Raw genomic sequence first — 144,179 nt, forward strand, 5'->3', positions numbered from 1 at the left:
TACAATAAATGCAGGCGTTACCACCTCCATGTTCCTATAAAAAACACCAAAACGTGTTTTCACGTGTTCATGGACTTACAACCTGAAACCCTAATGCCTCCATCCAGGGCTGTTGCTGGTGCAATGGCATAAAAACAGGCCCTGTCTGTGGAGCAGTTTATACTCCCGCAGAGGAAAGTTCAATAAAAGTAGATGGTGCAACGCAGCTAAAACATTTGACAAATTGAACTTGTTTATTTCATGTGAAAGGCATGCGAGATACTTGTCTACCCCAAGTTCACAGAAGTCAACTTCCAAAGCATCTTTAATAAAAGGGGAGGAGGGACAACACCATTTGGAGCATTTGGAGCGTACTTGGCTGAATGTGGACTCCAATCTGGGACAGTAGTTGGTAAGTAACGAATGACGCTTTAGAGAGACTATAGAATATAGAAGAAAGTTCTGATAATTATGTTGGTATCATGCCAACTTGTTGCATAGAGTGTGTTTCAGCAGCTATATTAGGTCCACATACAGTCTACTATATATACATTACACATTAATAATCAACATAATCCCAGATGTGGATGATTAGTCAAACATTGCCGGTGCAGGCTCACTGTGTCTGTAACACGGCCTGAGGCAGGTCTGCTGACAGAGGACTCCACACAGTGTCCAATAATAAACATAGGACATAGGAGGAAACATGAGACCCGGCTTGACTTCCAGTCCTTATAGGTAATCCATCATCGCAGTGCTGACCGGCTAACTTTCAGGGACCCATGTGGACGTCATACAATACAGTAACGAGAGTATGAGAGCGTCTGGGCCAGTCACGGATGTGTTATGCTCCCCCCCTCCCTCCCCTGTTGACACTTGCATTGTTTCCCACTGTCTCCGCTGGCTCGTCAGAGAACAGAAAGGATAAACAGAGCACTGAACTTGGCACAAAGTTTGTCCTCCTCCCTAATGAAGTGCAACCTCCCGAGCCCAAACATCATTCATCATACGCCAGCCTCTGTGTTGGTGTGTGAGCGTGTTTGCGTCTATACCGAATGTCTGTCCGTATCTGCGTCTCTGTGCTTGTGTTTTCATTTTCTGTCCTACAGACTGCAGGCACCGAATAGAGCTTGAATGACTTTAACAGAGAAGACAAAACAAATAGGCCAGTTTGACCCATTTGTTTTTCGGCTTTTGCTTTGTTTGGCACAAAACTCATACATTTAATTTCCTGTCTATTAGACGGCTATCAGAAATCTTAGTTATATCTGATTTTCATGAGGAGTAACACTACGCAGGGTAAGCAGGGTAAGTTTCCATTGCTGATTTATGCAGAGCTGTGCTACAACCTTTGTTACAACCAGTTATTCATATAGGAATTAGCTTTACTGCAGCTGTGCAATAATATTTACATGATAAATAGTTAGCTTGTGTTTAGTCTGTGCTCAGATGTATATCTAAAAGTAATGTTTTTCCCCTATCACAGTCTGGCAAGTATGAGTTATGAATGTCTACAATAAAAGTCCTATACAGACATCTGTAATCAGGGTCAACGCTGAGAATTTGTTTCAGGCTACGAAACTGTAAAATAATCCAGGAACTTTGAATTAATCAGAGTGAAAGAATTAAAAGATGATTATTTGATCAAAGTCACTATTGGATGTAATACTTCTTCCACAAGGGTAAAGAGCAAAAGGAAATTATGCTTGGAGATAATTCTAAGAAACTCAAATCTGGCTTTGGATGTGTGATATCCTCCATATGGTACTGTGCTGTTTTACAGCTGTAGCATAACAAAAGACGTTGAGCATATCCAGACAGGGCTGTGTTGAGCATAATGTATGAGGGGCCAGTATGGCTGCTTTATTTCTTATGTTTGCTGGGGCTTAACATTGCAATGGCTAAAACTCTGTGTCTGTTTCATTATACTGACAAATCCATTTATAATGTTCCTCAGATTCCTAACATAACAAATTACATCAGTGGTCAGGTTGCAGAAAGATTGAATGCAACAGATCAACATTTGAGCCGGATCTACTGAAAGTTCATGTAATGAACACCGTGTTTTTAGATACTACATGTTTTATGTTTGAAAAGTTCAATAATTTGTTTCTCCTAACATCGAGCATTACGTATGTGTTTGAGGTGGTGGATGATAGATGCTTTCCCCTTGGATTTGAACAGCTTTGGTTTGATTCATGACCATAACTTGTACACTCTAAGTAACATTTTACTTTTAGAGACCACCCCCATTTGATACTCACTTCTCATTTAGTACATACTACATTATGTGGCATTCAATTACTGACCACACTGACTGGCTGTGGCTGGCAATGAGTAAAATCCTTTCCACCATGGCAAATAATTGCCTCTCATTGGCTGGCAAGTTGTTTGTTGACATATGCAGCTGTTTTCAATAAAAAGGAGTTTAGTGTGGCGCTGAACGAAAAAAAAAAACAAAAACAAAAGGAGCAAATACTCAAATCCAAATCAGAATCAGATTTGACTAACAAAATTCTAAGCCCTATTGGAGACCAATCCAGAGGTTTGGTTGCATTACATTACAAAGTTTAAATAGCCTAACCAGTAATCTAAGTCAAAGTTATTGGTTTTCATCCTGTTGTTCCGTTCAGGTCCTCTACTTCTGTTGCAAAGTCATAAACATATCTGTGTTGACAAAATGTAATCCACTTTTTCATATTTCCATGGGACTGCTTGTGTTGAACATTGTGCGCTGCTTTGTTGATTTAAATTCAAGGCAACATCTTCAACAGCATAGTTCACCTCAGATGCCCCACTGTCTCACAGACGGAAGATAAGAAGCTATCATAACACCAGGTAACACAAGGAGAAGCAGGTCACATTAAGGATATGAACCTCTTCTTGGCTTGTGTGTGTGTGTGTGTGTGTGTGTGTGTGTGTGTGTGTGTGTGTGTGTGTGTGTGTGTGTGTGTGTGCGTGCGCTCTCAGCAGTCTCCACAGATAACGCTCCCCTATCTCTACTCCATTTAGTGCCGCCATGCCTCGGTCTGGGTTACACCGACTGCCGCCTCGGGGGAAATAAGGATACAGCTCTCAGGTTCCCAGCAGGCCCAACATATGGGAGCTGCTCTCTCATCCAGTAGAGATGAATTCATCCCAAACTCATCTCCTCGCACAGATTAATTTGGCAGACATGGCGAGGCAGGTGGAGAGTGTTCAGCAGCATCTGCGTGTGTGTATGAGATTGATGTGGATACTTCGTTTTCTGTATCTCACTTCTGTACAGCTGAAAGACTGGGTGATGTAAAACGGAATGAGATGTCAGTCTATTGTTATTTATTGTCATCTCTGTGTTATTATTAGTCTCAGAAGTGAAGGGGAGATTCATAATTTACTGTGACAGTATAGACCTGTGAATTAAAGCTGACTATGTCATTACAGCATTCTTTACTATAGCTAAATAAAACCCAATAAAATACAGATCAAAACTTATCAGGAAGTCAAGACTAAATTAAAGGCAAATGCAAATGTTATACAATGTAAAACATCATACAGCATAGTTTAACACGACCTTACAATGTTTTTATCTAAAGAGGGAGAGGGTCCTCTTCTACAGATGTTTCTACAGTAGCCCAGAATGTGCTACTGGTCCTCAAATAGTTTGATATTTTAGGACTGTCTTAGCACGAGTTATATAAGAAGATTGATACCCCTCCCATGCCTGGATGCTAAATGTTAAGCAACAGACAGCAGTGTAGTTTAGCATGGGGAAAGCAGGGAGAAACAGTCAGCCTACTTTCCAAAAGTAAAACAAATCTGCCTTAGCTTAGCTAAATGGATTAGTTTCATATTCAGCATATAGGTATTAGTGGTATCAATCTTCTCAATCAATCTTAAAGCGAATAGGAATAAAGGGGCGGTGGTAGCTCAGTACACAGGGGATGTAAAAATCGAGTTAAAAAGGAATTTCCCCGTTGCGGATTAATATAGTAAATACTCTAAATGTTGAACTATTCTGTAAAAATTACATTTTACAAGCATATTAGCTTATAACTCCCTAGCATGCACAGTTTGAGGGTTACTCTCAAAAGACCCTTATACCTTGTTTGAAGAAAAAATGCATGGAAACTTGCTGTTTGTCTTCAAATACAAATTAAGTCATGTAAATGACGCTAACCATGATGAAATGAGGCATCCCTGTCAGTCCTATCCCCCACACTATCCCCCATTACTTGTAATGATTGCTGTGTGCCTAAACAGAGTTATAGCTTGCCCCGGTTAGCTTAGCTTTAGAGGTGCTGCTATAGGTGAATTTTGTAACCAATGACTGAAGTACGGTTGCCTGTTTCCCCTTCTAGTCTCTGTGTTAATTAACTGCCGCCTTATATTTAACATACAGAAATGAGAGTGGTATCGACTTTATTCTCCCTGCCACAACGAGAATAAGCGTACTCCCCAAAATATCTAACTATTCTTCTAACAAGTTTATTGAAGTTGTTTTGTCAAGTTCAGTCAACTTATCAGTGAATTTTCACTTTTACAGTTAATGAGAGGGCTATGAATACATTATTTAATTTAGTTAACTGACTTTAACTTACATTTTTAAGTTGAACCAGCTTACAATGTTTTACTTTTTGGCTAGCTTTGATACTTTTATAAATGGAGGGCAAACCCCTGAGCCTGAATGTTGAATCTTATATCTTCTAGTGATTCTCTGAGCCTATAAATCTGCCTAACCACTTAACTGATTTACACCTCTGAATATAAAACTAACTTCAACACAAACAGACGGCGAGAGGGGCAAGTGGACCTTTTGGGCTCTGTTAGGCTTACTTCTGAATTCAGAATGAAGGGCAGCCATATAAAATAATAACATAATAACAAAAGAGAAACTGGCTCAGCCTTCAGGCCATTGGCTCAGATGAAAAATAAAACCATATGGTAGCAAACACAATCTGCCTCGCCTTGATCATCCAAACCAACAAATACAGCCGTTTGGTGAAGTGGTTTCCTCCAGACAGAAGTCAAATGCTTCACTGCCTTCCTGGTTTTGGGTATAATGGAGGCAGAAGTTAATGGATTTGGGGTTTGGGGGTTGGCCTAAGGTAATGGTGGTTAATCTGCTGTCTTTTGAATTATAGGAATGTGGTGAAGAGTAGGCATTTAAACAGCAATCATGATACATATAGCAGTGGAAGCAAAAACATAAGGAAAATAAATCTTAAAATCTTCTTTTAAACTTTGAATATTAGCCAAAGTGATTCAAACCTAACTCCCAACAAATCACCTCAAAACATTATTATTACATAGCTATTTGATACAGGAGAAACAGGGCAGCTTATTTACTGTCAGACTCATGAAATGTAACAAAAGGATCCATGAATAATGCAATACGCTTGCAGAACTTATTCTGAATATGACTTTCAACCCCCAAAATATAATAAAAATCCTTATATTATCAAAAAGCAGTGTCTCCAGCAGCTACTTGGTAAACAATTAAAAATGAGAAAATAGCAATAACATTAATAAATTGTTTTTCAAATTAATTTCCTTTGTCTGCAGTGTTTGTTTAATCCCTGAGTAATGAGTGCTCATGGAAGGACTATAGTACATAAAATGAAATATTCACAGGATAATTGGAGATGCAAATGGGAAAACAAACACACTGAGAGACGATTAACTGTTGCACCATGATGTAGCTGTCCTAGGATTCAGTGCTTTCCTCTGTGCAGAAAACCAGGGACCTTAAAACCTCATCAAAGACACGATGACTCTTTGGACCGGCTGCCAACTTGTTGGTCTATGGTTTGTGGCAGAGGTTAATAACCACTGTGGTTGCTATCTGATGGTTTTCCGAGGGGGATGAGGATCTGTGTGTGTGTGTGTGTGTATGTGTGTGTGTGTGTGTGTGTGTGTGTGTGTGTGTGTGTGAAAGGAAGACAGAGGGAGAGCATGTCACTGGCCTTGGTTCACTGTCTGAGTGCTGGTTTTTCCTCTTCTACACTGTTGCTTTTGGGACAGCAAACTAAAACAGCAAACTGGCAGCAGTCCATTGAGGGAATATTACATGATTGTTCTCCCCAATTGAGCACCACTGCGCTATCCATGTTTACTTTGCCATCTGAGATTGATGATGCAAACATGTCAAACAGAGAATCTGCACTGAGGCCCGGTCACACCAGAACAACAAAATTCATCCATGCATTTTAGCATTTGTTTCTAGAAGCTTGGTGACGTAATGACTACTTCTTGGGCTTGTTGATGAGGCTGGTAAGCTAACCGATAGCAGCACTAGCCAGTAACAGCTCTTTCTCTGTCCACACTGGGCTGTTTGCTCTCTCAACTCTCTCAAGACAGCTTCCTGTTGGTCAGTGGTGCTAATTCACGGTACCCAGCACACCAAAGTTGAATGCAAGATTGACTAAATCCACTGATTGAAAGTTACACCATTTTTAATACTCGTGTGATCAGCATTTAACTCACATTTCTAGCAGGGGAAGCCTTTATGCTGGAGATCATGCAGTCAGGTATCCCAACTGCAAATGCACTGCCAATTTTTGTGGGTCTCATGAGTCAGTCATCAAAAGCTTCCCACTGACAGATTTGCTTCACAATCCTTTCACCGTAAATGTCGATTTATTTACATTTCTTGCAAAACAGTCATTTAAGAACTAATGTGACATAAATATGGCACCTTTAGTTTAAAAAAAATCTGCTAAATGCTGATTATGATGGCTGAGTAATGAATAAATTCCACAGTGCCTTTCCCAGAACGGCTTTGGAAACATTTAATATATTAAATAACCCACAGCATTGTGCAAGGCTCTGCTGAGGCCCAAATTAGCCCTCTGTATGAGATCTTTTGTAGCTTTAGGTGGATGTTGCTGTCTTTTGCCCCATGTGGACAGGATTAGTTATACAGTGGGTGGTGTGGTTATGTAGTCATTACTGGAGCAAGACTATAAATTAGGCCAAATTTGGCTTGTCAGTCTCCTTTTTTTCCTCCAACTGTCATGTGTCTGTGACAAATGGATTGATGTCAGGATCCGACCCAAAGTCTCCCACATCCTTTGCTGTTATAGCCATTCAGTACTTTTACTGCACTGTATTTGAAAACTGACAATGTATCACATGTGACGGTACTTTTTTGTTGTGCAGATTGTGTAAATAGGACACTCTCAATGTAAATAGGCCTTCCTGTGTGCGTCCCATGAGATCAGACTGTAATAAAATACAGCAAAAATGCAAAAACACCTAAATCAGTGCACTCAGGTGAAACTAAGAAACCAATAACCAAAACCAAGAAAGAAAGAAATAGACCCATATCACCATACATACATCCAATTTCAAAGCCTGAGTGAAACAGATGTTTGCCAGCTGTGATGCAACTGCATTACATACAACAGCAACATTAGGAAAAATCACTAACATTGATCAATAAAAAATTTTATAAACTGTTTGATTTTCCAGCAAATAATCGTATTATTTAAAATCTGACGTCAGTTTTTGCACTCTCACACTACTTTGTCTCTGTACTCAACTCCATGTCTGTCTGTAACTTTTGTATTGTTGCTGTGCCTTGTCCAGGTCTCTCTTGTAAATGAGACCCTGTGTCTCAATTGGATTTGCTGTCTAATTAAAGGTTACATAAACTAAAATAAAGTTACATTTTACAGCAAATCCATTTTCTAGAAAGAACGCCAGTTAGAAAAGGATTAAGACAGACTGCCAGTCTCAAGCCATCAAAATGAATTTAAGTGCAGAACTGTCGCTCTGTGGAAGGTAAGTGCAATTAAGGCTCCTTTGGTGTCTTCTTGGCAACTGACTTGAAACCACTACAAGTTTACTTTACAGCAATTACAATGACTCCAAAAATATTGTGCTGGGAGTAAGATGAAGCCACAGCAACTTTCCCTGGAAACATACAAAGAACTCTAGCAACTTAGTATAAAATAGAGCTGAGAAAAAAATGATCATTTGTTTGTAGTTCCTATCCGTCAGTCATCAAAAGGCCTGCATTTTCTTGTAGTTCTTTGCCCATACATCTTTTCCTCTCATCCCTCGCTGACACTCTGAAGCTCTCGTCTCCTGCAGCTCTCTTCTCCTCCACGCCACTGCTCATGAGCGTGACATTCTTCCTCATTTTCTCAATGGCCTGCCCGTCCTCCTGAGGCTCTGTCACTTTCTTCTGCTAGATTCCGCCGTCTCTTTCTCTGTGCTTCACCCTCAAACTTTGGGTCTCTCTCAGTCCTCTGTGTCATCTTATCTCCCTCTGCTGTCCTCTGTTCAGTTCATCTATCTGTCACTTAACCACCAATCTGAGGGACACATAAAGACAGTGGATGCTCTAAGGCGCACACACACAAGAAGAGAAGGGTGAATTGCGGTAATAAACCCTCTTGGTTTCTTGTCGCTCAAACTGTGTGAGTTCAACACAGAGCCCAAAGATTTCCAGAAAAGAACTCTTGAATTTCATCCTGTAGAGTTAAAACACTTGAACATTCTTCAAGTTAAGTGTAAATGAAATTCTAGCGCATAACATGCTCCTGTAATATCTTAAGATATGGAGGATATGCCATTTTGTGAATATATTAACGATGGAAAGAGTTAGATTATAATCCCTCTAACTAAAACCTGCTTTGGCCATGACAATAGTGTCACTTTGGAAATACAGAGTGGTCTGACACTGATAAAAAGCTGCTGAAACTATCTCCTAGAAATTATGTTTATATACAAGTAATAATAATATAATAATAAGTGAACAATTTCCCCCTAGGGGATCTATAAAGTATATCTAAAAAAAAAAAAAAAGTACTTGCTACAGCAAACATGTTGTGAAGGAAGTGTAATGCCCAAAACCTGTTACTGAATCAATGTTGAAATGCGACACTGGTCCAGCAAACAAACAAGACCATCAGTGAGACTATATTAACTGTGGGGTCCCTGAGTAGCTCCTTCAGCAGCAGACTATTACACCCAAGGTGTAAGACGGAGAGGTTCCGAAGGTCTTTCATCCCTGCCGCTGTCAGACTCTACAACACCTGATCAATGTTGTAGTTTGTGTTTTTCAAATTACCACCATACCATAGCTTTACCACTTAACCATAGTTTTTTTATATCTGTATTTATTTATTTCACGTAATTGCTGCTGTGACAAGGGAATTTCCCCGTTGTGGGATTAATAAAGTAATACAAACAAATAACTGTACAGTTATTCTTAATGCTTAAAGTTGATGCCCAGCTGGAACCAAAAAAAAATGTTCCTTGGGCACCAAAGTGGGCATGACATATTCTACAGGTCATTATGCATTGTGCAGCGCCCTCCGTAAACAACCCATCTCATTACAATGATTCCACCCAAAACTGGTGAAAACATGGGCTGGTTGGCTAGACAGCACAATAACAAGAACCAGAGCTAATTTGGTGGAAAAACACCATCAGTGTTATACCTGAACTGGGACCAGAAAGGACCACCAACACTATTCAGTCATATGGGATGAAGCCATAGTATTTCCTTTGGGGTTCCAATACTGATACCAGTATCGGAAATTCCTCCGATGCCTAAAATGCGGTATCGGGTATCAGCAAGTATGCGTCTGTGCACCTATTCGATGCCATATAATTCGTTAGCGCTGAAACAGGACCCTGCTTCTTGTCAGCAGTGTCCCATTTGCTTTTCTTTTTTTTCCCCCAGGATGGTTATGACCCGCCCTACTCTGACTCTGATTCTGATCGCAGGGTTTAACCTGAGCCGGGCAAAACAACAATGATAGCAAACGCTTGTTAATAATAATAATAATAATAATAATAACAATAATAATATCATAGTTATGTTTTAAGGCACATGTATCATATCCGTAATTGATTTTTCAATGTTCCGGTATTCAAATTGGGAGGAAAAAATGGCATCAGAACTTCTCTTCTTCTAACTTAATTTTAGGTCGATGTATATACACCTTTTTAGTAACACAAATGTGTTTGATTTGTCCTTCGCTAATTAAGAGATAAACCACTCAAACCTCCTTGTAGTAAGTTTAAAGAAACTATTTGATGTGGCTTGATCAGTATCTGCCCTGATGACGATCCGCCACATAAGAGGCATCATACAACACACACAGCAGAGCACGGTTAATAACTGTTAGTGAAAGTACAAATGGAAAACCACAGTTTCATTCTGTCTTATTCAACTCTTTGAACCAGACACCCATTTAATGCCACCACACTGCAACAGTTTTTAAAGGGATTTTTAGGACAGTTTCCATTAATCTTCGCCATATACTGCAAAACTGTCACAGACAAAGAGCCACCTCGCAAACCAATTACATGTCGGCGCAGGGAAGAAAACACACCGGCGCAGCGACTCGATTAGATGGATGACAAAATGAAACAACAGAAAGGAAACAAATTACACAGTGTCAGCGACGGCGTCAAAAACACCCAAAGGGACGACGGTGGTGCCACCTCACACAGTTCGGCTCGCCCCCCGAGCTCAGCTGCCCCCCCAGACTTCTCACAGCTGCTTCTCTCTGACTGATGAGACGAGTGAATCGTTCATTGCCAAAAACAAACACATTTGTTGTCGTACTGCAGCATTATAATCTAGCCTCATTTTGAACAGTTCCAGTATTCTTTTGTGAGAATGAAGCATTGCACCAGTGTACAATTGATCAGTGCAGAGTATAATGTCCATCATAGAGGTAGAAACCTATATCCACTCTGACAAGCTTACTGTGACTTTACACATTGTAGTAAGCTGTATCAAATGTGCAAACATAGTAAAAACATAAGAATATCTATAATAACAAAATCTGAGACCCAGTTTTTTTTTTAAAAACTAAACAGCTCGTACAGACAATTTGCATTTTAATTTTAAAAGAGTGAAAGATCTGCACACCGAGAGCTCGAGCATAGATTCATCCTCATAAAGATTTTATTAGAAAGCTATGCATTATCTTGTCTTATTATCGTCTGCACTCTAGTGAATGGCCCATTTTTATGGCCCCTTTTAGCCTGCTGCTCTGACATTACATCAGTTACCTTGTCATCTCCATGCCCTCCTCTGTCGCAAAGACTGATCTTTTTCTCTCTTTTCTGTTTAATTCTTTATTCCTCCCTCTTTTATTTTTTAACCCAAACACACACAGACACACACACACCTACACAGACAGACACACAATTGCACTTCTGTCAATTTGGGCTCCAGATGTGATAGCCAGAGTGGTGGACTGGCTACAAATTATTCATGATGTAATTAGCCGGTAGGGAAATCATATTAGAGAATCTTAACTTAGACCTCAGGGAAACTTTAAGCACTTCATCAAATAATGGGCCAGGCATCCAAATAATATCCCTGACCCATTTCTGCTCTCCCACAGGCGAGACCGTCTCAACTGCTGCTAAGAAACAAGAAGAATTTAATATTTGATCGTCCAGTCATCCAGGTTCAGTTAAACCAACATACAAATATGGCACAATGAGAGCTGCTAAAGTTGTTTGGAATTGATGATGACTGCGAGAGGATACATACATACATACATTCTACTTTTTGGTTTATTCTTCTTTAGAACAATTTTCTTTTGATTGTGTGCACGTATTTCATACTTCATACTCAAATCTTTTTCAAGTTTTGTTTTTGGCAAATACCTTTTCTTCTAGCCATCAGGAGCAGGCTTCTATCAGACTACATTACAGCATATTCTTTTCCTGCTGAGGATGGTGATGTTGGGGAGTCAATCTGTCTCACTTTTTGGTCCGTTTACTACGGATTGTCAGGAGGATAATTCCATTAGTGAACCCCCTAACCTTTTGACTGCTGCCACTACTGGGTCAAAATTTTGTCATGAGCAACACTGGCATCCATTGTCAAGGTACCTCATAAATAAAACAAAAGTCTGAATTGTACACAAGTTGGGAGTGTCACAAGAGGCAGATTAAAAAGTAATTTAAAAAAATTCAAATTAAAGCAGCAGGGACTGTAATACCCCGACTTTTACTCTCGATCAAGCTCTGAAAACGCCAGATCCTACCTTTCCTATAGTGCAACTCAGTAGTATATTTCATTAGACACCCACTTGTCTCTTGAAACGGCCACTTCTTTCAAACCCTTCACCTCTAATTTGTAACACAGTTAAACGCTGTTAAAAGGAACAACTTTACACAGGCGGAGTAGTTCTCCTTCCGACAAGAGAACTTAACTTCATGTGTTAAACCTGAGTGCCCTTTAAAGTATGTATAACGTAAGTACTTGGAACTCACAAGATAACATCTGTCTGGGGTTTGCCGTGGTACTAACGGAGTCAGTGGCCTGCTGTGACTTCATGAATGTGACTGGTAGATAAAGTCAGTATCTGCCCCCATACCTATCTAACTGATCGGACTGATCCATCCCTGTGAGGTGAGTACATCCATGCTCCGAACTACTTTTTCATATCAGTTATTCCCATGGCATTCCCTCTAGTGTAAAACACAAGACAAACTTTACAGTTTCTGCAAGACTACTGGTAGAGCTCTAAGAACAGTAACGTTGTCAGTATGTTTGTATTAGCATATTCTTTATACTTTTATACTTTTTCTTAGCTTTTCCGCTTCCTCAAACATTCTTATTTGTCATACATCAATAATGTGATACTAAAGGCGGCAATGAAGGATTTGCAATCTAGAAAAGTGTAATTGCATGTTGTGTCCACATGTCTAGCTTTGTGGAGGAACTCTCCAGGGGTGGAGAGTGACAATGACAACCTGTCATTGTGCTTCAAGATTTGTTAGTTCCACTCCTCACTGCTACTCTTAGTGTATTTGGGCTACACCCTTTTTCTGTTTATCCTGTAATCCACATCGATTCCCTACGCCAGTCAGTCCAGTGCTGCTATAAAGGATTTTCCAGGCAGACAAAATATATTGTTCAAGAGAGTGCACATTCAGCAGTTCAATCCTTAGAATATCATTAGATTTTAAATGGACAAGAATCACTGAACTGAATGTAGTTACATAATGCAGAAGGTATTCAAGCACTTCCCTCAATCTCACTGTGCTGTCAGTGAAGACTAACACTGTACAGTGGCGTGATGCTTAGTTACATGCTAGGAAGAGCACAGGAACTGGTGGATTGGATGACGGTAATTAGGTGAATAATGACTAGAGGGGATAGGGGAACTGAAACAGGATACAGCTCACTGTTTTAGTTTATGACAAAGTAAAGTAAATTCCTGCATCAATTGGGGTGGGGGGAGTGTTGTTGAAGGATATTTAGTATAAAAACATGAGCCACCTGTTCCTGATCCCTACCCCTCCCTCCTCTCCCTCTCTCACATAATCTTGCCCTCCATAAAGGCCTACCATGTTGTGTTTGAGCGTGCATATATGTATGTACAATACTCTGGTTTTGTAGCAAAGCAACTTTTCACATCTGGGTGAGAAATAAAGGTCTCTGGGATGTCTCCTGGAGGGGAAATGAATGTTCCTTTTTATTTGCTGTCCTATCAGTTCGGATGGCGTGCGATTAAATAGTCCTCTCTAACACTCCATATTTTATTACCAACTGTTCTTTTCCTGCTTTTTGCTACATCGCTCAACACCTCGTCAAAGGCAGCTCTGATATTTTGAGAGGCCTTTTAGCTTGCATTGATGGGAAAACATTTTCAATTCTCGCCAGTTGCTTTTGTACTTTGTAGCTCTAAAAATAATTAAATAAAAAGGTATTTTCCTCTTCCTTTGACTTTCGTTGTTTACTCGGAGCCGATGGCTGCCTTTATTTCACTCATAAATCTCATTGTCAGCCTTTGACTGGTAGATTGAGCAGACAAAATGGGCTGCTACTCTGAGCCTAGAAGGAGTTTGTTCCACGACATTACACCGCTGTTTGCAGGATGCCTCCATCCTGAGAGAAGTGGTCCTGTTTCAGCGGGGAGACAGGAAGAGGATAATATATCCAAGAATGCAAGGCCTCGCTTTGCACAGTTGTAGGACATCAGTCGTCATTTTTACGATGTAACTGAGGTCAGCCCTTAGCTCCTTGGTAGCAGGACTTTGTTTCCCTGCAGTTTCCGTACTTAGTAAACTATAACATTCGGGTCTGCATTATGAAAAATTGTTTTCCAAAGCGCTCATGTGGAAACACTGGCGCACCAATGTTGATACAAGTCCATTCCAAGACAGAGCAAACAGACTTTTATCAACAACTGCCAAGTCTTTGAGATTATTTAACCTCCTGTTACTATTATTTGGTCAGTGCTTATGGTGTCTGTGTATGTGCTGGTTCATTCACATTGCGTATTTTATGGGATCCCTCTAGGCTTTTTGTCTTTGCTACCCACCTTTCCATCATGTCAAGAGCCCTGACAGCTTTTGGGATTGAGGTGCACCTCGGGACCGAATGGGCTATTAAATGAGCGCCAGCTGGTGTTCTGGTGGCGATGTTACAAAGCACCCGACGATGTTCGACTCAGCCCCGTCTTGCATGGATGCCTTGAAAGCCAATTCTTCTGAAACGCATTTTTGTAATGGAAGGCATCTGGATATATGAGCATCTTGTGATGACCCTCCTGTGACAATCCCAGACAGATGGAGCAGCAGGGGGAAGGAAGGAGGGAAAAGGAGGGAGAAGAGCCAGAGAGAAACGGCTGATGGAAACTAAATCAGAGAAAATGAGAAAGAGCGTGTGGATGAGGAAAGCAATGTATGAGATATGCGTGATAGAGGCGTAGCAAAATGAGGAACAGGGAAAAGTGTTTTGCTTTCACACTAAATTATCCATCTGCTGAGGTGTGTTGTGGCTGCAGGGAGGGAGTTTGTTTTGCCCTTGGGATGTCTTCATCCTCAAAGTATAAGCTCACAGCTGGCTCCACATTGAGCTGGTAGTATCCTCAAGTTTAGGGAAGAAGACCTGCAGTCAAAAAGCTGCTTTTTTTAATCCCTGAAATGTTTGACGGCTGGTGAGAAAATGAATTTGACTTTTTCTTTATGAAAAACATCTGACAAGGTGCCATTTAAACAATGCAATGTTGTGTCTCGTCAAGTTTGTTAAGTTTAGTCATGTTAAGTGTTTTCATGTTAGTCCTTCCTGTTTTATTTTGTACTTACCTTTTCCATCACTATTGAAATCCTGATTTTCCCGCCTTTGTAATTGTCTGCCCCGCCCCTGATTGCTTTCACCTGTTATCACTTACACATGGTATAAATAGTCCTTGTCTCCCTTTGTCTTTGTCAGTTCGTCTTGTTCAGTAACTCAGTGAGTATCGTTAAGTGTTATATTTCAGTGTCCAGGTTATTTCATGTGTCCATTGAAGTTTGACTTTTGTTTGCATTTTTTGATATCCTCCTTGAGAGCGACTTTTGTTTTTTCCTGCAACTTCGTCTGTGCCAGAGTCATGCATTTGGGTCCACCAATATTGTGTCAGAGGTCGTGACATGCAAGCTCCTACAGCAAAATGCATGAAAGAAAACAAATGAGTTTTTGCGTTTCTGAGATGTCCTTATGAGTGCTATTCTGCCAACTAATACCGAAAGAGTCAACAGCCATGCTAGCAACTCTGAGGCGGCTCTAAATGCTAACTTCAGCACGCATGTTCCCAGTAACAATGTTAAAGGGTAAGCTCTGTATTTTTTACCTTATCTTCCTGTGTTTTGTGATTAATGGGGGACAACAGTTTTTAATTTGGGCCAGTATTGAGGGAAAGCGCTGGCTCAGATTGTTATTATACTGAAAAACATGGGAAAATAAGGTCCAGGTTGGAAAATAGATAAGAGTATATATATATATATATATATATATATAACCAAATACCTCCAGAGAGTAAGGCAGGTCCTGAAAAGTCAGCTGAATGGCAGGAAGAAGATCCAAGCCATCAACATGTATGCACTACCAGTCATCAGATACCCTGCTGGGATCATAAGCTGGCCAAAGGAGGAGATAGAAGCCACAGATATCAAGACAAGAAAGCTCCTCACCATGCACGGAGGGTTTCACCCCAAATCCAGCACCCTGAGACTGTACGCTAAGCGGAAAGAGGGAGGCCGAGGACTAGTGAGGATCAAGGCCACTATCCAGGATGAAACATAAAAAATCCAAGAGTACATCAGAAAAATGGCCACAAAGGATGAACTCCTAAGTGAATGTCTCAGGCAACAAAAACCCGATAAGAGTGCAGAGGAAGAGGAGCAGACAACCTGGAGGGACAAGCCCCTACATGGCACGTACCACCACCAAATTGAAGAAGTGGCTGATATCGAGAAGACCTACCAATGGCTGGAAAAGGCTGGACTCAGAGACAGCACAGAGGCACTGATAATGGCAGCACAAGAACAGGCCCTAGGTACAAGAGCCATAGAAGCCAAGATCTACAAGAGTAGATCTGACCCAAGGTGCAGACTATGCAAAGATGCCCCTGAGACAGTCCAGCACATAATAGCAGGGTGTAAGATGCTAGCCGGTTAAGCGTACATGGAGAGACACAACCAAGTGGCTGGAATAGTGTACAGGAACATCTGTACCCAGTATGGAACAGAAGTACCCAAATCCCAATGGGCCGCACCACAGAAGGTGGCTGAGAACAACAGGGGCAAGGTGCTATGGGACTTCAGATTCCAGACTGACAAACAGGTCCTGGCCAACCAACCGGACATAGTGGTGGTAGACAAGGAGCAGAAGAAAGCGGTGGTGATAGATGTGACCATACCAGCAGACGCCAACATCAGAAAGAAAGAAAACGAAAAGGTTGAAAAGTACCAAGGGTTGAAAGAACAGCTGGAGCAGATGTGGAAGGTCAAGGCGAGCGTGATCCCCGTGGTAGAAGGAGCACTCAGGGCAGTGACCCCCAAACTGGGGGAGTGGCTCCAACAGATCTCAGGAACAACATCAGAAGCCTCAGTCCAGAAGAGTGCAGTCCTAGGAACAGCTAAGATACTGCGCAGAACCCTCAAACTCCCAGGCCTCTGGTAGAGGACCCGAGCTTGAGGATGACACATAGATACCACCCCAAGAGGGTGAGAGGGAAGTTTTAAGTTTTTTATATATATATATATATATATATATATAGAGAGAGAGAGAGAGAGAGAGACTATATCTAGAGATCTATATCTATATATCTCTATCTATATATATCTGGATGTTTAGCAATAATGTTTACCTTAATAATCAGCATTGTTGAACAAGCTAACATTTGATAATTTGGCTGAGGTTGATGGGGAATATCATTAGTTTTGCAGGAATTAGAAGTAAAATATTGGACAAATTATAATGTTGACCTGATTTTGGCACCAAAGTTCTATACAATTTATACATTGTTTGATATAAATATCACAGCAATCCATCCCATAGTTGTATGGGAGTTGTATTTCACTCAAAACCACAAATGTTGACCTGGTAGAGCCAGAGGAAAAGTCAGGGAATCTCAAAGTCATTGGGATTCATCCTCTTGTAGCACTCTAATAGATGCTGAGATATTTCACTGTAAAGGGATCACCGTCAGACTGATTGCACAATTGCACTTGCCTCTGCAATGAAATTCTAGTGACATTTTTTTCACACCGACATTGCACTGTGCACTATTAAAATAACAGCGCAAGTGATGCTCTGACAAGCCATGAAATTATCAAATTGGTGCTGGCAGAGGAAGAATCCCATCCAGTCACAAAACTCCCATTGTTCTCACGCAAGAAACCTCACAACATAAAAATACGTCCCACAAGCTCACTCTACATCAGCTTCCTGTGTCTCCTTTTAATCTGTCCTCATGTCACCTCATCATGGTTTATTATTGACAGAGGGATGTCAGCGCCTGGTCGTTTCGGGCCATTATATGAAGGTCATTCGTTAAGTCATCTTGATCTGCAGCTCAACAGAATAAGGCCGCCCCTTCTCACTCCGGCTTTTCTTTGCTATATCTTGAATGAGAAAAGCTAATGTAATGGATTCATGGAAAGAGCACTTCCTTTAACTATTGAGATGTATCCAAAGTAAAGAGAAGCAAAATTGTCTCTCAGCAGCTCCCCTCTCTCTTCCCTCTGGATGTCTGAAATGTGGCCTCTTTCCTTGCTTTGATATGGGCTCAGTGTACGGGGGAGGCCCCTCAGGTAACCAGAGCTGGCTCTTTGGGCTGCAGGGCCAGGCTCTCAAAAAGAGACAGATGTGTCATTGAAGACAGCCAACCATGACCTACAGGCATGCCAGACAGCCTGGGAGGGTCTGACAAACAACTACCAGATCTCTGCATGAGAACACACACCACCACCTGTTTTTATGCTCTTATAATAATCTTGTTGAGAGAAGTTTCATTTTCAGCCTGGGAACTTTGAGAGGCAACTTCTTTTCTCTGATTTTAATCTTCACCCTCTGGAATGGAGCATGTAATGTGTTCATGTGAAAAAAAACTTTTTCTCAATCAGCTTCTCACTATGAGCAGTGGGATTCTACGTGAATGCAAGTATGTTGACATAGTCACAGCTGAATGAAAAATACACAAGTTCTTGTCCTGTCCTTCTGACTGGTGTGAAGTAGATGGGAAAAAATAAAGTGATGAGAGTGATACCACACCAATTTAGCAAGACTTAATGGTTTGCTTGCTTGTTGGTCACTGGCAATCACATATAACCAAACCAAGTCCACATAGTCCCAATGAAGCAGATTTACTTAGTTTTTGGATCTAAAACATGTAATAAGTAATACCTAAAAACCTCAAATTTACATATCCAAAGCTGTTTCCACCACAGGAACTATCCCCAGGGACTAGAAAACCTTTGGAGAAACCTGTGTTCCAACCGCAACGTCCAGGGTCTAAATGAAGTTCTGGGGACGTTATTTTACTCTCTCAAAAAGGTCCCTGCTCTGAGGGTAGTACTTTTCAAACATACAGGAACGTTGTCGGTGGGGCTTGTAGCGCTGAATATTTCTCATTGTTTGAGTTCTTGCAGTCTTTTATTTCAGCCACCATCTTTAAAAATCTACAGCCACAAACCAGTTTGTTTTTTGTTAATTGTGCTTCAACACATCAACGTGGAGTTTGAAGAACCAATTTGTCTCATCTTTGTCTTCAGACCGTGGTGGAAACGCAGACAATGACGGGCTGAAAGAACCTTTTAGTTCCTCCTGGCAATTTAAGTTCCAGGTACATTTTGGAAACACTGCTAAAGTATTTTTAGAGGTCTTGTGGAGTACTGCCGCATATTTGAAAAAAGTTGTATAAAGATGTGACTCCAGAGGGAGCTGCGAGAAATTTGATAAACTGCCTCAAGCTTGGTTGGGGGTTGGATACTACAAACTTGAAAATAAAAAAATCTGAGGGTGCGGAGATAGAAAGAAGAGAACTTACCGGCCCTTTGTAACTGTTTCTTATCTCCGCTTGAGGCAATAGCTGCTAGTAGCATAACACGGCAGAATAAAAGAGACAATATCCCTGGTTCTGCTGCATCGATTGTGATCTTTTTTCTTTGAACGGTCCATCATGAGTTAGGCAATTTTGGAGTGCTGTTTTATTCAAAAGTTTAACTTTGATTGTTGTTTATTTTGTCATGAAATAGTTCATGTTACTGAGAAAATCTTTCAAGGGCTTTAAGCTGCTCTGTGCCACTAATTGAGAAAACAGTGATTCATGCTGTCATAACGGCAGAAAAGATGAAGAAAAGCAAGCCAAACGCTGAAAAACAAATTTCATCGAGAGAAAATATGGACACACTTTCACACAGATGATGTCAGCAATGACTACTTATCATCAAATATGGAGGCATAGAAATGTCACACATTAGAATTCCAATCATTAAAATTACTTTTTGCACACTTTAACTTAAAGAAATACATTTCTGTCCTATATTTCCATGTGAATGATCGGTGAACCTGATAGTGTTGGGTACTGTCTTCCTTTGATGCTGTAAAATCAATTCCAGTTCCACTTTATGTGGATAGCAGCTTAATGGTAGTTGGGAAAGCTGAGAGCGTGTCTGGCTAAACCAAAAGTGGGGAGTGTGTTGATCCTGATGAAAACAAATTGGGATGAAGAAAATTATGTTTCTGGGTAAACTGAACTTCAGTGCACTATTTAGAGGGGGCGATTACAGCAACAAACTGTTTAAATTAAACCACTGAATCTACTGAAGCAAGACAGAAATGAAAATAAAAATTTGTTTTTGAGGAAAATGTAATAATAATGTTCCCATATTTTTTCTACTACCCCACAGCAATGATGATTCTGCACTCCAGAGGATCAGCATCGCTACTTTTTGTGGCCTACAGATGATGAGCCATCACCATCTCTATACTAACCCTAGCTGTCAGGCACAAGCTATTAGATCAGCAGTATAGTTTGGCATACTGACTTGTATGTGGAAGAGTGATTCAATAACTGGAGCTTTACACATTATAGTTAAATAGGGTCATTTGGCAGCCTGTGTCTGCTCTCCCACCGTGTATCTCCGACAGAGATCAATAGGACTCATTCTATTCCATTGACTTTCAATCACGTTTCTCTGAGTTTCTCTGTTGCCCACCAGCCAGCAGCCACTGACTCATTACAGGGCCGGGTAAAGGTAACCAGGCCTCTGCAGCCAATGCATTATGGGCTGAATGCCCATGGGCAAAACGATCTCATCCTGTTCATGGTGCTGTAATGACAGGGCGCTGGTGTTTATGCAGTAAATTTGCTTGCCTCATTCTCCGCAGTAACTTTTCTTGTCAGACAATATTGACTCACTGAAATCATTCAGAGCAGTCTGAATCTCTAGTGAGGTCATACTCTGGCAATTGATGAAGTTTCTGAAACAATTATGTACTCATAATAGTAATAATTGGTCAAAATCCAATAAAGAGGGCTCCCTTAAGAGGTTGGCCTTCTGTTTATGGTGTATAAGTGCCAAAGGATCCAATTACAGAGATGCTTTTGACTGAAATCAATAATAAAATAATTAAAAAGTAACATACCTTATACACTGAGAATAATGTATACCAATATTTAGGAGAATGTATTATATCAGTTCTCTTACATGTTTTTTGACATTAACAGCAGAAGGATAGACTTAAAAATCCTGCTGTTTTTTCAGACTAAACCAAAATAAGGGTCTGCAACCGAACAGTGTTTCCCCCTACGTAACTACATACATTCTGATGTCTGAATAATCATTCCAAGCAAATCCTTGGGGGCGCAGTTAGTGACAAATTGAAACTTAATAGCAAAACACTGAATCATTTAGATCAGCAGTAAGCAAGCACTGCATCTTAAAAAAAGCTGATCTCACCAACTATGTCTGAACCTACAATTAATATTTTTTTAATGTTCTTCTAACAAAGTGCCAACTTTTCTATTGCAGGTTTGACTTTTCTTTTTATTAGCCAGATGGTACATTCTAAACAATAAAAGACATTTGAGCCCTGTGCTCAGTTGTCTGTGCATCTATCCTCCCATCAGTCCTGTAAGGCCAACTAACTAATATCACTTTCCTGTAAGTAGAACTCGGAACACAGTGCAAACCTGCTGTTCAGAGCCAGCGTTAACAACACACACCCCATCTGTTCCATTAGTTCAGCAAAAAAGGTTTGAGGTCCATCTGAGCAACCACAAAAAGAAAAATAGATTCATCTCCTTTGGAAAATATTATTAGGCCTCCACGGCTGTGTGTACACAAGGTCTGCCTGCTCCCAAGCACACAAACACAGATGAGTTTTTACTGTCTCTTTGGCTTCAAGTGAGAGGTCAGCTGGGACCATTTCCTCCTCCTCCTCTCTCTTGTTCTCTCTCTGTCTATTGCACTGCAAAAATTAACCACCTTGGTTTCATCTTCTACTGAGTCGGGCTGTCACAACAATCAAGTTTTAACAAATGTGAACCAACAAGTAATTTGTTCCATTTAATTTGTTGCAACCCACGTAGCCTAATGCTAATCAGAATAAAGGGCCGTGAGCATCCACACTGATGAACGATACTCCCCACCCACACACCCTCAGCACGCAATGTGCCCTCCAGCTGTGTGGCCAGCTTAGTAGATAAAGTTATTTATGACCTGTTACCAGTGTAATAAAGGGAAAACTAGAAGAATATTGGTTCAAGAACTTCATGAAAAGTACATTTTTGAAAAAGAAATGCTATCTAAACATTGCAACATGCAATAGTAGTTGTTGCTAACTGATATCAGACACATACTGTAAAGACTGCAACCACATCTGCTAAATCAAACTGATTTTGGACTCTTCCAATTGCGTGCAGTTAAATAAAACTGGACCGTCCTAGAAAATGTTAAAGTTTATTGCCTGATTTTAGTGCTCTGATGCAATGTTGCGACATGTGATTGACTGTTTATTGCTCTCAGTGATGGATTACCTTTACCGATCCTGCTTTTTGGAGTAGATTAGAAACTGATTAAAAAGCCTCAAGTCTTCAGTTCCTGGCACATACATGTAAAACCTGCCACAACTCACATAAAATGGCTGTTAAGTAGAAAACATGAGAAATCCGTTTTCAAAATGAACAATAACATTGACATTTTTTGCAGTGCTCTCTCTCCCTCAGCCTGCTGTCCCACCATTTGTTGATCTATGACATCTTTCCTTCCATGTTGCTTTGGGAAAGTGGGATGTATGAGGGAAGAGACGTTCATTAAGGTGGCCTCGACATCAAACAATGGTGTGGAAAAAAGTGGACAAGAAGAAAGAGACGGAGCAGCAGAGATGAGCTCAAGGCCAGTTGGGAGGAAGGAGGAGGGGACGTGGGAATCACAGCATATGTACGAGACAGTAATTGTGTGTGCGTGCGTCTCGGCACACAGGCCTGTGCATGTTTTGCTCATGAAGTTGATGGAGATTGAGCCATTAAAGGCATTATCACCGTTCTGCTCAGGGGGACAATTGATGCCGACACAAACAAAGACAAAACCATCTCAACCTGTCTCTTTGCCATTTATCATTGTTAGGACGACAGCTGCAGCACTCCCAGTGTCCCCACAAAATCCCCACAAGTGTGTGTGTGTGTATGTGTTTCTAAGAATCCCTCCGTCTCACACTGTATATTTCACAAAGGAGGCAATTTACGATGATGTGGGGGAGATAAAGCTCAGGGAAAGAGAGGCAAACAGAAGACGCTGCTGGAAGGAAACAAATTTTATCTTGGCAGAGAACGGGTGGCCAGAGGGTCGATGGTGTTTTTGTATTCCAGATGCTCACTGGAAAATGGGCTGTCGTCTGGATTTCTATGTGAACATAAGATGAGACAGTGGAGGGACCGGGGGTGTCCCAGTGCACGGCTGACTCTCTCTGTATATATTTGTGTGCATGTGTATATCCTTCAACATTTATGAATCTCCGGACACCTATCCAAACAAACATTTTATTGTGCACTTGTTTATGCACGGACACGCTCGTCTGTCTGCAGACTTGATTTCCTGTGTGTGTGCATGCATGTTGGTATGTGTGTCCAGTCCCCCTTAGTGGCCTGTCCAGGCCACAGTGTTGAGCACTGAGCGCTGAGTCAGTGCATTACTGTCATGGCAGATGTATCCTCCGGCCTGTCCCCTGGCTCTCACTGCTAGCCCATAGAGATGCATTCAGCTGCAGCCAGCGGCACTTTGCGTGATGAGCCTGGGCAATGGCCTCAATAAGGACTGATGGCACCATTTGTAGAGAAAGAGGGAAGGAGGAGGTAGAGAAAGGGATGGAGAGAGGTAAAAGGAAAGAAAAAGTGGAGGAGCGATTACTGAAGGGAGGAGATATAGATGTGAGGAATAAGTGATGCTGAGGAGAGTAATAGTGGGGAGAGATGGGTAAAAGAAGGGTAATATTGGTGTATACTGAGCTGTGTGTGCACTCAAATGGGCAAACTGCTGGCCATTACTGATAAACAGTCATGTTCTCTGACTACAGCCAGCTCAGACACCTATCATTACCCTGGTGAATTTATTATTAGACACTGGGAAAAAAAACTGAATCCATTTCACAGCCACACTGAATCAATGACTGGAGCCTCGTTGGCAGCTGAGTCCACAGCACGTGTCGGCCCATGGCACGCTTTTAAAACCTTCACCGAGGCCTGCCGCTGCCACTGATGGGAGGGGGGGCCAAAGCAGGGGGTGCCATCTCATTAGCACTTCAGATCCTTATTGCTGGGACTTATAAATAATTAGCAGTAAGGCACTATAGGGAGTCAGGCATGCTGCCATCTCGAAAGTTCATCAACAAAAGGGTGATTTATTTATATGGAGATCATTGACGTGCCACATGGTTCAGTCAACACATGCCGGATTGGCAGATTTTTTTTCTCTTCACAGCTGATGTTGACCCCAGGTCAGTAAAAAAGGGTATAAGTCAACAATCAGCCAATACATTTCTGTCTCACACGTGATACGTTATTGTAATGCAGTCTTGACTTTTTAAATGCCAGCAAAGCAATATTAGTGCATAAAAAGCCACTTTGCCAGAACCTTAGTCAGAACAATGCCAGGACACTATGACTGAACATAAATTTGCAGGCCCTGATGGCCCGATACTGCCAGAGTGACAGCAGAATGACCAAACGTGGTTTTTATTTGAATCTGAATCACACCATCATTGGTTGAAACCATTGTGCAGTGAAAGCAGCACAGCGGCAGCACAGCAGGTTCAGTCCTCTGTTAGTGTCAACACAGGATGCATTTAAGCCCAGTACTTATTTGTCTCAACAGCAGTCACAGTCCAACACACAATCCCTGTAATTATGTGCATAAAACAGAAGAATATAGACTATAACAAAGCCCTTCCGTAGCCTATAAACAGCTGTATTGATTAAAATAGAAGGGAGTTTGTTCCATCAGATCAGCACATGAGATGAACGACTGAAAAACTCAGCTATAACAACTCCTATGTAGACATGACGTTACACAGAAAGCGATGGAAACAAGTTGCAAGGGGCTAAGGATGTTTGACTGGGTGGAGAAACTGGCCTGTGACAGTAACCCACTCACCGCTATGTGACACGCATCTAGCACGTCCAATAGCACTGACAAATCAACATGTCAGTGCTGACATTTAGTTGACTCAGATGACAGATGACTCAGTGATAAAAGTGATAGACCAGCCTTCTGCACTCTTTAAATGCAGATTCTTACCTGTTAAACCTGTTAAAGACCAAACCAGATGAACTAATAAGGATGTTTGCATTGGGTGTAATTGAGCCCATCTATGTATTTTATGGGTTGTCAAACAAATACGGCAATACAAAAATAATTTTCTTTCTTGCAGTTTTTGTAGTTGTTAAGGAATAAGTGTACTGCCAGTGCTGAAGAAACAACCATCACTCACCTGGTTAACTGCTTATGGCACACCACACATAAACACATAAACATCCATCCCTACTGTAACCATGGCAAACGATTAACTTCCCTCTTCATTCATAGTTGTGTTTGTAAATGAGGGCTGTGTGTTTCCCAGACACATTTAAGACTGATCATTTCAGGTGTTGCAATTTGCTCAAGAGGCCTCCTCCTATCAACAAAGAGGTCAACTATTCCTGCTTATTACTGAAGTCTGATAATGAGTTCTTCCGCTGAGGGTCGACTCAGTCAAAAAGCTTCCTAATCAGGCGCTGATAGCCCGCCGACCTGCTGCATCCACTTCCATTGAGCTTGATTATCTCAGCGCTGATTTCCGGCAGCGTAGCAACACTGCATGACTTCTCCATAATAAGAGATCACTGCTGATGGCTTTGACTGCTAATTAAGATGGAAAGGAAGAAAGGAAGGAGAAAGTGAAGCCCACTGAAGAACTTTCACTGTCGAGTTATGCGGGTATATTTGGCAAGCAGGGATCGGCTCCAGCCCCCTGTGACATTCTGAAAAGATCAGCGAGTACAGCTAGTGGATGCTCAAGGTGATCCTTTATTACTTAATTAGTTTTATTTTGTATGATGTCTGATCAGGAAAATCACCCCTCATGATCCTTTCTTTTGCTATTTATTATGGCATGTTTTAGCCCCACCAGAACATAATGAGCTATGTCGTGAACCAAAAACTGAGATGAAATGTTATATATATTTGTTATCTTCCAGTAAACTGCAGTAACACTGTGAACAAATTGTTGGTCAGCAGAAAGAATAACAAGGTTTAAAGAATTCACTGATAACCTTAACATTTGTTGCAGCACTAATTAGACCAGAAGTTGTGGTGCTGTAAATAGGATCTTTAGGTGTATTATAGTTCATATATTATTCAAGATACTACATAATGTACTGTATCTGACTACAGTGTATATGAACCCTGGTGAAGGACCTGCAGCGAACAAGATTCTTCCAGTGACAGTGTTGCTGAGTTGCTGGTTTTTCACATTTAGCTCTTTGTCACTTGAGCACCTAGTTAGCTGGTGAAGTAGCGACAGCACACTCCTGCTTGTTAAGCATAGGCAGTAGGTCTTCTATTATTTATGGGGAATAGGGTTGTGAATAGTAAAATCTGAAATAAATCTTAAGAGTTTTTTGGGAAAATATTGTGATGGCTGGGTGGCACTGCAAGCTCTCACAAATAACGTGGTGGTTAAATGGACTTGAATATTCTGGGAAAAAATGGCAAAAACAGTGAGACTAATCCTTTGTGGAGTTTTCTTGTTCTCCCCATTTCTGTGTGGGTTCTCTCCGGGTGCTCTGGTTTCTCCCACCATCAAAACATGCATGTTTTGTCCATGTCATGTATGGATTTTACAGATTTGAAAATAGCTGTGCGACTCTACACCTGTCAGTGAGGACACAAAATGATAATGATCTCAATGTACAGCTCACTACAGAGTGAAATATTGATTATCTATATATATACTGCAAGGAGTAGTGAATGAGTGAAAGAGGGAGTGATTTTGGATGCAGCCTCAATCTTTTTTCACATCCTGATTGCTGAGACTTGCAGACACTGATATAAAGGGGCCTCAGAGCTGCCTCTCCACACTGTACTTTAAGAGAGTGATTTATAATTGCTTAATGTCTGTGGCAAGCTGAGTAAGTGATTTCTGCCCTTTGTGGCAAAAGCTTTTCATGTTTTTGTGTTTTGCCTGTGCTACATCAATATAAAGTTTGGGTCCTATTCTGAAACAATACACAGAAATACTGGAGATACTGCAGTATCATGCATCATTATTGCTGATCTACAAACACTGAGATCCAATGCAATCAAAACATTGATTGCATTGGATCTCACTGTTGCATAAGCATGCATAAGGTTAACACAGTGCTGGTTTGTTGTGATAATATAATCAATAACAACTCTAATAAACTTCATCTCAATACATTTAAGCCACTGGGAGAAACGGCGCCCGCTGTTTGGAGAAAGATGAATGAAGGTCACATGGCAACCCAGCATCACCATTTGATTGCATGAAGCTGCGAGTTGTATCTGTTCCATATTCAGCTCCCTCTCCCTTTGATAGAGCATTCTCCAGTACACCAAACCAATCCCACCTCCCAGCAAACAGACCCGCAGTCATTATGTTCCCATTAGCTGTTGCTAACGCTGCTGCTCCAAACATTATCACGCCTAGATGCTAATGTTATAACTATGTTTATCATTATGTGTTCTTGGTGCTGGAAACACACACACACACACACACACCAGCGCTGGAGTCCTTATTCCATTTCCTTCCCTGCCGTGAAACAAATCAAAAACTAGTTACGCCGCCATCTCTGAGTGCCATCTCTGCTACCTCACCGCGACATTAATATCAACTATCGATAGGAGCCGGCTGGGAAACTGTCGGCCGGGGCCCACTTCTAAAGCTGGAGTCAATTAGTGGGGAAGACGACCTCTTCAGATCTCCAATTATTATCCCCTCACTAAAAACCCTCTGGTTGATGCTAGCCCGTACTAATAGCATCTCAGCTGTGCTGCTTAGTAGAACTAATTCACATGTATAAAAGATCGTGAATGGGCATATGTGTGTTGTAAAGCCCTCCGGCTGCATGGTATGGACATCACAGCATACACACTGAGACAAAACTATTTAGTCTGAATGTTTTCACGTGTTGAAATGTTTCCTTGACAGGTTTCAATACCGTAAACCAAAGACAATGTAATTGCCATGCAACCTGCTCTTGCTGCTGCAGTCTGAATAACAGCATAGAAATAATAAACAGATGTTAGTGATTGGTCACTTGCCAAACAGATTTTTTTTTGGAGACATGCAGAAAAAGAGTGTATTGAATGTCAATAATTTCTCTACCCCTGAGAGAGCTGCTGCTGCCGCTAATGGACATATTTGTTTCATTCTCATGCAACAGCACTGTGTTAGCAGATCTCATAATTGTCCATTTCTCCATATTATGTATGTAATCGTCAAGTGCACATTTAAAGGGGAACTCCACCAATTTTACACATGAAAGTCTGTTTACAGGTCTTGGGGGAATATAACTGCATATGTGAATAAAGTTGTATAAAGCCTTTTGTGGCTGATAAATTGCCTCATGTGATGCCACTTGAGTCAGTGTCGGTTGGGGTTGAGGGTAGGAAGAAGTGAGGTTATCTCTGAAGCCACTAAAGCTACATTACATTACAGAACTCAAAATTCTGAAATTGTAGGCGGTGGAGTTGCATTGTGGGTAATGTAGGTGCCAAGTTTTGAGAAGGAAGAAGAATGCGTGGAATTAAAAAGACATTATCTACGGTCCCACTGCAGTGATTTTAAAAGCGAGTCCAACAATGTTATAGGAGTGACATGCCAAATCTGTGGAATATGGAATATATGTTTTTAGGACTCTTTTTTTTTATAAGATTTTAAATTTTAAACAGGTATGACAACAGAAATTAAATGTGACGAGTCTTAGCAAACAGCCACTACAAAGAACTTTTAAACCATAACCATGACTGTCATTGTTAATTAATAACACTAATTACCATTATCTCTCTTGCATCACCACCAAGATGGTCAGCCACGTATGCCTGGAAATCCCCCTTTCAGCGTCCCCTCTCACCTCCTCTATCCCTCTACGTAGCCTCACATCTTGTTCTTTTCCCTCTTTGATCTCACGCTGACAGATCTACACTGCTGAGTGCACCCTTATTTTGTTAACAGTAATTGGAGAGGCATGATGTAAGTAAAATGCAGCTGGACTTGATTTGTAATACAAATGCAAATTTGATTTGCTCAGGTACAGGGTTCACCTCTCGCTCTTGGCATCAAAAGCTGTCTCTTCTTATTCTTGTCCAAATACTCATTGAATACAAGCTTGACAGTGTGACTTTTTTCTAGAAAAGCAAGGCTAGTTCAATGAGCCAGAGTTCACCAGTTCAACCCTCAAGTTAATATAAACTTAACCCATGTGTCATGCTTTCTACTCTTAGTTCATTTGTTCTCAGATCAATCCATCCGCTTAGTTTTTATGAAGTTTAGAGCAGTTTAGTTTTGGTAGATTCTGTTAAGTGGTTGTGGAGAGAGGCTCTTGTATTCTTCAACTCATTAAATTCTCTCTTGGACTTCAGGCTTTGCAGTGAAGCACAAATTGCATGCTTTAGCCAGCCTGTGAACAACATGGAAAACAGACAATTAAAAAAACATCTTCCAAACCTGCCCCGTCCCTCTCCGCATTCTCAGTCTTGTCTTCACCTTCAGCTTTCTAATAACAGTTTTAAGTTGACATTCAGTTTTTCCTGGGGCCAAACACTTCTGCTGGTGCTGTCTGCTTTCTAATTGTAATAATAATTGTGGTTCTGCCTAATCTCAGCTGAGGCTGTGACCCCGGACCGCTGTGAGCGGATTTGAGATAATGAAATAATTGCCCCAAATGCTTTTTTCCCAAGCAGCGGCTGAAACCTGAACCCTCAGACGAAGAGGCATCAACATTCATTCGGTCTCTATCAGCGGCATTTTCCACTTTAATTGAAATTTAGATTGTTGTTGACCCCCTGGGTGAGGTTTGGTGGACCAAGCTGAGGAGAGGGAGGATAGCATGCAAGTCTAATGGGGTGGGTTGGCCGGAGAATACCATCTATCTATCACTGTACGAGTGTGTGCATGAGTTTGTGAGTGTGTGCTCATGTTTTCATAAAAAGGGGGAAGTCCAGATGATCTGTCTTCCCCATCGCTGCAGCCATTTCTGCATATGTACGTGTTTGTGATGATCAGTAAAGAACTTCACACACACACACACACACACACACACACACACACACACACACACACACACATACATATACATAAAAGGACATGCATTCAATTTGTCTCTTCAGTCGGCTGGATATCAACATGCATCATTTATCATGCAGGGGGCTGGTCCAAGCACCGATGCGAGGAAATCTGAAGATAATTTCTGACTCATTTGTGAATGTCCTACACGGCCTGTTTAGAACAGTGTGTGTTTATATGTGCTTTTCCACTCTTGCTTAACAGGACCTAAGGGATATCAGTGGAGCTATATGAACGAGCACCAGTGGTTATCCTGCTATTAAGCGATTACTCCATCTGACTCCATTTCATTTCAGCCTCTTTGTGTCCGTGTAAAACTGCCTCACTAACTAATGAGAGTGGAAAAATGCCCACGGCAATAAATGTATAAAATTGCTTACAACCAACCATATGTCTGTTTAAGCAGTCAGTTTGAGCAGCTTAAGGATTTCAAGTCAGTTATCAGAGCAGAAATGTTGGTGAAAGCTTTTAATTGTTGGAGCACACTGCATCATTTACTTTAAGGAGTGCTTTAAGGACATTTGCAGTGGGACTGAAATAGACATAGGGCAGGCTATATCAGCTGTTTAGTAGAAAGTGAATCCAGGCTATGGCATATAAAGTGCTTGTAAAATAAATTATACAAAAGACTACAACAAATTTTAATTCAACCATATACCATGGTTCTATGTGTTATCATGTAATAAGCTCAATCAAGGCACATTAAGGAGGTCTGCATGGGCAAAGTGGAATTTCAGGTGCAACATGAGCTTGACAATAGATGCAGCAGAACCAAAGATATCAGGGTTTTTTTGTCCATGCATTCTTCTTCCTTGTCAAAACCCGGTGCCTACGTTTCCCACAATGCAATATGACCACAGTCAGCTCGGTGTTATGCTAGCAATGGCCAATGTAGCCTTGAGTCTCCAGCCTGAAGCAGAGACGCAGAGCAGCTACCGAGGTCTGATAAGCTCACTTTGTAGTCTTCAGCCCCAACCGATGCCGACTCAAATGACATCACTTGAGGACATTTATCTGACGTGTCGCAGCTCCCTCAAGAGCCACAATGGGTTTTATACAACTTTTTCACATATGTAGTAGCGCTCCCCACGACCTGTAAACATTGATTTGTAAGTTAGGGAGTTTCCCATTAAAATTATTTTCCTGTGTTTTTAGGTCAGAGTGACTAACTTTTGAATTTGGTCGCAAATGGTATACAGTGTAATCCATATGGACAAATTAATACTTTTTTAAAAATGAATGATGAATTACATTTTTTTTTTTTTATCCTAGTAACAATCAGGTGACAATCATTAAGGCCTCTAATTTTCAGATACAATACCATTATTATTGTTTTATGCTTTTGGACATTTTTTGGCTTAACCTCACAAAATGTACAAGAATATTTCACACACATTTCACAAATACATTTCTGGCACCACTTTTCTACCACATACAGTCAAATATGTCATTTAGGAACATATTTTCAACACACAAAAATGCTCAACCCATGGGAAACACCATGTTTACAATGGTTACGCTGCATGCAAGATCAAATATCACCGAGGGGAATCACTGAAATATGAAGCCAATAAGAGGATTCCTCAGAACTGGGCCCATTACTGAATGACTTGTATAATGTGGAAACTACTCCAATGGTTGGGGCTGGATCAATATTTCTACAGAAATGAGTAAATGAGATCTCTTTCTCTTGTTCTCTCTTACACAAGCACACACACACACACACACACACACACACACACACACACACACACACACACACACACACACACACACACACACACACACACACAGCATGCATTCAGCACTCAGGCCCATTTTACCAGAATTGTAGTTATAAAAGCCATGATACAACAGCATGAATAATAGTCGTTATGAGTCCACTTCTGGGCCACAGTGACCACAACCTGAGGAATCAGTGAGTATGAATCATTCAGACCGCAGACAGATGGGACTGTGGGAGAACATGCTGTTCAGGGTTAAGAGGTATACAAATTGCATATATACTGTCACAATTGTCCAATTCCACGATTCCATTTGACTTTCGATTTTGAGGTCATGATGCGATTTATTTTTCAGCACTGGCGGCTATATCATTGTTAGACTATTGAGTCTTGATTTGTAAAGATCAACAGATCATTGAGTCTATGCTCTGACAACTGTCATTCACATAGGATATTATGTGTGACATTAATAGCTTTATATATATATATATATATATAAATATATATAAAAATTGTACCACACTAAGGCCATATGGTCAAACTTAAATTATTTATTTAAAATGTTATCATAGCTTATTTCAAAAGGTTAAAACAGTTCCTGTTCATAAGTATCGTTCCTCCTGTATTCTTCACAGCACAGTTGTGTGACATGCTGTGCTCATAAACAACAGGTGGTGTAACGCCGGGCACGTCTGTGTGAAAGAGCGTGTCTGTAGCCCGGACATCGAGCTCATTGCCGTCGGACTTCGTCCGTGTTGTCTGCCACGGAAACTTTCCAGTGTTATTGCCATCACTGTCTATGTTCCTCACAGTGGTCTTCATCATCACCATCACTGTTTACATTTATGATGTCTTATTTATTCTCCTGTACAGCACTTTGGTCAACCTTGGTTGTTTTTAAAGTGCTTAACAAATAAAGTTAGATTGGGTTGGACTGGATGCTGCTAACCACAGATAAATGTTACCAGTGGAAATACTGAGCTAGCTGCTAGGTAACCGTAGCAACGGTTTCAGTGCAATTTGAATCAAAACACCCCTAATATACTATTAAGATTCAAATATTACAGTTGCTGCAGGTACGATGTGTGGTATCTTCATTAGCTGTTATTTATGGCTATAGGGGAGCATTTGTACTTGAGGACGTGAGTGGAGTAATTAAAGTTAATCAGAAGGGAGAAATAAAATTCATGTGTTTATTTAAGACCCATGATAAATATATGGCCTTTCAGGACAGCCTCTACAGTAAGTATTCCACTATTGCGCCTTAGCAAAGCACTACCAAAGAGCCATTTGAAGCGTTTCAAATAAAGGACAAAGACAAAGCGTTTTTCTCAAACTCCTACGTCCGATGAGTTCTGTGCTGAATGGCATTTAGATCCCGGTTCTTACACTATTCATCACACTAATTAAACTGACTGGGGAACAAAAGCCAACTTAGCCCATCCAGTTTCCTTAATTGCTTTTGACGCAATGCACAGATCGTCAAAGATAAGATCCATAGTCAGTGGTAGAATTAGTACCATTTTTAATTAGCCTCTTTTATAGAAGTAATTTTCATCAAGGCAATAAGAGAGACGGGGACTTTTTGTGACCACCGAGAGCACTCAAGTGAAGGAATGACCTGATTCAGATAGAGGCAATTTCTTCATCACAATGCTCAACAATATTGCAACAGTATGACAGGAAGTAGTGAGGCTAAAGCAAATATAGATGCTCCATTATTACACTTATCAATCGTGATCATTGTGTATGCTAAATGACCCTGCAGGGGCCTCAAAAGACCTTTTCTAAAGCTCTTGGCCTCACTACTGTACATGGTCAAGTTCTGCAACCTTCATCGCCTCCAAGGAGCAGAAAAACAGAGGAGTTCTCATTTGTTTGGTAGTAATAGATCCATCACATGCTTCAAGAATCAAGAGCGTTAGAATATCAAAATAAAATGGAAAAAATGGATGTGCGCATGTTGGTCTGAGAACTGAAATGATTAGTTGATTGTTGTTGTTTTTATATGATTGTAAACTGGGTATCTTTGGGTTTGGGACTGCTGATCGGACAAAACAGGACATCTGATGACATCACCTTGGGCTTTAGGAAATTGTGTTAATCGATGAAAAAGTCATGTGATCAGTCAGAAATGGAGATAACTGTTAGTTGGTTCTCATCTGAGCTAATCTGTTACTCAACGGCGCTGCTCCAGTTTTGGTGCTTTCACATCATTTTCAGTACTCTTTTTTTTTTTTAAATTAAGACTCTGACTCCATGACCCTTTTATATCCTTTCACATCAAGCTAAAGCATTTAGTTTGTTAAAAACTGACATTTTGGGACTAAAGTGTTCTGATTAAATGGTGATTATTTCTATTTCAGTGTTAATTAAGGGCAGCCCTTAATTTATTTCCTTATATCTGATTTACATATTTTTTTAAACTTAACACTAACATATCATCTTAACACATTTAGAACTGTGTTTGAATACACTGTTTGTAATCCACTTTCTTGACACCACTGAGGCCTTAATTCCCAAGTACACAAGAAATGAGGAAATGAGACAGTTGGATAATCATCTCATAAATTTGGGGGGCCAAAGTGTCCGTGTGCGGTGGGATTAGAGGAGAGATTAAATCAGATCAGAAACTGATTTGTCTTCAGTAATCAAACAAGAAGCATGGTCCGAGGCTTTAGCTCACAGTCCAGGGTGAATTAAGATAGCCGAGTGCGTCCACTGAGAAATACATCTTACTTATTGATAAATACACTCCCCTGAGTTAAAAATGAGAAAGAGTGTTTTAGATTGAGTGCAAATTTATGTTTCAAATTTAGAATAAGCTTTGCCCGAGAATTTTAATCCAAACGTTTCAGCCTGCGTTCCTGAGAGGTTTGGAAATGAGATTCTGCTGTCGTGTATAATCCACTTCTATAATGACTTCACTGTAAAAGGGATAGATAGTCTGAGCCCACGGGGGTTTGCTAAGTAACTCTGTCAGAGAGCCACAGCTACTCGCCACTAACACAGCCGCTTACTATAAATACACACCGTGTGCTGAGCAGCACATTTCTATCCGGTTCACACTGTAAAATAGACATCTTTCTGTGTCCTCGCTGTACAGGTGACAACACTGAGTTGCAGCCAGTTTACAGTAGAGGCTCACTGAATGACTGTTTTATGCTACTTTAGTGTTTCCCCCTACAAAGGGCCATCTGTGGCGCACTGCCAGTTTCATCATGCCTGCCACTGAATCATTAATAATGAAAATTCCATTATGAAGCCTTAAATCAATTCATAAAGTCGTGCCAAGTGGTGCACAAGTTGAGAGTTTCATAAGGGCAGAAGGTGGGGGGGGGGTTAAAGCCCGAATATTCCCTTTGATGACGCTGCATTGGGTCCATTCTAATGAGGAGCATTAAAAATCTTTAACAAGTGTAGCTAACAAGAGACTGAAGATCCTCATTAACCATGCTCATGTTCTGTACGTATTTTATCCAGAGCAATATTACAGCAGGTTGGTCATTAGAGAAAGAACGTTCTCCAGGATACAAGGCCACACACTGGTATCAGGTAGAGCAACAGACACACAATGTGACTGGATGCTACCTATACTGCTAATCCAAATGCTACCACGTACAAACAGTTTATAGCCTAACCCCAGTAGGAAAACTGGTTATTTGCTCCTGTTATAAATAACCTGCAGATGCTCCGATTGGTAAATTCTGGGTCAATGTGAAACAGTGTTAAGAATTACAATTTAGCTGATGCTGTTTTGTTGTGATTTATTCAGCCTTTAGTGCAGGGAAACAAAGGTACAGCACAAAGATAAGCATCTAAGCCTCGTTACAGTCTATTTCTATTCTCGTCCAAGATGTGAGACCCAGAGCTGGAAAGTGCCGCCGCACTTATATCGGTAAATACCATCTTATTTGCAGATAGGCTGATGTCAGTCAACCAGTAATAAAATAATATATAAACAAAGTGAATGATTATGAGGTGACAGTACAAGTCCAGGGTGAGGGAAAAAGGGACAAGGACAGAAGTTGTAAATTAAAGTCATTCTTGTTTTTTTTTTTTTTTTGGCATGTGATCAAACTTAATTTTGTTATATTCTGAGATACTGAAGAATTTCTTTATTTGTTCTAAAACCTGATATTTTTCATGTCGTTCTTCAGATTTTACAAACTTAAGTGACATAGATATCCTTAAGCACAAGTATGCATACTGGTATCAATACAGCTATCAATGAAAATATGCTATCCCCAACCAGCTGGGTATTTTAGAACATGATTGAATAAATACCATCTAGTGAATTGCGATGAATAAATCTGAGCCTAAAGATCAGTCTCATACGCAGAAGTAGGCTTCAACATGCAGGTAATAATTCATTCACACCTTCTAAAATCACAGGTTCCGAGCCTCAATGAGTGCAGCAACACTGTAACCCAAAGAACACATAAAGCCACAACTTTGTGCTGGAATCATGTTCTAATGCTGTACAAACATTACAATACATTTTGAATGGGACAAACACTAGTAACTATTACCAAATACTAAAAGGAAATAATATGAATTGGCTGATATTATACAGTAATCCATATGTCAACCAAAATAAAATAAGCTCAGCCACTGTGAAGAGCTTTCATAATATAAACCGATGCCATTACTGCACAAAGCACAGCATGGAGGCAGGAAGTCACCGCCCACAAAACGCGGGACAACAACAACATGACAGCGGGATCAAAAACAAGAGTCCAAACAACAACTCATAAGTTAGCAGCAAACAGCTTGCTGAAGTGAGGCAGTCGTCCCGTCGTCCCGGCTGAGGCTAATTCCTGAAGAGTTGTTGAAGGCGGTGTCCATGTTAAAGTGAATGCCCAGCAGCAGCAGATTGTAAGACACTTTTATATCCACAAAACCTTCCGAAGCGACATTAGCAGGCTGTTAGCAAACAAGCCCGCTTATACTGTAAAATGCTGTATGATATATAACAGCAGGAGGCCCGACAGGCTGCGTTCAAATATACCGCCATGTTACGAAGGGTGCGTTCAATGTCTACAAGTGGATCTTTTTTTTAAATCGTTTTTATTTGTATTATTCTCTATTTTAGTTTTTATATAGATATATATGTGTATATGTATCAGTGGTGAAAAGTAAGTGCACTACAAGTAAAAGTACTCTACATAAGTACATTTGGAGGTACTTTCTGCTACTTCTACTCCACCAAATTTCAAAGGGAAATGTACTTTTTAGTCCATTTATCTGACTCTGAAGCTATTCGTTTCTTTTCAGATTCCAATTAGAATACAATCAACAATTAAATTATTACGTATTATTATATAGGTTAAAATAAAAGACCATTTAGAAGCAGTATACAGTAATTCAAATTAGTTCCACCTTTTTCAGCTGCAATATTAATGCTTACACATTAATGCATCAATAGTTGTAATAATAATATAATGTACATTTTTCTGATATGGGACGTTCTGCATAATGAATACTTTTATTTTTGGTACTATATTTTAATGCTAATATTTTTGTACCCCTTAATCCAGGACTTTTATTTGTAAGATTTCTATTGTGGTATTGATATGTTTTCTTCATAATACCTCTCCCACCACTGGTGTGTAGGCTATGTTTAAGTAAACATTCCTTGTCTGCTCAAAATGCTGAGAAATGGCATTGTGGGTCCAGTTACAAAAATCCATCATAAATCCTGTTTGCACACCAAGTGTTTGTTCATGTTTCTGTGCATAATACATGTGATCTGCTGTCTGCAAGCTGACCTGATTTAGACTCTATGGACCATGTATCTTACATACAGCCTAAGGGCCATGAGTAAGTTGTGTGTGTGGCCCAGCAACTGAAGCCAAACACAAACCCATATACACAAGGGTGCACACACACACACACACACACACACACACACACACACACACCACACAAAAAAAACACACCAGGACACCCATGAGTCATACTGAAAGCACATCCATGCACAAACATAACACAGATACATGCCATATACACACATTTCAGGTTATTCAGGCCACTGACCATACATCCCGCAAGCAGAACAGCGTGCGGTTATACCCTTCATTGACCTTAGTCAGCTCCTTTGTGATCATACAGTACAAAATATATAACATGCACTTTGCTACACAGCCCACATTTCCTCTGTAAAAAGCCATTTACATCAGGTTGACTGCTTCATGGAGCTCCCTGTCTTTCCCACAGTCATTTGTCTCATACAGTCTGCTGTCATCGCACTTTAACCCTCACTTCCTTTCCTCCACATATTCCTCAGAGACCTTGTTGAAGTCTACTTATGAGAGAAAAGTGTTTATATTTGATATTACAGATGTAGATGTGTTTGACTGGGGCTAATAGAGCCCCATAGATCGTATCATAATTGCCTGAGATTTGAGTCAAATTCTGCTGAGCACAGGAAAGAAAATTGTCTCTGGAAACAAACGGGGGTCCATCATGGCTGTAGCACCAAAATAAAGTCCAGAGTAGGCCCCTCATATTATCTTCACATCGAGACTTGTGACAAAGCAAAGGAAAGCAAATAAGATGGACTGCCAGCGGGTAGCCATGCAGCCAGCCTCTCCGGACTGTTTGAAATGTGTAACACTTCCTGAGCCTGAGTTTCCACTCACTGAAAATAATCACCAAAGAGAGTAAAAAAAGGGAAAATGTCTGGGGTGTGTTGATTTAGCAGATTTGTTGCTGAGGTCCTCAGAAATGGTAGTGTTCAACATGAAGAGATTGTATCCCATGTCTCCTGCTGATAAAACTTTATCACTGTCAGAGGAAGCTGTGAAATCAGTGCAGGAAAAAATAAACTGATATTTTCGCTCTTTTGGTGTATTGTATGTATGCATGTATTCACTTCTGTAAAGGTCAAAATGCAGTCAAAGCCTAAGTGCGTCTTTGGTAAAGGGACACTCCACTAATTTTACGCATCAAGTTAAGTCTACTTATTATGACTCGTGGTGCCGTGAGAACAGTTGTGTATGTTTTTTCCACAGGGATCAGGATTATCTCTGCAAACTAATGCTCTATCAAAACTGAGAGTTTACTGACCTACATTATATGTAATAGTTTCACACGGAGCAAATAATGTTATCTTGTTAATCATCACTTAGGAGGTGGGAGGTTTTGCTGGTGTTTGATGTTCGGTGCAAAGACTGGGGTTTACAGAACTGAAATGCCAAAGAACATTCCTGTCTTTGTTCTGCCAAACGTAAATGGTAAGTTTGTCTGATTTCCACAAATGTTGCTTCAAAGACCCATGTAAGCGAATTAATGTAGAAAATGCCTTTATAGAAAAAGTTGTTAATTTTCTAACAGTGGGTGAGAAGAGAAGACATTCATAATGAACACAAGAGCTGCGGGTGCGCTTGTTTCATGGCCCATGTTCAGTGGCGGCGTGTCAGACAGGCATGCCGAATTTAAAGGTGCCGTGCCATTGTTCCAACAGCCCATTATTTTGAATTATTCCCAATAGTCCGAAAAATGTCCCATTGGACTGAAAGCCTATTTGTCCAACAGCCTGTTATCCCGAAAACAAATTGCTCCAAAAATACCAGCCTGGTATAACTTACATAAGGTATTTGTCTTCTTTCATGTTTGTAACATAACTAATGTACTTATTTGAACCAAAACCGTGATCTTTTCCTGAACCTACCCAAATATTTTTGGTGCCTAAACCCAACCAAACTGCGAGCATTTCACAACGTTAAAAACCTGTTTATTATTGCCATGATAACGAAGGTCACCTGATATTTGCAAGTTGAAATACCTTAAGATATAAAGGGGAAGAAACTCTGCTTTTGGTCAAATGGGACATTTTTCTGACTGTTGGGGTTTCGGGACAATGGGCAGTCACCGAATTGTAATACAGGCACACCAGGTGCTGGGCTATGAATGGGCAATGAAAGCCTGCAAAAACCCAGACAAAAACTCCATAATTTGAAAGTAAAATGTGTATCTAAATAGGCATTTGCAGTCCAAGTGTACTTCCTTAATTACTGAATGAACGTATTCTTATTCAGTGAATGCTCGCTGACAACATTGTGTTCCAGCTTGTTTAATGACTAGAGTGTTGGCAGTGAGGAACAAACAGGTTTTGAACTACACCTGTTTGGCTGTATTGCACTGCACAAGCTGTTTAAAGAAAAATAATATCATTGAGACTGAAGGAAGGAAAAGACAGGAAGACAATTGTGCCAGTAAAATGAAACAAACCTACATTTCTGCCATTGTATTTGTGCAGTATAAGGCAGCAATCTGTCATAGGTCTGTAAAATAACAATGGGGTTTCTTTTGCGTTTACAGGTATTTGGTGGTTGATGGTTGATGCATAATGGCCCCTCTAGCCTCTCCATTTTCAAATCTCATACATCCCTCTGAAAGGTGGATATCAATCAAAGAGAAAGCTTTCTCACTCCCACTCTGGAATCTGGTCGCTAAAAATGAAAACAGTTCATAATGTCTGGGTCACGAAGCCGACAGAAAATCTATCAGGGGGAGGAAGAAGAGAGGACAAAGGTGATGATGCAGAAAGTGAGATTTAAAAGTTTTTGGGCCAATCGCTGTTGAGTCTCACTTTTTTGAATAAGCACGGGATGGAGGAAGTTTTCAAACCCAATTCTTCTTAATCTACAAGTAGACAGGTATTGACTGTTCCTCCAAAGCCTGAAAAACACAAACAACACGAGGAAAGAGCCTCCAGATAAACAAAGACGTTTCTACAAAGCCTATTCCTCCACAATCAAAACATATTATTTATAGTTAACCAGATCCATGCCAGTGGGGCATTGCATTCTGCAGCTGACCAATCAATGGTGTGATTAATGGAGCTAATTTTACCTGGACACTGCGGATCATTACTTCCTGCTCCCCATCAACTCCTTCCTCCTGTCTATATGGAAGTCAGCATGGATACTGTGTTTGCTTTGCTAATGAGAGTCCCGCAGAGACACAGAGGACAGTGGAGGGTAAAGCCATGGACGACAAGTCATCTGGGACTGCAGCCTGGCACGCAGAGATGCTATCTGCAGCAGCCGATGAAAGCACCGCAGCGGCCTACGCAGCCGTGACCTTCTCCACAGTTTCCACCACTGACAATGTGTTGACTGGAAATGTTATCCAGCATACCTGTCTCATAGCAATATTTCATTAGGCTGGCATTGTACTTTCAGTTTCACTTTCCACCATTACGGGGATATAATTGACTTATGTAGGTACATAAGTCAATTATACTTTACTACAGGCAAATTGGTATTGACCTTAAAATATGAATATAGATGTAAATACAAATCATTGAATGGTAGTTTTTGTGCAGGTTTGTAATGCTTTCCAGTTATCACATTACACACATGCACTGACAATGGTGGCAGATTTACCACTTGGGAACCCCATGCACACTGTTGCTTTAACCTGACTGGTATAAAAGCGTGTGTGTATAAACAGGTATTGCTTTGCCTATGGTTGAAATATTTTTATGTTTTTACTCCTCTTGAAGTATCCCACATTTGTCTGTGGGACGAGAAAATATTCAGGCCTTTTGGGCTTGTGAAGTTCTTTCAAAAACATAAATTCCACTGTGGTTGAGATAAGGTCAACCGAAGGTCAAGACTGATTTTCCTGAGCCCTTGCAAACTCAACATTTTTGGACATTTTCAGGCAACAGCAGCAATGAATAAAGCATCTTTTGTTAACCTTGAGCTCAGTTTCAGAGCAAGGCAGGGTCATATGTGTGATTCCCTTCTCTGTGAATTTAGGTTGCATGGCTGCAAAGGCCACCTGAGACCACGGTTTGAAATATGACTCAAAGCAAGGAACCTCCTGGGGCTGGTTTTCTCAAGATGACCCCTACAAAATATAAACTTGTGACCCATGCAGGAGAAGAGAAAAATAAGCCCACAGGGGCTTGTACAATATATGTGTAAGGCTGACAATGCGAGTCAGCTGAGGTCTATGACTCCACTGACTATTGAACTACTGGATTGTGTCCCTTCATGAGGAATGGCACTGTCCTTTGTTTAAGTCACCATTTAAAGGGTCCGTTTACTTGAAACCCCACACTTTTACTGTTGTGTTGTGTGGATTTGTAAGAGGAATCTAGAGGAATGTGGCTTCTTTCTGAAGAGAGATGGACAGTTGGTGCTTTTTTTAAAGATCATTTTTCAAAGCCGTCTTTACTCACAGTGGCAGTGTGGCTCCATGGATGGCAACGTCCGTCTGTCAGTTGGTTGCATCGCTTTAGTCTAAGTGACAGCTATAGGATGAACTGACATTACATTTGGAATGACATGACATTCATGGTTCCCACAGGATCAGTCCTACCAATTTCTTGACCTGACTTTTCCTCCAGGGCCACCATGAGGTTGACATTTGTGATTTAGAGTAAGCTCCACAACTAGGATGGATTCCTATGACATTTGGCTCAGGTACAACTTTTGTGATAGCTTACTTATTTTTCATCTAGTCCCAGGTCATCAGGTAAGCCTTTTAATTTGTCCTACACTTAATGATACCTATTGACGTGACATTGAGCATGTTGACTGTACTTTGTGTTTAGCATTAATTAGCAAATGTTCACATACTAACACACTAAACTAAGGTGGTGAGCATGGTTGCGCCTAATAAACATCAGAATGGTAGCATGATGTGAGCATGTGTGCATACAGATGTTAGCATTTAGCTCAGTTAACTGTATTGCCTGTACAGTCTCACAGAGCTGCCAACATGGCTGACAGACATATTATCATAATCTGGACGGCTTCAACCGAAACTATCTGCATGACCTCATATGAGTAAATGAGAACATGTGCTTTCTAAACTTTGGTGAACTGACCCTTTAAGTCGGTTTAAACCTGCGAGGCAAGATATGTATCCAAAATACACCTGCGAGACTGAACAAGTGAAGTAGGACCAATGCAAGCGTGTCAAAGTCCTTTACTGAAAGCTATCATTATTGTTATCTTGTTTATTGGTTGTAGTGGGGTTGGTACTAGGCATAAGCTTGCAGAGGTGTGGGGTAATAATGGAGCTTTTATAGGTGAATTAATTTATTTTATTAGAGAGCAGATGGTCCTAATGTTTTTTAGCCTATATAACCTTAATCTACATAGTCAGATAAAGCATGAAGCTCCAACCTCATCAGGGTGTGCCATTTTGTGCCCTCAGTACCATTAAACCAAATGCTTACTGGGAGTTATCGCAAATGGACGCGACAGGGAGCAAGTGAAAGTACAGCAAAGAACTATTTCTTTACTTCATTTAAGTGTGCTCTGCATTCAACCACTTTTCCTTTGTGCTTCAGTTCAGCCCCTTACCACTGCAGTTAATGATGTGAACATAGCACACACAACAACAGCACCAGAGACAGCTGGGAAATCAGAAACTAGAAAGCTCTCAGTCAAAACATGGTGGGAAATCTAAACAAAATGTCAGCAATTAGAAAAAAAAGAATCTAATACTGTTACAACAGTGCAGAAATACTTTCAACAAAAGCATAATGTGTCTCATTTGAGTGTCTGGAATGTACAATGTGCCCTGGGTATGTTTTCATATGCATGTAGGTGTTATTCTAAGCAGATTTCAGCGAGAAGGTGCACGACTGAAAAACCATTTGGAACCAGTGATGGAAATGATAGAAATTGGAAACAGATTACGGGCTCGCCTGGTCCGAGCAGCTCGTTCAAATCCAGCAGACACAGAAATGGCTTTTTTTTTTTGTAGATGTAAAGTCTGCTGTATTGTAGCAGAGAGGTGTCATTGATTTGTTCATTCAATATCATTCTACATGGTGCTGTGTTAGAAACTGAATGTGCTTCACCCTCTGTCTGAATCCTCCTGTCCCTATTGCTGCAGAAATATGAAGATGGTCTATTCTGTGGAATGAGGAGAAATGCTCTCAGCCCCTGAATGGACCAGAGGGAGATTGGAAGATGGTTTTCATCTGTCACACTCCACACAGTGACAGCAACTATTCTATTTCTCTACAAAAAAAGAAAGGAAACATCATGGCACAGCTCTGTTCACCTTTTTGGAGGAATGATGGATCTTGAATGGATGTGGGAGGATTGACATGAAAGGCTGACATATGATCAAACTGTGAATATAAAAAAATTTGAAAGTAAAGTTGACAAGAAATACTTTTTAGATTCCAGACATTGCTGTTTCATATTCAAATACCTGTAAGGATAACTTTAAGAAAAGTCTTTCAAAAAGACAAAAACAAAAACAAAAGAAAGATTCTTGATCATCTGTAACTTTCCATGTCAAACTGTCATGTCACAACTCAGTAAGCTTGAAATGGCGGTGGGGTGAGGACCAATGCATTCATGAACACGGGCGTGAACAAGACAGGGATGCATGGGAACACCTTTTCAAATGTATTTATTGATCGACAGAGCAGAGCTTCAAAAGAAAAACTACAACAGAGAAATGATGCAGAGACATTCAGTGGAAAAAATGGTATAAAAAGAATTGACATTTTTTCTTAAATGGGTGTCATCAGAGAGCCTCCTCAAACATGACTGGACAGGTCAATTGACCATTCGCTAAGCCCCGTTCCCCACAGTGCCCTGTCAAGCTTTCCGTTCTCACACAGGACACAGATAGCGGTGGCACATTCACAGCTCCAAATTCATAGCAATTTTTGAAACAATGAGTCTTTGATTTCCGTCAGAAGTAAACAAAAGCTGGCTTCTTATTTCTAGCTGGTGACTCTCCATTTTGTCCACTGAAATAACAACTGTCGCTAACAGATTCAATGGATTGGTTGAAAAAGCTGTTTCTAGCTGATAATAATAATAATATTTTAAATATGGGCTAAGAAATAAAACTAATTTCATTCTAAAACAACCCTGTTTAGCTGCTCAGCTTACATACTTTGAAAGGAACAAAGGTTAGATTTATGCTTTATTGTTCATATTTGTTTTACTTTTAATGTTAAGAGGCTTTGTGGACGAGGACTAGATCATGTGTTTGGTGAATGTAATGCTATTTTAGAAAAATTATTTGGCTTGTGGAATTATGTCTATCCCCAACAACTAATGCACCCTAGTTGGTTGATGAGGTGCTACATGGCCTAATGTTTAACTACTACTGCAGGTAGGTAGTAAACTGGTATGGTTGTAGCTTATGTCAGAGCAAACAAACATACTATTTATTTCATTCCTTACACTTTTGCTCTGGTGAGATGGTTTTGGAAGGGGAAATAACCCTGATACACCAACCGCTCTTTAAAAACAGAGTACTGTTCATACTGCAGCTACATGCACAACGCTTTGGTGTGTGGAGAAAATCCAAAGATTGACAGACCTGGGGTTTAGCGAACAGTCAATTTTGACAATGAGTGAGCTTTAAAGGAGGTGCTGAGATGTCACACACAGACAGTACACACATAAAAATTCATCAAACTAAAGTAATGATCCAACAAACAGAAGTGAGTGGCAAGAGGAGATGTTGACAAGCGACGTTACAATGCAGTCTGAATATGGATGAGCAGGGCCTCCCTGCTGCAAAAGACAGTACAAGTAAACAACCTTTACTCTCTCAATGTGTCTCCTATATGTGTTTAAACCTATTTCATCCGGGCCATAGCAACAGCTTGACCCCTGCTGACCTTCAGCAAAGCCCCTTTCAGCTGCTTCACTATGCCCGCAGAAAAATATCCACCACCAAAATATATGGTCCTTAACCTAAGAGGGGCCATTAAGCAGTGCGCTGTAAGGACTCAGGTTAAATGAAAATGTATTACTTCGGTTCCTGTTGTAATCACTCAAGTCTTGAGCCAGTGACAGCAGGAGGAGGAGGAGGAGGAGGAGGAGGAGGAGGAGGAGGGCTGACGAAAATAGCACCGTAGAAAAACAGCCCTGACCAGTGTAGGTCAGTTTAGCACCAATGTTTTAAGCCCTCCAGCAAAAGAGACTGCTGGGCCCACAGGGGTTTGTCCAGGCTCCAGTTGTGAGGTTGACATGCTTGCAAAACCACGCACATACACACACACACACATACACACACACACACACACACACACAGTCTAGTAAGCATGCATCAAGATGCAGAAAGAGATTCACTTATTATAGACCAGACAGAGACCAGGACACAGATACGCCTATAGGCAAGCAAAGCAACATGGGGTTTGTGGACCAACGTCTTACTTCTTCAACACCCACACTGCACTCTGCTTAGAGCACACTCACACATGTACACAAAGATAAACAAGAAGTAAAAGATGGAGTGCTGACTGACTTTTTAACACTAAATTGCTTGTAGTATTACTGTTGCAGGACCGGTACATACAGTACATACAGTACACACATCTGTAGGGAAGGGGAGAACAAATAGGCACATGGACACAGATACTCAAAGCCTGTATTTACAGGGATGGAGAGAGACTAGGCAATGAGTTAGAGCCTCAGGAAAAAGCACCAATCTAAACATAGCTGAGCATATAATGCCTTTGTCTAAAAGCGGAGAGGCAATTTCACCACTGAACAGTCCTGTGATGAGAACCAATGAAGTGTTATTCCTAAGAGTGTAATTTCATCACACACAAACACAGACACACACACACACACACACACACACACACACACACACACACACACACACACACACACACACACACACACACACACACAGACTCGGTGACCGCAGTCAGTAAACTGGTTTGACTTATACCTTCTTAGTTGTCAGTAACTGTATGTCAAATGTGTCCCAGCAAAGCTAGAATAAACACTAGCAGGCCGTAGACGGCTCCTGTTTCACATTCAATCCACAATAAATGCCAGCACTGCACCGCTGGGATCGTACATCTAAAACACAGATTTCTATCATGTCACCCAAAAAATACAGAAGCACACAATAGCAGAGGACTGCTGAGCTCTCAGCTCTGCTACTTTTTATTTTTATTTTCTTTCTGCCTACTGAGTTTATCTTCAGTTCACTGTAGTTTGAGCCAATATCCTTACGTACTTATATGCTGAATGACGGCCCTTTGTCTGTACTGTTTGCTCTAGTCTAGACTGTAGAACACACTGGTTCCAACCAAGCTTTAAGTTGCTTGACGTTCAACTGAAATCACATTCAGTCATCAAAAATAATATCAAAATGTTTTTTAAATGCACTGATAATACTTTTATTCATTATCAAATGGAAAAAAGGTCTTTAGGGAGCTAGCTGGAGTGCTGTGAATCGCTGTCTGTGTTTGATTGACAACAGCAGGCTGAGCCCTTGCAGGGGAATCAGACAAACATAGATATATAACAGAACCAGATACTGGATGCCAAGATGGCACCTATTCAGTCCAATGAGAATTAGTTGCATGTCGCATAAAAAAAAATCTAGCTTCCGGGTTTACTTCCTGGGTATGTGGCCCACTAAAGTAGTAGCGCAGTATTGTTTCACAGCTGCCCTGCCCCACTGAGTTCCCCCTTGGCCCATAGACTTAACATAGTAATGACGTCACAGTGTGTTAGGAATATAAAACCTCCATGGGTCAAAAATTCACGACAGAAAGAGTCATGATTGACCTTGCTTGCAGTTCAAGGTGTCCTGTCAACACTTTTACAGACGTCTCTTTTATAGTGGCGGTCTATGAGAAATGCTTTTTGTGTTGTAGGGGAAGTTTTTACTGCAATACAGTGAGTGGCCACTGGCCAAAAGCTTGAAGCAAGGCTGCACGCCATATATATTCATACAGACCTTATATATACTGTCAATGATGCAGACAAAGTAAACAAACTTATGTTGAAGAGTAAGGAGCACACAAGCATCTAATCGGACCCAAGTGACATTTGAAGGTACATGCTGTTTAATGTGCTGCAGGCGAGCAGCTAGTTATTAACTGACGTTCGCAGTGCACTTTCTCCAGCTGAATGTTCGTTCGGTGGCTCGTTCAACAAACTAACATCCAGAAAAATACAGATGTGTTTTAAGTTTGTAAGTTACATAAGAAGGAGACTTTGGCAGGAAAGCTAATATGGTTGTGGTTTAAAGTCTGTGTCTTGTGTTGTGTAGTAACCTGCGATATGCCTACGATAGAACGGCAGTGTGACTGCTTTATGGTAGATTTGATTGGCTGCATAGGAATATTGTGGCCATCTATGTACAGATATCTAATGGTATACCATCAAATGAATACAAAATTAGGGGGTGCCATTATGAAAACAAAAAAATACAAATTTTGCCTTTTGGTTTCTTCATGTGACATTTGGTGCAGATCTCCATAGTACCTAGGTGAAACTAACTATTAACTTTAATGATCCCGACTTTTACTCTAACCTAGCATCATCGTTAGATAAGATTAGATAAAAATGTCCTAACTTCGCATTAGCCTCAGCTGTTCTTTGTATTTAGTGCCAAGTAGCAAATGTTAGCATGCTAACATGCTAAACTATGATGGAAACAGGATAAACACTATACCTGCAAAAAGCGCCGCTGTTCTAAGGCACAGCGTGGCGTATCCTGTGGTGTCATGGATGATAATTAAATAAAACTGTCATCACTAGATTACTTTTCTTAGTATCTTATTGTGAATCATCATTAGCTCAGCCGGTTGGTACACGAGTGCCTGACATGAACTGTTGCTGTTCCAAGTTTCAAAGCACGGCTTCATCTTCCTGACTGCATTCACACTGAAATACTACACTCTGGCGGTGTGCACATCATCTAAGAATTATGACTATAAGCTCACAAACACAAGCAAACACTCGTTGGGGGACACATATGTACAAACAGCACGGACGTGCACTGAACATACATACTCTACATACAAGTTAAAAGATGAGCAGAGAGTTCGAAGGCAGCTCTTAATCATATATTGATCAATTTATTCATTCTGTCAGGAAACGTTTCTCCGTTGTCCCAAAGTCTTACACAAAGAAGTCATGGTGAGATGTCCAATTTGTTTTGACCAGAAAACAGGAAAGAAAGGAAAAACCAGTATGTGATCATGACAACAGACACACATTCAAAGACTGCTCGCCATGACAGCGAGGACACTACATGTTTGCTAACCGTTGTTTGGTTTGTTGAGGCCAATTTGATATTCCAATCACCCATTGGATTTCCCAAAGAATTCCCAAATGTACCACTTGAATCTTTTAAAAGTTTTTTTCTTAGATTTAATTGTACCTGGAGGTTAGGGAAGGGGGAGGGGGGGGTTGGGGTACACTTAAAATGTACAAAAATAAATGCGAACAAGTATTTTCAAGAGAGAACTTCCTCCTCAGCGTTTGAGGGGTTCCAAAGCCACGTTGAGCAGAACCGGTTGGATGTACAGTATGTAAATGCTTGCATGCACGTTGACACAGGCACTGATCTTGACTTGGTGTCTCACTTTGTGGGTCCTCAGTCAGGAGACAAGAGCATTCTTGGAACTGTGAGCTCTCTCAAACAAGGCAGTCAACAGGATTCGTTTAAAAAAATGGTCTGTCCATTCACAAATAATCATACAGAATGACCATTTTGGATGCACACTTCTTTAAAACCGAGGGGGGATATGGGCCAAGGACAAAAAATAACATCGGCAAATCCAATAACAAAAACTCTGAGGCTCATAATTAGCCTGATGTCTGTCGTATGGAAATGATAAAAGTAACAGTAACAAATATTTTAACACACAAAAATAGTGGCTTGACTCCAGAACCTTCCGACATCTTTTTATGATACAATACATTACTCTCAATACAGGCTGACCCTACTGTATATTCTGTCCAGAGTGGCTCAGCAAGCCAGTGCTGAGGATTCTGGGTAACGTAATAAAATCCAGGAAAAACAATCACAGGAAGCTCACAATTAGCTTCTGTTACAAACAAACAAACAAAAACAAAAGCGGTATACAAATAAAAAAAGAGAAAACAACAACTCCAAGAACAGCAAAACCAAGCACAAATAGTATGATCTATAATTAAGGCGAGTTAAAATATTGCAGAATAATTTGGCCCCTGTGTCTCAAACAGACTGCCACAACAGTCAGAGCTCCCCGACTCTTAATCACTGCATGGATCCAGAGAAGAGAAGAAAGGATGAACTGAAATGAGAACAAAAAAGAAAGAAAGAAAAAGAAAGCCAAAGAAAAAGTGATCCACTTTGGAGAGAAATTGATTTTATTTGGTTTAGTTTGGTCTCTTCCTCAGGAGCGTGTTAAAGGGAACAGTGAGGACCTCCTTTCTAAAGCAATTCAAATAAAAAAATGAAAGAACAGAAAAGGGATTGAAGATTGGTAATGTGATTAACTTGAGTTTATCTGAGACAGTTCTTCTTTCGAGCGCAGTATGAAGCGGGCGGGGGGGGGCACCCAGATCAGAACATAGAAAATCTTGTTTTATCAACAACCTGATATGACAGATGACAATGCAGTGCCCTGTGGGAAGAGTGCGTGTCCCCCCGAAAGTCATCCTTCTGATTAAGAGCAGTTGGGCAAAGAAAAAAAAAAGGAATGGGATAGGAAGTCAAGTTTCTGAGATACAAAGTGATGCCGACCCTCCTTTTTTTTTTTTTTTTGACTGGGACTGAAGGTCATTTCAGGCAAAGATCCCCCACAAACTGTCCCTCTGCTCCCCTGTTTGTTAAAAAGGCTAGGGGTTAGCGGAGTCAACTTTAAGTCCTGTGGGTCACCTTATGCGCGAGGGGCCGCCAACAGGCTGTCTGGCTGTTTTTGTGGGTCTGATCGAAGGTATCAGACCACCCAAAAGGAGGAGGTGTGGCTGTGTGTTTTCACTAAAGATGTCCAAAGTCCACTTTCCTCCTCTGTGAAAGTGGGGGCTGTTGTCCTGTTTTCACCTGTCTCTTCTGCTCCCCCACCTTCTCATCTCGTTCCGATGTTTCAGACCCATTCCTGCATGGAGCGTTTGCAGTACAGTATGTGGCGTGGCGTGCCCTTCCTCTTGAACTGAACCACGGTGTAGATCAGCACCAGCAGACACAGCGCGAGCACGCAGGGGATGACGATGGCGATGGCCTTCACCGTGTTCGCCTCGTTGTCCAGCTCGATCACCACGTCTGTGTTGCCGTCGTCGCCTGGCGGCCGGGCGGGGTCAATGGGCGTCAGCTCGCAGCCCATGAAGTCCTTGAGGATGGAACGCGGGTAGCCTGGCTCCACTCTGAGGAACTGATTGTTGAACTTCCAGTACTCCTTACCCTTGTAGAAGTAGGTGAAACCTGAGGGAGGGAAGCAAAGAAGAAACAGAAACCTGTAAGTATATCGTGCACTGATAAGATTGTCAGGGGGTGTTTAGATGCTCTTTAAAAACTTATATATAACTTATATATAAATATAATTAGAATCCAGATAAGCCAAAGAGATAACTGGACAACAAGCCATCACTGTCTGTGTTTAAGGTTATTCATACGTCTGCCAAGCAGGGCAGACTTAAGCTCACTTTCAATTCAGACAGCATTTTTTTCCTAATTAAAACACTGAGCCAACTCTGCCTTGGGACAGCTGCCTTTCCTATCATCAAAAAAAAAAAACACAAACAAAAACGGACTGAACTGAAATCGAAGTGTCGATATCCCGCCACTGCGGTACAGCAAGCGCACCTGAACCAGTTGTGTGTGCTGCTCTGCTGTTGAGCCACTGTTTCCGTTTCAGCTCTATTGTTCAGCTGAGATGTCTGTGACTGTCCCTCAGGACTAATTATATCTGGTCATAAAAGAGAAAACACACCCAACCAGGAGCCAAACCCCACAGCTAATATCACACGGCAGCACAACAAATGTCACCGAAAACCAAGTGGCTGCCGTGCTTTTCAAGTCACAGGGGTGGCAGTTTTTATTCCGAGCGGGAATGTGAAAGCAATTGTCCCGATGTCACACAAATTCATAAGTCTGCTTACACGGTGAGCCAGTGTTCATTTTTTGATGAAAAAGTGAGGGTTATTTCACATGGGTCCCTCTGTGTCAGCAATGAAAATGGTGACAGAAGCTTACAAAAATGGTTTTCTTTTCTCTACAAACACATAGTGTATACCCCATTCCAGCAAACATTTGGACGATGAATAAATTGGAACATAATGTCAAGTTTCAATAAAGGCATACAATGTGGTGAAATGACATTTGATTTTTTTCTGTGCCATGATAATAACTTCTTGTGAAAATGTTGTGTCTAACTGGGTTGACACTAAACTTTGCTGCCACCTGCGAGTCACTGTCTCTGAGATGCTTTTTGGGAAAATATATGCTGTGTAAAACTGAATATGACAGCCTGGCTGAATTCTCAAGCTCTCCTCTTCCTCACTGGCCCCCTTCACACTTTATTTTCTCACGATTTATTATTCATGCGCACTCTTCTCAGGGAAAATAAGGGAGGGAAATGCTCTAAATTTCCAGTCAGATGGCAAGATGGCTATTGTGGAAGCCAGGGCTTCTGGAATCACATCATGTTTGTTGTGAGGAAAGTGAGGAAGAAGAAGACTGAAGTTTTAAAAGATTCATCCCTTAAAACATCGTCTTCTCATATGCGTTTGAGAGACAAAAACTGATTGAGGTTTTATAGGATGTTACTGTTCATGTTTATTTTTTTTAATCCAATATGTTTTCTATTCAGTGTTATGTTTTTAGCAAAGTCCAAAGTCATCTGATAGCAGCAAAACCCAATTAAAATTCCTCTCTCCGTATAATTCATTATTTTAGCTGGTTATTGGGGGTTTTTATGCCCAGCAGACTGTGTGCCTACATGACTGTTATCTTACAACTAATTTATGAGCAGAAGGAAATCACAGAGATCATTTTAGTGGCAACACCACTTACCACCGAGAGAAGATTGAGTCAGGAAGTGATTAGCTTAGCCAAATAATTAGCTTAGCATGAAGAGCGGGAGCAGGGGGAAATAGTTTGGCTCCGTCCACTGAGAGCTCACGAATGAACACCTTGTATCTCTTACATTGTGTCTTTTGACAGGGAGTTATGCCGTGCTTTAACTATTTCTTTGGCAAGCGAGTAAGGAGCAATGACTTCCAGGAGTCTTGTAGTCAAAAGCTACACTACATAATTACCTCTAAAACCACAATTTGTTCTTTTGTTTCACATAAACAAATGTGATACAACTTGTGAATTAGTGAGTTAGATCTGTGGAGTGAGCCAGGCTACCCGATTCCCCCTGCTTCCAGTCTTTATGCTAAGCCCTTGCTTTATACTGTGTACAGCCATAAGAGCGGTAACAATCTGTTCATGCAACTCAGGGCAAGAAAGCAAATAAGTCTATTTTCCCAAATGTCAAATACCTTTAATTTAATATATTTCCTTTAAAAGAAGAATGCACAGGTCTTCCATCAAAACTAATTTAGTTTGGATGAGTGGTAGACAAGTAGTTTGTTTCATTAAGGGTCCTTAAATCCTGACCAGTTACAGTCTGAGCAACATGTGGTAGTGTCAGCAATGAAACACAAGCCAATCCACACACAACAGTCTCCAATCTCTCATTTACAGTTCAGCTGAGTATTGTGATTAGCTAAAGAAATACAACCGCTCTTGTGGGGGGGGGGTTTCATTCCAACTGGCAGCAGCTTCTGCCACACTTTTCTCCTACATTTAACACAAATGAATGTTATTTAGAGACAGAACGATCCGGATGAAGCAACAGTGAGATGAGGTTGCTGAACTTGCAGTTCTGTGATAAGCATGAATATTAAGAGAGAGAGAGAGAGAGAGAGAGAGAGAGAGAGGAGAGGTGAGACAGCCTGAGCTATTGTGGGTTAGAGCCAGGTCAACACCCACCCAGAGGCCCCTACTCTGAAACGTGTTGCCTCACACACATTACCATCGGCAGCCGCAGCAGCGCACTCAATTACGGCTGGTTATCTGGGTCAATGTTATGAGCGCGCCGCTTGACACGCTGTCTCTGCAAACAGCGAGCCCGCCAAATAAATGCATGCCGACACTCATACCAGCCGAAATACATGTGATGCACCCATCATCCCCTTGGATATCAATCCACCCTTCATGCTCCGATTGATGCCCGTTCCACCTGGTCTCACCGGCAGACACGCCCGGCTACGGATCTGGCAGCGAATCTGCGGCACAGATGGCCCGAGCGTTCAGCACCACCTGCCATGCTTTTTCCAACCCAGGCGATGCCAAGACTAGGCCCGAACCGACCTGGCATAATACATCCAATGGGAAAAGCGTTTTCCCCCTTCACACTATCTGACGGGCCAATGGGTGAGTTCTTTGACAGTTCTTAATCCCGCCTACCCTCCGTTGGCAATGGGCAACTGGCTTAAACCGGAATGAGCGCCCAGCGGTGGTCTTGTCCTTTCTGCTTTCCACAATCCTGCTCCAACTGGGTCTTATGGCACAGTGAGAAGGATGGACTGATTATGGAACATTCTGCTTGTGAAACTTGAAAAAAGAATAAAAATAATAATAAAAAATAAAAAAAAATCTGGATAAACTGACCTCTTTTTATCTTTCATTTGCTATACACACTCTCTATCAGCCTATTTCCCCTGATATTGCATTTATGGAAGTGTGCCACTCACTGAGCCTGTAATAACTGGGGCAAATTTCAATCAATGCTACTCTGGTTTACCTCCCGCACAGCATGTGCCAGTGACCAGCTGAAATCAATGCTGCCTGGCACATGAACCGTGCTGTTATTGCCAAATCAGAGTATCGGGCAGGACAATTCGTACCATTGGCTTTGTCGACGAAGGCTCCCTGCGGCGAATCAGGCACACCTCTCCACACTGTGATGGGCTTGGGATAGCCAGGGTCCATGGTTCTCATTTCCTCATTGTAGCGCCAGTACCTAAACAGGAAAAAATTATGAGCCACAGGAAGACAAAGCAGGTACTGTACATTTATAAATGCAGGTACAATTGACAACAGATGGTATTTTATGCTCATATCTTATAGTCGTACCACAGGTGAGAATATCTCAGCCTCTGCTGCCTCCACTTTGACCATTCTTGTTTTAAAATCACCTGCAAAATCCCTGACTATGAAAGTGCAACACATTCTCTTGTACATCATCAAAACAATATCTTCATCCCTGCACTATAGTTTCATAGACTTAGAGAATCAGCCAGACAGCATTGCAGCTGTTACTTTACAAAGACACATAAGTTGAGTTTTCCTTTAATGTGTCACAGATTTTTGTGTTAGCTGAGTAAAATTGAAACTGAGTAACTTTCGTCTGTCAAAATCAGTGTTGACAGAAGGATGGCCTGGGGTCAAAGTTCACTGTGGGGCAAAGGCCTGTTGGCATTTCATTTGGTAACAGGAATGTGGTGTTAATCATGAACTGCAGACACGCATTTGTAGTTGTGAAAACTTGGTTGCAGAGTGTACTTGTTTGAAGACAGAAAAGGCTATGTAAAATCAACTGTGTGGGTTTTTGGATCAATGTCGCCCATCATACTTGAAATACTTGAAAACAGCAATCTGCTGTTTTAGCATCATAGCTAAGGTGTGATGTACTGTTATGTATACTTTTTGTATCTGTGTTGTAATTGTGACCTGCCACGGACCTGCAGATAAAAAACATCTTGACACTTTCGTACAATACATGAAATGGTGACATTTATGTTTAATATTGTGCATGCTGCTTACAAAATCACAAGTGGGTTTGCTTGTAAGATTTCTTTGGTGTTTTTTGGAACGTTGTGGTTTCAAGGGACATGATATCTGAATTATTGAAGTTTGTTTTTAAGTTTCCTTATCGTTTGTGAAAACAATCGTCGTTTTGCACCCACCTGTCCCCTTTAAAGAAGTAGGTCTTGGCCACATCCTCCCACCACACAGCGGTCTCAATGCTCTGGGCCGGCATCCCGTGGCCAAACTGGGTGATGTCCTTGGGGTATCCAGACTGCAACACCGTGTCCTTAAACACCCAGAACTGCTTCCCTGCGCATCAGGAAAGAGAAGGAAAAACAAATTAGAAGGAGAAGGACAGCCAGGATTACCCTCCAGGAGAAAGACACGAGAAGGGCAGATTTACAAAGACAGAGACGAGCCTTGTAACAAATGGCGGGCAATAACCTGTTGCCTTGTATTAAAGTATTTGATGATGATGTTTCCCTAATTTAAAATAGGACACAAACATGGTGACATGTTCTCCTTGCCCTTGCTTAAAGGTACTCTGGGAACTTTTCAGTGCTGGTAACTGCTCTGCTGAGATAAAAAGAAACCACAACGACCCTTGTGGGAGAACTGGCAGCCAAGGAGTCACATTAAAACTCTTTTTACAAGTTTCCTAGCCCCAAGGAGCCAAGCAAACACCTGAGCATTAGGACATTGTGGGGAGGACTATGATAATGTTGAAAAATGTAAAGCATGTTTTAGATTTTGAGAGATTTCTGATTGTCCCCTTTCTTCTTTCTCTTTAAACCCTCCTTCCTGTGGAGTAATTAGGATAAACAGCACGTTTCTGACACAGCGTGACCCCAGGAAGTGCTTTTCTTCGTCACTGGTGGAGGTGGGTGGTGTACTGGGAGGAAGTGGGGGGTGAGTGGGTGGGTGAGTGGAAGAGTAGTGAGATAGAAAAGAAAGAGGTGGAATGACGAAGGTAGAGAGAGGAAAAAAGATATCTAATATTTTAGCTTATCATTCTTTGCTGACTCATGTCACACACCAGTTTATTTTGTTTTATCAAACCACTTTCAGACAATTTCACTTGATTAATCATTGGAATGAGGCCTAAGCTCAATATTACATGCAGGGGAAACAATATTCATCACAAAGACCATGAATATGATAATATCTGTACACCAGAAATACTTTTCTATGCAGTCTTTCAACAAGACGACTGACAAAAATACATTTTTATCTTTTTGGGATCTAAACCCCTCAGGTAGAGAAACTTTGTTGGGGTAAAGATGGAAACTAAGCAGAGAAAACATAAAAAGGCTGATGTGTTTGTCTGACTTTGAAACTAGCAGATGATTATATAAACAATATGAAACTTTTTTTAATGAATCAGGTTTAATATGACCATTTTCTCTACATACATGTTTGCTGCCATGGCACAAATTGATGAAATAATATATAGTTTTTTGTGTTTAAAGCTGGGGCTGGATTCATACTCCTTCCTGGGGTCTGACTGAACTCCAGTGGCTCTGACAGACCATAAGGAACTGTTGCAAGTCAGCTTTAAGGTGACATGCACACCTTTCTTTAACAAATGCAGGAAATGGGTGTGAAATAAAGCAGACATTATCCCAGAAAACCTTTGCGCTCATTCTGTTGCTTCACAAAGGCCACATCATCTGACATTTAAGCTTAAAGTAGTATTTACAGTATACGGCTGAAGAGAAGGAGGGAGATTTATTAAAGGAAAGGAGGAGGGTAAGTTGGAATGTAATGGCCTTCTTTTGGAAAGGAAATTCCTGTAATTTCACCTTTCTCTTTCAGTGCTACTCTCATTCTGGGTCACACTTCCTCTGGCCCTGACGCACACACAAACACACCACACCCTGAGATTAAAAGAACCTCCCATTCCCAAAAAGAATTAGATATACTTGATTCATAAAAAACAACTCCTTCTACAGAAAATGGGTTCTCCTTTCTTTAAAAAGAGAACTCTTATACTTACACACAAGCACTAGCACTAGCAAGCTACAACTGACAATATCTGAATTCAAAGTCCTCGAAGCTTGCTTTTGTAACATCAGAGAACCACTGGTGTGAAAATGACTTAATTAAATAAACAATATTAGTATTCTGTATTGTAAATCTGCCACTGCCAAGTTTGCCAGATGTACCAACGGTAACTAAGAGGGGTGGAAGATATGAGTCGGACTATGAAATTATGATTATGAAATAGTGACACCGAAAGTTTGGCAGTTCTGGACTGAAAGTTCTCGTTCCATCTCATAATGTACACGCCAATACTGATATATAAGCCAATATCGGGTGGGAATATTGGCGCAGCGGATTTAACAGTCTAGCTTTAATCTAAACTAACACGCTCTCAGACATGTCTGCATGTGGTAAATGAAGCAAGCAGCTCTGTCTGTCCTCTGACACAAAAAGCACCAATCAAGCTCTGATTGGATCCTGCCTCCTGGGAGGAAAATGCATATTGACGTATAGATCTTGCTGCATGCTTACTGTAGGGTGCCTGCGCTACTGCTAAAATTTAATGTGATTTATTTAATTTGAATTTATAATGTAACCTCTTATCTTGTGATTTAGCCCAATCAAATACTTATATTTTTTAGATTTACAGCTTTTAAGTGTAATTCTTCAAAATCTGTCTGCAGGCTGTCATCGATCTGTGGATGGCGATTCTGTAAGGACGATCAGCCTGATTAGTAAAGCTGACAATAGGCTTGATTCTACTGTTGCATATAATTTTCACACGCTGAGCCGACTACATATTCTTCTCTTGCATATTCAGTGTCTCAGAAGAATGGAAACAGGGAAACACTGACTCAAAACTGGCACAAAGCTGCACTGTTGGAATGAAGAACACATGCTGAATCTATCTCTAATGTATACCAGCGGTGTCTGCTTACTGACCTGCTCTGTAATGCCTTAACAGCACCAAGCTAATCAGAGTCTCAGCCATGACTTCAGTGCAAACTACACTCTAAAGCCTCCATCTGTGCATTTATTTTAGTAGAACTCATCAGACAAGGCACCGTTGGAGAATATTCAAAACGGCTGGTTAGACAAGAACCTAGAGTGCTGCATTTTGTTTTCTGACCGACTTTCTTTTAAATTTTTTATTCCAAATGGGGACAGACAGAATAAGGCCTTTTGGGAAATCAGCTGTGCACGTTCAAATGAGAAATGACGTTCCGTTAGTAAGAATTTTCTAAATCTGTGTGCAATCCCGTTGCTACGCAGCCCGGAAAGTGAGCAGGGTGGAGGATAAAGCACCGAAATCAAACTTCCAGAGCTGTAGCGCACATGGGACCAGTAGTCTGCATTTACAGGAATTGTTTGGGGGTTTAAAATAGAAATGGGTTTGAGTGAAGATTTGTAGTTTTTACCTCAGCAGACTTTCATTACCTCCCTACGTCTGCTTTCATCACCACCCTCTCTCCATCAGTCTCCCTCTCCGGAGCGTATGCAAATACGGGTTTACAGGGCTGCTTTGTTTGTTTGCCGTTTCTTTTTAGTGGCTTTTCGGCTTTAGACATAATTAGCTTTAAATCTCTGTGTTTGGGGGCTAACGTAAAGTAGATTTGAATATGTAGACAAATCTCTTCAAAAAGGTCAAAAGACAAAATCAAAACTAGAGATGATTAAACACTGACAGTAAGTACTGAAAACCTGCCACATGGCGTGACAGTGATTACCAAGAGTTATGCATACTGATTATACCTACAGTTGAAAATGTAAACTAAAACGTATTACCAGCACCACTAAACTGTACAGCAGTATTATAAATCAGAACTGGTGGATTATGGCGGAACCAAGTGAGCAAAACATTGCCTTAATCTTCCACAGATTTACATTGAACTCACACACACAGATAAGATCAAGGCTGTTCTTTGAGTGAGCATGATAACATACAGCAGTTATTAAAGATTAAAAAAAAAACTGTTTGTTTCTAAATCTGGATGCATACAGAAAACACACGCTGAATACTAATAAGACATGCATACAGTTTATACAAAAAGACAACATGTCAGCCATGTACACAGAACATATCCTGTGGATGCCCAAGATGAATAACACAAGAAGAAAATGTAAACCAGGATGGCACAGACACAATATTTGGACAGGATGGAAATGGAAAACAGCTTTACACAGCGGTATGGTGACAACAGTGATGATGGCGCTGAAGCATGTGAGCCTACCTTTGAAGAAGACGAACTTGCCCTCACTGTTCTCGTAGACGGCATCTATCTTGGGTGGCAGGCCCCTCCAGAAAACGCTGATGAGCATGGGGTATCCTGGCATTACAGAGTTATCTCTCACCCGCCAAAACCAGTGGTCCTGAAAGAGACGTGGAAGGACTTTGTTAGGAAATGGAGAAAAGCAGGACGAAGGTCAAACATGACTCGAGGGGCGCTCTATTGATTTTACACATGTTGTTCTATGTACTAGTGACAAGCAGTACCAGTCAGCTTGTCGTATACAGTCCTCTGTGGCTCTGGACACCCTGATGATGTCATCAGGGTTGTAACGGATTGGGCTTCTGGTGCCCCAAGCAAGTCTGTTTTTGAGTGTGCGATGGTCTCATTGGGGGGCAAAACTATCAACTTCTGTAGATGGAGTGGGTGGCCTTAGGTGGCAGCAATGAGCAATTTACTCCAAGGATGGAGATTAACTGGTGGTTTTAATAAATGCAGCTCTGGTTAACTCCCCCCCCCCATCTGATAGCGGTGGACTCCAGCTCCTTGCCCTCCCGCTCTTCCAAACAAACCCTGCTGGCGATGATCAACTCCGGCTGCTGCTTTGATAGCCTTGATGCCTTCAAAATCCACACATACTTTCTCAGGTTGCCTGGAAAGCCCACGAGGCCGCCGATACGCACGCAGAACTTCAACATACTGGGAAAACCATCAAGTAACGGGGGCAAAGTGATAGCCAGGAGCTCTATGAGAAGCCAAGAGTCTCTGATTTCCTTCGGGGGAGGGAAACGTGAGCGCGGCCAAGTGGAAGGTGTGTCTTTTTGATGTTGGATGAAACTTGATGACAGAGGGGGCCTGGGGGAGACCCAGCTGTGAAAGCCATTAGGACTCAGCGAGATGTCCCACCCTTTGGCAATGGACGGCCAATTGAGCGTTCAGGCCAAAAAAGTCTGACCTCATAGCGAGGGACGCAGAGACAGAGAGAGGGGACAACACATCATCAGACCCTGCCTCATTCACAGTGAAAGCTAAATAAACAGCCCATTTATCAAACACTCTCTCCGCTGCTCTCCTTCTCTCTCTCTGTCTAATCCAATTGTTTCTCTGGGACTCTCCTCTCCCCCTGGACTCTTCCTCCTCTTTCTTTTCATTTCCCCTTGTCTCTCATTCCAATTCCTCCTCTCCTTCTCCCGCTCTATACCTACTGCCTCCATAGATTTCAATTGTTCAGCATTTTCTTCTGTACCCGGGCCGGCCCAGTAATTGAAAACAGATCAAACTGTGAAATCCGACCCATTTGAATCCCTTTGACTGTATAAAAGGGAAAATGTTCTTCCTGCTGCCCTACCGTCCCACTCCCACTCTGAAAATAAAGCTCAGGCGAGCAGGCTTCACTTGTAGAACATTTCTGCTGGCACTTTGCAATTACAGGAACGTCTAAAATAATCACAACAAGTTTGGTCTTAGCAGAATTTGGAAATATTATACCTCAAACTGCTCATGTTCTCTGCTTTGAGAGAAAGGGCAGTGCAGGGTTTGTCACGCATACTGTCTCACGGCGCACAATAACGCATGCAGAGCAATAAGGTTGAATTACTATGCTCTCCGTAGGAATATAAATTCTGGACTGCTTGACGGCATTAACAAACTGTCCCTACCGATGAGTTTTTGTCGGTGTTGAGGAAAGTTTGTGAAGCAGAACGCAAACTGCAGAAATTGCGCTGAGAGTTGTGTGAGCTCAAAGTTAATACTGTACGTCACATCACTGTCTACTAACCCATTATGCAAACATAAAGGGCATGGAGGGATTACTGAACGGGCCTACCCCCTGGGCCAGAGCCTCTGTTTGAAGTGACTGTTAATATTTCTAATTGGAAAGTCAATCACACAACTGAATGAAGCTTAAAATGACTTCAAGGACACGTAAACAAGCACAAACAGACGGAAACTACAAAGAGACACAAAACATTTTGTCTTTAATTGTCTCCTAATTTGTTCAGGATAAAGATATTATTTTAGTAAAAAGATTTCAAAAGTTCCATCTGTAGGTTCCTAAAAAACAAATGTCATGCATCTATTTCACTGTACACTGACTTTGATATTAAATTTAATCTCACAAGGACCTTCGCAGTTACATACTGAATAGAAGATGGATGATTTTTGCTTCTTTTTATCACCTAAAATGACCAAAAAGTGGCTCTTACAACGCCTGGACCCCTATTTATCATCATCTAATAATTACACTTCAAGATGCTAACAAAGAGTCAATTAAGGAATAAAAAATATGTTTTTTAAAGAGAAGAATACAAAATATGTTCCTGACAAATGAAAAAAAAAAAGAAACAAACGAACAAAAAGGCCCAAAAAAGGTGTAATTTGTTTATCGTTGTAAGGCCCGACCCTAACCTCCCTGAATGAGGTTAAAACACAAACCTCTAAGATCCAGGTCAACCCTGGGTGAGCATCTGCTGCTGCCGTGTGTGTGCGTGTGTATGTGAGTGACTGAGGAGGTGAGAATATGACAGACAATGGTGTTAGAATGACAGCGTTGTTGACCTCTCACTCGGTTGACGTGATGTGCACACTCGCTTGGCTCGACTGAGAGCAGAACGTAGGTGTAAATAATTCAGAGGGATGAGGATTAGGGTTGAAGCTTGAGATCCCTGTGTTTATCAGGATTTCTTGCCAAAATTGACTCTTTTTTCGCTGAGACTGCAGAAGACCAGCTTTTTAAGCACGTGCGCAGTTGTGTACTTGTGTATTTTCTCATCTGTTGAAAGCTACCTCATACACTGGAACAAAACTTCTCCAAACCCCATTAACATAACTGCAACTGTTGTAAATAATGAAGTACGACCTTGAAATGAAGTCACTGCAGCAATAAGCACTGGTTCAACTTTTCAACCTGCAGCTGTGTCTCTTTTATTACCGTTCATTCTAATATGGCTTTACAGTTTTTACTTGTGGCAAAGCTTTCTAATCCAATAAATGTCAACAAAGCAGAGTGCAATATGCAGGCGGTTAAATTAAAGATGTAAGCCTGGAGAGGGGTGTTCAACAGGTGAAACATCAATTACATTAGATAATTATACAACAAAACATCCTAGAAAAATTCTCCTGTACCTCATAACACTAAAACCACTGGATGAAATGCTAGCAAAAACGACTTCATGGATAAATGCCCTGAAATGCTCTTGCACACTGTAAAAAAGGGGATCACCCACCATCAGAGTTTCATCTGTATTCATCTGTATAATTGTTTAAACAATTATCTAAGATTCTGTGGTTTAAAATAACTTGAATCAAAGAATGTGGGTTTTCTCGAGAATATCAGTTGTATGTGAAAGGTAATAACACTTAATGAAGATTCAGATCAGTGTAGAGATGACAGCTGTGTCCAGTCTACCACAGAGATAACCCCTTAATGCTTTATGTACTCTCTGGTTCCCTTATTTTACACCCTGAGGAGAAACAAGAGCCTCTGTTTAAATAAATAGTACAACATTGTGGGAAATATACACACTTGCTTTTTTGCTGAGAGTTGGATGAGAAGATCAACACTACTGTCATGTCTTTACGGTTAATGAGAAGCTATGGGGCTGGGAGCTTAGCTTAGCGTAAAAACTGGAAGCATGGGGAAACAGCTCGCCTGGGTTTACATTTCTGTTAGTGTACAGATTAAACAAACAAAATGTGCTAATTAGTCAAATGTAGAGGCTATGGAGTTCTGTTTCCCCAGGATTCCAGGCTTTATGCTAAGCTAAGTTAAGTGGCGTATGTGGTATCGTTTGTGTTTCTACTCTCTGTGAAGGGTGTTTAAGAATCTGAATAAAAATCTGTAGACACATCATTTAAAGCTATTTTTTGTTATATGTTACTTATAAGTTGGTCTATTGGTGGCATTAAAACGTTTTTTTTTTTTAAACCATCATCTCCTGACACCACTCAAACACCCAGCTATTGCAGGACTATCCTTCTTTTTCCTCCCAGTAACACAAAGGAGAAAGATACTGAGTTGAGTGGACAGCTCACTGCCCACTCGGCCACTGTGTTCTCATTAATGGATGTCGGAATCGAAGCATGTCTCCAACATCAGCCGCCAAGTGGCCAATCCTAAACAGCAAGGCGCCCTCCGGCATCCCAGAATCCCCTGCTCTAAATCTGTCCAAATCAAGGAAGGAAGGTCTCTCAGTGACAGGCGAGTGAGTGAACTTGAGACTAGTGGAGGGGAGGAGGAAGAAGGAGGGACACAAGAGAGTGGCAGTTTCCTTTATGATGGACTGTCTCAGGATAAGAGCCGGGTGATAGATTGTTTTTGTTCTCTATTGCTCCTGATTGTAGGTAGTGCAAGAGGCTCTGATTGCATCTATGCAATGGTCTGCAGCTACAAACCTCTGAGCAGACCATGCATCATAATTAGGTGCTATTAAATGAGAGCAGAAGCAAACTCAATAAAATTACCCTGAAGCATTCAACCATCGATCCTAACAATGGATACAACCATTCCTAAATCGCTGCTTTCCAAAATATGTATTCTTTTACACTTTCACATAAAGGTTGCAGTGAACTGTGCACCCTTAACTGGCTTTAAATTGCTGTAAAGTATATGGAAGTCAATGGAAAAAACTCAAATTCTCTCTAGGAATAAAAAGGAGCACAAGATGTTTTAGTCCCAGTAGCTGATTCTGATATAGCTTGTCCTTGTGTTGGTTTTTGGCTTCAAGAGAAGTGTGTTTCAGGGAATGTTTGGCCTAAAACCCAAAAGCCCTGTTTTGATTTTCTGGCACTACAAACTGACAAGATGGCGACGAGCCATAAACTCAAATCCAGAATTCTAAACGTCTGTTGGACGATGTCTGAGACAATCTAAGCCTGATGGGAAAACAATGGACTCTTGGTGTCTGGTCATTGTCGGACAGTATAAGCGATGAGGTCACAGTCCAGGTACAGCAGGAGAAAGCTGGTTGCATTAATGCCTGAGAAAAGCTCTTATATGCACACATGCATCCAAAGGGATACCATATGGTTTAAGGGTTCATAGAAAGTCCCTGCAAGCATAAAAGTGGTAGCTGTGTAATTTTAGTGAGGCATTTACTGGTGACACTGGATCTACATGGCCATACACAGTCCTCTGTGAACCTTAAACGACCCGCTGTCACCCCACTGAGAGAAAAATGATCGACCATAAAACTACCACCTTAACAAGCATGACTCCTAACCTGCCTTTGTAGATTAATGTGCCTGGAATAAATCAGGCACTTCTTAGCACTGTTGCGAACGATACTGACCTTAACACTGAAAAACCAATACGTTTTGTGGACTTTACCCTATTACACCTACTGTACATCTGCAACAGAAAACGTACCACCTACCATTTGTCATTCAGGCTTGCTTATTCTACTTCAGTCCAAAATTTGGAAGGTAGGACGACCAAAGTATTAACCTTTTACCTTTTTTATTGGTAACTGCAACATTATCACTGAAGTTAAAGGGGTCACAAGGATTATTACCCAGCCTGTAACAGAAACCGTTATATAATGTCTTCTGTGGCTCTTAAAGCAGCTGTCCAATGTTTGAAATAATAACCCTGATGATGTCATCAGGGTCACATCGGCTTGGGCTTTAAACTTTGAAAGCCAGCCTTACAAATTGGAGGTGTCGGGTTAAAAAGAAGTGGACATTTAAAAGGCAGGGGGGTCTAGTTAAAGACACTGTTGGGTTGCATTATGGGTAGACTCACAAGCCAGTCTCTAAATGCTTTGTCCAGTAGAGACTGAGGACTTTCTCTTGGCTTTCCCTGCTAAAACATAGTGAAAATAATAAAATAAAAATCGATCCTAAGTCTTTAGGTTGGTGCCATGGCGGTGACATGCGGATGTGCTTGTAAACACTGCTGTACCACATAATGTGGCTTGGGACATCCATTTTCAATGATTTGCTGTATTCACAGTTTGTTTCACTATGGATAAGAATGGGGAACAGCATTGTTTCAGGTAAGGTGTGTCCTCAAAGTAAGGGGTGTATGTTTGTTAGCGAAGCAAGCAAGCAAGCAAGCAAAGCAATAGCATAGCATAGCCAAGCAACTACTTTGAATTTCGAAATAGGATCTCCGATCATCTAGTATTGCAAGACTAGATAATGGGAAGTGTAGGATCCACACTGAAAGTCCTAGACCTGTCCTAGTGCACACCATCAACATGAATAACATCTTACAAAGTAAAAAAGTCTCACACAGGAAAAAGTAACTTTTCTTGAAACTTCCTGGCATCCTATATATTGCAAATAACCTTGTACACTGAGAATAAATGTTTGATTTAAATGTAAATGGTTGTGGAGCCAATCTGTAGACTTTTGAAGGCAGCAAGCAAACAGGAATGTTCATATCGAAAGTTTTGAAAGAAGTAATCTTCAGAGGATGAGGGCTCTTCTGTAAACATTCAAGTGCAATTGGCTGTGATACTCTTTCCTTCCCTTATTTTCTATTTCGGAGACCAACAGTTTTCACCCATATAAAGCCCAAGCTCTGAATTGTGGTAAAATGCTGACAGTGTGGATATAAATCTTTGGTTCTTGTATTGCAAAAGCCTTGTAATGTTTGTAGAGTAAACAAAAGCACATGAGGAATCAATTTTAGCCACAGTAATACGTTTCAACAGTATAAATGAAGCTTTTGCATCATAGAAAACCTCAGTGGTACCAGTGTATTTCACCAGATAAACTCTCCTCTCTAAAGCCCCCTACTCTACGCTGCTGGACCACCTGTGGACCTCGGGGGCTGTGAGAATGCTGAGATCTCTGCTATAATGACTTGGCATCGACTTGACTCGGCTCCTCCAAAACAATCAAGTGGGGAAGGTGAGTAAAGCCAAGCTGTACAGACCAAATGGACCTAGCATGAAGTAACCAAGCAGACAATCACTTGTATAATGAAAGAAAGAAGAAGAAATCACCCATATAAATGACAGTAACAAGAGACAGCAATTCAAATCAAACTGAAATAGCAAGTAAGCAAAAGCTGTAAATCATTCCTATCCTGTCAACCATCATTTTAACCAGACTTCAGCCTAAAACGTAGACCTTGGCGTGCTCCAAAGGGAATATATCATGCTTTGGAGTAACACAAACATCTCTAATTATGATCCCAGATCAACCGTTTTACAGTTGGGCAGCTTTATCCTCCAGGAAAAAAGAAAGCATTAATGTGATACCTCAGTCTTCTCAGAGAAATTTGGCACAACGCTCGCTGAGAATCAAGAAATATTAAGACCACCTGCTCCTCCTGTGAAACACCCTTACAGAGAGAATCCAAGTCAAACCTGTGATCCCTTATTGATTTCACTTTACTAAACACATTTGATTCGCTGGCTGAGACACGGATTATGCGAAAGGGTGAGCAAATCATTATGAGTCATAGTGTTACTGGTGGTCCTAATGATGTGAACACTGGATTTACAACTGCACTAGCATGTGTTCAGTAACAAATCAGCTCTTTCTGTCGGTCTTTCCCCTCCACTCCTCTATACCTTTGGAAAAATGTGAGCTGCTTCTACTTCTTAAGGCCAACAGAGAGAAACATTCATCACAGCCTTTGAAAAGATAGAGCCAAAAGCCTTCTTCGTGTCAGTGCTGATGCCCACTTAAGCCAAGCAATTCCTGTCGTAAACATCGCCGTTTTAATTTCTGTTTTCATGTGATATAGAAATCTAAAATCTGTCTTCAAATGTTTGTCTTCAAAAAATCCTTTTTGTGGGTCAGTCGGTAGAGCCAGCGACCCATATGTGGAGTTGCTGCAGTGGCCCGGGTTCGAATCCAACCTGCGGCCCTTTGCTGCGTGTCATCCCCCTTCTCTCTACCCACCTTTCCTATCGATCTTCAGCTGTCCTATCCCATAAAGCCATGAAAAGGCCATAAAAATAAAAATCCTTTTTGTATATACTGCACTACTGAAGATGCATACTGCCATATCTCATCTGCTCAGGGGTTAATTGTATAAATTTATACTTCAGTGATATATACATCAGTACTAATTGCAAAGCTGGCTGTAATAAGTGGAGAGTTTAAACAAAGAGGGGGAGACATGCAGGTTATGCTGAATAGCATTTTGCATGGGTGGCCCCTGTGGATCGGCCTTTAAGGTGTGCTTGGAAACTCATTTGGCTCCAAAGACTAAAGACTGAGGCAGTTTTTATCCTAAACTAAGCTACATGAAACTTCTAAAAAACTTGTACTTTATTATAAAAGTATATAACTGCAATGCAAAAGAAACAATAGCAATTATATTTAGATGAAATCCAGCAAACGAAGATGCTTGTCGATTTTACACTCAGTTGTTAGAAAAGATGCTCTCTGGCTACATCTCTGCAACGAAAAAATATTGACTGTAAGTGTGTCCTGGTAGCCTAATGGCTGACGTAGATAAAACTGCAACAATCCTTGTTTGATTCCAGCCAAGGGCATTTGTTGCGAGTCATAGCGCTCTCTTTCTCTCTCATGCCATTTCCTATCTGTCTCTACGCTACCAACTATCAAAAATAAAGGCAAAACGCTATAGGAAATGCTATAGGTGTTTGAAAGTGACATATATGTCCCAAATACATGGAAGCAGCATGTATAGCTGAATCCTACAAACAAGGCATTTCAGGTTTTTCTTTCACCATAAGACGATCTGTCAGATTGAATGAGCTACAACAGGAGAAAGGCACAGTTTTTCTTCACTGGCACAGCACCAAAACAAAGAGATGTCTATCTAATGCATGCTTCCACGGATCCTGAGATCAGTAAAGTGATCACATTTGGGGAAAATGTTACAAAGATTACAAAAACAAATCCGTACAAATAAACCTTCCACAGAAACAGTTATCTGTCCATCAGCTGGTGGCTGCTGAAAGTACTGCTCTCTGTCAAAGCAAGCCTCAGAAAAATTGTTGATTTTTTGATTTTAGTCAATAAAAACAGGTTGGAGGTAAACAACTTCAATCTGATGTTGCATTAGTTATGACAAATTAAAGTAGAAGGATTGGCATGCTCACACTGCAGACAATATTTTTTTTAAAACTAGTGCCAAAACAACTTGTTGCACCCAAATTCGATTTCAAACCCACAGATACACAAGAGGTGTTTTAGAGCCCAGCTGGCCCTGTATCCTTCACTACCTAAACTCATAAAATGGTTGTCTGATTTCTGAACGTCCTTTTTGTCTCCACAGTAGCTCTGAGCTCTGCAGAAATCCCATGATCCTCATCACTCCATCACACCAGGTTGCTGCCCTGGGAGTAATGAAGGGTGACAGGAGCTTCCACAGACACCATGTGAAAGAGACTGGGGCTGTATTTGTACTATTGTAACGAGCCAATATTATTTCCACTCCACAGTGTGAGCTTTGAGTCTAACTTTGGTATACCACCTTCACAGGTAGCGGCTCTGGTGCCAAGATTTATTTTTTCAAATTTAAAGAACACACTGAGAGTGGGGGTGGCAGAGAGGAGAGAAATGGTTTTTCCCCTTGCTCCACAAGCATCTTATTTAACCATTGAATACCATCTATTTATATACCCAGAAAAATACAGTCACACTCACAGAACCGCATCGGAGGCACTCTTTCTGCTCTCTGTGGAGAACACAGGACAGCTTTGTGTTGCCTCAAGGTCTTTCTCTGTTTCTTACTGCAAGGTCTTGTGCTCTAAATCTTACACCAAGGATAAAGATGCATTAAGGGACACTTTTTCCCTCCTGCACTGGATTGAAAACCTGGCTGAGTTTGTTGGGAGACAGGATGCTGCACTGTGCATGGCATGGTGTTTCTTCTGTGTAAAATACTCATTTTGCTCAACTGGCCCTGAGTAACCTGGAAAGAGCTTTTAGACATAATAGTTCCTTTAATTGTGGGATAAAATACACAGGCACTTGTTTTAAGATATTTGTACAAGCTACAACCACAGTTCTCTCCTGACAATTCTAGCCAACTTTTCTACCAACATGTCGAAAACTCTTTAGTTTATGTTACATCCAAGTGAGAAAGTTCTCCATTATGCACATACAGAATATTAGCAGAAAAGCTCCTGCTCTCTGTACATTTAGGTATTTTAGCAAGCTTTCTCTCTCCACGTGGTGTTTTCAAACCTACAGGCCATATCCATTGTTCTGAATCAAGGGACCGAGGGAGTTTGTTGCATGTATCAGATGATTAAGTTATAAGTTATAGCCAGAATTCTTGTGCAGGAAAGGACTCTCTTTAGACATGATATTGCTGGTTTGGAAATATGGCATGAGACTACCTTTCCAACAAGGTCTCAAAGTTTGTTTGGCTGCAAAGACCGATTGCTGTGTTTTCACAAAGTCTTGGGTAAAACAGCTCCGGGGTTCAAAATGACTCCTCAAAACAAACAAAATGCGAAAAATGCCCTGGGTTTGTTTTGATATCACACAGACTCTTCACTTACCTTGAAGACAAACATCTCTCTCCTCAGTATGGCGAGGGTGTTGAAGCCTCCATCGCAGATGTTGGGTTTAGCATTAGGGTGGGACGGTCTATCTCCTGGGGGCAGCCTCGGAGGTCGTGTCTGCCTGTCTGGCTTGCGGGGGTCTGAAGGAGGATGGGAGCGGGGAGGGGGCGCCGTCGGCAAAGGCTTGGTGGGCTGGGGAATCTTATCAGGGGGCCCTGCAGGAAGTCAGAGACAAATATCTCACCTGGTGTGATACATATTTCTGCAATAAGTACTATTAGCAACCAAAATCCAACTTTTCTGACTACATGTCTGTGGGAAAGTGGTTTCATTTGGACCACACATTGTTATACCCTTCTGAACACCATACTGTGATGTTTTGAGCAACCAATAACTGTAAATACATTGCAATAAATACACACCAATGCATGAAACAAATATTAAATGTACATCAGAGTACAGTTCAAACTCTCCTTCAGTAACTGTATACAAATCTCTTAAAGGAATTTGAGGAAATACAATTGAATGCACTCAAATACATTCACTTTCTTGCTGAGACTTAGATGAGAAGATTGATAGCACTTTCATCTCTCTGTACAGTAAATATGAAGGTATTGCTAGCAGTCTATGAGCTTTGAACAAATACTGGAAAAAATATTAAATCTGGCTACCAGCATCTCTAAAGATCACTAATTAACACATGAAAATGAGACTCCAGGAGGTCACTGCTTCCGTCACAAACAACAACTGGCTGCAGAACCACCACTTCGTCGTTTTTTTGCTCTGTTTTTGAGCAGATTATATAGGCTCTCCTAATGATGTAAGAGTGAGTAGGGTGGGGTGTAGTGAGCAGGAAAACTAGTTTATGTGGGAAAAACTAAGACATTTAATGATGTGAAAACGCAAGCAACTTTAGTGTGAACAACTGCCATTATTGCTATTAGAACCAACCAGCCACCTTGCAGGAGAGCTAAAGGTTTTAAGCCAGCTTGAACTTTTTCACCTGTAATTGGAACCACAACGGCAAAGGAAGAGGTGCGTGAAGTGAAGAGAAAATTTAACAACAAAGAAAGGAACACACGAGAGACACAAAAGAGAAGATAGAAAAACAAGATGAGGCCATGTGAATCAGTGGATAAGAGTTCAACACTGCCAGATTTAGAGATTCAGCTCACCAAAGCATAATATGATATGTTAAGAGTAATGAATAAAACAGAAAATCAAAAGCACAAGTTAAAAAAAAACAACCATGTATACACTGTAGAGATAAAAAATAAAATTCCCTCACAAATGGAGGCCCAGACATGCCTCTGTGTCATTTCACATTCATGATTTACATGAGAGAAAGAGAGCGAGAGACATGCAGAGAAAAAAAACAGAGGGAGGAGAGAGGTAGAGGAGGGCAGGCGAGTGGGTTGTGTGTATGAATAATTGAGCACATGACGACGCATGAATGACACACTGTGTAACTGTGAAAACAAGGATATGAGTTGCCATGTGTTGATTGGGGCCAACAGATGCAGGAATAGATGACTGCAATATGAAAGATGCAAATGTGACAAACTACCCCCCCCCTCCAATGCCCCATTCATGAGAAGAATCAATGCACAATGGTGGCATATAAAATAATAATGACCTGGAAAGCAACTGTAAACATTACATCGGTTAAAGTTATGCATGAATGGTTAAATGACTCGACAAATGATTGAAAAGTGGGTGAATGAGATGAGGATTAAAGGAGTGAATGAGCAACTAATCATTTAACTGAAGGAGTAAATCAATAGTAAGCAAATAAACAAAAACAGAAAGAAAGATAAACCATAAAACTAGCTGACACACTCGCTGATCAGAGGGTTAAGAGGGAACGCGTCTCTGCTAGACATCTCCGAGTCTGCAGGACTGATCAGCGGTCTGCAGGAGAGATTCCTTTCACTGACTGAATCAAATCCCCTGAAATACATCCCAGATTAGTGCAGCCAAAGCACTCTGCAGTTATGTAAGCATTGGGAAGACTCGCAGTCAGATGGACATGTAGACAAACATGCAAATGCGTACACAAAGCAACATTATGGTAAACCAAATTAAACACGCCATTTGGCAGATTTGGTGTCTTTCAGTCTAGCAGGAATTCTAACCACTAAACCACTACATTTGTTCCCAATGATCCGGAAATCTTCAGGTGGTCCCACATGTCAGACCAGGGGTCCCCCATGTGCCATCAAGACCTAGCCGATCTCTACAGCAGCTCATTTCACTGATTAGTGCACTTTAAACCAAAGAACAGGAATCTAATCAGTGAACTCAGCTGGTGTGGTGATTGGCTCCAATGAAAATCTGCTTACTCCCCGGCCTTAATGGAAAATAGATGGAAACCAATGGTCTAGACTAAGAAGTGTCTGAAGAGCCTGTCTGAGTGTCTTTAAAGGGGGTAATCCAGCAATTTGTAATGACCTTCTATAAAGTCGGGGGACTCACAAAAATTGCATTAAAAAATTGGATTTGATACAGCAGAGGTTTAGATCCTAATTTATAACCTCAAGATGCCAAAACGTTGGATCCAACAATTCCCATGGTGCAAATTATTACATCTGTTAGACCTTTTGATACAAACTCAAACACACGTAGGTCCTGCAGATTTGTTATCTATTAAACTATGCAGTGTAAGTGCCAAATTACCTATTTTATTGGTTACACCATCTTTTATTTGTTCAGGTGCTGAGAGGAAGTTCACTGTAATTATCACTATGATATTTGGGGTTGCTGTTCTTTCATTTTTTTCTGCTCGCAGTGATGTGAGGGCTTTATTTTCTCTTGCTGCATGTGTAAACAGGAAGTCGGCTGTTCTCTTCAAAAGAGTGGGAAGTCATTATGTTCAAAGCTCGGTGAGAAAACAGTCATTTGTCCATGGGGAAAAAAAAAAAAACTACATGAAGGTGATTCCACTTTTATATGTTTCCTGTATGATCTGTCTTTATTATTTATACTTAATTGCAAGCTGCTAAAACTTCGACGATAAATATCCAGTGAAGTTCAGGTTGTTCATTTCAATATTCAAGAGAAATTATTGTATATTTGTAAAGAGGATCTAAGGAATAAATGCAAGTGGGCATTTCCTTCTGACTATACTACGACCCAAGCACTAAGGTGAGAAACAGAAACAGCGAATGGATCCACAATGTGAAGCTCATAATAACCCTTGCAGACCTTTTCTTCCCACAATTCATTGTGTGATCCTGCCTGGCTCCCACTGACTGCAAATCAAAGTCTTGAATTCATCATCTCCTTCCCATTTCCACCACACCACTTCTCTTCAGCCGCACTATACCTCTCTACCTCCATCGAAACTCATTCGCATTTTTCCCCTTTAAACCTTAATGTCGCCACCTTCTAATTCATCTCAAGTGTGCAGCTCCCACCTTTGTCCCTGTTTAGCCTCCACGTCTAGCATCACTGTTGCCATGAGGAAGAAAAGGAGGCCAACTGCTGCTGGAAAATAAATGAGACCGAGAGAGGAGCTGCCATCACTTGTCCTGCCCTTCAACTCCTGCTACAACAGGGAGGAGGAGGAGGAGGGAGGGGTAGCAGCAGCGGAGAGGAGTTAAACATGAGAGGGATGAGGAGAGATTTGATCGCTTGCCCAGGTCTGTCACTCCCAAAGGGACGTGCCCTGGTCATGTAAGCAGATGGCAGGTTCTTTTGTGTGTGTGTGTGTGTGTGTGTGTGTGTGTGTAGCCATTCATATGACAGACCACAGTTATCTCAGCCGAGTGTGACTGGTTTACAGCCTCGGCAGCTGTAAGGGACAATACCGTGACTTCCCACCAACTTGTTCCTTAACTTAAATGTCAAACTCAGGTTGAGACGATAACGTGAAGATTCAAATACATATTAAAATTCATAAATTTACAAAGACAAATCAAACCCAATCAAAACAACACGCAGATATCTAGATTGAGTACGGTTTCAACTCTGAGAGCGTAAAAATGAAGACTGCACTGATGCTTACATAAATCTGTTACCGTCAAATTGAATTTTACACTTCTGATAAACCCGCCCCAGAGATACATCAGCTTTAGACAAAGCACTGCAATCAGCATCTGTCAGCTGTGTCAGTGAGGAATGTGTAGGTGCTCTGATGATGAAGCCCTCGTCTCCTGTGATCTTAAATTTAAGTCTTAATCTTACATCTGTGCTTTATGTGGCTATCAAAGCCATCTTGGGTTATAACTAGGTTAGAATAACAGAAAAAAAGAGTGTTCCTGGACTAGTAGTGTATTAGTACAGTTGCTCTGTACATGAAGCCTTACCATAAATCTTCTGGATGCCCAGGAGGTCGTCCATGGGCAGTTTAAAGTTGTCAGTGTCCATGTACTGGTAGAAAGGAGCCATGATGGCCGTGGGGTCGTTGGAGTGCTCGAGGCCCAGTGCGTGGCCGAGCTCATGGACCGCTACCAGGAACAAATCGTTACCTAGAAGCAGAAAGAGAGAGCGGTCTGTCATTGCTGTGGTCCACAGTAAATGTGTGTTGCAGCATTTTATATCTCTCACAAGTTGCACCTGTTCTGGTTGGCAGCGCCAGTGTAGTTCCTTCAAAATAAAGCCAAGTTTAGCAAGTTCTGTACTGGCTGATTTAAATAAAGAACAGGCTTTAAGGGAAAAGTTTCAGGTTAGAGGATAAAACAGTGAAGAACATGAATGGTCCTCGCAACCACATGTTTCCAAACATGTGTCTGTGTGTGTGTGTGTGTGAGCATAGATAATCCACCACTTATGCACCTAATGAGTGGATTATGTAGCAAACAGCCACTGAAGGGACATATTACACAGAAACACAAGCCCGTACCAATGCACACATACACATTCCCCCTCACAGAGCATAGAAAACCCCCGCGCTCTGTAATTAGTCTCGAGCCGTGGTAAGCCGATGACTACACTGGGTTGACCTTTTGACTGAGAAACCCTCGGTGGCCGGCAGCCAAGCCCCAACCCAATCCCAGCTGTATTAGATTTGGTTATTTGGGATTTAAAGCCGCCCCCTTTGTGTCCCATTGAAGTTCCTCAACTTGCGTCACTGGCAACCAAAACAACAACAAAAAACACTCCACTTCAACCTCCCCTCTGATCTTCTGCCAAGATGTCAAATCCAACCCATAAAGAAACTCATCATCATTGTTGAGAAACTCATACAATTAGGGTTAGACTGCTATGTCTTATAAATAATTTATTATAGTACACTGGCTGTCTGTGGGAAGCCGTCAACCTCATTCCAAGGAGACATCTAATGCTTCAAAATAAATGTCATTACTTTACTTCAAAGGAGAGCCTTTTGCACTTGTTATAATAAAACCGTATGACAAACAGTGATCTTTTGGCATACAAATTTAAAGACACTAAATATTGGTAAAAACTGGCCTTTTTAAATAGGTTTGAAAATGGGCTGGTCAAAATTCTTGGTTTCAAGGTTGACCTTCTGATGCTCTCTCCGCTGCCACCTCTCTTCAGTTTTCCCTTTTTCTCTCTTATCACAACGAGAGAGTCGACAGGAATGAAAAAGCACATCACTTATTCATTGTGAATCCTACTAAAGTGAGGCACTTATCCGCTGCAAATCTGTCACATGAATAACGCATCAGCAGATACAGACCGTGATTCAGATCGCTTCTTAGCAGGTACAGTACAATGCTTAAGAATTTACAGATCAGACTACAGCAGAGAAACGGCTTAATTGGAACCTTGTGAAGGATATTTGACTGTATAAATGTCAGAGAGTCTTTATAGGGTTGATGTAAAGCCCTCTACTGCACGGGTGTAAAAGGACACACAGGCTGCATTAATGTCCAGGATTTTGCTGAAAAAGCTCGACCGTTCAGCCAATTTCTTCCAATGAAAATAGATGGCTTGTAAAAGTTGGAGAAGTACAGAAAGTGAGGCAAATTAATGCAAGCTTGTAATATTGTACAAGTGTCTGGAGATAAGAGTTTAGAGCAAATAAAGAGAGGCGGGGAGAGGAGAGGAGATAAAGCGAAAAGAGAAACGGCTCAGAGATTTAGGAATAGGCACTCGAGGGGGAAACAGGGTCACACTCCTCCGCAGCTGACGACCCTTCTTTGGGCCGTTTCCTGTAAATGGCAGAGGGAGCAGAGGAGTAAAAGTGCTCAATGTAGCAGTTTTAAACATCTGAATTATCACTGTACAAAAGCTGATGCAGTTATTCCACAACATACAGATGTGACCATGACAACTGGTAGGTTTTTTTTCCCATGGTAGAGTAGTACAGTTGGGTCAACTGATTGTCAGCACAATCAACTACAGAAGTATTACCCGGATAAAATGTGTGTGAGTGCACTGATACTGATTGGCCTAACTTCAGAATGACTTTATAATCTAATGAAAACTCATACATTAGCTGAGTTATACATGTAATGGGCCTAAATGGAGGCTTTAAAACACTTCTGCACAGGCTTCAGTGCATTACAGTATATGACTGATGAACTACACGTCATTATAATGAACTAATTTGCAAATATAAAAATTATCAATAAGAAAAATAATAGCATCCATCAACAAAAACATTGACAGATTCTTTTGGCAGCATTAAAACTTGAGGAGTAACTACTTGCCAAATATTTATTTAGAAAACATACAATACAGTATCAAGCCCAAGTGTTGCATATATTTATTTAATATTGTGCAAAGAGGTTCTTCATTTACAGACACAAGTACATAAGAGTTGTACCAGTGCAGGTAGACCCTACAGATGTGCTGGTCACATCAGCTCTGTGTGTAAATGGAAGGACTGTCTGTCTTTTTTCATCTCCGTCTTGTTCTATCCCTCAATCTTGAGTCTGTCTTCCTGCCTCCTGGGGCCATTTGAGGTCAGTGTTGTCACTTTGTGTCGGTTGCTTATGGAAGTCACGCTGTTGTAGACAGGGACGTCCTGTTGGCCCCGGGGCCACAAACAGAGCCGAGGCAGTTTGTACTGCCTGGCTAATTATCAGCTGGAAGGTATACAGAGCCTACACAGGGGATGGTAGAGTGTGGAAGGAGAAGGGGTGTGTACGAAGGATGAAAGACACAAAGAAGTAATGCAAGGGGATGTTGCACAAGGAAAAGAAAAGAAGCTAGATGAAGGCGAGAGAAAAAGTTATGGGAGGGAGAAAGAGATGAGTGGGAGAGAAAGATTCAGAGTAGATAAATACAGAGATAAAAAAAAAGGTGAGGTAAACTGAGGGGAAAGGGCGTTCGGAGTGATGGCTGCATGAGGAAAAGTGAAGAAAAAACAACAGGATGATGAAGAGAAGGGGAAAAACTGAGGCGAGGAAAACGATAAGGCTCGGGACTATTTGTTATCTTTGTTAGATGTTCCAATGTTCCAGCAATCACAAAAGATGGAGATGACGAATTATACAACTGGAACCTTTGACCTTGGCATTTGTAGCATCACCCTCCCGTCAGTGGCCGTATCTCAGCCCCCAAACACAAAAAATAAAGCACAAAATAGAGAGAGAGGGCTTCCGCAGCAGGACACAGTTGAAGAAAACAAAGCCAGGAGATGGAATACATTACAAAGCTCAGCAGGGCTTGTGTGATAACCCACTGGATGGGGGGGAGGGGGGGAAAGAAGAGACAGTGAGTCCTATATTTTCACCACACTGTGATTCATCATTCTCATCTGTGCCTGGTTTGGCCAAGAATTTAGCATAAAAATATCTCATCCCAAGCAACTATTTCAGGCACAAAACTGAAGTAACAAAGCACAAAACTCCTAGTATTGTTTTATTTGTTTCCATGTTAAGTGGGCAATGATCACAGTGGCAGCCCGCGGCAGCAGCAGTCTTGTCGACACTCTCCTCAGGATGGGTCAAGGTTGCTGCTAATGAGATAGTGTAGCCAAGAAGGAAAAAAAAAAAACCCAGAAAAATAAAGAAGGGAAGATAGAGTGGAAGAGGTGGAAGAGGAGAGTCACTGGAGATTTATGATCAGACGTACCTCTCTCTGTCTTTCCCCACAGGGTTGCAGTAAAGTAAACAGGGGTTGTGATTAGAAACCAGAAACCTCTACCTGCCTCTTTCTCCATAATTTACCGGCTCCCTGCACATGCCACCGCTGCTACAGCCCATCTGCTGGCTGTGGGCACACGTGACATGGGAGTAGCGGGGTTTCAGACATAAACACGTGGAGATAAACACACACTGGCCCACAAATCAGATACGGGGCCCCTGGACGGCGCTGTTCAATTGCAGTAATAGCTCAGGTTGTCAGCGCGGGCCTCCGGGGGCCTGTAACCCTCTCTGCTTCCTTACCGTTTAAGTAAGCACCCGTGGTTCACTCAACACGAGACATTTGACATCAGCTACAAGCACGGCTGCCCACTTGTTGGCTTCGCTACTCCCTTATACAATTTCGGATGTTCATTGTCACGCTCGTCTCTTTCTGTCCTGTGCAGACAAATTATGAGCGCTATCAAGGGACCTATTTTTTTTCTCTGCAGTCAGGACGGCTTTCGAAAACACAACAATCCCTTGTGACGGAAACACCATATCAACATCTTGAACTAGCGAAAAAAAAAAAAAGCCTGCAAAACAAACTTATAACAGCCCTCACTCCTCCTATTGTATGGACGAGGATGCCCAGCAGAGACCGACAATTTCTAACTCCTATCCTCTTTCTTTAGAACACACAGCTGCCACTGTTACTGCTGTTATCTCGTTGCTGTTGTTTTGCCGTCCAAGTCCAAGCAAGCATAAGCACTCTCTTTGTCCCGGAGGACCTGAAATGTTTCCCATTGTTCAGCTCCCACACCTCCCTGAGTGGCTGACACTGCACTTTCAGGAATGGTCTTGGAAAAACAGCACTGCACTGTAAAGTAAATGCAAAAAGGTTTTAACTACAATTTCAGAAACATTCTTGAAAATGCAATTAACACCTCTTTGGCCAGTTTATCTCATGTTCCCACACAATTTAAACAGGTTGATATTTAACATTATTATAGAAATGTCCATAAGTGAACTGTCAGTGTTCGGTCGGTTTGGTGAAGTTTGCATTTGTACTACTGTCACTGTAGTAGTGGCATAAGCAGGATGTTTCAACTATTTATCCATTACATTTCAAACATTTAATTGGACCTATTTCAACTGTTTATCCAATATTTTCAGCTAACTGCCTTTATTTAACAGTTTATTCATCCATTACTTTCACTATTTGAACTGTTTATTCATTACTTTAGCCATCTTTTCCAACCATTTATCCATTACTTTTAGCGACCTTCTTACACTTTTCTCCCTTTAACTAGTTCTCATGTCCTTGCAATTGTAACATGTAGTCCGGTGTTCAGGTGTTTCCATGTTTCCATGTACCCCTGGTTGGGAATCACTGATGTAAAAATATCTCACTAGCCTCAAAACCGAACACATGAAGTTCTGTGTGGCAAAGAGAGAAAATTATATTAATTTACAAAAGATAAATGAAAAAAATGTATCTTTCATTTGTGTACTTTTCATGCAGAACCTCAGTAACATTGAATGAAAGTGGAGGCCCTTCACCATCTTTTATCCCATAAAAATGGTATTGGTTTTCAAGAAGCTGAAATTGGGAAGCAGGCTGGTGATACAACTGTAAGGTATTTTACTGCCCCTGACACTGGCTGAGAGCTCAACAATGGAGATCAGGAAAAGGAAGGAAATCAGCTGTTATCCACTAGCCGAGTTAAAGTTCACAATACTGACACTGGATGTTGTTTCTCTGAGCCGGCACAACCAGAAGAACCTTGACCCTGAAGGAAGCTGGAGATATGTGACGAGAGAAGAAAAGCAGAGAGTCCAGAGAGGCAGCAGAGACAGCGAAACAGAGTGTGAGTCAATGAGAGCACTGTGCTGTGCTGTGCTGTGCTGTGCTGACAAGCTGCCAGAGGATCTCAGCCCAGTGGTTCAGTGCCTGGCTCAGAGGGCCCTGGGCTCACAAAGCTCTGCTGGCTGTCAGACCAGAGCTGTGTGCCTGACTTGACAGAGTGACAATTGTGAAGAATACAGCCAAAGTACAATGGCCGCATTCTGCTCGCTCTACTTTCACACTCCCTCTGCTTCCAACATACCCTCACAGGACAAAACAGAAACACACAGTGTGCCATTTGGTGCATTTCACCAAATCAACTTACAGTGCCACATGTATAAACACCAAGGTTTTCAGATGTAAAATCAGCGGAATTTTCATATCCAAGTTGGAGTGAAAATGCCATTCCTTGATGGTTTGCTGCGGCACAAATTATGATTAAAACGTTGTAGGTGGATAATATATTTGTAACGCACCCCACCACCAATATTCATACAGTATGTTACACAGACTACCACCACAACCATTAAATTGAGCCTGCAACCCTCGCTCAACTTTTAGCCATAAGACAATTAGGATAATAATAAAACATAGAACGCCAGTAGTACAAATATAATAAAGTCACACAGTCAACAAAGCAGCAACGTCTATCTAAAGATTGCGAGCAATGGCTTGGATTAGCCATAATGTTAGCTATCAATGGTCACCTTAAGCTACTGGTCATAACGGCCCATGCTATCTCCAAAACCCATAAGATATTGTTTGTAGCAATAATATTGGGATCACTGGTGTTCCATATTTTTAATTATGATCAGTCAAGATTTTACCTAAGATGCTAACCCTTTAACTACATTTCTGGACTGTTTGCCTTTGACTTTTTGCAATTATTTGAAAAAAAAAAAAAACAGAACAAATTTGGATGAACCCACTGTTAGCGTGGTTACCCCCAGTGTTCGTCAAAGTCCTCACCCTGGCAGTGTCAGTACCACACACCATCCATTGAGCTACACTTTCCTATAGAGGAGAGCAGACTGTTGTTCCCCTTGCTCTCCTCCCTCCCCTCTTATTCGACCTCCTCACTCTTTGTCCGCCCGTTCTCTCTCTCTCTCTCTGTCTTGCTGTAGGCTGTTGACATTAGTCGAGCAACACTTGCTGCTGTTGAATCTATTACACTTAATTCTCACAAGCTTGTCAGAGAACAAAACCCCAGCTGATGGAAGCAACATATGTACACTGGAGAAATTATTTATTTACAGAGACTGCTACAGACCGAAATTTTGTGTGTGGAACGTTGCCAGGGATTCAAATATTGGCCATTCCTGTGGACTCGAGGTAAATAAACCAGCAGAAAGGAGGAAAAAATGCTGCCAAGAAAAGGACATCCTTTATTCTTGTCATGTTTATCTCTGTGCAGCACCTGTGAGCAAGACGGGGATGTGTGTACATTTTCATTGTGATCATTAATCATTAATAATGTATTCGTAAGCAATGGTGTGGGCATGTTTGCGTTTCACAAGCTCGCACACACTTCTGCAGCTGTGTCTGTGGCCACAGAAAACCGCAAACAGTAATGTTACTTCACCTACAACTTGCTGGAAAAACTCTCTTTCTCAATTCAGCTTGTACCAGTAAACTGGGAAGAGAAATAATGGTACCATTTGTAATGATGGTACAAAACCTAAAATATAGTACAGATCTCTTTTTTAATATTGTCTAGGTAAACATACATTGTAGAGTATGACTTTGGACCTCATGTAAGTTTGGCAAAAAAGTGATTACCCACCTAGCACTCAGTAAATCCTCAACTTCTACGAACACCTAGCTTGTTACGTCTTAGTCTTTGGTGTTTTTTTTCTATTTTCTTGTGGAAAAAAGGAAAATTCTTGCTGCTTTTCCACAGTTGCCAACTGACGTACCTGTCAATTCTTACTACAAAGTTGAAGTTGAAGCGGCAGTTTAAATACAAAAACTAAAAAGAAGTATAAATAGCAGTTGATTGGAAGTGCTGAAAGAAGTTGAAGTTTCAGTCCGTTTCAACTGTTGTCAGTGCTTCCACTTCAGCTGAAATCTGAACTTCTACTCACACCTCACTCACACATCGAGTGCTTAATGCTTTCATTTCTTACCCCTTAATTGACAGTTCCACAGCTTTCAATTGTTATACATCAACTGATATTTTAACTGCCTTCATCTCTTTTATCTGATATTTCTTATTTCAATGCTTGCTTGAATGGCACTTGAAATCCTTTCAGGCCTAAGAGAACGCAATCTTTTCTAGTTTCTTCTACATTCTTGTGCAGTAGATGGAAATGTTCACTGCCTTTAAACAGTTGCCAAAACCCTTCTTTCTTTCATGACATGATCAACAATAAAATTATTAGGTGAGACTTTTCTTCCAGTATGCAGTTTGTTGCATACTGATGCAAGTTTGATATTTACAGATAAAAGCTGCCTTTGTGGATGTGTCCCTAGCCTGAGGACTTAATGTAACTAGGTTACGAGTGAGTCTGGGTTTGTAGAAAACACATTTTCCCTTTAGTGATCCAGATAATAACAAAGGGTGATCTATGTTGAACTCTCAGTGGGTTACTAGTTTGTCAAAGCATCCTTGAAGATTCCTAAAATGTTCCCTCTAACATGGCTACTTCATCTTTTCAATACAGAAACAAGCACGAAACACACATCACTAAAGACACAAGTGATGTTCCTAGAACAGTGATAATATGTGTGTTCTCAGAGGGAGACTTACCCTAGGCAGAGCTGTTTACACTTTTTGTTTGCTAAGGATTATGGGTACGAGGTTATGAGAGCATCTGACTGACTGGTGGGAGGGCAAGTCTCCCCAGGTGTGCGGTTTGTGTGCATGTGTGTGCTTCTGAGAGTGTAAGTGTGTGCGTGTGTGTATTCATGTGTGGGGGCGGAAGAGAGTACTGCCGCCCACGTGGAAGTTGATGCTGCTGTCAGTAGGCGGCCGTCTATTTCTAGTGGTAGCCTGGTGGGAAGGAACGCATGTTGATATCTCTGCTTTCATTCTCTTTATTTCGTTTTCTTTGTGAAAGTAATGACTTGAATCCCCTATCTTTCTCTGAAATGCGGTGTTCATAGTTGGAAATTAAACTAACATGCTTATGTAACCATCAGAGATATTTTCGCACACAGTAAACAAGGTATTAAAAGGTGCTGTATCTAGCCAATTGGAACATGCATTCATAATTATGTAAGTCTAACACAAAAAACTGATTTCCAGCCTTCCTTTAAAAAAAAGAAATCACATTTAGTTTCATTGGCAGATTGCATCTTTATTCCATCATGCCCTCCCTGCTTTATCTTTGATGGATATTCTATTGTAGTGTCTTTTTCAGAGACTATTAATGTTTTGATGCAGAGAAGGTGGCAGTATATTTTCCATCCCTGAATAGTGTTTGCAGTCATCCCGTCAGGCCATGTACAGCACCAACAGCCTCCACCAATCACAGGTCAGGACAGCCTGAAAGGCAAAGTCTATAGCTATATGTATTACCATATCACACAGATATACAGTGTGCTCGATATTGTAAAACACATCTATGTATTGTGGCAAATAGTAGTGCATCTAATACATTCATCATGTTCCTAGACTGGATTGTGCAGTATCCTATACTTATCTATTATATTGCACTGTATCATATCATAGTGTTTCATCATGTAATGTCAACTGTCATACTGCATCCTTGAGATAAACTGCCTACAAGGTAGTGAGTTCTTCCAGCACCCTTGAAATATGTGTGTGTGCGTGTGTGTGTGGCTTTCTGTGCTGTTTTACTACCTGTGTCCTCCCACAAACTCTTCTACTTACAGTAACCCAACCATCAATACTGTTCCTACTTCCTTCCCAAATGTAGCCATGCTGGACGTCCTCAGGACTCACACATATACACGCTTCCAGTAAAAGATAAAGATCTGCTCCTGTGGTAAGAAAAAGCATCTGATTCTCCTCATTTATTTTCTCTGAGAGATAGAGAGAGGCAGTGGCAGAGTAGGAGAGATAGAGGGACAAAGATAGAGACGGAAGGACATAGGAAAGATTGACGATCTATAAAGTGGGAAGGAAGGAAGGGTTTTTCTGGGAGGCTGAACAACCTTGAAAGAAGGAGGAGTAATTTAACTTTTCTGTTTCTTTAATCAAGCAAGAGCTTGGAGACAGAAACTCAAAATTATATATCTGTTTTTATTTTTGTGGGTGATAATGATATTATAAAAACAATTACAAATACCATGTCTAATTTAGGACAAAGAAGGCAAATCTTCCTTTATGCCGATGACAGGCTTCTTTTTCACTACATAAACACTTGAATGGGGCTTGGACCTTCTCAGTCATTACAGCCAGACTTTACACCCACATTAATGCTTATTTCCTAAAAATATCTAGGTTAAAGGCAAATGACACATCATTTCATATTGTAGGGAATCAAATAGAGAAACACTGCCTAGTTCTATGATTTTATTATATTATTTTTTATATTACATTTTCTTTTCATACCATTGGGGATTTAATTCAAATCAGACTTTCACTTAAAATAGTTAATGGGTTACGCACTATTACCACTTCTGAGGAAACAACAAATGGTTCATAAGAAAATCAGAGCTTTCACTGATTTGTCTGGACCCAGGGCAAAGATGTCGAACAATAATACACTTAATAATGCATTGCAGAGTACCAGAAAACATTGACACTATAAATTGAATCACACTGGAAATGAACTGTGAAAGCCAATTCTATTCAATCAAAGAACGTAATACACTCGGTTCGTCGGGCTGAGATATGAGGTTATAATCTTGCAAACAAAGTTATTGGGACAAAAATCTATCTAACTCTGCACACATATTTCTCTAAAGCCCAGAGTAAAGCTTGCACTTTGCTTGCAGGGCAGCGGGTAAATATTCTTAACTTCTTAAAAAAAATAATAAAATAGTGACTACCACTTAACATTATTAAGCCCTGTCCTGCTAAGAACACAGAAAGGAGGCCCCTTGTTGACATAACTGTCACTCTGACCATTAGAACAAATTATAACTAAAGAAAAACAAAAATACATCATTTTCAGGAATGGAACAACAAATCCAAACACAAACTGGAATAACATGCAGCGACAGACTGACCAAAATAGCCGATAAGTAACCTAAAAAAGACCATGACGGTGTACAGACTGAATGACCAGGGTTTGACACCAGACAGATGGACCTCACTCTCCAGACAAACTTAACTTCCTAAAACTTTGTCCAACCAACATACAGAGACATTCTTTCCAATATTTAGAAATACACACTGCAATTTCAATGTCTGGACAGCAAAGAGAAATTACTCTTCACTCTCGGGTAGTGCTGGCTGTTAAATATGTTACTGCCTGCCACATAAAAAAATGGGACAGCTAGCAGGAAATATCATCAAACAAAGTGGATTTCTCCATTTCTTTCTTTTCCTTTTTTGTAGATAGTCACCTGTGCATGTGATACAGGTTTGTTTTTATTCTTATTTTGCTGGTTTCTTTTGTAGTCATTATTATTGTAACTGTAACAATGCTTCGGAAGCACACTAAGCGTCATGCCAACTACACCCACTGAATTAAATGGAGAGTAAGCGCGAGAGAGACATTGGAGGAATAAAAGTAAGAGAAACTGGGTGGAAAAGACAGTCCACTGCTTCCTTCTCATCATCACCCAGTAGGAGTAGCAATCTAAAAATAAACCTGCGAGGACACCATATGCTCCTCTACTCCTCAACCTCCCTTCTATCTTTCTCTCTTGTACTCTACTTGCTCTAACACCTCTGATTTTCTGCTAGTTTTTTCTAGTCTTCTGTTCTCTCTTTCCTTACAATACCCTGAGTCAACAGAGGCCGCTCCACATAACATTGCACTGTGCTGTCCACTGCTAAGAAGCCAAAGATTGATCTCCATTGTCTGCTGGTAAAAACACCCCAAATGATGGCCGCTTTGAATGTAAAATCAAGTTACAGCATTGGACGTCAATGATAAACCGCTCTGCCAATCGACGCCAGGGAGCAGAGCTTTCTGCTGCGACCATCAATCAATCAGCTGATCAATGTCAAGCCCATCCCGACGTCCCCTCCCTCAGCCAGTCATCACTCATGTTATTGAGTGCCTGACCGAGTCAGCCCCCGTTATCTTATTGCAGTACCTGGAAACATAAATTCTAGGCGTATTTTGACTCGTAGTGTTTTTCTAACCTCTTTGGCCCATTTTAGGGGCATGGGTGAAGAAAATAATAAAGCCTTGGAATCTCTAATTTCCTGTGTGTAGGTCTAGCTTGCATGCTGTGTTATGTTACATAGTTTTCACTTACACTACTAGAGGCCAGAGGTCCTTGAAGGCATACCAGGCCTTATAAGTCACCCTCGGGTGAGACTGGGTGTTTGTGTACAGTCATGGTATGCAGTGGTGGTAATGAAACTTTCTTTTTTCCCTCTAGTGTCAAGTTGTTGTTTTTTGTGTGTAAAATCCAATCAGCCACAGTGTGACTGAAAGACAAAATGGAATCAGTCTTATCTATTCCTGCGTGCATCGCTTTGATTTTCTACAAAGAAAAACACAGCGGCCTCAGCCCACAAAGATGACCTTGTGATAAAGCACGGATGAGCGTTTGCTTGTTCGCCTTTTTTTGTTGCGCAGAAATTGAAAACTGTCAAATAAAAAAAAAAACATCTTCTCCAACTGCACTCCCTTTCAAAAGTGGTTGTGGCCCGTTGAGCACTGATGAAAAGAAAATCTAATCATCTCCATCTCCAGTTCCATTTTTTTTACCCCCTTCCTTATCCTGTGCTCACACTAAATCCCTCCAGAATCCCTCTGCTCTCTGCCCTGCAGCGCTCTGCCTCCCGATTTTACCTTTGTTGAAACATTTTCCGCAATGTCTTCTTAGCCTTCCTGCATAAGATTCCTCTCCAACCTCTGCCCTCCCCCATCACAACCTATTATGTCTTTAGTTTATTCTCCCATGAATCTATCTATCCCTCCATCTATTGATCCCTCATAGCTATTCATCCATCAGTCTCTAAAGCCAAGCAGTCTAGGAATGTAGGGCAGCAGTAGGAGCTCCAGGATTGCATCTCTCCCCAGGGATGTTGCACTCTCAATGGGGATATTGGCTGATCACCCACACCCTTGCAATTTTCCCCTTTAGTCTCTCGCTTTACATAACGGATAAAATAAGCTAGCAGCTTTCATTGTGCAATCCATAACACAAAAATGTGTGAGTCCTCACTGCAAAATATAAAATGAGATAAACTGAGAGGACTGAACACGTCAGTCAATGTGTTTCTTCTTAATATTTCACTGTGTCCTTCTCAGACAGCCTAAAGGCAAGAGAAAAAAAGAAATACTGAGAAAGAAAAAGAGGCAACTGATCAGTCTAAGGTGCCTACAGATTTGAGATTACATAACAGGGTTGTTGTTATCTACCTCCAGCATGGATACACAAATCAAACAGATCACACATCACATGGGATGTTGCTCAACTTTGTAAAATCAACAAGGACGTTGATCTTTCTTGTATTTATGCACAGTACAACCTCACAGTTTCCAGCAGCCAGGTTGTAGATATCCAATTTACTTGTTCTGTCAATTGGAGATGAGTTTCACTTTGTCAACAAGACCAATCTGATATGAACAGTTTGATTATGATGGAATAAAACCCACAAACAATTTCCTTAAGCCAAAAGTGGTTCTCTAATCCACTGTTGGAAATGTTTGTTCAGTTAAATATTGCTTAAACAAATCCTCTCCCTCGACAGCAAGCCCCATTGTTTTAAAGCAGCACAAAAGGCTGACACACACTTTATAGTGAACAAGAGAAAGGAGCGAGGGAGAGAAATGGGTAAATCCGTCAGCTAGTCTTCATAAAAAAGGATTTCTCCAAACCTCTGTGTCAAACACTCTTCACTGTTTGAACTCTTTTCAGGCATGATCTGCTGCACATTAATGGTTCTGGCACTTAGGTTTGCCATGTGTGGTGTGATCATGTCCACTGTCAACTGTGTGTTACCACACACACAGCACGGATGAGAGTGTTCAGTGTGAAACAGAGGCAACGACAAAGGTGTGACTGAGGATGAATGTGAGATTCTCTATCCAAGAGTTTCCCTTGCCATTCGCGATTCACAGAAAACCAATTCTGCCACAAGCTCTCTGCTACACTGTTACTAAAGTGATTACAGGTGCTGCAACTGCGTTACTCAGATATTTACCACCCACAATACATTGTCATTCACCGTGATATTTGATTTGGTTCACACACATCTTCTCTAAAGATGTATGGTTGCAGCAACATGGCACTTTACACTGTAAGTATTGAAAAATATTTCTCAAAACCCCAGATTATGTGTTATTAGAGGATTACCGCAAAACAATCTACCACAGTCCAACTACCTACTATTTTCCTTATCAATTAAACTAAATTATTTTCTCAATTAATGATTTTTGTCATTAAAATGTCCTTAAAAAAAGTGAAAATTGCTCATTTTATTCCCCAGAGCCCAAGGTGATAAATTCAAATTGCTTGTTTTGTTTTAACCAACAGTCCAAAGATCCATCAGCCAATTATTTCAGCTCTACATGCATGCAATACTTAAACATGCAGATTGCTTTATGACAGAAGCTAATTTATTTGTTCATATTTAGAGTGACACAAGATCAAGATAGCAGAAAGCCCGAGGACCAATATGGGTACTTATATTGATTGTGATTCTGATCCTGATTACTTGGCTGAGATAATAATGTGTACAGTGAAATTATTGTCTTGATGAAGGTGATGAGGCAGTAAGTCACAAGAGGAAGTTATTTTTAAAACAGCCAAGAGGCACTCAGGCAGATGAATGCAAACTCTATGGTGGAAACAAAGAATATGCAACGCCTTTAGAAACTGTCTTACTTGGGTACCAACCTTTCTCGATGCTAGTGCACCTATCCGAGTGCTTGATCTTTCTCGTCTACATGATAAAAGCATCAGATCACACACACATATAGGAAGCAGCTGCTGTATATTGTATATCCAAGTCTCTTTTTCAAAATGCCATTAGCTAATCCTAATAAGAGCCTCATTCTGCTGTGTGTGCTAAAAATGCCCGTGCCTCTGACTGCAACTTTTGAGTAATCCTCTATCCTCAAATGCCTGAGTCGCAGTGTGAGCGAAGGTGCAGACGAAACAGTGCGAGTGCACGCGCGTGTGTGAGTACTTAAAACACGTGTATGCAAGTGTTTATCTCCATTCGGACTGGGATTAATCCTCCAGCGTGCATCAGTGACGCCACCATGCAAAACGGCAATAACATCTACGGGGCCATGCTGGCAGCGGTCGCTACGACGACTGATCCTCCTCGACAACAGTGTGGGGGAGATTAGGTATGACAGGCACGGGCAGCTTACCGGACAGGAGCTCATCTCTAGCGTGTGTCAGTGTGTGTGTAGTTGTAACTTTTTAGAACACAAATAAAAGGAGGGGTAGGAGAGATGAGAAAGAGGAAAGAAAAGCTAGACAAACAGACATTATGTGCTAAAATTACATCATTCCCAGCTGTTCCCTACGCAGGAAGAGAGAGGAGATGATAGATGGACTACAAATCCTTCTGACGAGTTGCATTGGAATACATGGAATTATATATTGAACATTTAGATTAAAAAGAACATCCACATGCTGGTTTTTATTAAAATAATGTATTTTGGAGATGTGAGTTTGTCGAGGATTGCATGTTTGGGACGTTTTATAGTCAGTCAAGCACAAGTTTTCAAGTCCAACCAACCTACCTGTCAGTGCTCAGTGAGGCACCTGGCTCTTTAACTTCACTCCACCAACTCCATTCAGGCACTGACAAAACAGTCAGTGGTGTGAGGACTCGTTCAGACAAAAGCACAGTGTAAAGCTGTTACAGGTAAACCTTCGGTCAGCCTGATACATGAAGTTGTACCATAATTCTGATATTGGCCAATCAGTGACGCTCAGCAGCAGTTCACATGATTACACATACAGAAGGTAAAGTAAGTCATAGAACCACACCAGCACGATATCTGGCCCGCGATAACGACAGCATCGTAACACATGTCATTTTGCATTGCACGACTTCTCTCAATATAATTGTGAGTATATAATTAAAGTATATAATTGTAATACATTATAATATCTGTGTAAGTGATGAGGAAAATGTACCTGCTGGCACACACTGTATGCAAAAAGAGAGACTGCAGAGCACTAAACTGCAGCAATTATTATTTCATTAGCTGCATTTTATCTATATTTGACTTTATTCTCAGACTACACTTAGTTTATTATAGTTAATTGTAATGTTTTTTATCTATGGATATTATGATGATTTAATGATGATTAATGCTCAATCAATTCAGCTTATTTTTCAATTCTAAAAGTTCATTACTTAGACCTTTCTTTACCTTAAAATGTTTTAATTATGCTCAAGCATTGATATACATCCAACATCAGTCGGACACACAGTCAGCACACACACACACACACACACACACACACACACACACACACACACACACACACACACACACACACACACACACACACACCCTCAATGCCAAAAAGCTATAAACTGGCACTTCAGAGTTTAAAAGTGTTCGGTTAAAGAAAAGAAAGCATCGCTGACTCTCAAACACTGGAGCCAGAGTATTGATATCATATGACAAGAGATTGTGTCACATATTAAGCTGATAAATACACTGGTACAAAGGCACCTACTGACACGTGACTGTGTTTAATTATTTGTAGTAACATTAGTAATACTTGCAGTGCTATTATCTTACAGGTTTTTTTAGTTTTCGCCTGCCAAAATCTACACACTGCCTCAGAGGTGTTGCTATTGTGCCAAGACAAAAAAAAGAAAAGAAATCTGGCTGGAATACAGAGTACCTGATATTTGTAGTATTTGTTGGCATAACGATCGTGAAATTTGAAGGCATTCAATATCGCAGCACAAAATACTGGCTGTGGGCAGCTTTGGGCTGCATGAGCCTTCAGAAATTCATCTCAGTGTAACACTAGTCATTGTGCAGCAATAAGAGCACCCCCCGCCAGGGCCAGCAGTCAGGATTCAGCCCGTGCATGTTCATATTTGGCAAGAAAGCCAGCTGGAGAGCGCGTAATAGAACTGCATGCATTATGGGATGTTTTCACAGAAGTGTGGGCCGCAGCGGGGCTGTATTAATATTGCATTGAGGGACAGAGAGACTGTGTGTGTCTGTGAGTGTTGAGGGGAGTGAATCATAGCCTTCGGTGACAGCTGCTTCTCCTCTCCCCCAAGGCAGGGGAAACGACATGCATGAAGTGGATCTTCACCTGCACGCGTGGTCAATAAATTAGCTGCTAATAGATTGCTTTTTCTGTTATCCAACCTGCCGGAGTGATTCTTGTCAGTTCGATCAAACTAGGCGTTCTCAAAAGCCTTAAATATAGCCGTTCACAACATATTATCTAAGCCTACAAAAGCCCCTCTGCTTCTACTTAAAATTCAGTCTTCGACAGCAAGTTCCTCACTTCTATTTCCGACGCATAGTGCTCAACAGCTCCCACTCATCTCCTCTGCTCTCCTCTCTCCCCTTTCCTCTTCAAATGTTTTCTTTACTTCTCGCCACGCTGCTTCCTCAGTCCTCCCCTCGACGTCTGTCTCTCTTGTGAGCTCTTGAACCTCCAATATTTGTCTAGAGATACTCTGCCATTCTCTCTTATCTTCTCCTCCCCTCTCTGTTATCTCGACTGCCTTCCTTCTAGTAACTCATCTATTTTTCCCGCTTCTCATTTCTGTCCTTATTTCTTAAGAGCGTTCTCGCTCAGTCATCTCTGTCATTGTTTTGACTCATGACACAGTAACAGTCATGACTCCTCTTGAGTAGTCTCAGAGGACCACAGGGCAGACTTGCCCCTTAGATTTAATGAGGAATTCAAAGAAGATAGTTGAAAAGATCCATCTTTTAGAATCGGAGAGACACATGTTGCCCTGCTGCGACAACTGCCCATCAAGAATATTAACCCTGAATCCATTTAGCTTCCACTACTTGTATTTAACACAACTTGACTTTTATCTCTTTAACAGTACGTTCTTCCCTTCTTCTATTCTTTCCTCCATCTGTTTGTCCAACTACTCTCTACTCTTATGAGACCCTTTCATCACCACACTGCATAGGGGTTCAGAGGTCAACAGGCTGCCACTCATGCTATACACACACACACACACACACACACACACACACACACACACACACACACACACACACACACACACACACACACACACACACACACACACACACACACACACACACACACACACACACACACACACACACGTAGAAATCTGTTGGACCACACCACAACTCTAAACAGCAACGCAGCTGCTCAACATGCAACCGGCACAATGGCATGACAGACAGACCCCGCTAAAGGCTTACATACAGCCTGACAAGCTGTAAGGCTCGAGGGCGAGGACTCAGCTAGGGCACGAGCTCGAGGTCGCAGTGCAGTGAGAGGTCATGTGATTACTGTAGTACACCGAGGAAGATATCTGCTAGCAGGCTCAGATGTTTTTAAAGAGAGCGGACCGAGCAGGCCTCAACAGATCAGACTTAAATCACACCAGTACAGACCAGAAATCTATAGTGCATGGACCAGCAAAACCAATATCCAGCAGGCATTACACTGCAATACATCAGACTAGCTGGCAGAGCAACAAAGTCTGTGGTTTAGTGAGAGTAGATCTACTGTGAATGTGGAAAGCTTGTCACAGTCATGATAAAATATCTTCTACTGTTTTTCCATGACTTGAGTTTTCTAGTCAGAAAATCAAGAAATGCATGGAACAAGGTATAAAATACATTAGGCTATATTCAAATGTGGTCAATTAAGAAAGAAACATCATAATAATAATGTCTAATAAATATGTTTTCACCTTTTACTTTTTGGTGCAACAAATTACTATTTGGATTTCAATAATAATATTAAACATGATGACACATTATGTCTGTTCCATTTGCTAATGAAGACCATGAGATGTAGTTAAAAGTCTAAAAAGAAAAAGCTAATAAGTGTATCTTTGAGTTTAGAAAATTATATTAAAGGGTTAGGGAAGGAAAAATGTGTAATCTTGGGCTGTATGAATAAAAAACGTGAAAACATTGAGCATGGGAGTGTGATAGGTAACAACATTACCTTTGAAATACACTTTAATGACCAATAATATTTTATTAATGAAGTGAAGCCTGCAGGCTAGTTTACGCTGTCAACTTGAGTCTGCCACTACACTCAGGTGGCGTACTCCTCTCACTTCCTATATGCAACGCACCCTCGTGATCATGGTGGTGAACTTGAACCGTCAGTGCTCTGCTCACTCTCACTCTCACCGCTGCTGTTTTTCCAAGTAGTCTTTCAAAAGCCCCACCTCAGCATCCACCTGTAAACTCTGAGCCTATGTCCCCTTAGGCCTTATTCCCCACTCCCTGCTGTGCTGAGCTCAGTGTTTCTTTATGGGGAGGTCAGAGCCCAAAATATCAATGTACATATTTTACATTCACACCATCCAGGTGACTTATCTGACTAACCTTCTATGTTCCTATATGAAGCCATCATAAAGTTTACCAAGGATACCAATCAATGCTTACCGTCATGGTTGGGGTTGCCCAGCGTCCACGGCTCATCTGAGTCAAAGTGTGTGTCGCCTCCAATGCCCGGCCCTGGAAAGTAGGCGTGGGCCAGGAAGCCACCCTCGCCGTCAAAGGGCGAGCTATCGCCATGGAAACCTGAAGCAAAGATGATGGTGATGTCCACGTCTTTCTTGGTCCTCTCCAGCTCGCTGTAGGGCACAGCCTCAAAGCGCAGCGGCGTCACGTTTTGCCAAACGTCAAAGGCTCGCCGGATGGCGTCGTGGGTCTCCTCCGCACCCACTTTGGGTGTCACGTTCTTTATGCTGCAGAGGCGTGAGACACAGGACGGAAAAGTTAGACTGTGAAAACACGAGAAGCCTTCGTAAACATTCCACACCAGCAGATCATTTTCTCTTATCATCATGCCCCAGTGAGCCTCAAATCAGGATTTCTCCTTCAACTGTCAGGATGAGCAAATCTATTGTAAATTGGTCGATAAGACTCTTGGGTTCTCCAAGCGATTGGTAAAACAAACACACCTAAGAGTAGCTTATTCTGCTGTCCACGCAGACGAAAAATTAAAGATTAGAATCTAATCAGGCAAAGCAAATAGCCCCCCAACTCCTCTGAAGCACGAGATATGGTGGGATAGAAAACAATACAGTCGGTAAAGTACAACAACACGAGGCCTGTAAACGGAGAATGCTACTGCACGTCAATCTACATGATCACACTGTGCTAAAGAAGAAAAATGCAAAAGAATCCGTCACTATCACTGTTTTCCCTGCATGCTGCTCTTTCACGCTCACCGCGTTCGCCGACAGAGAGCTAAATGGAGCGATTTGTGAGAGAGAACAGCTGAGTCCTCCCCTGCCGGCTTTGAGTTGCTGCAGGTGTGGAAAGGACGGGACGATTTCCTGCCTCTGGAATTTATTTTCTAATTAAGGATTATCAACAGCCCACTACCTGCTGAGAGCCCCAGTCTGGTTTGAGCAATCAGAAAAACCTCTCTCCACTTTATTCGCTCTGAAAATATCTCAGTGTCACGCTCTATTAAAAGTTGGCTTCTCTCTTGGGATAGACAGATAGGTGTCGTTTACATCATCCAAATTAGACGCTTGTAAACACACTATACTCTATGTCTTATGCTTGTAGTGCAGTGTCTGAGTTTGGTGGAAAGTCGGCTGGCTTGTGTTCAGTTTAAATAAAGTGGCACAGGAGAACAGCACTGTGCCAGTTTCTTCTCGCTCAGGTGTTTCATGTTGTTTCAGGAATTCCCTTTTTTCTCCTCCCATCCACCCTGCCGCCTTGGTATACTCTCTGTCATCTCCTTTCCTTTGTTCCCTGTTTCACTTTACTTTTTACTTCTTCTCTGTTTGGCTGTCAGGTTGTAATTTTTTCCATAATAGGAAAAAGTATTATCAGAACGTCTTTTGTCTTTGACTATTGCTCATCGTCGTCGGACTGCTGCAAGGCACATTTATAAATGTGGATTAATATTGCATGTAAACTCAGATTAATTATTGACTCCAACTCAGTGAAAAGGGAAGCATAAAGGCTGGTTATGAAATATAAATAGAGTGCCACTGAGTAACCTGCAATGTACATTTTAAATGTTGTAATTGGTTAAACCACAAACTGCTTCTGTTTCTCTATCGGCTCTGTAAAGACTCACTCGCTGACAGCTGACTACCACTTTAGCGAAGATGTGTTTGCTTTAATTACGCTCTCACAACTTTTGGGAAAACTTTCACTTTCAGCTAATGACTTTCTGCTTTGACAGACCTGAGCCCTGCGCACACACACACACACACACACACTGTTTGTTTACAATTACAACAATTCATCAGAAATGTCTTTGATGGAGGCAGAGCTTTAGGTGGCATAAATGATGGATTAAATAGTTTTTATAGTTGACAGCAGGTAGATCTGCAAAAATATTTTATATATATAATTAATAATTAAATAATAAAATAATTAAACTGGTCTGTTTTTGGACAGGTGATGATCACCTGTAACCTTGTGTGGCAGCTGGACTCACAAGATCACAAAATCCCTGGATCACATGAGAATCCATCTTGCTAGGTTACAAGCTACGTTCTTGTGTCTAACCCCCAGACCAATCAGCATCCAATGAGGAACTGCTAGGTTAAACGTGTGTGCTAAAGAGGATAGCATAGATGCGGCTAGCACCAGTGACGTCAGAACTGGTGTATTTATTTCACTGAAAGAAGAGCAAAGAACGGGACTGAAGGATTTTCTTGACGGAAACGATGTTTTCTCTCTTCTCCCGACTGGCTTCAGTAAGAGTTTGACTGGATTATATGGTTCACTGATCTGATTGGCTGAAGTTCATCAGTGATAGACAGATGGTTCATCCAATCACCTGCCAGCCCTTTACCAAACAGTTTCCAACAATAACTTCCCAGATCTGTGTAACAAACCATCTGGCACATACTAAAATGCTCAATGGAGCTAACAGGAACTGGGTTCTAACTCTTTGTTATTGTTTGTCGCTACGAGCAACAGGTTTTACACACAGTGGGTTGATGCAATGTTAATCTAAAAATACTGATGACAGCAGCTTTAACCGTTAGCTAACCTCATATGAAAAAAATACTGACTATGGCAGGTGAAATAGTTGTTAATGTTACCACATTAAATTGATGGCAGGTGAGCATATATTATCCCTATATGAACCCTGTCATAATCAACAAGGTCACAAGCTGAAAGCAAAAACAACCCTGTTTGTTTTTCCGATGGTGTGTTGTTTATTTGTGATCAGATAAGTGATATAAATTGTAATGCAGCTTGAAAATTGTGTTTGTCCTCAATTGCCCTACAATAAGTGTGAATACTAAACGCTCACGTCTCAAGATTTGCCAGTACTCCTGAATTACAGAAAGAATCTTGAACATCAATTGAAGTGGTGTGTGCTGGTTCGCTGTTAAGTAAGCAAACAGGCTGCCTGATTTAGGCCACTTATGGAGGCAACACAAAATGGCACTTTTGTATTTTGTAGTGCTTATGTAGAGCAGATAGAGATACGCAAGTACAAGCGTGATAAACACAAGGAAACAATCCCGCTTTTAAATCAATGTCAGTTGACCCAGGGAGTCTACAAAATGGTACAAATGTTTTCACCGGGATTAAAATGAAGAAAACAATTTGTAGTACCTCCAGGGTTCTCTGTGAATACATGTCCCCTTCCTGCTCTGTTGGGGGTTACAATGAAAGGCCTTCCCAACAACTGTGGCCTCTTGAGGAATAAAAAGATTCTTTCATTTGATTCTACAACCCATCTCACTGTATGTGAGTCCTATTCTAAGGGCAAGGCGGATAGAGAGGGAAACACAGGCAGGGAGAAAACTGCAAAACGACAAATGAAAGAATCCCCACCTGCTTTGGGGCCATATTAAATATTAAACTCCATGTTGTGAGGTGATAATGATTCCGGATGCAACTCTTGTGCTATAATAGTACCTGCATGCAGGGAGAACAGTAGGGATGCCAAAGCTAATTAGTGCCTCCCCACAGCAAGTACTGTATGTGGCTACATAGAAACCAGCACACACCTAGGGCAGCTATGCATTTGTTATACTTTCCAAATGCCACCGTTGTTTTTTTAATGATTGTTTTTGGACTGTTCAGCTTATAGTTTGAAGGACTAGAGAAGGGGAAGGAAAACTGACAGTCAAGGCCTGGATTCAAGCTCACAATACTGCAGTTTTACAGTTGTATCAATTCAATTATGAAAATGTGACACGTTACATTTATGCAAGCACAGCAAACTAAAACAACGCAGTATTTATCTTTTATATGTTTGGCTGACCAAATAAGGTTTGATCTAACTTATAATAAAAAATGTACTCACTAAGTTAATGGTTGAGATCTGGCAACATGACAAAAAGGCATGGCAAGAGTGGTGGGACAATCAGAAAAGCAGTAAACTAATAGAGTTGGGAGTGGGAGAAGATATTTTGGGCATCCCTGGTCCCGGGAGTAAAAGTCCTATTCATTTTGACAATATAATACAAATGTAATACTCCAAAGAAGACATTAACCACAACTCTCAAGATGCATTTTGGCAAGAAACATCCATTCAAATTAAAATTCTGTTACGTGCGCCACTACCAACTGGTGGAAGCTAAAAATGATGCTGTTGAGAAAACTGACAAGCATTCACTTTTAATTCTGGTTCAACAATGGGTGAATTCTGCAACTATGGCACCAAGTTTTGTTCTGCATTGTTCTGCAACTGTCTCAACAAGGCTCGAGTTCGCTAGCGCTCTGATTCATGCCTATGACTGACCTCTTCTCCAATCCAACGGCGGCCGAGGCATATGGGTACTGTATTATTTATAGCCATGTAGCCATAATAAAGGACAAAATGTCACAGAAACAGATGAAGCGGAAATAATGACAACTGGTGGCTATACCACAAACCAGTGGTTCGTTACATTATCCAAAGGAGTCCTTTGTTTCTGTGTTAAGTAACATTAAGGATATCGTTTGAAGAAAAATTTGTAAAAATGAAAAGGGTAAACAGCATGAGGAAAAACACTTGTGGGCCCAGTGGCCCTTCTGATGTCGCAACTGTAAGAGCAAACAAAGTCAAATGGTAGAATTACCATCAAAACTGTGTTGTTTTGACCTGTGTCCTGGTTCAAATTCGACTGTCCCCTTGTAAAGTAAAAAAAAAAAACATAAGGAAAACAGCCTTTTACACTTTGATAGCCAGTATACATTAGGTAAAAAATGTATTCAAATCATATTATAAAGTTAGAAGTGGGACTACCATCTATTTGTGTATTAACTTTGTAAATAAAGGCTTCCTGTTATTAGTGGAATTGTTCTATGGACCATCTTGTATTTTTGACAACATTTTGATATTAATATGTCAAAATTCTAATAATCATCAATATGGAAATGCGACAACCTTTAAGGACATTATGGTTGTTTTTAGATGACATATCATGTGCTACGTTCTCTATCTCCATTGCATCAATTTGAGTTGAAAGGAGCAGCTGCAGGCACATCTGACTACTGACTGGAGGCCAGGCACACATCCATGTACAACACACACACATATATGCACACACATGAGCACACAAACACACTCAAAATGCTCCCATCCTATTACATAACCCTAATCTGTCAGAGAGCACCCTCTGCTTTCCACTGGGGTTTCCTCCTCTCCTCTCCTCTCCTCTCCTCCCCTCCCAGCTCTTCTCTTTCTCTGTGCAGCTGCTTCTCCTCCAACACCCTCCCTCCACTCCTCACTTTCCTCCCTCTTCAATTCCGCTGATCTACTCCTCCACTCTTCATCAGGCCAGCTCATTTTCTTCTTTTCAAATCCATGCCGTCACAGATGAACCAAGTGCTAAGGAAACTAACTCCAAACCCAATCTTAGTGTTGTTTCTTTTAGAAAGAAAAATGCACAGGCATGAATGTGGACAGTTCTGCCATCAGTGATATATAGAGTCCTACTTACAGCTGTAGGTTACTGATCCACTAGATTATATTCAGCATGTATTACTGCTTGTACATTTATCCTCGGAGCAGAGCAGAAATAAAAAACAAGCACACTTCTTAGGGATTATCTCATGAAACACTGAGCTGGGGGCAAGCGACAATATAGCATGTATAAAATATTACAGAATCTGAGCTACTGACCTCACTAAATCAACAGAGAAATATTATATAACCGCAGCATGTTGTCCTATACATTATTACTCATGTAGCTGAAAATGTTGTTGTGAATTATAAACTGGTGATGGGGTCTCTGGCGCATGCATGGCTCTTATATGTACAGTCTCTCCCCATTTGTGCTACATGTTCTGCTGGGAACATGGTCTGTGTTGTGTATAATGGTTGAGGTTTGGTTTAAAGCAATGTTGAACTTTGATTCAACCTTTTGGTTTTTGTCCACTATGTATGAAAATATTGATGACTGTGTTCAGTAGTTGCTCCGAGTTTCACAAACAGGAATGGGGGAATGTTTAAGCAAAACAAAACATATAAACAGGAACCTATACAGTAAAAAGTTTTACCCATATTCTACTGTTATGAATAGGCTGACACATGATGGGAAGATTTTTTATTAAAAAAAGGCAGTTGGTGCGCACATGCCTCTGTGTGTGTGCAGATGTCAGTTATTTCTTTGTGGCTGTAGGTCTATACTGGGTTAATCTTGTTGACCGGATGTCTTAACAACTTGACAAAAGCCCTCTTGAAGGGGAGAGTCAGTGTGTGCGGAGCTTGGATCTTCTGTGCATGTCGGGGGGGTCATGGGGATTGGAGGGAATTTGGATTATTATAAAATGCTGTAACGACACCGCCTCCATATTAAATTGATAAACTTGTCCAACAGAATCTTGATACATTTAAAACCACCTACCTGTATGTGATATGTTTGTGTTGCCACTTCTGTCCTGTTAGGGCGTACCGCCGTTTCCTGACACTGAATTTGGCTGCACCACCTATCTGGTCAGGAACACCACATCTGGGCCTCTTCATCCACCTACAGGCAAGACGAGAAGAAGGCCACCAATCAACACTGAAGGTACACGGCTCACTCTGCTATAGGTATCATCAGGAGCTTGATCTACAGTGACGACATGATGACTAGAAAACAATTCTGATCCAATGTCGCTCTTTACACTTATGAACAGGGGTCACGTAAAGCCCTCTGTGCATTTTCTATCATGACAAAAGTATTAGCAGGAGATGGACACACAACACATACATGATAATGCATGAAAGCACCACACTTTACCACAGTTTTTTTTTTAAACACTAAAACACAGCACATGCAATTCCTAATAATTACCACAATGTTAAATAAGACATATTTATTCACATGTTACACACAAAAGACGCCTCACCTTATCGTGTTATCGCTACATCAACAAAGAGAAGCAGAGGAGAGAAGAAAAAAAACAGGTGTACTGTTAGCTTATCACATTTCATTCTGTTTCAGCCCAGTGGTTGGGCAGCTGTTAGTCTGCATTCACACCACTGGCCATGTTACAGTTCAGTGGCCAATTTGAGCTCATTGCTATTTGTATCATGGATGGTATTTCAGCGTTGGCAGGGACGAATGTCAGCGAACACTGTTTTTAGTGATTTGCAGGTAAAAGGATGTCTGGTTAAGGACCCGGGGTTACAACTGGGTAAAATCTGAGCGACACAAACATGTAACTACACATACTGTATATTTCTGATTGGGTTTCATTTCTAATATATCACATAACTAAAATTTAGATTTTTATTGCAAAGTATAATTTGAATATACTTCTTATTTGTAAGCCTCAGGTGGGTTTTCCCTCTACTACATCCATGCGTATGCACAAGAGGCAACATCAGAAACACTCTTCTTGCCACTGTAGTTACAAAACAGTGACTTCTTCCTCTAAACGCATGCCATCCTTGTCTGCTTGTGGCTGCTGCATTCAGGTTTGACTGACTGTACGAGGAGCGACCCAAACGCTGTCCCCGTTCTTCCTTCTCTACCACTGAGTATTACTACTTTGACATTTTGCAGCCTTTGATCTGACAACGGAGGTGTACTCTCTCTAAACGGCCCCTTTGATCAAATTAAAACGGCCCACTTAATCCGTGTCAGGGTAACATTGTGTCTCGCAAAATGACTCTGCTCACCTTCAGAATGCCAAACAGGGGATGAAGGAGAGACCCATCTGGCATTTGTCTCCCATTTTAAAAGATGTCCGGACCACTTTGTGAATCTAATTACTAACTTTTTTTTTAATCATACCTTGTTACTTTACTGAGTTATGTTCACTCCTTTAGTAAAATATCCATCTATGCCTGAGCAATCTGTTAGGACAAATATCTGAGGAGCATGTCTGTCTTTATTTTTTGTTTTTGATATTTCAATACGTAATCAGGCTTATTAATTAGTAGCGTTGTATTGGCCGTCTGTCATTTGTTTCAAAATCTGTAAACTAAATTTCCAAAGTAACACGCCCACAACATTCGTTAATTTATCCATCCTAGTTATCAGCACGCAAGCTCATACAAGAAATAAACATTTACACTACTAAATTAAACATCACTGCTTCTTTGTACCAGCATTTAACTCCTAAAATAGGCTACATGTGCAACTGGCCACGTCTTCCTTTCTGTTCAAATTTTTATAACTCCCAGATGTTTCTTTTTGGAAGAGGAAGAGGAACCTCATCATGAACAAAGCTCAGAACTCAAAGTCCTATATTGTGGTATCTTTAAAGTGTGACTCACTCTATAGTGTTGCTGTCCAGAGTCCCTGTGACATTGAGGCCATAGCGGCGCTGCATGGCAGCGATAGCGGACTGCATGACTCGAGCAGAACGCAGCACTGACATTCTGGGGTCTGCAGAAGGGAGGTAACCATACCTCTGGAGCCATGCCTATGGACAAAAACATGCAGAGAGAAGGAAAGGTGAGACATTGTAGACAGCTGAGAGGCTGATGTCAATGCAAACACTTTAAAAACACAAGGGGTGATTGTACACCAATGATTAAAGGAATTGTTAGACATATTGGGAAATATGCAGAATTTTTCTTACAGAGAGTTAAACAAGAAGACTGATACCACTCACGTCTGCCCACATTATCTGTTAAGCCAGATGATGATTAGCATGTAATGACTGGAAGTGGAGAGGGAGAAAAGCTGGCCCAGGTAATTCCAAAGGTTACAATCCACCTTCCAACAACCTCTTGAACCTCCTGATGACTCTGGGAACTTGGGATGTCACTGTGCAAGGCCAAGAAATAGTCCAGAGCATAACTCTGGCCATCACTTTGTTTTTGTATGAATACAACAAACAAAATGTTGTTAATTAGTGAGCTTTGGAGATGCCAGCAGGCAGATTTTTACTTTTGGACAGGGCCAGGCTAGCTGTCCCCCCCCCCGTTTCCAATTTTGATGTGAAGCTAAGCTAACAAGTTAACTTTGTATTAAGTTTTCAGACACAAGAGTGGTATCTAACTCACAGCAAGAAAGCAAATGAGCATATTTCCCAAAAGGCTGAACTATTCTTTTAATACCTGCCACAGAAGTGCCCTAGAGTAAGGCACCTCTCCAACACCTGGTCCAGCAGAGCGGCTCAGGGCTAACAGTGCTAAGGTGTGAGTTCCCGTGTTGCCGGCTGTGAATTTAAAGTATTGTATTTGTGCAAAAGAAGCACTTTAAGCAGACGATATGCTCAGCTGAATTTCTGGGAATAAATTAAGATTAAAAATATTCCCTGTTCCACATGACCTAGAACATCATATAAATGTCATCAAGATATGACTTAATGTGAGTGATTCAGTGATACAAAAGTAAGAAAGACATCAGCAAATAGCAGAGTTAAAGGCACTTTTTTAAAAGATATTTTGGTAAGGAAAAGGGCAGAAGTAGAAAGAGAGAACTCCCTATACGAGTATATAGTGCAGAAAGTCATCTGTTATCATTTCATTTGGCTTGTCAGGGAAAGGCTTTGGTGTAATAGAGCTTTCAGTGTCCCTATAAAATCCTGCCAGAGGGAATCACAGCTCAGATCTTTGGACCAGGGAGAAGAGGGGGGATCGGCTGGGCTTCCCCACCGTAGAGGCTTTAGGGATTTGGACAGTCCCAGCCTCTCTGTATCCTCTCAGTCTTCATCATAAAAATGGTAAACAGATTTGCCAACTGCTGTATTTAGCAACACAAAGCCAACCAACCAATAAAAAACTAATTGTATTGTTGAAGTGGGGGGAAACAACACAATAACACTGGCCTAGAATCTCAAAGACCCAATGAACTCAAAACTGTCAGGCTGCGCATTTGCCTCAAACCTTTTTTTTTTTTTTAATTCTTCTTTCAGCAGCACTGTGCTGTGAAACCTGAGCGCTATTCTCGTACACAATGTTGTCGAGCTGTCTCAGTCATTATGGAGGCCTGCTGCTTAGGATAGCATACACACTGAGAATGAATTTCACTAAACAGGGAGCATGGTGTGAGAGTGAGTGAGGAGAATGCAAAAAAGGCAAACCATTATTCAACAATGGAACAAATGTGAGTCTACAGCTTCTGAGCCTCGTGTCAGGCTCCAAGCAGCAACAATGAGCTCTTCAGAAACACATTGGATGGGTTCTTTATAGATATTCATAAAGTGCTACACATTGGGAAACAGTAAACAATAAAAGATGGCAATCGATGTGATTTTTGGTTGTTGTGAACTACAGTTATATTGAGCTTGGGGACAATAAGTTATTGAGTAACATTTCATTTCTGACAGTGTACACATACGCCAGAAAGATGCCCAGGCGCCTGAGCACTGTGTATTTATTTGGCAATGGCAAATGGTTGACCACTGATTCCACAAAACAGATGCTTGTTAACTGTAAAAACATCAAGTTGTGGTTGTACGGGGGGATTCTGTGCCAGATTATTTCTTGCCCAGTCGTAATGTAATAAAACCACAACTTGTTGTTTTTTGGCTTTTTGTCCGATCTTAAACAAACTAAATAGTAAGTTGGTAATTTGAGTTGGTGCAGTGCTGGTAGACAGATTTTGTTACTGTTTGACAGAGCCAGGGGAGTTTCCTCCTGTTTCCAGTCTTTATGCTAAGCTATGCTAACTGGCTTCTGGCTCCAGCTTCATTCTTATTAGAACTATATGGTGTGTGGTGTCAAACTTCTCATCTAACTCTCAATTTAAGAGCTGTAACACCTCCTTAACAATATGGGACAGAGAATATATATATATATATATATATATATATTTAAAGTATTTTGGGCTTTTTATTGCCTTTATGATCGAGACAGCTGAAGATAGACAGGAAAGGGGGGCAGAGAGAAGGGATGACACGCATTAATTCCAATTAAGTGCAACCAGTCGGTGAACTTGTAGCAGGTCAGCTGCACATGAAAAAATGTAGAATTTGTCTATAGACAAGCGTACAATTAAAAATATATAGAGAGGTTTCAAGTAGGAAATTAATTCTGAATACAGTGCATACAGTATTTAATTGGGTTTAATAGGAGCGACTCTCAAGGAAACTCAACCCAATTAACTACATCCATGTGCCTGAGGTTTGTCTCCACATTCCCTATACTTAGTACCAAATTACATTAGTTTTTCTGGGAAATTTCTCAAGAAATGATTGATATCTCAATTCTACAATAACTAAATCCAATATTGAATCCTATATCACAACAAATATAACAAAATGCACTAATAAATAAATATTTTAGGTCTTTGAGGCCTCTGCTAAAAGGGATAAACAAAGAGGAACCTACAGTATCTCAGCCAGACTTCCTCTTTGTCCTATCTGTGCTGTGATTGGCACACTGACAAATCCCTGCTGCTCTGCCTACCTGCTTCCTGTCTCCTGAGGACTATAGGTAGGCACATGCACAGAACCACACTCTGCCACAAAGACTTATCATGCCCAACTCTCATCAGTGTGGCAGATGTCAAAATGTTATGCACGTGTCATGATTCTCACAGAGCTTCCTCACATGTCATTCTTTCTTCCACCTTTACATGCCTTTATGTCCTTTATTTTCCATCTTCCTCTGCTGGGTGCTCTTGTCTATTTCACTCAGAGATAATAGTGAAAATGTTATGATGTGTGTCAGGTTTTTACACTCTGGATAGACCTCTGGGGAGAGAGGTGCATGGGTGAGGTTTCCATTCAGCTGCTCAGCTACTGAAACTACAGCTCCGTAATCTGACACAGGCATGCACACACATACGCACGGGCTCGGACAAAGACACGGACACACACTCACGAAACACTTGCAAACACTCACTTGAGCGCCGACAAACGCACTAAAGCCACTGATGACACTGACAGAGAGCTCAGCCATGAAAAAAAACACGACAGAAATACTACAACCACACATGCCGCACACACACATACACCAACGCAGACAAGCAAATCTCTCCAAAACACACCCATATGCTTAGTTTTAATCTGTCATGGTGAAGTAAATTGCAATGCATGAGGTAAAATTCACAATTTTCTAAAAGTGAAAGTAAGGATTTGAAAGCATAAACTATGATTTAGGTTAGAAAGGCACAAAGGATTGATTGACCCTGTGTTAGAAACTGCCAAGTCTGGTTTGAGATGTTTTTGAGCTGCTTCCCCCACCCCCCCGAGAGTTAAAATAGTGCCATAAATACCAGCATGCAAAGCTGAAAGGCAACACGGCAAACATTACAAGTACAGAGCAGTTATTACAGACGTTCAAATTTTATTTTTAACTTTCCAAATCAGAGTCGAAAGCTTTCAGGACTTTAAAGCTCTTTCAGTTCTACAATGGTAAATTTGATTATACCTCCAGCAGCATTTACATTTTATATATTCACGCGCAATTACAGGCATGCTGAACAATCATCTTTACAGCGCCATCATAAAGCTTAATTCACTCAAATCTCATTAACCAGCGGGTATCACAAGCATCACGCACGCTGTAAGGTCTCTCCCTAGCTCTCTCCTTTCCTCTGCCGTGTCACTCTCTGCCGCCGTTCCTCTGTCTCCTAATGTCTACTTTCCCTCTTCTTGTCCTGTAATCATCTCTGTCTGTCCCTCACATCTTCTCTCCGACACTGCAGGCGACCGCACTCGGCTCTGTCTTACAACCACTGGCCCGGCGAATAACCTGCTGCTTTTGGGGTGAAACATGGAAAAAAAAAGTCTACAGTTTACACGTGGCACTGCACATTTAGCCAAAGAAAAACCCAATTGCTATGAGGCTGTTTTTCCCCTGCAGCCTTACAATACTGTACAACCTGTTTGTGTCGGCAGGGAAACACGAGCTTCAGAACATCAGATGGGTTTTGAAAACAGCAACATATAGAAACTGCATTAATGACTTATGACGGGAACGTGTGTACAGATTCAACTGGTTAGATGTTTTGAAACCCTGCTCAGAATGTAAGAAGTGTATGAAATGTATTTGCAGAATGAAAAACAGGACTATTATGTAAATGAGAAGCTGTGAAGAAAACAAGACTTGAGTTTTTTCAAGAGGTGTTGGCAGTAAGTATTAAGTGAGGCGGTGTGATGTGTTTGGGCTCCCAGACAATGCAGCCATTATCAGATACAGAGATGTATTAGAAAAGAGGGGACAGAGTAAGAGAAAGACGACACTGCTGTTAGATATGTCTGTCACTCAGACGCTGACAGGATATTGGATGGTGTGTGAGGGTGTGGGTCTGCATGCAGGAGGTGTTCAGTGTCCTAGAAGAGATGGGGAGACACAGGCAGGATGTGGAGGGTGTAAGCTGTCACACCGGTTCAGACAGCACAATAAATGAATCTAGCAGAAAAGAGCAAATTTTGCACGCTGACAGCGAGCACATCATTCTGTGTGTCTTCTTTAGCAACATTTTGCAGATTGAACAAAATGGGGCTGCTGATGCAGAGATGGATGTAGAATTCGGATATATTTCATACACACTGGGGCTTCTTGATTGTACATAATTATATGCTTAAAGGAGTATTCCAACATTTAAATATTGCACTTCAATAAAGTTGAGGGACATTTTTAACCTCATTTTAGTCCCTAGTCATGGGTCAGGTTAAGACTACAACAGCGCCGTTATGTGCTGCCTACCACAGCATTAAGCTTATTACCGCCACCGTTGTTCCATTGCGCAATGCGTTTCAGATCTTGCATTACTTCTTCCCCACAGGCCTTTGCTGAAGACCCGCCCTACCCTGTCTGCCTCCGATTGGTCAAGTCAGGAACACAGCCCGCGTCAGATATGTCGACAGGGCATCATGGGATTGACAGTGAATGGCTAACAATCCATAAGAGTAACAATAACTTTTCAACACGGAAAAATGGATAAATAAACAGAAGACATTCAGTGTTATCATTATGGTTTTATTTTTTACAAAATCTCCAAGAAGACACTGCAGTTCAAGTCTAGATTACAAAGCTGTTGAAAGTCATACGATCGCTCTGGAGCCAACATTAACCTGCACAACGTTATTGCTGCCTTTCCTGCTCCGCTTCCAGGCTGGTTTTCATTCGGGGCTAACCCCCCTCAATTTTCCAGTTCTTTGGTCTTGAGAAGCTCGAGCATTAATGATCTGACAAACTGTAACCTACACTGCACATTACCTGCCAGATCAACAACTTAATGCTAAGCTTTTCACGTTCCCGCAGCTCACTTTCTCTCACTCTCTCGACCATTGGCGGTAAACCGCCGAACCGCAGGGATGTTTTTTCTTCCGTGGTGAGAAAAAAATCCATACCGTCACAGCCCTACTTCGAGACAAAGTCCAAAACTTTTTCTTACAGACTTGTGTCTTTGTATCAGTCACATAGAAAAAAAACTCAAAACGTTGCCACAGTGGCGCTTCCAGAATCCAAATACACACCCTCATGAACCCTCAGTAGAAGTTTATAGATTACAGTTTATATTATTAGTATAGTAGTCCATCATTTCTTATATATATATATATATATATATATATATATATATATATATATATATATATATATATATATATATATTAGATATTTACAACTGCCTACAGAGCACACAACTGACTGAAGGCGTGTCTCCCACTGTTTCACTACCTCCAGGATAGTGACCAATCTTATAATCCGACAGAGAGAAGAGTAGATCCTAAAAATATGTTTTGCTGAATCAGTACCAAGCTCTTTTCTTTACCTTTCACTCTCCTATCTGTCCTTATTGCTTTCTGTTTTCTTTCTTTATCCTCCCTCTCTGCTATCGTCTTCTCTTCCTTTCTCAGTCTCTCCATTGATTCAATCTTTCTCTCCGTGAGCTATGTTTCCCGATGTTCTGCCAATGTAAGGAGTCTTGAGAGCAGGAGGCTCCAGCTCGACAGCCTCCTTATTCAATAAGACAGAAATTCCTCCCCGGCCCCTCTCTGCAAATGGATAACGAGACAGCTTGTGAGCGAAGATGGTGCTGTTCAATAGAGCTGCAATTTGGACTCCTTGTTGTTGTAATAATAATGACACAGAGTGGTAACTATAATTCATCAAGAGCTGCATTACAAGTGGTTCTCTGGGCTGACAGAGCTCACTGCAAATAGAGCAAGAGATAAAATATCAGAGGATCTAAAAACGTTACAGGGTAGAGTCATTATTTTGACATCAGATCATAACGGAGGAGAAAAGCTTCATGAATTGTTTATGAGGAGATTAAGAGCATGTTCACATCTGTAGCTCAGCTATCTGGATCAAAGCAGAAAATTACATATTTCTGCATTTTTACTCTTGCCCATTAAGAGTTGACACACTTAAACCAAAGCAAAGACATTACACTTTGGCTCATTGGGAACTTTGTCATGCAATGGGATTTCTTTTCTAGCATCTAAGCTAAGAAAGCAACAACTGGACAGGAGCATTAAAGGAATTCTTGGACATTCGGGAAACATGCTTAAACACGTGCTTGCCAAAAGTTAGACGAGAAGATTGATACCTCTCTCACGTCTTTATGGTAAATATGTAGCTATAGCAAACAGACGGTTAGCTTAGCTTAGCATAAAGACTGGAAACAGCTCACCTGTCTATGACCAAAAGTCAAAAAAACACGTCCAAATCTGCACACGTCATAACTGTAAAAACCTGTGTAAAAACAGGGTATGTGCTTGCTACTTGTTTCTAGTCACTGTGCTAAGCATCGCTAAGCTAAGCTAGGTGTCTCCTGGTGTTAATATTTAACAGACAGAGATCAGAGGGCTATGTATCTTCTCATCTAACTCTCAGCAAGACATATATTCCCAAAATGTTTTACTATTCCAAGAATGCAGCTGGATTTAACCGGTTATAGAGGACGAAAAAGAGACGCTAGAAGGAAACAGTAAAGATGACATAACCTACAGTGCGACATAATGAGGAAAAAGTAGCTGTCTTGATATCAGATGAAAATGTTTTAACGAACCAGTAATATTTCCACTCATGCATTCACCCAAACTCTAACCCACGTCATGATGCAACTGAATCAAGCCAGCCAGTTGTGAACATGTCATGAAACAAAAATAAGTCTCTCGTAATCTAATAAATATGCTGTTAGAAAAATAGTGAGTCTTCCGGAAAGAGTGGAGCGCTATAATGAGGTTAAACTTCTCCAGAAATCAAGCCGCTCTTGAAGTGCAAAGATAAGGAGTCCACCATGCCTGCCCTGATGAAGGCTAAAATGTCTGAAATGCTACAGTGCCTATTTTTGGGGTTCTCCACACTTGATTTCACTCCACTTTGAAGTAGATTTCTCTCATGCTTCTGATGCAAGAAGAGCTCACCTCACTTCTCCACACACCTCTTCACATAGGGTGCATTTCATTTTCAGCTTTGTCACACTATGAAAATAAAAACAGCTTGTGGTCTAAAATCTTGGCCCTCATATCTACTTTGTGTGTAAAGTGCATTTATACAAGCATAGCTACATAAGACCTGCCAGGCACGGAACAGTTTCTAACAGAGAGACTAAAAACCAGAATCAGACTTCGCGAAGTCAACGGTGCACATCAGGACAGCACCGTGTGAGTTACCCAGTGAAAGAGAGGGCGGAGTATTTGAGTCAGTCAGAGGCCTTGTCCTCATCCAGATGCCCCACACATGCACTGAACTGAGGTGAACCCAAAGCATTCATGTCCCCGGACCACCTCTCAACCAGCTGGCTTGGCCCGCTACCTGACGAGCAGAAGGCGGGCCAATTAGCCGATGGGTGCCATCAAAAGGCCAACCTGTAAGGCGATGGAATCACTCTATTATAGATGAGTTGTGCCTCAGGAAGCCCGGTCGGCATGGCAACGCGCTGGCAGCGTGCGGTGGCTGCTGATGTTGATGTTTCTGACCGATCAGCTGATAGGAGCGCGGCCCCCTCGGATTACAGGGACGGCTTGTGCTGCAGATCACATGTGCATTAATTGTTTATGGTGAGTTGTGGACCTGGAAGTTTAGCTTTAGTCAGAAGGTGAAGGTGGAACTTAAAGTGACTTTAAAAGTGGCTGAAATTTTAATGAGAAGCCATATGCAGTACGAAAAAAGTGTGATTTAAGTTGCAAGAAAATGACTATGGCTTTTATATGTCAGCGTCACAATCTTTAAGCAACCATAAACTGGGTCTTGTGAGAAACTTTGGCAACTGCCATCTCTGCATTTGTCTTGCTTCAGTGAAATCTCTCCATTTCTGTGACGGTACCTCGAATCACACATTATTACCCACGTTTTCCAACACTTCTCGACACTCACCCCGGATCCTGTGAAACACACCGCAGTATTGGAGGTAATTAGGCTCAGACTGCTGTACAAAATCTATTTATTTATGCTTGTGATTGGAGCAGGTTTGTCACGGAGTGTCAATGAGCTGCTCAGAGAGCAGAGTGTGTTTATAAGCTACTCAGGGAAGGTTTATAGGCAAAATGTGACACAGGAGATATACTGTACCTTGTATATTTACCAGTATTACTCAACCTTGAGTGCACATACTGTTCCTGCATGTTTATAAGAGTTTATATACATGGACTGTATATGCACATACAGTATGCATCGGGCTTACAGTTACAGCTGTTTCAGCCTCTTCTGTCTCTGAATCTGTCAAATACAAAGTAAGTACCAAGGTTTATGTATAATTATCTTCAAACTTTACTTATATGATATAATCAGACAACCAATAAGTGCAGGCTATTCTGGATCTTGTTTCCATATAAATTCTTTCATAATTCACAAGATCCATCTGTCAAAACTGAGAATGGTAACCTAAACTCCAGGATAATGTTTCGCATTAATTTAGGAGGGTATGGCGGCCCAATTATGAGCCATATGCCACTCGGTACAATTTCACAAACATCGACTGACACAGGTGCGCTGCTTCAAGTGACAGGTTGAGTGTTGGAAGGAGCTGCCTTAAAAACTGCCTGTAGGCTGCAAAGTGCCAACAGGTTCCTCTGCTCTGGGCGACTTCCTGTCAGTACTTGCCTCAGAGCCCTCCCGGTTTTCATTCTACTCATCTAATCAGTGAATGATTTCTGCTAGGATAGAAAATCAGCAGAAGACCTTGAAGTTACATAAGAAATATTACCAAGTTAAAAGTCCAGTGTGTAACATTCAGGAGGATCTATTGGTAGAAAGTGAATATTTCACATTACACTTTCTACATTTCCAAGCAAAGCAGATATGATATTAAAAAACAGTGGTTATCTGTCCAGTAACAGAGCTGGGACGGAGCAGCTGGGATTGAGCTGAGCTCTGAGCACAGGTGACTCGTGGGAACATGATCCCGGCCTCCTGGGAAAGCCTGCCGCCTCTGACCGCCCTGAATTATTCATCGCTTACACGCCGACCCACTGGCGAGAGTGCCAGGGTCGTCAAGGCAACCACAGCCTTCCTGCCCACACCAGTAACCACAAACCCACACACATAATTTAACTGCTGTACTTGAATTCATACTGTAAAATTTTTAAATTTCAAGCTATCGTCTGCACCTCGTGACCGCAGTGCTATGTGATTATTACAGAGGTCGAACAGGGCATTGCTACATATTTAGCTCCACACATACATACACACACACACACACACTCGAGAAATATGCGATGCACACCATGTTCACCATCTCCGTGGCCCCATTAGGACAAAATGTCACAAAAATGTCAACCAAAAATGTCACAGTCTGATCATACATACTGATCAGAACGGAGCCTTCTCTAGTGGATAATCTTTTGGGGTTTTTCCCAAAGCGTTTTGATGACTTAAGATGTTGGAAAATGACACACAGACTTGTCTGGATGATGACATCCGACACCAGCTGATGTCTTATAAAGTCTCTCTGCAGAGAGATCTCAATCCTTAAAGACCAAACCTTCACATGGCTGATTGATACTCAGTAATCACATATTCAAACATTGTATTACTGCACACAAACAGACTGCAACAGTTGACATGATTCACAAAATTGTGCTGAGTAAAAAAAACACACACACACACACACACACACACACACACGTCTCAGAGCGTTTCTGTCTACAGCTTAATTGACAGCCGTACATGTGACGCCCCATTGGCATCATCTAATGTTGCAGTTGTCAGTCACATTAAAGATTTAACAGCTCAGTAAGCTGTGACCAAAGATACATTTCAGAGAGAGAATGACTGCTTGTTGGCATACAGGGAGAAAGATTTGGAGCAATACATAACAATAACAAGTGGTCGCTCAGGAAAATCAGGTGTGTGATTATGAATCATTTAGGTCAGTGCAGGTGTTGTGTATTTCTCGAGGATTGGGTGAACAGACTGACACAGACACCCCAGCGTCTCAGAAATCTGCTCTCCTATCAAAGCCAAATGACGTCAAGAATGCTGTGTGTGTGTGTGTGTGTGTGTGTGAGAGTGTTTGTGTACTTGCAATCCATATGATTGCTCAGTGAGAAACGAGGGCAGAGCACACAAGTATAAATACACTCATAAATATGCCTGCAAGCACTCAGACACAGGAGGTAAGCTCATACATACAAAGTGTACTGTATGTAGGAGGAAAATATGGCTGCACAGAAACTGCAGCAACAATTTCACATCTACTTTGTTAAAGGCACCAACAGAAGAACATAACAGAATAACTATATTTTCATGTCAATACAAAGCCCAAAGCATCACCAGCTGTAAGAGCAGGTTTTACATTTGTTCAATCTGAGGCTATTGCGGACAATTGTGTAGAGTGGTTAGGCAGTTAATATAAGTACCACCATGGCGCAGGAGAGTAAGGGAACATTCAAACTTCATTAAGAGAAATTTCAAGTAAAAACACATCGCGGAACCATGCACACTGTTTGACTGCCAAGTGATTTCTGGGAAATGCAGCACAAAAACACCACGGCAGTGAACGTTTATCACCAAAAATAGCAAATCAGACCTTTCATATTGTTCTGACACAGTTTTGAAGTGCGTTCAGCTACAGCTAACCTCTCGGTTCGGTCCGGCAAAACAAATCTCTCAGTTCCTATTCTTTGGTCATCAACAGGACTGTGGTTACTTGTGGCAGAGCCGAGGGGCAACGAAGCCTCTGTCCCGTGTAAGTATGACTGGGAAGACACACACACACACACACACACACACACACACACACACACACACACACACACACACACACACACACACACTCACATTCACATTCACACCAGTTGCTTTCCATTATTCAGATGCCACTCAGAGGCCGAGCATGCCAACTGGTAACACGAGCTGTGACAGGAATGAAGCTCTACCATTCCCCACATGGTGACAACAGCACTAAGTAGTTTGCATTGGACCGGGCTGTGCTTTGGCATTAGCATAGTGCTGAAAACAGCTTCAGTAGTTACAGTGGTATGTGACTCATAATGTTGCAGGAGGGCTGAGTTATTGGGGTGAAATCAGCATCTTGATATTAATGAGAACGGTTTATTATGTCAATATAGTGTTTTTTGCGTGATATGGGAGATGGCATACTGTATAAAAGAATTAAATTGATGTTGAATCCAATGAACTCTATTCCTGCAGAGCCTCTAAAGCATACCAATTAGCACTTTTCTTTGAATCTACACTCAAACTAGAATATAAAAAAAAAAAACAAGTTGTGAGCTGAGGTTGCTGTGATTGGGTTTTTTAGAATATCACCGGGCCTGGCCAAGAAATAGTTCCAACGTATAACTCCATATAAAACCATAAGTTATTATTTTCCCATTTCTGTTTTGGTATTCGTTGAGCTTTTCGACAGACCAAAGCTAACTGTTTCTCCCCGTTTCCAGTCTCTATGCTAAGCTAGGCTAACGGGCCGATGGGCTTGAACAATGCAGTCAGTTTGAGGGCAATACCACCATTGCAAACAGGCAAATCTTACAACTGCAGCTGTTTAAGCCATAAAAACAAAACAGCACATTATAAAATTGTTACACCCACATATTTAACGTTAGATTGGATTAGATCAGCATGTTTAACATGTTGTAATCATAAGTCCCTATCTGTGTCGGTTTCACATTTATGGATAAAAGTAAATAACCGACTATTGTTTGAATTTCCACATCTGGATCACGATCAAAATCTAATCAATCGGTTTTCAACACAAGGTCTGTCCACCACATTTCATGGAAATCGGCTCAGAAATGTCTTGGTTTTCTCGCTGACAGACAGACAACAAACAGACAGGGGGACCAGATAAGATCCTTGGTGGAGTTAATAATTACAGTCGCCTGTCAGCAGAGTCTAGCCAAACCAGCTTTTATTTATTCATTCATTCATCTGAGACAGGATGTGTTAACAGATGGGAGTACACCAGAGCAACTTTGCGCTCTCTTTGTTGTGCAGCAGATTATCTCTGACTGTGCAACTTTGCTTGGTCTCTGGTGGGCATAGTGGCATGATTCAAACACTTAATGTGACTCAGAGCGAAACGCTGCACCTGATGCCTCTCTGTGAGTGTAACCAAGGCAATGTGATGCTCAGGAGGCTTTGGCGATTTCATGTTGTTGTTGTTGTTGTTGTTGTTGTTGTGTTCCTAGAGAAAGTTACTGTGCTGAGAAAAATCAGCCATGAGTCAAAATATTACAAATCCCAACAGAATTAAAAGAAGATAGACTACACAGGAACAGCTGTGAGTGATACAATGAGGACTTTATATAACCACACAAATTTTGGACACAGATGGAAAGATTTTGAATACATTGCTGTCTCACTGCAATGTTCGCAAATTCTTAAAATGTACACATTGCTCACATGGTGCCAGCAACCAAAGGTCAAACCATAGATTTTTAGCGTGAGATGAAACCCCAGCACAGGGTTAAAAGTTTCAGCAGTGCACTTGGCCTTTAAACCTCCTAAATATGATGTTGTATCTTGAACTGAAAGCCTTAAAGCACCAGTTCAAAACAACCACTTAAGACAAAATGGGAAGATGGCAGAACAGCGCTCAGGATGGCTGTGTTTGTGGCACTGAGCGGAGAAAACTCTTATGCAATATTAAATGAGATTCCATCCAAACTGTCAGGCAGTGTCAAACACAGACAGGAAAAAGAGATAAAAAAATCCATTATCTCTCTTTTAATTACTCTGTGTTATATAAAAACTAATGATACACATAACTCAAGATAGCTCGGCTGCTTGCACAGTCCACCTACAGCATGTGGCCTTACAAAGAAAGCATTAAAAATGACTGGACGGGCTGTGTCACTAGCTCGTTACTTTTTCATAGAAAATCAATATGGATTGGAACAGAAAAATAAAACTCGCAAGGAGATGAATGAAATTAACTTGTGGCTGTGCCACTGTTAATGACATTGTCTAATTTGCAGAGAAATGACTTCTTCAGGGAAGACAACCGCATAAACAAAAGCTGAGGAGCTTTTCAGAAATATTTTTTCAGCGGCAAGCACAGACTGGCAGATCTACAGTGTTAGACTGAAGTGAGGTGTTACAAGATAGTATTAATTACTGTTTTATCACGCCATGACAGGCTGTACTTTCTGTAAAATGTCATCCAGAGCAAAGAAAATTGTAAGAAAGGAGAAAATTGGCATTACAGTAAACTCCGCCAGGAAACGCGCTCTAAAGCTGCCATCCTAAAGGGTAACGTTCTCTAAAAGACTGCAGTCTGACCGGCAATTACAGGGCAGGTTTAGGTGACAGCTGTCATTTAGAGGCAATACTCAGCTCTCTCTTCATTATTACCCTCTATAACCTGTGGTAAACACACACACACACACACACAGTCATAACAAGTCCAGTAAGTGGCTCCAGTGAAACCAGTTCAACAGTCTTTCCAAAACAGATTGTTTATAACATTACAGAGAGGCACCAGTCACCCTTCCACTCGCTGTATAATGCCGTGTAAACTGCAGCATGATACTGCTGGATTGAGCTTTTCTGAAGCAGGTCACTGTTTACAAAGCTCTTACAGTTAGACACATGTCAGGATACAGCTTTGCCCTGATTTAACTGCCTCTTACGCTCAAATAAAGTTGGACCTTTGATTCTATCATACCCATTTTTACAACTCCTATGTCGCCCAATAAGTGAGCAATCTCATCTGCACTGACTAGACTATCCATAGTTGACACATATTTTCACCTGAAAGCCTCACTCTGATGAGTTTGGCAGCTTGATGCTAAAACCTTTAAAGTTTGCTCAACAGTTGTGGATAATCGGGGTAAAATGTCCGTCATACGCTCTCCAGCAGCCTGAATTGTTCTCTCACCTCTGGGACACCCAAGCCAGTGATGGCGGTTAAATTAAATGGCTCGCGTTACAGCGAAAAGACAAGAATGTTGACATGTGGAAGCTTTGACATCCAGCGGCACATGGTATCATGTCGGGACGCTGAAAACCCAGCGATCACAGTCTGATACGGAACTACTGTAACCACATGCATTCAATGCTACGTTCCCTCGGCAGGATGATCCACTGACAAGTGTGAGCACAGTGGTATCTTTACATGACGGGAGTAGCAGGAGGCTGCCATCGATACACACTCAGAACATCTTATTTTATGACATTTATACATGCAGAGATGTATTGACTGGTACTTTTTCTTTCCCTACGAAGGTTTCCCGTTTTCATACGGCTTCAACTACAACATCTCACACATTCAAAAGCCAAAAAGGATTACAGTTGATATCGCTGCTTACAAGTCACCTGGCTGCCACAGACTGGCTTCCAACAATTCTAAGATTTCTGCAAGCAGCCAGTATAAAAGAGGAAAGATCAGAGTGCCTTGACGACAGGACAGTCACATGAAAGCACGGCAGAGAAAAGCGTGGAGAAGAAATTAGATGCAAGGACTGGGGGAGGATGATAACAAGTGAAGGCAGAAGATGTGGGAGCAGGGAATGTGAAATATGACTCTGATTATGTCAGCCATAATTAATCATTCTTATACATAACGCTCGTATTTACAATATTGATTACGTCTCGCAACACAGAACAAGGCGAGATCCTATTGAAGAGCATGGTTTCTGGCCCAGGGTTTAGTTTATTTCCGTCGTTTCAGAGGAAAATAGTCGAAGTTATACGAACAGAGTACAAAGGATGAACCTTCTTTACATCTCTCAAACTTTCTCCCTCTCTCAGTCATGTGAGCCTGGACATTTTAACTGAATAACCTGTAGCATCTGGACTAAATCTGCTCCCTGCCTTTCCAAAGGGGACAGTGTGGCATGCCAAGCTTGCAAATCATGTGGAAATGTGGATGTAGGACTTAAATGACAGTACACATGCCAGGATGTTCCTGTGCGGTGTTCTGTGTGTTGTGGGCGCGAGTGTGGGCAGCCAAGTGTGAGAGACAGCGAGGGGTTGCGGTGTAACACTTTATGATAGCCTTATGCATTCAACTTTGGCTGAACAGTGGTGGATTTGCTCTGGAAATGAAGGAGGATGTAAAATACACAGATGTGCCCTTGATAAAACCCAAATTTCTCCCATTTTTCCCGACCCGAGGGAGGGGAGATTGTGTTAGTTCTGCAGGAACTTAAAAGAAAGAAATGGCAAAAAGAATAAACACTGAGTCTTTCTAAAAGGCTGACTGAGTGTTAGAGTTTATTGGCGTAACACTTGTAGTCTGGAGGCTTTTAACAATCCATTAAGTCGGGATATCAGATCAGAATACAAGCTCCCTTTGAAAAGAACCCCTTTTATTCTCAGTTAAAATCTCTTGTAGCTGCCCACATCGTTGCCTGTGAACCCATAAGATCTCTTTCTGCAGAATTAAGCCTTAGAACATGTGCTGCCTCTTGCAATAATGGCACAAGCGATACTATCTTAACTCTCCAAAAGTGGAGGTTCTCGTGTTTGGTCTTAAAATTCTCAAGTAACGGGACCCCTAAAAATCACAAAGATCTGGCCATGGACCCACTCTGAATATTTGCCCCACTGACTGAAGATTTCTGTTGACTTAGTACTGAATTACACGGGTATGTAGAGTTTATACGGGAAGATAACAGTATTAGACTAAAATTAAACTAGTCTCGTTGCCCACACTGGGGACATTTTCTATCAAATTATATCATTGTGAAATCAAGCAACTCCTTATCCTGCTTGTGACACTGCTTCTACTAAAATGTTAACCCACTTTTGAGAGCACAAACAAGCCCACATAGGGGGAAAGAGATAAGGCTATTGTGCTGTGATAAATATTCCATCTGATTTGTTCAACATGTTCTTTCAAAAAAAAAAAAAGTGGGGGGGGGAGGAAAAAAAGGGAAAGGATGGAACTACAACCAGCTGGGCATCTCACAAAGAGCCTGTTGTTGCTCAAACACCAACATGGGCAACAATGTGCCTCAAACACACTGTTCTTTTGGAAGAAGGAGGGAGAAGAAAAAAAGAAATAACGCAGACTGAAGGGAGGGAAAGTCAGTTTCTTGTTCCTTTATTGAAATGCTGTCATGTCAACAAATAACGGGTCCTTACCTCTACACTGAACGGCTGCTCCTCTCCGTTCACGGCACATAAAATCCACAGCAACAACTGCAAGCATAACGTCCCCATACAGCAGCTATTAACACATCTCCTACTGCGGACCGCCAATACAACCATAGTGAACCCCGCTGTTGTCGCTTATCGTCTCTGAGCGGTTTTATTTACAGTCGCTACAAAAACAAAACGGACAACCGGGGGATAAATCCTACACGTTTAGCAGCAACATTGCCGGTGCCTCGGTGTGTGTGTGTGTCTCTCTTGCGGTGCCGAAAAGCGGAGGAGAGGAGAGGGAAAGGTGGGGGAGAGAAGGAGCGGGTTCGTCGACCGTTCTCGCCGCTGCCTTCGCCGCGGTTTCAGGAGGAGGTTATCCCCGGGGAAAACAGTCGCTGTTAACGCCTCTTAGCAGCCTCCCGGTCCCGCAGTCCCCGGGTGAGTCCTCCGGTACTCCGACCGTTGTTCCAGGCGGACGCGTCCAGCTCGTTTTCTGCACCGCGCGGCATAGCTGCCCGTTTTCAATCGTTGTTTCCCACCGTATGCGCATGCGCGCACTGGCACGGGCGCGCCCCCCCCATCCCGCTCCTGAGCCAAATTCTCCCATAAAAACAGCCCTGACAGTTTCTGTTTGAAAATGTTTCTCATAAGACAAAGACTCGCGGTTTGTTTCAGTCAGTATATTACAGCCAACTTGTTCCTGTAAATACACACACACAAAAAAAGCACGACATTGTGTAACCCGGGAACAGTGTCAGTTTACCAGAATACAAAGACAGCTTCTGGTCATAACTGTGGAAATGAGGCTAAGGATATTGGCCCACGGTTTTCCAACATTGGGCTCCAGGTTAAGGGTTTCAGGAGAGTCCTGAATCTGGCTTACTTTGCTTATATTCATGAATTAAAAATGAGTAAAACTCAGTTGAGCCTCTGTTTGTAACAATGTTGCAACCCTGACATGTATATTCCAAACTGTGGTTGAAGCATTGTTTTAATTTAATAAAAAGCCTAAATTGCTAACCCATATGTTTCAGTAACTTGTATAAACACTGTCAGTTATATGAGAATGTAGGGTCCTCAAAGAAAGTGCTTTATCATTGTTTGTTTATATTAGTGAGGTTTATCTCTACCTTATTTCATGATGATGCTATATTGACTATTATCTTTTCATACTCTCTACCAATACACAACCTCATGTTGTCTCATTGTGCTCCTGTCTGTGTGAGTGGGTGTTATTTATTTCATAAGTCCTTCAAGGCCACAAGAGGGCGATGATAGGCTCAGTGCTTGTTTCAACCCTCAGTGTGAGCGAGTCTCCCACGGTGTCCAGAAGTCTCCTCTGTGTCACAGGCCTGTTTCCAGTAGGGGATGATGATTCCATCGACTGTCACTGCAGCTGCCGTACACTTACTGATGTAGTCAACGTTTCAAGGCCCTGCTTTTACAGGCAAAGGTGTCATCAAGGTCTCACCATTTTTATATTTCCACAGCATGCGCTTGTGATTTTATGTCTCACATATTGACATCAAAATATGTTATGTAAGTGTTGTTGCCTGGTAAAAAGAACTACACATTGTTTTGTGGCTCTCTCACAGCACACAAACAAAACCGTATCAATAAAAAGCTTTTCTCTAATCTCCTCGGATAAAAGAGAAGGGTCAGATCTAATGAGCCAGATCAATGATTTTCCACTTAGACTAACACCAAGGGATGAGGAACAAGTGTGTTTGTGTGTGTATGTGTGCCACAGGAACGTTAGGTGAGGCGCACCATTAGCCCATTGATGAAGTTTCAATTTGCACACACACACACACCTCACCAACCTCCTCTGAGGAATTCTCACCGATCACACTCAATGGAAAACTCAATTTAAAGTTTTTATCACAGTAATCTGTTCAACCCCTGTGTGACCCCAAGAGTCTTGAGTTTCTATGGGAGCTGAGTTTCAATGTTAAATGTAAACGTATGTAACCCATAACAGCACTATTAGTAACACAGTTTACGCACGTGAATTCAGTGTAAGCTACATCTAGACACAGTAAGTGAGATACACTGTCTGATACTACGGGGTTGACATGTGACACAGTTCATCACGGGTTGCAAAGGATAAAGGATGTGTTGTGGTCGGAGGTCTGCTGACTCACACAGCCATTAGTTCACACTGTGTGTAACAAGGCAGCTTGCAGATAGACTTATGAATTGTTGATTTACCTTTTGCACAGCAGAGCCCCCATTTAGAATAGCAGAGATTTATGGAACACAGAGATAGCTGATTTACCTCAGAAGTGATGAGAGAATAGACACTAAAACCAGCCTGGGACTCCCCAATAGATCATGATTTAAGTTAATGTGACAAGTTCTCATTTCTTCTCACTGGTAATGTCTTCCTCTCACTTGCTGTGTGTAAAGGTAAATGGGTTTCTTGAAACCAGTAAAATCTATGTTTACAAGTAGAATTCATTGCAGCACTCGTCCTGGCTACTTTTTTCATCACACACAACACTTGAGACGAAAACGGCTCACTCTAAGGTAACGGAAACACAACGGGGCCTTTAAGATGATATTGATGAGTTTTTTTAATTGATCATACATTGACCCATGTGTCTGACAATCTTTGTGCTCATTAGTGACGGTGGTTGCATTTAGTGGACTATTTGTTGATGAATAAGCTGCAGAAAAACTGCTGAAAGGAATCGCAGGCAGCTAAGCGATGACACAGAAGTTCTCTTTATCCTTTGGATTTAATTAATTTTACTGCACTTAGCTGTGATAAAAGTTTACAGTAATTTTGCCAGTGTGAAAGTTTGACTTCCTTTCTTTGTTCTCCTTGTGCTCATTTAGAAGTTTGTTGGCTGGTTGAATCGTTGTCTCATCCCGACTTCCTCTCTCCTTTCCTACTTCTCTCGCTCTCATCGCCTCTATTCCTCTCCTCATCTTAATGATTTCCTCTCTCACTCGATAATCCTGAATGCCCTTTTTGAAAGGTTCTGGCCCTTTCCAACTGGTCCTCCCACCAGCGTAGAGCTTTGCCAGGATCCTCAAAGCCTATCTTTCCAAACATGACTCTGTCTCATAACTGCTGCATCTGCTCCCAGTCAGACCTCCTGGATCTCCTGGCAGCATGAATTCAAAGCCTCCCGTCTGTCTCTCTTTTTCCCCGAGCAGAGGAATAAAGAAAAGAGTAGGAGAGGAAGATGAAGAGAGGCCAGCGATCTGCAATGGAACGCTCCAAAAATGAAACTTATAGTGCATGTGTTCTGGGGATGAATAATTCCTGCACTTCTGCTTAACTCCTAATGTGCTTCCTGATGTTGGGTGGGATCACGATCAGATCACGTTCTCTCTCCAGATGAAGCTCCAGGGTCAGTTTGGAAGGACACCGAGAAGCCGCCCTCTTAACAAGGTCTCGGATTGATTGCTGTGTTATCGTACGGCCAGCTGAAGCCAAGTAAGAAAAAAAAAAAAAACACTCCAGTAAGAAATAACTGCTCTTTTCCAATAAGAGGCTCTTTCACAGTTGGACCACTTTACTTGAGTCTGAACCCAAAATCATTTCAGGGTACTTTTCACCCTCACAGGGCTGTGTTCTTTCATGTGGAAATTCTTCCAAACCACGAACAATTTGCGGTTGTCAGCATTACTCTTTGATTATTTCGTGCCACTATTTTAAATATAATCTCTTAAATATGAACTCTTAATGTATCTCACAACAATGTAAAGACGTTTTTATTAAAAACATATCTTTTTACACTGAAAACCAAAATTCCAAAACATCCTTTAAAGTCATTTCAAATTATAGTTTCTGCTCAAATGTTGTATGTCACGTGTTTCTCTTTTTAGTTTATTTATAGGAGTTTGGATTTCAAGTCAACCAAAGCACATTTAGTCATTCAGTTTAACAGAAGATGTAAAGTTTTAGCTCATTCTTTTACAACTTGCACTGAATCCTTTCACATTTGAAAGAGAAAAGCCTGCCTCAGAATGAAAATGACAGTTTTAACATCCATGCAGTCTTTTATATGAAGTTATTAAACCAACTCGAATATGGCACTGTATGTTGCTTTGCCATTTTGAATCATGGCTTGGCTGAGCTCTCAGGACACAAATGGAACACAGGAAATCAACACATCTGGGTCTCTGGCACCATCAATGATATAATTGCACCGCCTTCAAGGAAGTTTTGACATGAGGCAGAGAGCTGATCTCTATTAACCCAGCCGTGACACCAGAGTCCCTGCCATGTGGCTCCATCCGAGCCAGGCACTGTCTTGTTGGACACACGTTCGTACAGACAAACAGAAGAAATGGGTCGGCTCTGTATAAAAATAACCTGATTACAGCCCACACGGTTCCATCGCTGAGAACAGATTGGATATTTACATAATAAGCTTAGTCGTGCAGTCAGTTTCACACCAGCAAGAAACCAGATTCACTTTGCAGAAGCAGTAGGGTCCATGTTATCTGCATTGAGAAATATGTAGGTAACAAAGGTGTATGGCATGCTCCACTCAAGAAACACAACTTGATATAGCTTGAGTTGGTTTATTGAGAACAGACCAAAGACGTATGAGTAAGATAAAGCTGTTCAGATACAAGGGTTGTCAGCTGATTTGGCAGCAGATTAGTTGAACACATGTGGAGAAGACAGTGGATTTTTGTCTTTAGAGCCATGGCGGTCTCTTTGCTGATGAAAACAAAATCAGCAACAGGAGGAACCTGCATGGAGAGACAGAAAGATAAAGAGGGAGAGAGATAAAGGCAGAAGGAAGAGGTGTGGATGAGTGCTGTGAGTAGGAACTATAAGTATTGTGTGTGTGCAGTTCATCACTGGAGGCTGCGAGGAGTTAGCTTGGCGTGATCAAGTGTTGTTCTTCCTCCTGAACTCAGTTATTTTCATATGGTATCATCATATGGTGAAGGTACAGGAGCAAATAAAAGTATAGTTAAGCCTAGGAAACTCAAACACTGGAAATAATTTTTGCAAAGGGTCATGCTGACATAATGCACTCACCAACGTATACTGTGGCAAACAATGTGAGCCTCCAAAATCTTTCCAAGAAAAGTTTTTAAGGGAATCGTTTACTTCCCTCTGAGTTTGACTGTGATTGAACTAAAAAAGTAGCCCCATGTGTAGCTGTTAGATAACTGAATAGTGATCTACCTCTGGGGCAACTTGCCAGCTAACCAAACAGTTTGTTTACATGTGTGAGGCTGTTGGTCGCTGTCTTATGGTGTGTTCACACCAAGAGCGAAGCAAATTTTTTGTGCAATGAGATTACATAAAAAGTCAATGCAAAGACACCAATAAATGCAAATTAGGCCAGGTTGAAAATAATCAAATATACAAGTATCGCAGGGCTTTTGCAGTGTTGTGTAGGGAGGACCAGAGAGCATTTAAAACGTTGTTTGCTCGTCATCATGCAGACCCGGCAAATCATGAATTTAGACTTACAAATTTGCATGATGTCGTTATTTCAGCATCCTTTTTTTTATCCCTTTATTAAATCACAGCAAAATCTGTTTATTTTGGGCTCATATTGATGTGGTAAAACCAGATTAAAGGGTCAATATTTACTATTTGTATTATTACTAGTACTATTACTATTACAGAAATGATCCTGTGAGTAAACTCAAGTGAGTAACCCAAGGTGAAGATCTGCTTCGCCTTTGGTGTGAACACAACATTAGTGTGTGGGCAGACATTGCATTTCCTTCTTCTAGTGAAAGTAAGTGCTAGGGAGTACACTATTATCTGTATCTGTGTAACCAAATAAATTCTCTGTGTTTTTATCTGTGTTTGGAATGGGTGGGGCTTAAACCAGAATTGGGTGGCACTAACCAGAAGTTGCTAATTGAAGCCTGAAATTAATATGGGTTGATCCGAAGTAAGAGGAAAACTATTTACAGAACAGCTTCAGAATTGAGCTAGAGAGCAATGCTTTTGATCACAAGAGTAAGAGAACAATTTACGGCACAAATTTATATCTACAAGTTGCTATGTTTACGAATACAGATGGACAGATTTACTCATTTGATACTTGTACTCATAAAAAGTGGAATGCATAATTAACCCGTGGACTGTTATTAGGCAGACTGTGAGTAACTTTCTTTTGATGGCCCACCATATTTATTCAAACTGGGGTGTAGTCCAAATTGCTATGAACGTATATTGATAGTATCAGCCAACACGCAATCTTATAATACCGACTTTACCTCCTAGAAGGAACTGAAATGTCAAAAATAGTTGTGCAGTACCTCCCTGTAGATCTGATAAAACTAGGAACTGTAAGCTTCAAAGTCAGGGCAATGGAAACTAATTTGCTTTGGGGAGATTTTCCCCAGTGATTGGTTGTGGTTACAGCAGCTCTGAAACCCAGAGTCTCTGCTCTACACCAAAAATGTTTCCAACCTTCCTGTACGGAGTAAACATTTGTACCATGCAGCCACCCATTGGCCAAAAACCTGAAACTGATCCGCACCTCAAAATCGGATGTAGGTCGATTGGCGCTGTTGGCAAACTCTGTCTCTCTCTCACTCCCTCCCTCTCACTTTCGCTCTCTCTCTCTCTCTCTCTCTCTCTCTCTCTCTCTGGCTCAGTGTAGCCAACAGTTTCTTTTTCAAACTTGTGCTTGTGGGAATAAGGCAGACTGATGCCATAACAGAGCTGTTAATAACTTTAGTGGGAGAAACTTGGAGAGGAAGTACAACACTAAAGAAGGCTATATCCACTTCCCATCTCCTGCACTTAATGACAAAATAGAAGAAAATATGTATCTTTAGTGGAGTTGTGCTGAATATCTTTTGAGTGTTTTTCCTCTGAAATGGTAAAGCTTCAAATAATAGTTTGACATTTTTGGAAATACTTGTTTACTTACTCAAAGTAAGATCAGAAGATTGAGTCCACTCTCATATCTGTGCAGTAAATATGAAGCTACAGCCAGCAGCTGGGTAGGTTAGCTTATCAAAGAGCCTGGAAATGGGGATTTATTGCACCCTGCCAAGATAAAGTTCAGCATAAATCACCCTGTGAAACCACAATGTGTCCTTTTTACACTATGGTCTTTGCATGGTTTAAACAAAGAGAACAATAGCTGTGTCCATTCTCAGCAGGAAGTTAAGCACTTTGGAGTCGGGTGTTGGGCTCTACCAGGGTAGTCCCTGCTCTTCATGTCGAGGACTCCAAGGTGCAGCTGAGGGTAGGAGAGTGTCTAATCTGAGGACTTCAGAATTTCTGCTCTTTCCAGATGATGTGGTGCTTCAACATGCATCACATGAAGTGGTTATGATCACAGTTAGCACCTCCAAGACTTAAGTCATGGTTCTTTGCTAGATAACAATGGATCGCTCCTCCAGGGTTCGGAATAAGTTGCTGCCCAAAGTGAAGCAGTTCAAGTATCTCAGGGTGAGGGTAAAAAAGACTAAGAGGTCGACAGGGGGACTGGTGCGGCATCAGCAGTAATGCAGACTTTTTAGTGGACTGGATTAAATTTGCCTGACAATCTACATTCCAGCCCTCTCCTATGGTCATGAACTCTGGGTCATAATAACCAAAAAAATTAGATGGCGGATACAACTGGCTGAAATTAGTTTCCTTTGTAAAGTGGCTAGAGGTGCTAACTGAGGTGGTTCGGCCATCTAAATAGGATGCCTCCGGGTCGCCTACCTATCTCCAAATTGTAGGAGAACCCGAGTAGACCCAGAACACACTGGAGGGATGTTTCATGGGATAGGGACATCTGGACAACCTTGCTTCACAGCGATCCGGCCCAAGATAAGCGATAAGAAAATGGATGGTTAAACAAAAACGATATAGCTGGCTTTAGAGGGGCTGGTTTTGTTACCTTTGGACAGACCCAGGATACCTTAAGTGACCTAGCTGCTGGTGGTAGTTTTAATATTTACTGTACATGAACGTGAATAAGCCCATTTTCACAAAATTTCAAATTAACCTTGAAATGATACATCAGGGAAAAAATGGCAAAAAAAAAAAAAGCTACAAAATGTGATAAAAAAGGCTTTTAATTGCTTTTGCCATTATGACATAGTGATAAGTACATTTTATACAACTCCAAATGATCCAGTAATATTGGAAGCAGCAGCAGTGCATGTGTTTTGTAAAGAAAAATGAAATATGGAGAGTATAAATCACTGCCACCAATACATTATTCATAATTAGTGTTTTTTTCTTCTTTTTTTTTTTTTTTGAAATGTTGTGGTGAAGGAGCACAAAATGCTCCATCACAGTGAGAGAGAATGCTGTTTGCCAACTGATCTATAATTTACCAGTCAGGGTCTAATGATATCTGCACCAGCTTCTTCAAATGTCTCTCTCTCTCTCTCTCTCTCTCTCTCTCTGTGTGTGTGTGTGTGTGTGTGTGTGTGTGTGTGTGTGTTTGTGTGATGAAGACAGAGTGTGACCTAAGACTCAGAGGGAACATACCGGCTTTGTGTGAGTAATATGAGATAAGACTTTAGCCAATATGTTTTAATACAGCTGATGTTAAGGTGGGAATACTCTCAGTGATGGATCAACCACCTCCAGCTCCGTGGATGCCTGTCGTCCACCTCAACATACTGCTGAATAAAAGCTGAATGGTGCAAGTTCAGCAGTGAGGGGGATGCCACAGCTGAAAGATGAGCAATGCACTTACCCACCCTACTTTGAGCAATTATGATTGATTATAGCTCCCTGAAGCGTTTCTCATACCGGCCTTCTCCGAGCACTAAATTGGTTCCTGGCTCTGGGCAGAGCACCATTTCACACAGGAACATTTTAAAGCAGACTGTAGCCTGCAGAAGTGGGTTAGCCTAGACTTGTCACAGTTAGCATATGAATTAATGCCACGTTACACTAGATGAGTTTTATTCTTATCCTGAGTGGGACTGCAGTTACCCAGCTGTCGGCGCAGATTAGCCTGTAGTCTGAATGGGTTTAAGCGTGAATACCTTGACCCTCCTGACCGCTGACCGTGCTCCAGGCCAGTCAGGGCCCCATATGATTTTTTGAAAAGTGTCTGAATTGTTGGCCCATACCAGCCAGGTTCATGTAGTGTGAAGCAGTGCAAGACTTAGCAGACAGGACGTTTTTGTCAGTTTAGCTCAAGGGAGAGAAAAGGAAATGTGGAAGGAACTACAGTCACTTTCAACAACAATGCCCACTTGCACTGACAGTTCATTTTCCCAGCTCCAACTACTGCACCCTTGATAAGCTCATTGGACAAATGTGAAAATCCCCCAAATGAAACTGAACAGCTAAAATTAAAAAATTAAATTAAATAAATTCCCATTTTAAATGACTTACTGTAATAGGGGTCTCATAAACTATCAATCTTTCTTTACTTGTGACAGTGTCACTTTGAAATACAATTGCAATGTTTAAAGAAGCAACAGAACATCAACTAGCTTAGATGAATGAAGAAATCATGTAGTTACAATCAGAGAGAATATTGTTGTATTATTGTACATACTGTTAGTATAAATATATTGATTATAGCTGCTTTAATTGTATTAACTCTAATATCTAATAGAATTTGCTCCTTGTCAGAGAAGGTCATAAGCTCAGTGCTCATCTGAGGCAGCGAGGTTTATGAATAATATGGGTTAAACACTTCTAAGAAGTATTCATACACGCTGAGTGTTTTATTATTTATTGCTAGTAATATTGGTGGTCTTGAAATTGAAGCATACTCCAGTGCTCACTGTATGCAGCTCCAAATACAAGTGTTAGCTCCACGTCTAAAATGTAAATGTAAAAAATGTAATGGACTAAATTAGCCGTGGGCCAGGAATAATCGTGAGCTGAAAATACACCACAGGAAAACTATTATCCTGCAGATGCTTCTCAGACGAATGATCACATTAAAACAAAGGTGTTATGACACTAAAGGCCTTTAAAAATGTTAATTGTAAGCATAAAGCCTTGGGCTTTCAAAGACAAAATTGCTCCAACAGTTAGGAAACACTTTATGAGGAAGCCATGCTGCAGATGTACAGCTGATATGAAGGGAAATTCTGTGATCATTAAGGGACATGTGCCTTGCTAATGAGCTGGGTGAAATGGGAACACTGGTGAAGAGTCAGAGGGAGTAGCGAGGGTTTAGTTTTGTGTCTCACTGTGACACAGATACAAGAACTTACTACTGACTGAAATCACTGCCAACTTTCAGATGGTGCAAGTGGAAACACTACTTGTTAACACCAAATAGTGCAATCCTGAAAATATTTCTTTTAAAGAGCACACCTGCAGCTCAGGCATTAAACTAACATAAGACTGCCAAAGGAGCAGAGTGTGATGTCAGACAATCCATCTCAGCTAGACTACACAGTCCTGACAACTGTGACAAGGTTGTGAGTGTGGAACTGTTAAAAAGGTTAACCTGCAGAGTAAGCACTCCACAATATCTCAGCTATTGGATGGATTGCTATAAGCTTTATTGATCCCAGAGCGTATGTAAAAACATTCCATTATCCATTGACATATCTCAATATCTGCCTGATAAATAAGTACATTTCGTACTGACATTCCCAGAGTTTTCCTCCACCAAAAGGTCAAAATTTTAATTTTACCAATACTTTGGTTTAGCCTATATCTGTACTTTGTGACAATTATCAAATGTCAGCAATGGCAATTATACTTGCTATAGAGATTGTGTTTTTGTTACCTTAGAATGAGCCATCTTTTTTTTTACAGATGCAGAAGGAAGCCACCATGTTAAACCTTTCAAACTCCCATGATTCTACAGTAGCCCAGAACAGACAAACCAAACACTGGCTCTACCTAGGGCCAGTCGTGTTTTTCTGTGTTTCGCGGCCACCATAGTTTCTCCCTTGCCTTTTGAAAATCAGGGTGAAGCAGGTGAATTGCGGTCTGCAACTACACCGCTGGATGCCACTAAATCCTACGCACTGGACCTTTATAATTATTTTGATTTGAAGCCACTTTTTAGGGACTATGAATTTTATCTTTCTGGCCACCATGCTGCCAAATGTCCAACCATTGGGAAATAATAATTGGGAAAAAGCATTGTCCTGCTAACACCAGCAGCAGCAACCTGACATTGTGGTCCATATGGAATAAAATTACATCAAGCATCAGGAGATAGAGACTCTATTAAGAAACATATGCAAGCCTCAAAACTAGATATATGCACAGACAAAGTGTGTGTGTGTGTGTTTATTGTTAGAGAGCAACCTGGCAGCATCATCCCCTGGACTATGTGTCATTTCCTGGCAGCCCCCCTACACACACATGTGACAGCATCACAGGAAGTTAACCTGCTGTTTATGACCCTGACTCATAAACCAAACTGCCAACTAGGGCGAGGATGATGTACAATGTGTTTGGGTGTTGCATCAGAGTTGGATCTCTGCGCAGAGGATGTAATAGGTCACATCCTCTGATATTTACTGTATGTTGTCCTTTTATTATAAGTCAGATCCAGTTAGTGTGAGCTTCCTCCGGAACAAAGTATGACACTCATAGGAAACTTTTGAGATGAAATGGCTCTACGGTGACAGTTTGATTCAAAACCTGTGCTGATGGACAAATAATTCACTGTATGTCTTATATTTGCTTTCTGTCTTCTCCACCAGTAATGCTATTTCTGAACTAAACAAAGTGAAGTTCATTGCATGATGATATGTCTGGCCAATCTGAGTACACAACCCAGTGGATCATATTGCATAAAAAGCTGAGATTTTCCATCTCAAGTACTGTAAGGCCTGCTTTTTCTCTCACTAAAGCCTGTACTGATGTAGGCCCTCCTTTTAATAAACAGGTCACTTTAGCTGTGGAGGTCCTCACTCCAATCAAGACTTCCTCTATCCATGTATTGATCTCAATATAAATACAGATAGATGTATATAGAAGAGGTGAGCAGCACGGCAGCAGCGGACACATTGTACATTATTCATTATATAACTCCAGACAGGTTTGTGGATTAGGTAAGGATTGTTAACCACAGGTGGGAGAGCAGACTTTTATCCTCCTTTTGGACTGCCTTGAGGTCAGCAGTCTCCTCCTGAGGGATGGTGAGCTGGCCCCGATGAGCGGGACACGTCAAAATGCCACAGCAAACACATGCAGCCATTGTTTGTCTGCTGCGTGGCAGCACAGGTTCAAACAAATCTATCAGAACTGTATTCGTGATAAGAAGATATATTCGTTTGAAAGGTCAGGCTTGTCTGAAACAGACAGCTGAAATTATTTGCAAATATTCCATTATGTATGGGATATATCGAAGCCAGAGGGTGTCCACAAGATGAACAAACATACATAAGTTCAACCAATCAACAAAAAGGCTTCTGCATGCAAATGGAGGCTCAAAGTTTCTTATATTTATTTTCTTTATCTACTTACAAAAAGCATAAGAGAGAGATGAATATAGAGAAGACACACAGTGGATAATCAGTGCTACTGTATGTTTGTGGCGGGGGATGTTCACGTTTCGAAGTTTCTTGCTTTATTCTAGCAAGAAAATTCTAGTGCATTTCATCAATATGCTAACCTTGTGAGACACCTGGACTCTCTAGATCACCAAATCCCAAGATTTACCGAACAGTTTCCAAAGATGACTTCATAGATTGTTCTGTATTACAAACCATTTGACGCAGTCAGGTTATCAGTATGCAGCCTCTATCAATTTGTTGGGCCATGTGAATGTGTGTGCATGCTTTTCTGTGTGTTCACTTGATGAACTTACAAGGCTGGCTGAGGTCCTCATCATCATTAATCCCCATTATAAAAGCAAACACTGATATTTGACTGTAATAATGCTCAGTTGCTCCCATTCTGGTCTGCAGTGAATCCAGTGAGCGGCGTCCTCCACTGTGGCCTTCTGCCAGTCAAACAGCATTGCTATCTGCATTATTATCCATTTGACCCAGTATGGGCGTGCAGCACATGGGTGCTTAGAGATTTATCTAAAGCTATAATAGCCAATCTGTGAGTGCTGTAATCAATGGTTAATAACCATCCCAACAGCTCAGCCACTCGTTTGGACAGCCAGGTGGAATTGGATTATCTGATTGGGTCGTTTACCATTTGTCTGGGTGGGTATTGAACGCTGTGGCCAGCTGCAGGGCAGATGTTCCATGTGGGAACAGCATAATCACTCTGCTGGTACCACAGGGCCACCTGTGTGCCAGTGTGGTGTGTTACTGGGAGGTTATAAAAGGTTTAAAATATGCAAACTCAGCCGAAGAGCAGCAGAGTATTTCAGCAAGCCAATAAATTGGTCTGTTCCACTTTCTGAATTTGTGCAGCAGTCCTCCAAGATCTAAAGAAAAAGTCATCACTATATATATCCTGGTGATAGTTTGGTATAATTATCTTTAGTCTCATAGTTATTTGGCCAAAATAGCAATTATTATTATTATTAGTAAATATTGATCGTTGTATAAGGACAGATCACTAATAATTGATAGCTAACACTGTGTGGATTTGCTGAAAAAGGCTATCAATGTTCACAGGCTGATGTGCTTCAGTCAGTAAAGCTCACTGTAGAAGATGACAGCACGTCTCTTAGCAACGCCAGCTCTCAGATGTCAGTCAACAGCTGCCATGGGAAACGCCCCCAAAGGCTTGAGACTTAGATGTTGTTTCCACAAATATGTCCAAAAACAATTGAAACAGGAATTCTTTTTAAAAATGGAGAAATATTTTCTGACACAAAAAGTGAGAAGAATTCTAATTCCAGTTTGACTTTAAGGTATTATTGACAGATTGGTTAATTTGCAAAGCAGTTGTCAAATAACCCAAATCCTAAGACATCGTTTCAACTGTGTGTGTGCAGTGTTGTGGCACTGTGTCTCTTTCCCTCTGTGTTCATCCCTCCATCCAGGAGAGCCTCTTTTGATTAAGATCATGCTGTCATCTTCTTTCAATGTTACTCACACTCAGAAATGGGACGTGTCCCTCCCACCACAATCTGTCTCTCTTACAGAGCTGACATTGGGGTGGGACTCTGGTCACTTTGCACACTTCTTTTTCTTTCCTCTCTTTCTCTCTCCCTGTCTCCCCCCTCTCTCCACCCACTCGTCATTTGGTGCCCAGATGGAGCCGTTGCAGGCGAAGGAAGCTTTAGCTGTGCAACCTACCTTTTGCAGAAAACTTTGCTGCAGGGCAAAGAGAGAAAAAAATATCAATGGACACCTTCTGCTGTAATCTATGTCCAGTAGAGTAAGCAGATAGGCACAGAGCCGCAAAGAGTTTCTGTAACCACAAAGTTAAACTAAAGAAATTTGATGCTGGTATAGAAAGTAAAATGTTATAATCATGCCTTTCTGCAGCAATACACATATACATGTTTATTTTATACATAAATCAAGTCTCCATGCATATCAAAACTCACTTTTACTTGAATATTTTCAGTACCTCCATCTCCCCCCAAAAACCTGCAAAACTAATGACATTCCCATCAGCCTCAGCTGTACTTCGTTTAGTACTTATCAGCAAATGTTATCAGTCTAACACGCTAAACTAAGAAGGTAAAAAAGGTAAACATTATTCCTGCTAAAAAATGTGAGCATGAAATCATGGTAGCATGGTCATCGTTCAAATATTAGCATGCATTTGCATTTACCTGTCACAGAACCACTGGTATGGCTGAAACCAATAGTATGCGAAGTGCATACCAGAGTAATATTGGAGTATGCAAGGACAGGACACTACGCTAGCTTAAATAGTTCATTTGGTATAGCTGGCACCCCATGTACCATCTCTTCTGCAGCGGCCCAGGTTTTGAATCCGACCTGTGGCTGCATGTCATCCCCTCTTTCTCTGTCACTCTTCAGCTGTCACAATGAAAGCTCAAAAAATATTATTATATATAAAAAAGCAAATACTAGCTTTTGTTACCGTATAGTACATGCTGAACATACTGCATAATTTCATGTCAGTCTTAAATTTGAGGTCTGGTCAGTTGTAAATAGGCTATAACACAAAGAAGTACACATTATCTTACATTACTCCCGTCACAGAAGAGTAAATGTTACAGTGCACTGGTTCTGTTGTCTAGATTAGATGTGATGACTAAATGTTTTTATGTAAAATTATAAAGTGTGAATGCATGACTGTAATATTTGCAATTCATACTGAATATTGCTAGAATATAAACACTGTTTATTCTGGTTGCCAGTGGAAGATATTTGGAGCTCCAAGAATATATAACTGAACAATATATTGCCTCCAACTATTTCTTTCTCATTCATAACCTTGATAAAAAAAACACCCATTCATTTGTGATTTGGTATGAAAGTCCAATCACAGTGTTACAGTGTAATCGAAGTACCCAGCTATGAACACCCTGGTTCAGGGCAGCTCAGTTGGTAAGACTTGTTATTATAAAAGCCTGTGGTTTGCTCACCACAGGAGACAGCAATGCTGAAAATGCATGTTCCCCTTTGAGCGAGGGCACCTGGCTCAGCAACATCAGTGTAACCTGCACTGGATGATCCTGTAGCGGAGGTCGCTCACTGTGGAGATGAAATGTGCTTCAGCATGTTGTCAAAATGAAAACAACAGAGGCCGGTGAGGGAATCCCATCAGGGAGGAACTGGGGAGCTTGGATTGGATTACAGGTCATCTTCAAAACATTATCCTGCCTCACATTCTGCACAAGCAGCAGCTGCAAACTAGTGTTGTACAGTACAGCTTTTTTTTCTCACTCAACAACATGCAAGCTTAAACCAAGGCCAAACATCTGGACGTGGAGGACTACTTTATCAACTCTTGGGTGGATGAAGGAGTTGCCTCGGGACTTCCTGAATATTTATCCTGCACTATGTATTTCTTCCAAGAAAAAAATATTGGTAACATTTAACTGGAACTTACTTTTGAGCAAGAAATACAACATGCACAATGTGAGTGCAGGAGTTGAACTACAGGAAAAACTATACTATATATAATATTGTACAGCACTAAATTGCTATTCTTCTACTGTCCTGCCGAAGCCTTCTGTGTATTAAGATACTGATGTAGCAGTTCTGATGTCAAACTGACAGTTTGCTACCCTGCCCTCCTTCATTTCTGTTGCTAAGCCTGTCATTCTATCTGTGAACCGTTTGGTGCTGCTGTTCTTCCGCCAGTCCTTGTCGTGCTCGGTCTGCGGTAATTGTGTATTTTGATGCACAACATTCGCTGGCGAGTATTTTGCATTTTTGGGTCATTTATTTATCTTGCCCCCGGTCTGCAAAGGCTTTAAAGCAGCATGACCCAGGCATAAAGTCAGCACACTCACCAGATGTTCGACGTTGAAGACATAGGAATAAAGAGACAACATAGTTTTTGCAATGCGGGGTAAAGGTTTGTAGTCCTAGTATTAAAATGGAACATCAGATTTAGGAACAGTCAATAACAGATGATTGAATACTTTAATTTCTGAGAAATTATGCATTCTGCTTCTCTAAAAGAAAAAAACACTGTTATACTGGCAAGACTGTCCAAACTCAACACTCTTGACTGGACAGAACATGCCAAGAAATTAGCTGTGAATTAACAAAAAACACTTCGGAAGCAGCCCAGTCAGCTGCAAATCATCTGGAAACAGAACAGAATAAAAAGTCTGGGACCTATTACTTAGACAATGCCCCCCTGGCCATTAATAGCACATTTTGTGGTTTTTATAAATCCCTTTTCACCTCCAAGTGAAGTAAAGGCTCAAGAAAAGATTTAATGACATACTTGGACAGGAGCGCTCAGTCTGCTGTGTCAGAGCATTAACATCGGCTCATCCAAATGTTCATTTTACCAAGGAGGAAATTTGGGAGACCATTCAGTTTGTGCCCTCTGGCAAAGCACCTGGTTTAGACAGAGTTCCCATTAAAATGTATACAAGTCTTTGCCTGAAGTGTTCCTTATTTTAATGTTTGTAATCAACAGTCTTCTGGACAGAGACAAAGCAGAGGAAGAAAATGCAGAAACTTTGGAAATATCCCCACATGACTGATTGTTCTGACCAATCATAGAGCTTTGGCCAAAAAGTCATTTATATTGCTGTAGACTTGCAAATGAGGTTCATTTTAAAGAAATAGCTATAATTTAAGAAAAGAAAATATTTCTGACATGTAAAACTATCAACAGTGGCCGTTTGCAAGTTTCTCTGAAGGCTTCTTTCTACAGCTGCCATGGGACATTGGATCAACATCCAACAGCAAAAAGGAGGAATCCATAGAAAAGTGTATAATATTCAAACTCTAGCTTCATCATCACTATATATAGAACTTTACAGGTAAATAATGCAAGAAAAGGTTGAGGGAAAGTGGGTACTCTGTCACTAAATAAGCTATGCTTAGCTTTAAGACTGGAAACAGGGAAACTGCTAACCTGACTCTGTCCAAAAGTTAAAAAAAACCCTTACCTTCATGTATTGTTTCTTTAATATGTACAGAAACCGAAGCCAGGTTAGCTGCTTCGCTCTGTTTTGTATTTGTGTTAAAGCGCTTATTGGCTGCTAGCTGTAGCTTCATATTTACCGGAGCGATATGAGATAATATCTTCTCTTCTCATTCTTGGTAAAAAAAAGTGAATATATTTACCAAAATGTTCAAACAAACAAATAATCTTTCACAATTTTGTGACACTTTGTGGGCCAAATTATTAATTTATAAGTCAAGAAACTGATCGGAAGATTAATCTATAATGAAAACCGTTTTTAGCTGCAGACCTACTATTAAAAAATCTACCTTAGTGCAGTGTCCAGCTTCATTCAATTTCAAGTCAGTCTTTTGTAAGATTCACACACATTCATTCATCCTGAGAGGTGTACTTTCTGAAGTACCTTGAATACAAGTGACAAAGCAATAACCTTTGTCAGCTCTCTTGTCTGACTAAAAATAAGCGTAACAATACTGTACCTGAATGAGCCATTACAGTGTCTTCTGAAAAAGCAGAAGGATTCAAGAGGTTTCCTTTCTTGAACTTAGACTTTTTTTTTGTAACAACATTAACAAACTTTACCAAAGTGCATTTTGAAGAAGATAATTGTCAGTTAGCTTTATATTTTCAAGACGTTGGACGTTCCAACACAATCACGAGTTAAGACATTAAATCCAATGAACCAGAAAACTATTTGCCACTAGCCAGCAATAGTTATGCAGAGTTCATTGGAAAATATTGTATTAGTAAGAGCTGAAAGTCTGCCAAAGTTTCATTTCTGACAAATATGAAAGGGATCATAAAACAACAGGTTGCTCTTCAATTATTTTTTATCTCCCCTTTAGGCAAACTGTTTGAGGAACACTCAGAACTTGCTGAAACCCTGAATTGCTGCCATCACTGCTGCTTGTGTATCACTGAATTGGGGAAACTTTTACGATGACAGTGCACCTATGAGAGCAATAATAATAAACCTAATCTTAATACGCAGAAAGGAGTTATGAAGCAACCACAATAAAAATACATTAACCCCCTATTGTTTGTGTCGCTTGCTGCAGGCTGGAGCCAAGAAAGTGGCTAGAGGAAAAGAAAAACACCTAATCATCATCAATAAAAACTTAATACACTGCTCCTTGTGTAGCATTGCCAGTTATGAGAGGACATGATTTTATGGAGTCAGAGTATACTGTGGCATAAAAATCAAGCCAGTAGGATTGCCTTTGGGGAGTGTTTTTATGTCCAAACCCTGTGAAACCCTGAAAAATTGGACACACTGGGGGGGTTATGTGTGTTATCAACTCCAGACACGCTGCTGGAGATTGTCAGAGTGAGTCCCATCTCCCTCTACTCCTGCGAGCCCTGCAGTACTGTATATTTTCACCGGCGTCACGGTGCACTCATAGGAGAAAGTAATTGAGTAGAATTTGACTGAACAGGCATGACACTCACCAGGTAGGAAGTGCTACTCTGTGTCTCAGAGGGAGGTCAACGGAGAAAGTTTACAATTTAGCTGAATATGTGCAGTTAGCGGTACCTCAGCTGAAAGTTTCAGAATTTCTTTTGTTGAGAGGTCTTGTTCGGTCTAGCCTCATCACCGTTACAGTATAAACCCTGCTCCCAGCAATCCTTGTGTGTCTCAATGCTAGCTTGTCAAGGGCAAGTAAGCTGTAAATCTAACAGGGAAGGTTGGATAGCAGTCCTGTCAACAGCCTTTGACTTATATCTGACACACCCATGACAAGGTTTCCATTGACCTGTTGTCCTTGTCTCATCTCACTCTGCTTGGCTCTTTCCGTTATTTTCTTCTGTCTGCCGCCCTTTAAATTGGTTGAAAGCAGCATTCCAAATGTCCAGTCGCCACATAAAGTCTAACTCTAACCCTTGTGTTGCATTGCAAACACAATCTGAATGCCTCGCTCATCTTTCTACACCTCAATAAGCTATCCTCACCATCATCATCCCCAAGGGTACCACTGCTTCCAAACTGCTTATTCTTCATATGAGTGATTGGCTCAATGAGACAATGAAGAATGACATCCATTCAGTGGCCCTCTGGGGTGAACAGGAGGAGAAGCTGAGGTTATTAGGCTTTGGATCTATTTAAAAGTCACACAAGGAAGCTGTATTGGCAGCAAAATGGCAATAGCTCCTTGTAGAAGCAACCTTGGACCAGAATAAGGTTGTATGATGGTGTTTACAAGCTGAATACTAGTTTTGGGACCTGATTTAGTCAGCTTAACAAATTTAATTAATCAGTTTTAGTCACATTTTAGTCATCTGATCACTGTTAGTTTCAGTCGATAGCATTTTTTTCACTTCAGTTTGAGTTGTGTTCATCTAAACACTTCTGGCTTTAGCTTGAGACTACTCCAATTCGTGACCTCAGCAACGTATGTTACTTTATGATTCAGTCACATAGAGTTCCCTATGCAAAACTTAAGAGAAAAGTTTAAATGTATGTATGTGTCAAGAAAGCCTAAACTCTTCCACAAGGTAGCCCTGTATGAGACATACAATTTCAACAAATGGGGGAATGTTCCAGCTTAGAGTTATTATACATTTTAGTCTTGTGCTGCACAGGTGTTATGTCAGAGGACATATTCAGTGAATTGCTCAAAAATCCTCATAGCAAAAGATAAACAGGACAGCGTCACGTTATATACCTCCTTATCCATCTCCCTCATAAGCCCCTAGGCCTTTTGTGTCAATGCTATTATCATTGCAGTTTAAACTGGGCTCTTAAGGTAATTTCACACATTCATTGTAATTAATAAAGTGAATATTATTCAATCAATAACTCAGAAAATTATAATTACCCACTTTCCCTTGTAAAGAGTCAAAAACTGACCTTGTCTATTGAAGTAAATCCTTGACTAATATTGTGGAAAAATGAAACTTCTACGATCAATGGGGCTGGTTGTATAAATGGCCATTCGGTTAGAAGTAGTTGGATATGTCAAAACATCCTGCCTCTTATCTCACCAGTTAGAAAATGTTCCTTTTTTTCTTCACAGTCTTAAAGGTTCTTGTTTTATCCATCTGGAGCTGCAGTCTGGGCCCAAATGGCCAATGACGAAATACTGTGTGCACTGTGCACTCCATGGAGAGAAAGAAATAGATGAAGAGCCAAAGAATCATACATAGGAAGAGGTGGGTGGGTTGAACTATCCTCTACTGAGTTATCATCATAAGGCATAACAACATGTCCATTGATCATCATCAAAAGACATCAAAAAACGTTTTTTTAAAGGGTTTCAACTCAGTTTGTGCTATACTTGATCACTGGCATGCTATACACAACATGTGTGTTTGATTTTATCAGCAACAAGCCCCTTTCAGGGAATGACTTTTTTCTTTCTTGGCCTATATAGAGCTATTTAATGGGATTTTCCTTTCAGCTGCTTTCTATATGCTTTAACCACAAAAATGCATTTGTACTTTGGATCAGCCAGCACATTTTTAACACAAGCTTCCACGGATCCTTTCAATCAGCATCTGCTTAGCTGAATATATTAACACAATGTGTTCAAGGTTTTTAAATTCAATATCCGCAGGGCCGTAGGATTGTTAATATACAGATGTCACGCGTCCTACATAAGGCTCTGTTTGGATAAGAGGACATTTTTCTTTTCTTAGTTAGAAAGTCTGCGTATAGTATAGTAATAGTATTTGATACTCCAGACACAAATCTAAAGTGGTATAAATATTGTTATTGATTGTATTTGATTTGTGTTTATTAGTATTTGGTGCAATATATCTGTATTAAAAGGTACCAAAAAATATTCGCAATATCACTTCAGTTCCAAAAACTACACAGGAAGTTATCTATTTTGGGGGCAATGCTGTTAAATGCTTGTCTCATTTATAATTTAACATTACTGACGTTTCGGTACATAAGTTACTTTGTGTCATGATTCAGATCAAGCATTAACATACAGAGTGCTAGGACACTCAGTTGCCACCACCATAACAGGACCCATTAAAGAGAGACAGTGTGAGCGAGACCCACTCCTGTCTATAATGCAACAACTTTTCTAGTGAAATGGAACTGACCTAAAGTTCTAAATAAACGTTGTAGTCACTGAACATCATCCGATTTCAACAAAAATTTAATCTTAGATTACAAAACCCTCCACAACCACCAACATTAGTGAACTTATTGTAGCTACTCCATATTTTTTCAAGAAACACAGTAAGTAAAACGAGGCGATTGCATATTAATGCAATCTATTGCTGTAAATCCACTAAACCAGTTGAGACTGGATTTTAAAGCCTTTTTTGTGTAGTAGCAGGAAGGAACTGGCTCAGCAGTTGTGGATTATGTAAGGTTGTTGCATGCCCACCTCTACAGCGAGTTGTAAAAACAGAACAGTTGTTAGAGTAGCCTTGAAAAAAGTAGCGAAATGTTCAAGATTTTGACTGCAGCACATGTTCAATACAAAAAGATCCTTGTGATTTTCTCCTTAAACCACCAGTGTGTGCTTTAGCCTGTGGAACATTTCTGCCTTCCTGAGCCGAACTAAATGGTAATGGACCCAGCAGGTTAACCGAGGCCATTATATGACAACTCTCTCCAGTCTAAATCTTTTTGTATGAAAGACAAACTTCAGTAATGAACACAGAAAAAACTCGCTTTTCAGCTTGACAGGGCCTCTTTGAGCAGGTGTTTCAGCTTAAACTCTGCAGACATGAACAATGGCAATGATGTTTAACACAGACGCAGAGGATCTCTCTCCCAGAATGGTATTTCCTCTTTTCTTTTCAAGCTGGAAGCAATTTTAGCCAAGTGGGTTTGCCAACTCGCTCTTTTTTCCCCACACTCCGGTCATATCCTATATCATAAGAACTTTATCCTGTGCAAACACAAACACACACACACATAGTAAGCATAGGCTACATACAGTACAGAAACTTTCTGTTTTACACACAAAGTGCACACAATCATACAATAGCGTATATTAAAAGCCTGTGTCACATCAATTTGTGTACATGCAAATATATATCATATTCACAGAATCTCACCTTCCACACACAAACACACACACGCACACACACACACACACACACACACACACACACACACACACACACAAACACAGTCTCTACTCGCAGCCTGTTCATGGTCTCCGTAGCTCTGAGTATTGAAGGGTCCCTGTTTGATCTCCTTGATGTGTTCTGTTTCACAAACTCCTTTGGGGCTTTTGGAGAGAGAGAGGGAGGATAGAGGAGGATCAAGGATCAAAGTGAATGAACTTGGTTTTGAGGTTAGTTCAATGATTTGGGCTGATCTCCTGTCAGTTATAAGAAGAATCACTTGTTCTGTTTTCATTTAGATTATGTAAAGTCAAACGATACCACCTCTACTTTGAAAAGGTTGGTGCTTTGAATAGTGTATATGAAACTTGTTTAACATTGTCTGTCAATCTGTCAACATATCTTGACAACTGCGAGCCAGATTATGATATATATTGTGGGTTAAGATTTTTTAAGACTTACATGTGGCACAAGAGCAAGGCTTGTTTCCAAAATTTGAAGGGTTCAGAGCATGAATGTTCTCAATCTCATGAAATCTCACTATCTTAATTTCTATGTTTCTGGTAGTAGGATTAGAGGACAGGTTAGCAGGGTGTCCACAGGGTCTTAAAAACTATTTTAAAAGTCTTAAAGGTAGCGTCATGCCCTGGTTGTCAACACTATTTGCTGACCTGGGACCTGGGAATGAGACTCAAGTCAACCATTTTTCTCCAGAATAATGATCATCAGAGTGATCCCATCTTTAAAATGTCTTAAAATGACTGAAATATGATTTGGACAGGTCTTAAAAATTGATTGAATTAATTAAGTTAATGTCTACAAAGAATTTATCCTCTGAGGACCAATATCTATACCAAATCAATCCAATCGTTGTTATCCTAGATATTTAAGTTAAGAGGTGGACCAACTAACCAACATGGCTGTCCAAAGCAATGTCACCATTGATAAAAACTTAATGGTTCATCTTTTGGTGAACATGAGTATCTACAGCTTTCACAAAAAACTGGCCATTCATTTTCAATAAAACCTACAATGACCAAGTTATTGGTGAAGTGGAACTTTAATCCGATGCTTACACAAGAGAAACATAAGCACAATTAGGAATCATCCTCTGGGAACTATATATATATATATATAAATATCCAATGCACATTTCATGCCATTAAATTTGCTAATCATATTCATACCCTGAAGGGTATAAACTTTTTCTACTGAATCCAATAGATTCCCACTAGCACCAACCTAATTTTGAGTTCTCATATTGATAAGGGTCTAAGAATAGCCAAACTATCACTATGTTTCTGGTTTTATTCAACACTTAGTCGGGTATAATGAACATCATGGCCCCAGAGGCTGGTATATAGGGGTTTCAAGATGTGACTGTTGTTGTTCATATGGTAACTATCGGGAATTAGCTACACAAAGCTCATTGACACCCACTATGAAACTGTTGCTGTGAAAACATCACTTAGTCGTGATCTTTATATACATCATCAGTATATTTATGTAAACACATGAGACTTCATTGCTACATCTATGATTGTGACTATAATCGTTTTAAGGACCAGTGTTTAGGATTTAATGGCATCTGTGTAGCTGCAGATTGCAACAGCCTTTCTTTACACTCCCCTTCCAAGCATGTAGGAGAAACTACGGTGGCTGTGAAATGCACAAAAAAAATCGGCCATATATAGAGCCGTTGTTCGGTTTGTAAATTTTGGGCTTCTGTAGAAACATGGAGGTTCAACATGGCGGCCTCCATGGAAGGCAATCAGTGGCATAGATGTAAAAGGCTCATTTAAAGGTAACAAAAACTAAACGACTCTTCCAGGTTATTATATGCTATTGAAACATAGTTATGCAGGTTGTATTCCATTGTTGCTACCATATCATCCTACATGTTTTACACTGGACCTTACTAACTACTGTATGCCTGCTCTGGATTTCCATATTGATCTCAAAGATGATCCTGAACTAAGCATTACACAGCAACTCTGATGCACTTCTAGCACCTTTGGAACAGACTTCTCGAATTCAGTTGTTGTTTTTTCTAAATCCAGATCACTGTAACAGGTTTTAGTAGTAGTTTCTATGACAAAGCACCAGGAAATGTAGCTTGAAAAGAGCTTCCTCATGTAACTTATAATATAAAAATACTGCTTATATTTAGAATACTTTGCCCAGGCTGAGTCTTTCAATGTTTTTAAATAATATTCTGTATTAGCACTTATATCTCTTAAGTTATCCCTGTCTTGATGTACCAAACAGACTACCAGTTAATCTACAAAATTAGCATTCAGTGTGGTCTAGATTTCTTGGAACCAGTCTGCTTTTCTTTATCAGTCATCAGACCGCTGTGAATCAGAGCTGGCAGGGAATAAACCTGAATATTTCATAACTACATTTTGTTGCATTGATTTCTGGTGAGAAGCTGCTAGCCCAGTTACTGCGGGAGCTTGGGCCTCCACTCTGCACAGAGGAGGGTTGTATGCAGGACCGCGTGTGTTCTACATGTACCAGTGTGCAGGCCTAACAGGACAGACAATCTGGGTAATACGCTTATTTACTTTCTTGCCGAGAATTAGAAACCACTCTCATGTCTGTACACTAATTACTAAGATAGAGCAGGCGTGTAGCTTAGCTAAAAGTTTTTTCCATTTCAGCCTCTTTACAGATGAAATTAACAAAATGCAATAAATTAATTGAGCTTTAGAATTGCTGGTTGGTAGATTTTTTTCATCTTTAGACAGAGCCAGGCTAGCTGTTCCCCACTGTTTCCAGTCTTTATGTTAACCTAAGCTCATGGCCTGCTTGCTTTAGCTCCATATTTAGCAGAAAAAGAGTTATCACTTTTCTCTTCTACCTCTCGGGAAGACAGCAAATGAGTGTTTTTCCATTCCAAATGTCAAACTATTCCTTCTCCTT

The 144,179-nt window shown here is 41.0% G+C and overlaps 1 protein-coding gene across 2 annotated transcripts; it reads right to left on the reverse strand.

Annotated features, from left to right (window-relative positions):
• Nucleotides 1-48,602: 48,602 nt before the first annotated feature.
• On the reverse strand, nucleotides 48,603-119,385 carry LOC127369575 (matrix metalloproteinase-16). 2 transcript variants are annotated; one of them, XM_051411069.1, is made up of 11 exons: nucleotides 118,847-119,385; nucleotides 101,720-101,868; nucleotides 100,345-100,359; nucleotides 99,858-99,980; nucleotides 93,475-93,779; nucleotides 74,293-74,454; nucleotides 69,983-70,200; nucleotides 59,547-59,685; nucleotides 55,491-55,641; nucleotides 54,429-54,544; nucleotides 48,603-50,955 (listed from the first exon to the last, which is right to left on the reverse strand). In XM_051411069.1, exons 1-11 carry the CDS (start codon nucleotides 118,970-118,972, stop codon nucleotides 50,621-50,623), a joined length of 1,839 nt encoding a protein of 612 aa, XP_051267029.1. In that variant the 5' UTR covers nucleotides 118,973-119,385; the 3' UTR covers nucleotides 48,603-50,620. The 2 variants fall into 2 exon arrangements, with proteins under 2 accessions (XP_051267029.1, XP_051267030.1); XM_051411070.1 differs by lacking the exon at nucleotides 100,345-100,359.
• Between the last annotated feature and the right edge of the window lie 24,794 nt (nucleotides 119,386-144,179).

Source organism: Dicentrarchus labrax, unplaced genomic scaffold (assembly GCF_905237075.1).
Source record: "Dicentrarchus labrax unplaced genomic scaffold, dlabrax2021, whole genome shotgun sequence".
Lineage (NCBI taxonomy): Eukaryota > Metazoa > Chordata > Actinopteri > Moronidae > Dicentrarchus > Dicentrarchus labrax.

Coding starts and splice junctions, on each gene's coding strand:
- LOC127369575 (XM_051411069.1), bottom strand. CDS start 118,972: ATGGTTGTATTGGCGGTCCGCAGTAGGAGATGTGTTAATAGCTGCTGT. Junction 54,545..55,490: donor TACTTCTTTAAAGGGGACAG/GTGGGTGCAAAA, acceptor TTTCCTGTTTAG/GTACTGGCGCTACAATGAGG. Junction 50,956..54,428: donor CTTCGTCGACAAAGCCAATG/GTACGAATTGTC, acceptor TCCCTCCCTCAG/GTTTCACCTACTTCTACAAG.